The sequence below is a fragment of the Cygnus olor genome, chromosome 1 (assembly GCF_009769625.2).
Source record: "Cygnus olor isolate bCygOlo1 chromosome 1, bCygOlo1.pri.v2, whole genome shotgun sequence".
NCBI lineage: Eukaryota > Metazoa > Chordata > Aves > Anseriformes > Anatidae > Cygnus > Cygnus olor.
In genome coordinates this window covers 111,013,577-111,137,745 of record NC_049169.1, presented here as the reverse complement: position 1 = coordinate 111,137,745, position 124,169 = coordinate 111,013,577, and the positions used below count along the sequence as shown (strand labels likewise).

The window sequence follows — 124,169 nt, the reverse complement described above, 5'->3', positions numbered from 1 at the left end:
GACATTGCAGCAAACAGGAATTGAAGGTGTGCTGCCAGTAAAATGGCATTGTCTTTCTCTCTCTCTTTCTCTCTCTCTCTTTCTTTTTCTTTCTTTTTCTTTTTCTTTTTCTTTTTCTTTTTCTTTTTCTTTTTCTTTTTCTTTTTCTTTTTCTTTTTCTTTTTCTTTCTCTTTCTCTTTCTCTTTCTCTTTCTCTTTCTCTTTCTCTTTCCCTCCCTCCCTCCCTCCCTTCCTTCCTTCCTTCCTTCCTTCCTTCCTCCCTTCTCTTTCATCTGTAGCGTTTCTTGCAATCCTCACTTTTCCATTCTATGGGTAGTGCTTAACTGGTCAGGTTAGAGACAACAGTGTGAAACACTAAGGTAGGGAGGCAGGAGGTGTTATTTATCCTGGTGTGCGGAATGTGTTTCTATGCCATAGCCATGAAAGCACTTTTTGCAAGCTGGCAATGCTCAGTAGTCGGAAGACGATATAACTAATCCAGACACGTTCAGCACATAGAACTACAGAATCTCCCAGCCTTGGCCTTTCCTTGTGAAAAACTGGAGTGAGATCCATTTTTTCCCAAAAGACAAAATGAAAGATTATAAGTTATATCCAGGCTAGATAGCATGCTTGCTTCAAACAGTTTCTCTCTTTTGAACTCAGGGAGAAAAGAAATCATTCTACAGCGTCAAAAATGCAGGAACCTTGTTGTTGCAGGGAAGTTTTGCAAGAGCACAACAAAAATCTAAGCTCTTCATTTTTCTCCATATTATTCATTTTTCTCTGAACTTCAGCCAAACTGTCAATTTGAAACTTGTATCATGGCTTAGCAAATAAACTTCAATGTGAAATAATAGAAGAAAGTTGAGTTATATGGCCTAAAATTTCCTTTTAGCAAAAGATAATTAAAATAAAAAATAAAAAATCACAGATTTATAGAACAATATCAAAATTATAGCACCTGTTGGGTTGGAAATGCTTTTAACTCAGGAAAAAAATTCACATATATAACCTTTCCCCACCATACTTTCTACCCCTTTTTCTTCCTCTTTCCTCCCCAGTAAACCTATTGGGAGCTGATTTTTTTTTTTCCTCCCTGAATAAAGTTTCCAAAAAAGTTCACTTATGTTCTCTTTGGCTTTTTGTGGGGGGGAAAAAAAAATCTAAGTACAAAACCCCAGGATTTTCCCACATTTTTAAATGCTTTATATTCTTGCATTCTGACAGAGATGAAATCTACAAGACAGTTCAAACAAGTGGGCTGCTCTCCTCTCTCTGTTTCTATGGAAATGAATGTCCGACCCCTTAAAACAAAGCACATGCTTTACTGTAATCACTATATGGTGATTATTTAAAATAATATAGCACATTTTTCCTGATTCAACCTCTATTTCTATGGATACAAGAATGAAAATAGTGATGGAGAAGCTTTTCATACAGTTCAACCGTAAGCGTGTTTCGGATGCCGTAAGTTCTCACAGGGTGCCACAGATTTTGAGTTCTAGCAAGATCTTCAAGTGTGCAGTAATTTGATCTTGAGAGGATCAGTTCTGCGTGTTGCAGTTAAAAAACTTTTTCATGGATGCAAATAGAAATCTGAATGAACACAGAGTACAGTATTTCACCCAGCAGATTTCAAAGTATGGGAAGTATTTGCTATTTTCTGACTTTTTTTCTTCTTCTTCTTCTTCTTCTTTTGAGTCACCTTGGAGTTATGAACTAACAAGTTATGAGTTTTGTGGTCATAAGCTGCATCCTACGTAGTCAGCTCTTGGCCTGACTTTTCACAGCACCATAGAGACCCTGGCCACTTCACAGAAGAGCAGTAAGATGAAACACACGAAGTTTGTAAAACCAATCTTCTCGTGTTTCATTCCATCTGAACTCCATCTCAACTTCCTTACCGCACACAGCAGAAAGGTCACTGCTCCTCATCCTCCTTCATGCTGCCAGTCTTGTTGGCACCTCTCCTGTACACAGATTATTTTTTCTAGCAGTACACCCAGCATGCTGGGCACTTGTACAGACAAGAAATAAGAGGCTTGTCCCATCCCATAAAGCTTACTGCTGGAAACAACAAAAAAATACCTAAGCTGGAGGAGGAGTAAGTGCACCAAGGAAAAGGTTCTGGCTTTGCTTTCCATGCCGTCTTAAAGCACATAAGTCATCCTTGGTCACATCCCGAAAAGGACCCTAAAAGGTGGACTGGAGGACGCTGCATGCCTTGCCTCTCGGTTTAGGAAGGACATTAGGACAGAGCTGCTGGGTGGACCATATTCTTGGAAATCAGCCTGTTTACTTGCGAAAGTGCCTTATTATGGGTTTATGAGCCTGCCTTTCAGCTGGTTGTTGTCACTGTTTTTCCTTTAATATGTATTTAGGCTAAGATTTTCCAAAATGACTAATGATTTTGTGCGCTTGAAATTCAAGACAGCAGCTTTTTACAGCCACAAAATCAATGTCAAAGCACTGAAAAATTGGTGGGTTTTCCAAAAGCCTTGGAAAATCTGTTCTCAAGGTCTCTCAAGTTAGGTATGCCAAGGCATGCTAAATTGGGAGCGTTTCAGAAAATACAAGCCCTTATCAATATCTAATCAGTGAGGGTTAATAATTTTGAGATCCAGACCTCACAGCAATTCAAACTGAACACACAGAAATTAGAAGCACATAACAGAAATTTGAAAATAGCATTGCATGAGTACTTGCTTTTCCTCACAGAACCATAAGGGTTCAATGGTAAATTCTGAACAGATGCTCAGTGTCTGTGGTTAAACTAACTCAGGCTACTGGTAGTTGAATATTATTCCATGAGTAGAAGGTGGTAGAGGTTTCAGTATTCATGGAAGCTATCCTTTTTGTGCCTCTGGATGTAGCTGTCCTGTAGAGCCAAGGTCCTGTTCTGTACCTTGAACTAAAGGCTTTATTCACTTCATCACCAGTAGATACCTGCAGCTGCTTTCAGCCTATACCTCCACTAGCTAATCCCATCCTGCCCACTGTCCTTCCCCCTCTTCTGTCCTTTCTTGCCCAGTCTTTCCATCTATCCTCAGCATCTGGGCAAGCAGCCTGATTCCCAACTCATCCCGTGCCCTGGCTCAAAAGTCTGGTGCTAATGCATGTTCGTGCTGCTGACGCCGCAGGCGAGTTGGGTCCTTTGATATTGATAGGGCTCTAGTGTAATGGCAGGGAAGATAAACTGTCATTAGTCAGGTTTTAAAATGCACTCATTAAGCTATTCAGAAAAGTGCTGCTGTGGTTGAAATAACTAAGAGACCGGAGAAGGAGGGGTCGTTTTGTTTTTTAGCTTCAAGAGCAGAAGAAGTTGTGGTTTTACTAAATTGCTGTAACTACTTATGCCAGAGAGGCATTGGCATTGCAAAGCGGTTTCACGAGAGTTATTACCTCAGCCCAGCCTACCCATGTGGCTCCTGAGTCCGTACCAGATTGTGGTGCACCACTCAGACCCCTTGTTTCTAAACTTCTGTAATTCCAGCTCTGCAACCTCTCTGTCTCCAAGATCATGAGCTGGCCCTGAGCTGATCGGCGCGAGGGTGGTGGGAGTGTGGGGCACAGTGCATTTGGGCGTGAGATGGGGAAGAAGTGATGGTGTTGGACTGTGCTGGGAATGTTCCCTTCTTGAGAGGCTGCATTGAGGAAAGGGTCCTGACACCCAACCTCCTGTCAGCATCCATCATCTCTCCCTCTGTGAACCAACATCTCAGATCTTACAAGCTGGAAAGCAAGGAGATCTGATAAACAGCTGTACCTCACATGTCAAGTTTGCAGGAACATGAATTTTGGGGAGAAAAAAATAAAAGAAAGAAACATTTCTATGAAATAATTCTGTAAGCCATGAAAGAACATTGAGAATAGCAGTTTTAAATATGTGGTATTTGCTGAGATTCAGTTCCTCAGAGTTATTTCTATGATTAATTTGCGTGTCAGCTGAAGTCTGTTTATTGGAAAAATCATGTTAAGAAACTGCTGCATTTCCTACACGATCTGTACCAAAGTTAGTGTGGAGTAGTGGATCAGGTTGTGTAAGGTCATTAAGTGATACCTGCACTGAGAGCAGTAGTGGTGCAGTGGTACTGTAACTGGCAGGTGCAGTTCCTGGCTCTGCTAAGCAGGACATCAGTGGCTTTAAAGGTAAAATCTGGTCTGGGATTAGCATGGGCTATATAGCTCTATTTAGGTATGGGTCTATCGGCAGTCCTGCTCTATCCATAGAGATAGTCACTCGTTTGTAGTGTGTGGCTGAAGGCCAGGAGATCAGGCTAAGTTTAGTGAAGGTCCACCAGGGCGCAGTTAAGAAATGATGTAAGTTCAAAACAACAAACTTAAGCTTGAGGTCTGGCATATTGCTGAGCTATGACTAAAGGCTACAGATGGTGGGTGGGTGAGCAGGACAGGAGAGTTTGTGCTGAAACCAGATGATAGACCATCATGAAGCTAGTGGTGAGAACCTAACAAAATGAATTTGGTCTTCAAAATTGCCAGAATGAAGTTCCTAGAGTTAGGAATAAAGTTCAAGTTGGGAAGCAAAGGCAAATTAGGCAGGACTGTAGGGCTAGGGCTTGTTACATGAGATGCTGTTCAAGCCAGCACAGGCTTCAGAAGCTGGATTAGGGCTGATGCAGGAAAGGGTTACTTGGCTTGATAAATTCTGTACCTGGAACTGTTCAGTGAACTTGGGCTAAAGCTAACGTTCTTGTGAGGCATTGGGAATTATTTTTCAGACAAGCAAATGCCAAAGGGGCAATGTGTATCTTGGACATGATTACTTCTTCATCTGGCAAGAATCACAGGAGTACATTTCAATTTACCGAAAATTGGGCAGCTCAGAAATTAATACTTGAGTCATTCGCTGCTTACATCTGTTAAACATGCAGGCATGCAGGCACAACAGGGCAGAGCAACGTTGTCTGAGCTTGATGTCTCATTCTATGAGCAGGCCTCCTTGAATGGTGTTTGCCAAAAAACAGACTCCAGGGAGTAAAATTGTCATAAATATGACAGAGAAAGGAGGGGGCGCAGGCTCAAAGTACACAACAACAACATCATGGAAGTAATCTGGTTTGAAGTGAAACTAACAGTCTTCCTCACCATCCTCATTAAAACCGTAAAATAGCTCATGGCTACTCTGGCAGTGAGGGGAGAGAATGATTGAATATAAAGTTGAAATTAAAATCATTTTTGCTAGTATTTTGTGGTAGTATTTTTGTACTAATGTTCTATGAAATATGGTGTGATAATAATGATCAGACTTGAAAGTCCAAAAACTATGAGTTACTTGGAAGCTATTAGCAGTGTGGGTGCTTTGAACCCTTTAAAAACCATGTTAAATCTTTTTTTTTTTTTTTTCCTTTGGTCATATTAGTTCTAGCCTTTGCTTCCAACCCCTCAAAAACAAAGCAAACCCCTCTTGACAATGTCATTTATTTCCCACATTATATGTACCCCCTCCAATTTCTGGAATTTCAAATGTATTTTTATATCTGCATACCTTCAGTTCCAGCATTGATGAGTAGAGGAAGAGCAACTGACATCATCCACCTAGACTTGTACAAAGCATTTGACACTGTCCTCCGTTATATCCTTGTCTTTAAATTGGAGAGACATGGATTTGACAGATGGACCACTGGGTAGGTAAGGAATTGGCTGGATGGTTGCACTCAAAGGGTTGCAGTCAACGGCTCAATGTCCAGGTTGAGATCAGTAATGAGTAGTGTTGGGACCAGAGCTGTTTAACATCTTTGTTGGTGACATGGACAGTGGGATCGAGTGCACCCTTAGCAAGTTTGCCGATGCCACCAGGCTGGGAAGTGCAATCAACAAGCTGGAGGGAAGAGATGCCATCCAGAGGGACTTGGGCAGGCATGAGAGGTTGGCCCGTGTGAACCTCATGAGGTTCAACAAGGCCAAGTGCAAGGTCTTGCACCTGGGTCAGAGCAATCCCAAGTAAAAATACAGGCTGGGTGAAGAATGGATTGAGAGCAGCCCTGAGAAGGACCTGCGGGTGTTGGTTGATGAGAAGGTCAACATGGGCCAGCAGTGTGCATTTGCAGCCCAGAAAGCCAACCATATTCTGGGCTGCATCAAAAGCAGCATTGCCAGCAGGGCGAGGGAGGTGATTGTCCCTTCCGCTCTGTTCTCGTGAGATCCCACCTGGAGCACTGCCTTCAGCTCTGGGGCCCCCAGCACAAGAAGGACATGGACCTGTTAGAACAAGTCCAGAGGAGGACCACAAGGATGATCAAAGGGCTGGAGCACCTCTCCTGTGAAGACAGGCTGAGGGAGTTGGGGTTGTTCAGCCTGGAGAAGAAAAGGCTCTGGGGAGACCTTATATTAGATATATGGAGGAAATTATTTACCATGAGGGTGGTGAGGCACTGGACCAGGTTGCCCAGAGAAGCTGTGGATGCCCCATCCCTGGAAGCGTTCAAGGCCAGGCTGGATGGGGCTTTGGGCAACCTGGTCTGGTGGGAGGTGTCCCTCTCCACGGCAGTGGGGTTGGAACTGGATGGTCTTTCAGGTCCCTTCCAACCCAAACCATTCTGATTCTATGATTTTCAAGAAAAATGTAAGGTGAAATAAAGGATTCCCACCATTCAGAACAACCCATTGATGATATTTTAAGGATTAATCGAATGCATGATTTGCTATACTGCAGTGAATTCCAAATGAAATTACTATCAAAACAAGCAGAGAAATAGTTGAAATCTTTTGAGTTAATATTTCAATAGTTCTGGAAATATTGTAAATGATTAACATAATTTGAATGGGGCATGCCATAACTAGCAGCACTAAGATGCTTCTCAGCCTTGTTTCACTCAGTTATTCTAAAAAAGCCCCCTAGTATCTAGCAACTCACATTTTCTTTTATGCCCCCCATCCCTTTTTTTTTGAGTCCCATATTATATCTAATATAAGGACTCCTTTTATCACTTTGCGCTTTCTAACTTTGCTTGCTATCTCTTATTTTACTCTACCGTCTGTTCTCAAAATACTGCAGCACCTTCGATTCACATTAAAGCGTTTGCCCAATGCTAAATGCTAGAATGGCTGTTAATGTTGCCCTCTTCTGGACCACTTCTTTTCCACACGGAAAGCAGTTAAAAAGCAGTTTTGACCAAAAAAAACTGATCTCACGAACAGCATTAAGTAAGTCACGTTGCTTTTATTCGTTAGTTGTCAGTAGGAGCAGGGGGTTATTCTGGACAGCATCCTAACTTGGTGTTCATTTTGTCTCAGTGATGTAGCAATGTGTTTTAGGTGCCGTTGCCGTTCCACCTGATGGCACTGCGCACCCAGCAGTTCGGGGGGCAAGGATTTTCTCACCGCCACCGCGCTTCTCCGGGCACATCCCAGTGAGGGCAAAACCTCCATTCACCCCACAGCGCAGCACACCCCAAACAAGCCATTTCAGACACCGAGCAGCCCGGGCTGACCCTCTCCCCTCAGCCCCGGAGCCCTGCTCCGGCCGGAGGAGGCCGCTTCTTCCTGCCGGGGCGCATCCGGGGCGGAGGCAGCGACATGGCGGCCAAGCGGCGCGGCGTGCCCGGGGCCGGGGCCGGCCCGCCGGCGGCCAAGCGAGCCCGGGGCGAGGAGGGCGAGTTCACCGGTGTCCGCTTCAAGGCGCTGCTGCGGGACCCCAGCACCGCCGGGAAGGGTGAGGGGCCGGCCGGGGGGACCCCGCTGTGGGGCCGGGGGGGGACCGCGAGGTGCAGGCGGCGGCTGGATGGAGCCGCCGTCCCCGGCTGCGACTGGCTGGAAGCCGCGGGGGGCGCCCCTCATGCGGAGCTCGCCGCTCTCTTGCAGGCCTGGAAACCTTCGTGTCCGTGGCGAAGGAGCTGCCGGCTGCCCAGCTCTACGATGTGGTGGAGGGGTACGTCAAGATTTCCGTGGAATGCGCCGAAATTTTCAAGCTGCTGGATGGGGAGAGGAAGCCGGAAAGCGAAGTAAGTCGGCCGTGGGGTTTGTGTGCTAATGACTGACCTAACTGGGAGCAGAACTGCTGAAGAAATGCTTTGCAGCATAAATAACCCTGATAACACTTAGGTGTGTGGTTCCTGTATTTTTTCACTGGAAGTCACAGTGGCAGAAGCATTGGCCAAGTGGGAGATGGCCTTTCCAGTGCAAAGACATCCCTGTATTTAATGTGCAGCACAGCCAGTAGTCCAGCCAAAATTAACCTCTTACAGTTCTTTAAACGTCAGCAAGAGACCATAAATAAAATTAGGGGGTTAACAGAAACAATTACTCAATAATTAAAAATTGTCTGGTAGACAGTTGTTACCATAACTAGACATTTCGCTGACACACCAATATGTCCAAGAAGCCGCTGATAAATTTGACGTCATTTTTCTCATCTGAGTTTGACACAGGTTTTCTTCCTCAGAATATGATGAATAAACTAAAGAATTAAAAAGCTCTTTTCACAGTGAGTACCGTGGCAGCATTATTAACTTAAGGCTGCTTACAACATAAAATTTGATGCTCTTCACTTTAATCTCCACGCGTCGGTCTTTGCATTAGTTTGTCATTTCTGTCTGTGTAATGACAATTTGTGTAATGAGAACCATTGCCAATTAAATGCTTTCTTCAAGATCCTTTTACTAATGGAGGCTAATACTTGTAATGAATACGTTCCCCGTGCAGAGTGGGCTCTAGTTTCAGCCAGGAGTTGATTGCGAGGCTGGAGCAGTTCACATGGTTTCCTCCAGCAGATTTTATTGTGCACTTAGTAACGGTTCCCTCTTACAGCTTAGGTTCATCAGCCCTAGGTCTTGGCCTCCAGCTTAAATAGATCCATCCAGCCTGTGCTAAGATTTACGCTGCAGTCAGCTTTTGCCTTCCCAGAAGCTGCTGTTGTGCATACAGATAAATCATGCATGTGCACATAGGTCTCCATTCATATGTGAGGAAGGACCCTTTTTTTTGCATTCAGTTTGTTTGTCCAGGGTTGTCCAGGCCTTCAGTCAGCATATATGGCATGGCCTTCCAACTGGGGTTGTCCTTTGAATTTCATCAGTTTAGCAGCTGTAAAAATAAGAGGAGTTGTCTGCCCCCCTGTTACTCTCTAGTCTTTCATATAGTGCCTGTAAATGGGCTTCCTTGAAGATACGCACTCTCAGAATTGATCCTTTAGAAAAGGAAGCGTTTGGGAGAGAACTCAGAAGTTAACTTCACCTTCATATTTGGAAGTTTTCCTCTTGTGGTAGGATTGCTCTTCTTTTTAAAGGCATTTTTTGCTGTTTGCTCAGCTAACAGTTTCAAGCCCTATCTGATATTGACAGGTATTATTATATTTATGTATTTTACAGATGATATTAATCTTTCAAGCTCTGGAAGCCATTTTGCTGAGGACAGCCAGTGACCTCTCCCATTTTTCTGTTGTGGGAATGAACATAGTCAAAAAGTTGATTCATACCTACATGAGATTGATCTATGCTGCATTGTATTCTGAAAATCACAGGTAAGTCTTCTCCATATTGTTGAGGAGAATATCTCAGTTGCTCTGCATTGATCCCAAAGGGCTATCCGGGTCTTGCACATAAATACAAGAAACTGCAAAACTCAGCCTGACTTATTGCTAATGATCCACCGTTATTTAATGATTCTGTTCCACATTTTGTAAAATTATTGCACATGGAAGTCTTTGCAAGGTTTCCAGTTCATGGATGTGACCATACTTCCTAGACCACTGGGCTGATCTCACTGCAGCAACTTAACTGCACATACAATTCCAAATGCTTGTGGATAGGTATATTGTAAAATAGATTTTGAAACTGTGCAAGATTTGCACTTATTAATAAATTAAAGTTTACAAATTCTGGAGAAATCTGTCTAGAACCTGCAAAGCGGAGACTGCAGATTTGTGATGGTATCCTTTTTTCAGTAACAAAACTGCCCATACTGAAAAGTTTTTGATGTTGTGTCAGTTGCTTTTTCATAATGTTCTTCACCATGAAATTACTTGGAATATGAGCACCGTAAAAGAATATGCTCTGCTTTTTCTGTGCTACCTCGTGGATGTGCAAAGGGGTTTTTATACTGGTAATATGTCTAGATAGGATCTCTGCTTTCATCATGTTGCTTTCTTACAGATAGGCCATGAGCGAAAAATATGGACAGACTCCAAAACTCTTACTGGGTATTGGCTATTCAGGTGATGGAGGTCTACACGCTTGTACTGATGACCATGTCAATGTTCCCATTGAGATAAATTTCAGATTCCCACGGAATCTGGGAGTCCTTAATTTTTGGCACTTCCTTCCTTTTATCTTACTTTATGAGATGAATGTCCAGCCTCTCACTACAGCTTAATTTTTGGGAGGAATATAAATAGGCATTCATTTTTCCCTTCTTCCCTCTCCCCTCCTTTCCAGTTGCTATTATCACGGCCTAAACAATGGTTTTGATTATTTTAACTTCCCTTCTAATTTGTCAGGCAAATTTTCCCAGTGGTCAGTGAGCAAGAATCCAAACTGAGAGTAAATCTTGGGAGTTAGATCAATGTCAAGAACATGGCTCCTGTGCTGCATACTTAAGTGCAAGAAAACTGCCATCATTTAACTAGCACAAGAACAGAAAAAAAACCTATAGTCTTTCTTTGGCCTATGCAATACATGTCATTATCTTTAGTATCAGTTGTAGCTCCTGTGGACCTGTTCGTGGCAGTAAAGCACATAAGCATTTTTGGACAGAGGTCTCAGTCTTCATGCCTGCTTCATGCCTGAAACTTCTGAAGGCTTGGGTGGATGTCAGAGGAGGAATGGGATGATTTATTTTGATTCAAAATCATCTTTTTTTACATTTTAATATCTTGGATTGGTGGTTTGCATAACTGTCATCCTGGAAATAACTTGCAGGTTGTCCTCTGTTTCGTTTTAGGATGAGCCGAGTGTGCCTTACCCTGTTGTCAGCAATGGTGGCTCAGGGGCCGGATGCAGCAAGGGACGTGTACAGCCACTTTGATTTCAATAACAAATTTCTGCCTGGATTAGTGAAGAAAAGAGATAAGAAGGTAAATTAAGCATCTGCCTGTGGGTGTGCCATGCTATGCCTTGGCTCCGTTAGTTTTCTTCTACCAAGTATTTAAAACTAAACTGTTGCCAAAGACTCTTTTGCCATATTTTCATCTGCAAGAACATGCCTCTTCCTTCCTGTCCTGTGTCAGGCTGAAATGCTTCTTGATTGTTTCTAATTGGCAGCAGAACTAATCTATGGGGCAGGAGCTTCCCATCTGCTTTTGTAGGAAATCCCCAGGGCATGTTTCTGAGTCTTTGCAGTTGTGGGAGAGCTGGCTTGCACCCCAAGGTATAGCTTCCTTCATTTTTCATCCCGTGCTGATCGTTTTCATCTTGTCAGGGTGCAGAGCTCTTCAGGATAACCTTCTTAACGCTGCTTTGTAGTGTTTACTGCTTAACATCAAATTGCCTTGTCTGTCTCTAGTAAGCTCTGATGAAATATAAAAGGTATCGTTTCTGTGGGCTACCCTTTTCATGGCTAAAATAGAGTGAAAGTAATGGTAAACTTCTGAAAACTATTCAGTGATTGGTTTATGTGAAGAGTTAAGTCTTTTTTTCAATGCAAGGATTGCAGTTTGGTCCCACTGAAATAAATGGAGGTCTCCAGTTGTTTTAATGGGGAGAGGATTTTGCCCAGCACTTCTACTGTCAGAGTAATTGCATTTCAAAATATAACCAGGAGTTTAAAACAGTCTGTTGGTTGAAATCCCAAAGGAGGATACACGAGTGAGTAGAAGCAGTCACTCCTCTTTTTCCAAAAGGAACTTTATTTTTTGTTTCCTCTCTGTTTTGCTAAAAATAGGTTGACCTGAACCAGTGCTTTAGAACAAAAACATTTATATTTCATTCCAAATATGTCTGTGTTAAATCCAGTTTTATTTTCAGCACTGATACCTTGTTCCTAGTTTTTAAAGATCACTTGCAGAATAAATGTATATGTTTGTGTTGGGTTTGTGCAGTCTGGTGACAAAGGAGGTAAAGGTGGCTTCTGGGAGAAAGGGGGGGGTGGTTTGTTTTCTTCTGGGGGGGAGGAGATGAGGGAGTTGGTCTTCTACTTGATTGCTTTACATATAAACAATTTGGGAATGGCAGATTTCATGGCTTTTGACCTTACTGCAGAAGTTGGCTTTGGGTGTATCACCACCCCTTAAATTGAAATGCATGGATATAGTCTTTTGACCATGTCCTTGTTAGATACATGAGTAAGATACAAGGAAAAAATTTTCAAAATTGAAGATTTTATTCTTGCACAACTTTCATTGAAATGACTACATCATAACTGACTATCAGAGCTGAATTTTTAATACAAAAATACCAGGCCCAAAACTTACAGCAAAATATAATTTCTTTCTCTTTATTTCTTCTTTCAACCCTTTCTTGAGTCACTTCTGCCTTGTGTTTAACCTGGCCAGTATCTTGTTTCAGGCATTTTTTACATGCAACTTAGATTTTTTGGAACTTTCTGTATAAAATCAAGTAACATGCTCATATTCCAGGAAAAGCTTTCATTAGTTCCAGTGTGCCTGAATTTGTAGGTTGGTTGTTTTGTGTTTTTTTTTTTTCAGTCTGTCTCAGTTGCATGACCGAGCTAGCAACTGTGATAGCTGGGAAGCATGTGTAATGCTCTGCCTCCCAAAGATGGCAGTGGGTGGCATGAGTCCCCGAGATTAGCACTGCTTTGGAAGCTTATATAGTAAAAAAAATGGAGCAGTACTGCTGTGATTACCATTCTTGAGTATTTTTGTGTTCAAAAAATACTGCATGGCTGTACATAACCTATCTGTGAAAGTTGTTTAATTTATCTTTTTATAGTACTTACGATAATCAATTGTTACAGATTGTACACAACTGCAAAATTAATACTGCATACCAACAGTACCTTTTTTCTTCCTTTAAGGGAAGACCTGATGTCCGTATGGCCTACATTCAGTTTGCTCTCTCGTTTTTAATTGCTGGTGACAATGCAATCTTGATACAAGTGCTGGAATTAAAAGGTATTTCACAATTGCTTGCATTTATTTTAAGGTAGAGTCTTTTAAAAATTATAATAAATATGAGCTAATTCAAAATGTGAACCGGTTAAACAGCACTAATAAGATACAAAACATTTTTATTTTTGTTATCTGAAAAACTTCAAACTTCTTCAGTATTTAGTAAGTGCCTCTTTTACTTGAGAATAACATTTTGTATCTGAAAAAGCAGTGCAAAAATAGAAAGCCCTTGATGACACATCTAAAAAAAGTAAATGTAATACAACTTTTGAGGCCAGAGAGTCAATAAGCAGAAAAAAGCTACATGGCCTCTAGACTTGCTCATAACACAGTAATACTGGATGTGTTTTATTATTAACTTTTTTTTGAAAAGCATTAAAGATGAAGTCTGCACGTACTTTAGTTTCCTTTCTGCCCTCATGCAGGCCAACACTTGTGTACTCTTAGACTGTTTTTTCTCAGTGTTTCAGGAGACCTTTGTAACATCCTTTGCATCCTTTATGGAAGCATTACATGGGAGCCCAGTCCGTGCCTCTTGGAGAAGAGGGCCAAACTGACCTGACAAGGATCCAGAAAGTCAAATCCTACATACACTTAATGAAAACTTGATCCCTTATGTGCTGAAGTTGAATGTAAAACTTATGTTGACTTCAGTGGTTTGAAAACTACTGCTGAAGTTTCTCAAGCACTAAATTGCTGCCTTTGGTGTGGTTATGAAGGAATTCAAACAGGACCTGGAAATACTTAAGAATACATGTATATAAATAAAAAAAAATCTGTTAGCTGGAATTCATTTCTTCCATGGTGAGGGAGTAAAACCAGGTCATAATTATTGACTTTTATTGTGCATGCTACCCTGTGAGCTGCTGATTTCCTTCAGTTGCTTGCAGTTGTTCAGTTCTTTGAGATTAGGGGATGGCAGTTTACAGTGTGCTGACCCAGTCAGCCCATCTGGCTTTCATTACCCTGTCTGGGACGTTCAAGCTCTCTAAACTTGGAACGCACAGGTGAGCTGAAAGTTGATGTAGTTCTAGATGTAACCTGCAAACCTTTGAGACTCACCCAGTGAAACAATTGTGAGCCCATCAGTGGAAAGGAAGCCCATCATTAGCCCATCAAGTTTAAATACTGCACAGCAGATTGGGACCTGAAATATATTTGAAGTTGGCAGGTGCTGTTGCGAAAGGCATTAATAACTGAGTTGGGAAATTAGCTAGTTACGCTGAAAGTAGGTTGGGCAGCATTACACATTTGTCACTGTAGTTATAGGTGCATCATCATTCTGAACTCTTACTGCAGCCTTTTGGTTTCATTCTTAAAATAACGGCAAAGTAAATAGTATGACATTGAAGAGAAATGGGTATGAATTCCCTGAAGCATTTTCGTATGAAAATAGCTTTCACATCTTCACTTAACGTTTGAAATGTCGTCTTAGATTTCATTCCAGATATTCTTCGCTCTGGAATAAAGGAAGACAAAGTTTCTACTGTCAATCTTCTACTCTCCACACTGAAAACTAAGGTATGATATGTACTTGAAACATCTTTGCTTTTTGTTTTCTGTTTTCTTTGCTGCTGGAAACAATTTGCAGTAATTTCTTGTAAAATACACAGCTCTTCACTATGTTTGCACCATGCTGCTGCAAACTGCTGAAAGTTTGTCTGTGTCCATTGCTGATGCTACTTGTTGGAGGTTGATAGCTTGGCCATAATACTGTTTGAGGACTGAAGCTTGTTATGTCTTTCTGATGTCCTCTTTGAAAGTGAGTCATTGCGCAGCTAGTTAAGGATTTTGTGAAGTGTGTAGCTAATTTGCCATTATTTTGCGATAACTTATAACAAAGTTCTTTTTTTTTCTAATTCTTTTCAGGTGGTTCAAAATAAAAATATCACCAAAACACAGAAGGTGCGCTTTTTTACTGCAGAAGTGTTGAATCATATAGCTTCACTTTACCGATGGAATGGGATTACTGATGTCAGCTCTGGGGATTTCAAGGTCTGGTAGCTTGTTTCTTTGTCAGTTGTATTCCTTATCATGCTTTTTTTCTTCTTCTTCTTTGTTTAACCCATGGTTTTTCAAATAGCTAACTGTGTTTAGGTAACTGGGAGTTCAAGAGGAGAGATCTGCTGGGGCAACTGAAAAAGAAACCCTGATTTTCTGCTGCTTCTCACTGCTCAAGGAGGAGGGTTTGTTTCCCCTCCCTGATTGCCGGAACTGCCATGCAGATCTGTTGACCAGGGTGAAATGGGGCTTTTCGGTATGAATATTGTATTTCATTGCCTGGACACGTGGATGTCTCTATAGGATAATATGCTAGAAGCAGTGTTCTTACAATGTGCCTCATTTCCATCCTACAGACCGATCTGATGTGAGAGCTAAACTTCCAAGATGGTTGCCAGCCTTTTCAGCTTGCACAGTTTGAGAGGCTGGCAGGGTTTCTAAGGGTTGAGCTGTAGTTGATTCTGCTAGTCCACAAAATCACGTTCCTAAAGTAATGTAAGAGATTAATGGAATCTGGGTTCAGGTTTTTTTTTTCTGCTTTTTTATAGGTATGGGTATTTGGTTACTTCTTCCATTTTTGTACGGTGACTGTAAAGGCATTCATGCCCTACCTTCTTTCCCTGAAACACTGGCAAATTCAGTGCATTGTTAGCTATCCATCTTTCTTGTCCTGTATTAAAGTTGTTCCATCTTCTGCCAAATTGGCCTACACTGCTTTACACTGAAGGCTTCAGTGATTTTTTTTTGTATTTCTGAACTTCGTCATGCTGAACCTGCCTGTAAGGTTGTAAGTTTGTAATTTTACATCGTAGTTTTCAAAATCCCAGTGTGGCCTTTCCCGAATTTACATAAGTTATATATCACTACTTTTCTGTAGCTTCCTTTTTCTCTGTCTTGTCTGTCTTCTTAACAGAAGTCCTAGGTCAGCAATGCCCTGCAGATAGCACATACTTACCTAAGTAAGTTTGTGAGGTTTGCTTTCCGTGAAACAACAAATACTGTAATATTTAATGTGTTTAATACTGAAACTTAGCTTGTTAATCTGAACCTAAATTGAAATTTCTTTTAGCATTTCTGTATAAAAGGAGCTCCATAAGACTTACAGAAGAGAGAAATTGAGGCAAGATTTTCTTCTGTGATACTGAAAATCATGTCTTTTTTTACTTCTTTTTGATTTTTGTAGGTAACTAAAGGTTCTGAAGACGTGGGAAAGAGGATGGTACGAGAACTTGTTCATAATTTTTTGATGGACCTCTGCTGCTCTCTGAAACATGGCATAACCTTCTATGATCCAAGTCTTGGAACTTCTGGAAGGTAAGTCACCAGTGAGCTGAGATTGTATGTGTGCTTTGTGCTAGGAACAGGAAAGACCTCACTAGTTTTCTTGTCTGCCCTTTGCAAGTTAACTTTGCTTAATATTACTTCTATCTCAGCAACTTGTGGCAGAAGAAAGAAATATATTGCTGGTTTTTGTTTTGCTTTTGTTTTTAACTTCCCAAGATCAAACTACCGTATCTCCTTATACCTCTGCCTACTGGAGTAGAGAGTGCTCAGCTATATTCACAGGGTTTTGGAGGCAATGGTTGTGTTTCTCTGAGCCATTTCAGTGAATGACTAGATACCAAGTCTGTTACTATAAGATGTGATTTTGGACCACAGGTTTGTGGTGTGAAAATAAAATACCAAAGCTGCAGTGTAAACCAGATGGTGGTAAAATATCTAGTCTAATTTACATATTGTAAAACCAGATGTGGTTTATTCTAGAACTTGGCAAAATGTCACTGTTGATTTCAGTAACGCCAGAGTTTGGTCTGCAACACGTAACCTGGAAATACTGGTTTACCGTACTGTTTCCATTGGGTAACTGGTTAAAATATATGTACACTGATACTGTGATTAATGGGGAAAACAGTTTAGACTCTTGTAATTCTATGGAGGGACTACCATAGGATGCCTCTGCTTCCTCATGTTATCTAGGCAATGAAGGTAGTAGATTGTAGTAGCAGGTACTAATACTGAGTGGTGCTAGAGCAAGATTTTAGCTGGTATTAATCTGATATTCTCTTTGTTTAGGGACATACAGAAGAAAACAAAAAATATTAATCTGATATTCTCTTTGTTTAGGGACATACAGAAGAAAAAAAGAGGGGAGGGGAGGAGAACTGAAAGAACATGGAATGCTTTCAAGTTTAATATTAAAGCTGTAATAGTACATTTTCAGCTTTGTGAAGTTTGGTTAGAGTGTTTCTGAAACATTGTGGTTTTAGTTAAAAGTAATTACTGTTTGTCATGAAAAAAAAATTAGAGGTAAATTTAGTTCTTACTTTTCTCAATATAAACTCAGAGATTATGTGAACAGTTTGAGAGATCTTGCCTTGGATTTGTCATAGTGACAGAGGAAATTCAGCTTTTTACGTTACAGTATTAGCTTGGAGTTGAAGAGTTAGAATTGCATGTAGTATCGAAGTGGGGATTTCTTTCTTAAAGTATTTATTATCTTCAATAGGGGAGGAAATGTGGTGCTCCTGCGCTTTCTGCTTGGTTTAAAAACTGCAACAGAAGATGAAATGGTTGCTGATCTCGTGGTGAATATTCTAAAAGTATGTCCAGACCTATTGAATAGGTACTTTAAGGAGACCCAGTATTCCTTTGTTCCTAGAGTGAAGTCAGCTTGGATGGACAATATGAAGTTACTCAAAAAGGTAAGAGTATGAATGATGCATACCACTTCTACATAGAAATATGCAATTCCAATACTCTTTCTTTTCCTCCGAAAACCGGAATAGTGTTGGCTAAGCAATACTGCAGAATTATCCAAAATCATAATAGGAAATATGGTAAAAAAAAAAAAAAAAGTTACCCAGCAAAGGACCTTTGATTAGGAAGCCTGCCTTTGCAGTTCTTACAGACAGATATTATAATGCATTACAAGTGCTGCCATTGCTGTGTAAAAATTATTATAGTTTGGGTACTGTTGCCGTTCAGGACCCAGTCAGCCTGTGGTGTGGCCATGTTAGGTATGAACTAACAGAATTGTTTTTAACTTAGACCAGGTCCTCCTAGTGAAGAGTTTCATTGAAATGAATCAGCAAATAAGTCGAAGATCAGGGAGTGGAGTTTTTTATTTTCGTATTAGAAACGGCTGTTCTGTTTTGGAAGAAGCTCAGGTTTGAAGATATATTGTGTTCACAGCTGTAAGTGAACAGTATTTTAAGAGAGCTTATTGAAATCACTAAAAAGGCAGACAGGCACAGAATTTCATAAATAATGGTTTTAAAATAAACCAGCAGTGAGGAAGTTAGGTGATGGAGTTTTAAGTGAGTTAAAAGGGAAGGACTTAATGGCTCTGAAATAACACCATCAATTACTGTGGACATGTCAGGAACGAAGCAGCAGGATGCTGTTAAATGTCAAAGTTTGTAAATGGAGGGGGGGGAAATGGCATCCTGTTTTCTGTGGGTGCTAAGGAAAATGAGCTGTGGCTCAGAGCCACGGTTGCTTTAAAAAGTGTAGACAGAGTGAGCTGGAAGGTCACTTGCTAAAGAGCCACGTTTAGAGCAGGAGGCTGTATAAACATTAAATTAAACCAGGAAGGAAGAGATGGGCATAAGAAATAGCGGGAAACCTCATGTTGCTGGTACCGTTTTAGAGATGTGGCAACATAGAAGCCCAGCTAGAAAAAACTTCTGTCCTTTCTGAGTCTTCCTCTGCCTCTTTGCTTTAGCTTGAAGTGAGCAAATGCGACTTGTAATCTGTTGAAAGGTGTTGGCTTTTAGGAGGGGTGCAGGTTGGATGCAGATGTTTCATTTCATGGAACAGCCTGGGGAGATGCTCTTTAGCATTCCTGTGTAAAAGTTGATATTTAGTGCTGTCATTGTGTTTGAAAAGTCAAAGCTCTTTTGTAAATCATTCCTCAGAAGAAGCTGTCATCTCTGTGACTATGTTAATTTTGATTAATCTGTTTTTATTTCAGATCTATGAGGTTCAACCAGACATTTCCAACTCTTTTAAGACTTCAGAGTTTATTCCTCTTCCCAGGCTGCTTTCTATGGTGATGGTAACGACAGTCCCTGCAGTGTGCAATAAAATAATGTTCACCCAAGGACTAAATGTAAGAGCAGTTTATATTTCAGTTAATTTTTATGTCCTAATTAATACTGTTTGACTTAAGTGTGGGATCATCCAAGAAGTTTAAGTTGGTTATAAGTTTTATATGGTCAATTGCAGCATAAAGCTGGCATGGGGAAGCCCTGGAACATGAGCTAAAACCTATTGGTACTGCTTCCAGCAGGTATTCTCAAGCACCAATGCTGCCAATGTTCCTTAGCAGTTTGGGCTGGGAATCTGAAAACCTACAGATTCTCTCCTAAGCTTAGAAAGTAATTAATTCATTAGCAAATGTTAATATACATTCAGAGTACAGAGAATGTTCAAAGCAGTAAGAAGAGTTACTGAAATATGAATTCAATTTCCCTCTTTCAGTTGCCCAGCAAAGTAGTGAAGCACAGCATACTGTCACTTGTGTCAATGATTCTGAAAAGAGCCTTGAAGAATATTGAGTACTGCTTGAATGAAGAAACTTGGCAAAAGTCAGAAATCTACTCACTGTCAACGATGCAGGAATTTGTACAGCTGTACAGAGAAGCCATCAGCAAGGTACAAAGTAAAAAGGCAGTTGAGGTCTCACATGAGTCATTACGTGGCAAGTACCTACTCCTCTGCACTTTCTCCCTAAGTGGTTGTGGCCTGGGAGCAAGGAAATAGTGTCCTTTGGCAGGGGGAAGCTGTGGTTTAAAAGGTGTTAATAACTGGTGTGGTAATAGACTAGTTTTCTAACAAATCTGGCTGATGGAAAATATGAATAAAACTTCGTCGTCAGACAAATTCGTAACGTTGGCAGCTATTGTGCTGCAAATGAGTTTCAAGAGCAGGGTCAGAAGCAAATTTCCCTGGTTCAAGTAAATTGAAGTCAGCAGAGTTCATTCAGTTAGAAGTTACTAGATGAGGTATCCTTAGAGTTGATAGTATGCCATTAAGATGAAAAAAACAAACCTAAACTTTTTACAGGAGTCTTTTTCAATAAAATGTTCTTTCATGTATTTATGTTATGCAGAATTGAAGGTAAACTACTTGATTTCAGATCTTCTTCAGAGTCAATAGAAGATCAGTTACAAACTTTGTGAAGAGCAGCAGCTCCTCATGTTGGCTGCTTGTAAATATTTGCATTGGAGTGGCTTTGTCTCACACAGGAGAGTTAATACAATTTTTCTCTTTTTTCTTCTAGCTTTTACCGGACATGAACAATATAGTAGCTGTTTGGCAGTCCCTTCTGAAGCAAGGGAAAGAACATCCTGATGGGCAAGAGGAGAAAAGGGAAACTGCTATTTCCACTGTGGAAGAAATGACTGAGACAGCAGAAGCTGCAGAACAACATGGTAGGCAAAGCAGGTGAAGTCATCACATCTTACATGTGTGTAAATGGGTGTTGTAAAATCCTCTCCCCGTGTAAGGCGGTTAACCAGCAGAGTCCAGATACCAGCCATGCATTTACTACTCAGCTTTGCTTTGTTCACTTCTTCAGGCAGTGTTTAATTCTGACTGTTGTCAGAATTGCCTAAAACACAGTTTGACATAAAGGCTGGCATTGCTACTGGGAGGTTAAGCAGTGTGACTTTCAGCTGTTGCAGCATCACAGAATATTTGAGTTTGGGAGGTACCTCTGGTGACGACCTGGTCCAACCCCCCGGTCAAACAGGGCCACCTAAACAGCTTGCCCAGAACCTTGTCCAGTTGGGTTTTGAAGATCTCCATGGAGGGAGACTCCACAACCTCTCTGGGCAACCTGTGCCAGTGCTCCGTCACCTTCAAAAAAAAAAAAAAAAGTGTTTCCTGAGGTTCAGATGGAGCCTGCTGTGTTTCAATTTGTGCCTTGTGCCTCTTGTCCTGGCACTGAGCACCACAGAAAAGAGCCTGACTCCATCTGTTTTTCACCCTGCCCTCATTTATTTATAGACACTGATGAGAACACCCCTGAGCCTTTTCACTGGGCTAAACACTCCCAGCGCTCTCAGCGTGTTCTCATGAGAGAGATGTCCCAGTCCCCCAGTCACCTTTGTGACCCTTCCCTGGACTATCTCCAGTAGCTCCATATCTCTCTTGCACTGGGGAGCCCAGAACTGGACACGGCATTCTAACTGTGGCCTCACCGGTGCTGAATAGACAGGAAGGATCTCCTTCCGTAACCTGCTGGCAACACTTTGCATAATGCAGCCCAGGACACCATCTGCCTCCTTTGCCGCAAGGGCACATTGCTGGCTCATGTTCAGCTTGGTGTCCATCAGCATCCCCAGGTCCTTTTCTGCGAAGTTCTTTCCAGCTAGGTTGCCCCCAGGATGTACTGGTGCCTGGGGTTGTTCCTCCCCAGATGCAGGACTTTGTACTGCCCTGTGTTAAACTGAACCCTTCTGTCCTTGATCCTCCTGTGCTAGTACAAGTATTTTGCTGTGACACAATAACACAGGCAGGGGAGCTGGAAAATAGCTTTGGGTGATTTTAGTCTGTCATGTTATTTTACCATGAGATCATTTTTTGTGAAGCAGCTTGTTACTCTGGCTATACAAATGCTTGCGTTGCTGTAAGCACAGGAGTGGAAACGTGCAAATTCTGGAAGAGGGACAGAGGGTTGTTGTCAAAGGCTTCAGTTTTATCCTCACAAAAACAATGTCTTTACTGAAGGACTTGCTTTCATCGTCCCATTGCAGGGAACTGGAATTTTTAGCACTCCTCTGTAGCTTGGCTAGCAGCCTGCAATGGTTTGCTTATAGACTGAAGATAAATCTACAGACAGCTTCATGCCCTTGACAGGGCATGTTCCACATTGAGACTTTCTGGAGCAGAGAGTTCTTCAGAGAATGTCCTTCTGTGTGTGACTTCAGGCAGCGGATTAGTTCTCAGTGCTGACCCTCCAAGGCTATTTACTGGTAGAGTGCCTGCTAAAACCAATGGAGCAGCTATTTTTTTTTTTTTAAAGAACTGTAGCTTTAGTTTCTCTTCATGCTAGAATGATAATATTCTATTAGTTACTCTTAGTTCACCTTTTGCAGCTTTATTTGCACTGTGGCAACCAGAAAATTCTCTTTTAATGGAAGTTGAGACTCGGGCAAACAGTGACAACATTTGTGTATGGCATCCCTCCAGTTCTTCATGGCTCCCTGAGGGAGAGCTAGTTAGCAGGAAAAAGATAAGTGTTAAAAAAAAAAGTTCTGGCTGCCTTTCATTTATTTTGCTTCCTCTCATTAGTAACTGGATAACAAGTAGCTTTTATGCATCCTTATGTTATAAACCGAAAGAATATTTAGCTGCTGAAATGGCTTCTCGTAAGTAGATGGCTGCCTTAGCTGGGGTTGGCATTTCTCTCTTCCAGATACATGTTGTCATCCTCTTGTCAAGAGGACATCTTGGAAAAAGAAATAAGGGAAAGAAAGAAACCTTTAACTGAACTAATAAATTAGTGTGTTGGCTTATGCCCTTCCCGGAACAGTCAAACCTACCTGGCATTTGGTTAAAATAGTATCCCCAAAAAATAGCGGCCTGGCTATCATTTCTTCCTTCACTTTTTTTCTGTGTTTCAGCCTTAAATTGAACAGCAGTGGGATTGGCTGGATTCTTCTAGAGGTTGTTAAAATGTTGAGGTTATCTTTATCTCTGTGAGCACTTCAGAATCAAATTAAAAATGGCAGTTGTCACTTTAAACACTGAATAAGTTGACAGAATATTTGTAAAATTAAAACAGGAATACTGGAAAAAGGGAATTGGGGATTCCATTATGTGTTGTTTTTTTTTATCCTGTTGTTAGTGAGGAAGGTGACTGATCAGTTCATAGGCAGCTCTACTGAAAATATTATTAGTGATTCTCATGATTGGTAATGTAGGTGCTACACTGTTTTTTGTTGATGTGAAGGAAGGAGAAACTAATTATGCTAACACTTGATTTAGGTTCAGATGATGCTGAGACACTGTTTCTGAAAGCTGCCTTGCTTCAGGTCATATGCCTTTATCAGAAGGTTGTGCCCCACTTGGTAGCACGGAGCAACTTTGATTTTAGCAAGCTCTTAAAAGGTACGTGATGCGTATTTCTTTTACCTTTATTGCTTTCACTGGCTATTTGCAAAGTAAGTTATTTCCTCACTCTTCTTAACCACAATGATACAGATTTAGTGTTAAAAGAGTAGTTCATATAAAGTTTGGGGTGAAGGAGGATCATGTACCAATTCGCCAGTCTCCTCTGGAAAATCTTAGCATTCAAATACATATATTTTTTCCATATGCTGTGGTGTTAATTGTTTTGATTTTATTATAGCTATGCAGTGTATGGGGAGAAGAGCAGTATTCTGTATGGCATTAACCTGCTGTGAAAAATCCATATGAGGAAGCATATTAGCAATATTGTTGTGTTTTTGTCTCTGGTGTCGTGTTCACTGGGGGGTATGCCTCTTCACACAGCAGGAGTCAACAGATGTTCTGTACCTGCTTAATGCAGCAAGGATGATGACCCACAAATCATGGGCTGTGGGTAAGATCTTCCAGTACTGCTTGTGGTACAATAAAGACAGCCATTACTCTCTCCATTTGGAGGAGAGAGTAAAATGTTATTTGGGCATTATTGCTGTCTGTGGGCCTGCAGAGCTCATAGGCCACCAAATTAGAACAATTGTCCAAGTCCTAGGCAGGTCTGGGATTTATAAGAATGAGAGTTATGTGAAAGCCATACTTAAAGCCTGTCAGGGGAGAAAGGGGATTTAAACAAACAACAACCCCCGCCTCCTTCCCCCAAATCAGCTGTCTTATCACATAAATCCAAATCGCACATCCTGTTTGTCCCATTATTTCGTATACTGGTCTGCTTTTTTTCAAAATGGACAAAAGGCAGAACACCTTTTCATGAGGCAGAAATCTCTTTGATGGTATGTTTTGTTACACAATAAAATAATTAAGTTGGAAAATAAAGTGTCATTCTCAGAAGGGAGCTTGGATATTTGTTTTGATGAAAGAGGATAAGGTAGACAAAGATGTGGGGTAAATTAATCGTGAAACTTCCCTCCTTTGGATTCCAGCTTGAGAGTTGTGTTGTTCCTTCCCCTTGCCCTGATTGAAACATACTCTCCAAAGGCAGCATGTTTTTCTGCCTTCTATCAGCATGTGCTTTAAACAGCTGGTACTACTTTATTTGGTCTTGCAGTTGATTAGGCTTTTGATGTGATGCTGTCTTTTTAAAGTTTACTGTTCTCTCTCTAATGCGGACCACAAAGGTACTATACAGACTATGAAGAGTACACTGCCATCAAAGCTTTATACAGCTGATCTCAGACTGCAGTGTGGGGAAGTCAATTTTTAGAGCTTACTGCGAGGGTCTCTGCACAACTTTATGGCCTGTAGGGTGAATGGTTATGATGTTGAGGGTAGCTGAGACTGATGAAAGAGATTTTGTATTCCCATGCCTCAGCAATAGCTTGTGCCAGGGGCAGGTGTGAGACTCTCCCTGCTGGGTTCCAGCCTTAGATCAGCCAACCGTAATAGGTTTGTCTGTGTGCGTGTAGGTCTTATGGTCTGGAAGCTTACGAATTGCCAGTTTATCTCAGAGTGGTGTTTTGAAACCCTAAATCATTATTGGCGTTCCTGATGATCTCAGTAAGATATTCCAAAGTAATGTTGATTATTTATTGCTTTCAAACCTCAGGTATTGTCACTGAACAGGGCCTCCGGGAGGAGGTCCCCGCTGTTCTGCAGTACCATATACTGAAAGTGGCACTGGAACTTCCTGCAAATAAATTTGCCTGGTTCAGAGTACAGGTAAGACTTCAAGGCAGGTTTATGCTTCTTTAGCCCATAGTCCTCAAATCCAGAACTGCCTGCTTTTAAACTAGTCCCAGTCTAGTTCTTTTAGAGGGTAACCCTTTTGTATCACCAGTAGGAATTACAGACTTAACATTAGTAAAGAATTCTTTCTGAGCTGAAAAGTTTTTAAGCAAGGACAGAAATTTTTGTCTATCTGAAGAGTGCTGACAAGGTTCCTTCAGCTCTTGTTGTCCTTGGAGAACTGCAAGAGTAAGAATTTTCTGTTTTCTACTTGTCTAGAAAGCCTTAGATTTCAGATCAAGGAGATGAACCAGTGAGGTTCATTCACATTCCACCCATTCCCGGTGAAGATTCTGATGTTTAATGAGGCTGTCCCTCTTCTCTGTAATTACTGGAAAATTTCAGGGTCCCTGCTCTCTTCTTTACTGCAGGCTTGTAAAAGTAGGGAGGTGTAGACAGTCTTCTGTAGATGTCTGGAGAAAGAGTGGGCCCAGCTTTGAGGGGAAGCAGAGGGACCCATGGGTGTTTGACTGTGATTCTGTGTTATAGATTTTTGTCATTATGCAGTTGGTCTTAAAGGAGAAGTGAGGAGAGTGAAAAACAAACAAAGGAAAATCCAAGAAATGGGCAAAGAAGCTAATGTATTTTCTTCTGTATACTAGAAGGGCAAAGCTAGAGGTTTTAACAGAAAAGATAAAAGCCAAATCTGGCAACATTACAGAGGGTTACAAAATAGTTAGACATCAAATACAAGTCAGTGAGAAAAGCAGGGGAAATGGCTGGAGGATCGTCATTTGATATTCGGATAGTGTTCAGCATCCCTGTGACTTGTACTGTTTTCCTTTCTTTGAGGATCAAATTCAATCTCTTAAATGATTACAGTACTGTCTTATTCAGACAGTACTTGTAGGAAATCTGAATTCCTGGGGATAACAGAAATACAAATAGAATGGATGGTTGTGGAGGAAGGTGGCTTTATCTGGGACTCTTGTATTAGCTGGTGTTTCTGCTACTCCTCTCTTCTCCCATTTTCCAAAAAAGCATATTATACTTATCTTCCTGGTTCACAGAATGCAATCATCCCATTAAGTGTTGGCTTTGGTACTTTTGGGCATGTCTATAAAATCATATACTTACTACATATCTGCTTTAGTGCAAAATAATCCTGTACAGTGCTACTGTACCAAAGGAATTTTATTACATTTGTCTTTTAGGATGTCTCTGAGACAGAAAAGATAGCTGGTGAAAAATCAGTATTTTATTTACTGATGAAAATGTTTGTTACAAGTAACCACTCTCATCTGAAAATTTCAACCAAAAAGCTGATTATCAAGGTAAGCGTTTGATCTGAAATATCAGGATATTCACAATATTGCATTGGTCTGAAATTTCAAGACTCTAAAAACTTTTTCTTAAAGTAGATACATTTACTGCATGCTTGTGTGGCCAATGGAGTCGTCTTTCCATTTACTGTCACTGTTCTGGGAAATTGCTGTAACCTATTAGCCAAGTACTCTATGAAAGCAAATGCTGTCAACTGAATTTGCTGCAACAGTTGATGAAGCAGTAAGAAAAACATCTTCAGTGTTTGTCCATCCCCTAGGCTGAATTAAATGTTATGATGTAATAAACTGATGTAGTTTGTGCCTGCAATGGCCTAGACATTTGATCAAGTAAAGATTGGTTTTGATCTTTCTTTTTCTTTGTTTTTTTTTTTATCTTGATGTATTTAATCTGCACTTTTTCACTCTTGTCTTGCTAAAGTCTTATGCATACCATGTTCATTCTGCCCTTGTAAAGTCGTCTTTGTTAGTCTGAATCAAGCTATGATTTAAGGAATGCTTTTGTCTTAAAATGAAATAAAATCCACTTCCGTGCATTTAAGTAGGAAAGATCTGACTTTCAGAAGTGCTCATCAACTGCAAGTCTCAAGAAGACTGGGCATCTTTTAGTTATCTTAGTAGGGATAGTCCTACATTAAAAACAAACCCAACCAAACAAGCTTTCTTTCTCCCTAAGAACAAACCTAAAAAGGTGTTCTGAGCCCTGACCGTAATGTCCTGTAACTATAGTTGCATACAAGTTTATGTTTCTTGCACTTAATTTCTGCGTTTAGCTTCAATTACAGGGTCCAGTTGTAATGTCCAGTCCACTAAACCAAAGCTAGAGTGATTTAATTAGGTTTTAGTTCCCTTGGTCACTGCAGGGGATTAGAGGCAGGTTAACTTTGTCTTGCAGTAATGAAGAATATCTCAATCAAAAGCTACCCAGTGCAGTTTTTCTCGTGTGTTTGGATTCTTTTGCTGAGTGGAGATGTGGGCTGCCTGACTCATTCTTGCTTCCTCTTTTACTTTCAGTCCATTTCATTTTCTCTTAGAGAAGACAGAAGCAGTGAAGTTAGGGCAGTTATGTCAGCAGAAAGGCTGCTAAGAATAGGTGCTAATGAGTGTGTTTTGCTTATTTTTCAACACTGTGCCGTATAATCGGAAAGCATGTTTTTGGATTTCACATTCTGTTCCTGCCTGTTTTCATGAGAGCTACAAGTGTATTTCTATTTTGAGACTCTGCCAAAAATAGTGAGTTATTTAAAAATGGATCTTTTTTTTCTTTTTTTTTTCTCATTAAATGAATTATCCTGTCAGATTCTTGTAAGCAGCAGTGTTATTTTTATAGCTGCTGGGGTGTACACAGAGTAAATATTGAGCAAATGAGCTGTGATGGCTTTCTTTGTATTTTGGGTATGGGGGGAAACAAAGGCATGGATTCATCCCGCATAATTTCAGGCATTCAGCGTAGGTGCCGGAGTTTGGAAGCTGGTCAAGGTTTCATCTGTTGTTGGGAATGAGGGACAGGCAGATACACCATTGTGTAGTTCAAATTGCCTGCCATCTGGATTGTCCTTCAGACAGCCATTCCTCCTCCTCTTCTTCCTACTCACTCCTTTCTCTCACAGAGGGAGCATAGGTTCGCCAAGTTCCTCATTTGGGTGTCTCAGAAAAGAGCCTGAATTTAGATCGGATGAAAGTGGGCAAAATTTTCTAAGTATGTTAACACTTGTGACTTGACTCTGGTAAAACTGTCTACCTCCCCACCCAAGCCACCTACAAGTATGCCCAGACTTCTCTCTGAGCAGTGGTCATGGCCTACAGTTCATTTACTTTCTGTTTACCCATTCACCCAACTCTTTTCTGCACAAATAGCCTGATTTTGATTTAAAATAGCAATGATTTTTTCTTTTGTAGTCCATCAGTAGTTTTCAGTAGCCTCTCAACAGGCTGTTTTAATGGTTCTGGCCTTTTTTTTTTTTTTTTTTTTTGTCTTACTGTAACGACACTCTGGGGTCACAAAGAAGTACAACCCACTTAAAGCAGCACAGCTGGCCCCCCTGACATAGCAAGAGTAAGGTTTGCTGAGGTGGAAGGAATGAATGCTCTGTATTGTTAACCTTGACCTTAGTGGTGTTTGTGCTGACTGACTGCTGACAACAGAAGGACTTTGCTGTGTTGACCCAGAAGTCCTTCTGGCTCTTAGCTTTCGTTATGCCTTTGGGAGATCCTCCTTTCCAGTGTAAGGTGGTGCTGTGGTAGGTTCCTGTGTCCTGAGTGCTTGTCGAAGCCTTGCATTCCAAATGCATAGGAAGGAAAGCTCATAGTGAGATCATCACATGCTTGCTGTCTGTCAGGTGGACAGCTGTTGGCAGCAGACTTGAATACTGTGTGTATGGGATCCATCCCATACGCGTGATCTGTGTGAGGACAGGAACAAGGTGAAGTAGTGCGGGATTTGTGCTGCACACAGCAAATGAGAGGATGACAGGCTCTGAGAAGACAGGAGCGGAAAGAAGCTGCTGTTAGCAGATTTTTCCAGTAGTGAGTAAGCTGTGTTTTGCCTCTTTGGTCATTCTTAAAGACCTCCATTCTCTGCCCCATGGCTGCTAGGACTCCTTCTTGCTCACTTCCTACGGAGCCTGTGTGTGTCTGGCAGAGCTTAGCAGGTTTCATTCATCAGCTGTAACCCACTCTTGCCTCACCTCTCAGCTCTTGCTGGGAGAGCAGTAAGCAAAACGGCAGTGATGAAGACACTAGGCCCTGGTTGTAGTTACACTGAGGCCAGATGATAAAGTCTTGGGAGGTTTGCTTTCATTTGAAAAAATGCATTCATTTTGAGACTGTTACGGAGTTAGAGTGGCCCTAATAAGTGGGAATAAGGCCTCTTGAACTGGGGGCGTGAGAATGACAGATACTGCTTTTCATCTACCTGCTGTTCGTTTCTTTCCAAGAAGAAAACATGAATTTGCTATACAAAAGGATCTATATTTTTACTTATTTTTTTACACCCTTCTGTTTTTCTGGACAGGTTTTACATGACAGCGGAGTGTTTGAGTACACATGGAAGGAACTTTCAATTTGGCTGGAACACTTGGATAATACAAAAGAAGACAAGAAGGAAGCAGTGATTCAATTTTTGGAAAGGGTAACAACTGTTCAAGTTAGCTGGATAAACAATGCCAGGAATAGCATTAATGGAAACTAATTATCTTGTTGCTTTTGTTGAGAAACCTCTCAGAGATCAGTGAATGAATTCTGAGAAAGGCAGTGCTTGTAATTCTTTACACAGAGCTGACAGCTTTGTCTTGGGTGGGAGGAGGGTGAAGTGATTTGGAGGAAAACTAAATCTAGAATGATAAGTCGTTATTACAGCATTGTTGATGTAAGAGTAGAGTGTTTGGGGTGGGGGGATAGCTTTTATCTCCTCTTTTCTTTACTCACTAATACCTGCCAAAATTGTCAGACCTAAGAAACTTGTAGTCTTTTACAAGAAAAGTTGATGTTTCCTGTTTACTTTGCAGGATGTTAAATGCCCAGTGCTTCCTTTTCATCACAGTTTCCCCAGGGACTCAGTCTGTGGTAGCACTTCGGTTGCAAAATTGCAGTGGACCTTTCATTTTCCATCAGGCACAGGTTCCACGTACAGTGGAGCTTCCTGCAGAAGCATATGGGAATTGTCCTCCTAAAGCCTTCCTAGCTTCCAAGCGCTTTTAGCCCGTAGTCTTTTTTAACAAGTCATGGTTTCTGTGCACTTAATAGCCTATGCATTTACATTTATCTCTCAACCTGTGTTAACAGATCCTGTTGAAACTTGTGACAAACCCCTATCCATATACAGATAAAGCGGCAGACCTTGTCCAGGAGGCCAGTATGCTCCAAGTTAATATGTTTAAGCAAGACTCTGATAATGTCAGCATCCCCATCTCTCACATTGATGGTATGTGGTGATTCCCTCAACAACAGAGTGCTCTGGGACTTTGTGCTAAATCTTCTGGCCGTAATCAAGCAAACTAAAGAGTGATAACCATCTAATTCTTGCTTAAGTATAGATTTGTGGGAATTAGGCTTGTGGCTGTATTTAGTATCAAAAGTAGAAGTCTGAATTGCAAAGTTACCTCTTTGCCCCAAAATGTAATTTCTGATGCAGTTACGCTTTTTTAGCAGTATTTTAAATCTCTCTTTAGGGTCCTGCAGCAGCATTTTCTAACTAAAATGAAAGCTATTACATTTTCTTCCCTGGGACTGCTCATCTCCATTCATCCGTGAAGAGAGGGTTGGGGTGCACAAGGAACTTTCTAACTACCATGGCTGGAATTTTGCTGCCCATGCTGTCAGGGAGCAGTCACAGTCCTACTGCAGGCAAAATCAAAATTCTGCAGATGTGGACACTTAGACAGCTTACCATGTGCTAGCTATTCTGCTGTAACTGCCCATCTGTAGGTTTTTGCAGTACATAAATTTAAGATAATTGAGGTACCTTAACACTCAGTCCCAGATGGATCAGATGCCTTAAGCTGGCTCTGTTGCCAGCCACAGAATACATGGTAACACTGTTCTTCATATGTTAAATCTCTGGTTAATTCTTTGATGACCAAGATTTGGTTCTCTGTCTATACCAAGCTGAAAAGCTCTTCAAGGCCTGCCCAGGCTGTTCTTTTTATGGGGAAGTAGCTGCTCCCTTTCTACTTTCCCATACTTGTTTCCTGTCACCATGATGATCTAAGCCATGTTATCTCATGCAATCATGGTAGCAGCAGCCGATGCACCTCTTCTCTTCCCTCATTTCTGTCAGCTGAACAGCAGTGTTGAATGGCAAACCCTGAAACTGAGCACTGTAAGAGTGATTTTTGTTAGACAAATGTCTCTTATCCTGTCTTTTATCCCTTTTCTGCTTTGGGTATTCAGAAGCAGCCTCGTATTCCTGAAGTGTTGGATTCTGCTTCCATTGGTACCTAGTTAGTCTGAATCCTCAGCTTATACTTTTTCTGCACACAATAGATGTCCTTGATATGGTGGATGTCCTAGTTGAGGATAGTGATGGCCTAGATGAAGAAATTGGCTTCACTTTAAACGAAGATACCATTATCCAAACATTTCCATTCAGTGCTGTTGTCCCTGCTGCGTTAGAAGCCAGGAATAAACTGCTGCTTCAGACTGAAAATGAAACAGGTACAAACTTTTTTGTTTCTCTGTATCATTCATGGGAGTGGGCTCCACAAGACTTTTTATTATTACCATTGCCAGCAGAAAGAGGTACAGATTCATGGTTTTCCTTGCTCGGGAGAGGCTTATGAGATGCTTCTGTCCTTCTCTCCTGACCCTAGATAAGCTCTCTCTTGGTTTCTGGAGTAGGAAAAGAGGTGGAAATGTGGGCACTTTATAAACTACCATTCAAATGTAGGGGACTCTTACTGTGGGAGAGCAAACTGTCTAGGTGAGAGCAAGAGAGCTGAACTTTCCCAAGTGAAGTGCAGGGAAGTGGAGGAATCGAATGACCTCAGGCCAGACAAGAAACCCCTTTACAGAGGGGACTGAGGAGCAGTGCAGAATGTCCCTGCATGGATAATCTTGGCCTTAGACAGTTGTGCTTCAGTAACAGAGTGTTTAAACACGGGATATGTGGATCCTGACAGGAAGGTGGTTTCAATGGCTGTAGGCAGAAAGGATTTGGTGAAGTCCCAGGGGGAGCTGTTGGCTTGAGAGCAGGCTTTGCTAGCCTTCCTCATTGAGTCCAATCCACCTGAAGTGGAACTTTGACAGTTCTGAAATAAAATCCTCCAAATTTAACTAGCGTGCTTTAACCTGAGTGTATTCACTCCAGTACAAATCAGTTCTGCTCTTATGTAGTGCTGGGCTGGAGTCATTACTCATCAAAATGCAGGCAAGTTTAGCACAACGCAGTAAGGGCAAAGTTGGAAGGAAACAGGCCAATCTGAGCATGTATTTTGAAGTAGGGTGATAATTTACTTTGCCAAGGACTGCTACTGTATGGAGGATTTTTTCAGATACCTCAGGGAGGTTGGAACACTTGTCTGGCTTGTCAAAAACACCTTTTAATCCTATTCGGTACTTTTTAAAATAATGCTTTAAGGCTTGTTACCCAAGTCGTAAGGAAAGAGGGTTGCCTTAGCGTGTGTGTTTACACAGATTACTTCAGAGGTGTTATTTTTTTTGTTTTGCCTTTCCAGGAGCACACATCGTAGAGTATCTTGTTGCTGTTTTCACTGACCTTCTGCACTCTCAGAGAGATGCCCTCGCCCTCTGCTTGATGTTCCAGCTGTATGATAAAGATCTGCAGTCCCTGAAAGTTTCTAAATATCCTCAGCTCTACCAGTTTAACCAGTACTATAATCTCTGGATACCCCAGCAAGCTCAGGAACCTGTGGTATGGAATACCTGCAGTTACTTGAATGCTTGAGCCAGTATTACAAAAAAGCCCACAGTGTATAAAGGTTACCTTGTCTTCGGAAAGTGCATTAACATTCAACTAATCCTGTCTTCTTGATCCCATTAGGGGACACAAATGCACTTAAGGGTATTTCTCTAACAACAGGAGAGGTCTTTGCTGTGGTTGGGAAGTGAAGCCAGAGCACAAGGGTCCTACCCTGGGTTGTCAGTCCAGGATACAAAACAGGTAGCTAAAGAAACTTTAGGTAATATTCACCTTTAATTTTCTCTTATGTTTTTTTTTTCCATTTTAAACAGTTTAAAAAATGCAAAGAGGCATGCAAAGAACCTGCTCTGGCCCCAGATTCTGTGTTTGCAACTGTGCTAAAGAAGGCCTATGTAAGAGGAAGCAGTACCTTACTGGAAGATGAGATCCAGACAAAATTGAGAGACTTGGCTTCTCAGCTCCCATCTGAACAGCTTTTGTTAGGAGTAAAGCATGTGTTGCTGTACCTGAAATCCACAGTGGAGGACTTTGGCAATGTAAGAGTGATGTTGTGATGGCATTGCAGGTTTGTTTGGTTTATTTTAATGCAGCAAGTACAAGTGACTTGGCTGTTGAAACTTCAGGATCCAGTTCTGCAGCTCTTTCACATACTCAGCTCTCACTGAGGCTGTAGAGCATCAGACAAACCTGCACCTAATTTGTTTACAAATATCTAACCTTTTAATTGTTGAGGACTCTTTGATTTCTTTCGCATGGGTTACTTTGGTGATTTGCATGTAGTGCAAATAAACTTAGGATTTCAAGCTGGCTCTTGGGTCTCCATAAGAAGCCATTCTGGAGATTAAATTCATTGGCCTGTACTATATTGGAAGTCACACGGTAGATGAAAATCTGTATTTGTTTGGTACCCCGAGAATTTTCTTAGGATCAAGTTTTTACAATGGGGAATTCCGTCCCCCAGAAAGGTTGTCATCTGGGAAGTTCTTAATTTATTCTGTTACTTGTTAGATAGTTATCTTTGTCTCCATCTTCCTCTTTTCTCAAGTTCTAAGATGTCTGTGTTTTCACAGCTTAGTAAAACTTCTGGTCCCAGCCTTGTTGACTTCTTTTTGGACCTGCTGAGCAGCTTGTTGTGCCGGGGAAATCAGATAGAGCTGGGTAATCGGCAGAAACAAAAAGAGCATCAGAATGCATCAGATCTCTTTACGGATGAGGAATCTCTGATTACAGAGGAGTCTTCAAATGACAAGGTACAGAATACATGGGCCATAAGCTTACCTGATAGTAAACTTTGATTTGATTTATTCTCTAGGGAAATATCTGTAAGTTTTGCTTAACTGTTTATTAAAGCAAATCGTCTGAGATTTGAACGATTTTTTACCACAGATTTTGTTGATATGTTGTCACCAATCACCAAAGCATAAAATTGACTAATTTTGACAGAGAACGGGGAAACTAGTCCAGATCAGGCTTTGTGAGCATTGTGACTTGATAAGTCATGAGGATTTCTGGGATTTCAGCTAGGATTAAAGTGTGTCTGTTACATGATCTCTGTATAAGGGCTTGAATAGGATTTTGCTGCTTTGTGGAAGCTTACTACAGCTTTTGCCAGGCCTTCAGAAGGGCAGGGAATGAACAGGACATCATACACTTTATTTCACAGAGGTGTATTGAATGGAAAGAGGTTAATGCAGAGAGATGCTGTTAAGGTCTGGGAGAAGGACATAGGGAAAAGTGAATTTTTCTCTCCTTTCATATGTTCTATGGATTTTTAGAGATTAGGATGGGATTGTATCAAGGAACCCCAGAATAAACAGTTTTCCCTTGGAAAGGTGTTTAGATGGGGAAAATGCTCAGTGAAGGCATACCTCCCACATCACAGATGTTGGAAGAATCGTAATAATATGCTTGTATTTCATTAATATTTTTATCTTCTGACCAGTTAATAGACAATTTCATGTCCAGTTACTGTAATAAACATGTTCTGGAAGATAGGCAGATAATACAATTTTCTTTTTCTGTATCTGTAATCATCCATTCAGTAATATTGTTACAATCATTTGTTACAGATCCTAGAAGATATGCTCATGCTGATTTTCAAGCATCCTACGCTGGAGAGTTGGTTCCTGGCTTTAGAACAACGTTCTCTTCCTCAGCACAGTTTAAACCCTGTCACTGTGAAGCTCCTGTCAGCTCATGTAAATTCTGGTGTGCTCCAGCTGTTGAAGACAGGTGCCCTGATGTTGCAGAGCATGGATCACGTACATGTGTTATCGAAATATTTTGAAGCAATCAGGAAAAGTGTCTTGAAAGAGCTACAGGCTGTGGGGAAAGAAGGAAAACAGGTCTCTCCCAAGAGGTCTCACCAGCTGGAGGCTCTTCAGGAATTGCATGTATACATGTCTGCAGCTCAGCTGAAAGAGATCACTTTAACCATGCTGCGGCTTCCTGAGATGAGCTTGACTACTCAGAAATCTGAAAAATCCCCTAAAAAAGGAAAACAGTTGAGTTTGTATGGACAAATTTTGGTGCAGCTCCTCACAGAGAGCTACCAAAGGCAACCCCAACGAGGAGAACTGCTGCTATCCACAGAGCACATTAAAGCTTTGGGGATATTGATGTCAGCATCAGCCAGTAAAGATCTGGAGAAAGTTTTCCTTCGTGCTCTCCAAAGCGAGCCAGTATTTGCACACATGGTCAGCGTAGAGGTGCTTGTTCACTGCCTTAACCAGGGGTCAGAAACCTGCCTTGCCATTGTGGGCACGCTGATAAAACACCGTAGAACTCACCTGCTGCAGTTTGAGCTGTGGTGTCTAAGCTGTGACACTGAAAAGTACCTGAGGAAGAACATGGAGAGCTTTCTTCCACTCATTAATGTGTATTTGCAATGCAGGGATCAGTATGATTTCACCCGACCTTCCACAGGTAAAGCCACGACTCATCCCTATTTTATTCAGAAGGCCATATTCTCAGTGTAGGGCTTAAAGTCTTGGATCCTCTGCACAACAAGTAGAGCTCATAGAAGTTAAGTAATTAACTTCTAATTATTCTTTTTTTTAAGCACTTTCCCAATATAAAAGGTGAAGGACTGTAGTGAAGCTTGGATGTTAGATTGAAGCAAAGTGCTGTTATGGTCGCTGTTGCCTGGTTTTCTCTTCTGAAACCCTTAATTCTTAGCACATGTGAAAATCTCTCCTCATGCTTTCCTACGTGGTTTAGTATAGGAAGTATGGGAAACCGCTAGCAAACTGAGTTGATTTATAAGGTACTTGTTAGCTGTCTGTTGACGTGAGATAAAAATTCCTACAAGTCCACGGTCAGAGAGCTGGTAAGGATTTCATCCTTCCTGATAAGCAAGGACAAGGCTTTTTGTTGTGACGTTGTTCCCCTTTTGAATGTCTGTGTAATTTTCCCATGTTTAATTATATCAGCTGTGTAGCAAGCGGTTATCTGCTGTATATACTAAATGCTTTTTAATGATGCTATTACGGAGTGCACTTCTCTGTAGCACTTTAGCAGGTACTGTAGTATAACAGTTAGAAACTAAGTAATCCGGGGCTTGATTAGAGAATTGATTTGGAATGTTTGTAATTATAAGTCTGTTGTTGCTTAACACGCTCTGTGAAATGTGTCCCCTCCAGTTGTCTCAGCTGTTATACCTGTCCTGAGAAAAGCTCTGTGGAAAGAGCTCTCCAGTGTATTTCAAGACACAGAAACATCGCACGAGGTCACTCTGAAATTGCAAGTTCTTTCCAAGTTGTTGCCATCTGCAGAAAGCAAAGGGCTGCGAAAGCTTATCGACCAGCTTCCTGCTGCTCTGGAGAAAGCAGGAAATAAGGAGAGGTAAGCAAATCCAGTTGCTCTGTTCCATGATTAAATTTGTGTCTTAAAGCTTTGTGGTAGATATGTATGAATGCAGATATGTATTTCCACAGTTGGACAGTGGCAGATGCCATATCTAGAGTGCTTGAAAACTCTGAAGAGCTGAATTCCTGGAGGAGAAGCCTGTTAGCAGCCTGCATGAAGGGATTAATTGCCGTGTACAACAACAGTAAAGACGAAAGCAAGCAAGAAGTGGAAAGGTCAATGCTGCTGAGGCTAGAAGAATTGCTGGTGAGGCTTCTTATGTCCATTGCCAGCATCCAAAACTGTGACTGTGTGGATATATGTTACAGTGCTTTTGTGTTTGTGTCTTGGGTTTTATTTTTTGTTTTAGAGATTATGGCTTCTATGGGCTTTTAATAGCTTGTACAGAGTTAATTTTGTCCTGCCAGACCTTTATGAGAACCAGTTTTGAATTGTGCTGGATGATAGCTTTCTGCTAACAGTGCTCTTGAAAGATCAGTGCTCAAGGTGTTGTAGAGTTAAAAACCAAAGGTTGCTAATGGATGTTTTAAAGAAAAGCATGAAGAGTGACAAGATAGGTGTGCTTCTGACAAGACCCACCTGCCATGCCTTCTGAACTCAATGGCAGAAATGCAGCTGACTTTGATCATAAAATCATTCCCTCTGTACTACTGTATTTTTTTTAATTGGGTAGGGTAAGCAAATCCTTGTAGGACATAAAAATTGAAGGTCTCTCCAGGCAGCCTTTGACCTCTTTCTGGCTTCTGGTGAGACTCTCTTTCTTTTAGGACCTGATCATGCAGGACTGGAGTCTTGAAGGACCTGAGGGGCCGTTTTGTAGTGTTAATTTTGATTGTGTTGGCAGGCCTGCTAAGGTTAACGCTTAGCATTACCAGGACTGCTGGCACGTGCAGCTGTCAGCCTTTTGAAAACTGATTGTTGTTTATTGTGGTCTATAGCATTTTAGGGAAGACAAATTTTATTAAAGAACAAATTGTAGACCCAGCTCATCCAGCTATTATATCTGTTTGCCACATGCAGATGTTGGGTAGGTTAAGCACGCTGTAGGTACATGAAAATCTTCTAGTGTGTGAGTAGCAGACTCTTGCTTTGACTTAACAATGTTTGATTCCTTTCGCACTCCCAGAGTGTGAAGAGTTTCAAGACCGGTGGTTTGGTTTTTGGTACCTAGAGACCAGCTTGCTTTTTAATTACATACAGCCAGTATGCTTACTTTCTCCCAGGCCCAACAAAATAAGACTTGCAGTTTCATTTGAACCAGGAGGTAGGATTGTTATGTCCAAGGGTTTTCTTCCCTTCCGATTGTCCCACCTAAGTGTTTGGCTTGCCTGTTTTTAGTGTGTTTGTGGAACAGAAATTGCTGGTCTCGATGTTCTGTAGAAATTTTCTATGCTAAATGTAAATGTCTTTTTGCATACTGCACGCACAGCGCTTTGTTGAAGAAGTGGACCCAGATGACTGGTACAACCTTGTGAAGACGGGACTCAAGTAAGTAGTTTTGAGAGGCACCAAAGATGCTGTTCTGTTCACTTGGCCTTGTCCTGCATTATATTGGAAACGTCCTGTCTCCCTTGAATTCACCCAAATTTGATGCTCCTTGCTTCTCAGGATGAGCTTTTATGCCACATCCACTGTCCTGGTGGGAGCCTGAACCTGCACAGCTGCAGGCAGGTTTGTGTTTTGTGCTCTGGTTTGTGTAACTGACATGGCTAACTGGATAGTTGGACCGGTTTCTTTTCATCTGGCATGAAGAAGCTTTATGTCTATATAACTCCGTTTTGTTTGAGGTATTTCTTGAGTTGAATTCATATGAAAACAGAATCCGATCTTTCACTTTAAATGTGAACCATTTAAATAAAAGAAGGAAGTGGGTAGTTCAGGATAATCTTAACTTCTGTGTAGGTAGAAGTGTTAATATGAAGGGTTGCTGTCTGAAGGGTTAGTCTGAAAAATTTTCATTCCTTGTTAAGCTACATTGCAGCTACAAGTGTGACTGTGTCCTGATCCTGTTTCTTTTTGATAAATAAGATACCAGTATTGCATCAAAAGAATTCATTCAAAATGGCTAAGGGGAAGATGTACATATTTTCATTTTTTAAAAATTTGGTTTGGTTTTAGTAAGTTTGCTTTCTTTGCAAAGTTACCAGTTCTTAAACTTTTTTTTTTCAAGCAGCTTTCCTTTTGGTTGGGGTATGACTGTTCTGTGATCTTTGCTTCTAAAGGTACCGCTACAGAGATGAAGCGTTTTTGAAAGTCTTGAACATTGCTATTCAGTTATTATACAAGAAAGAATCCTCACTTAGTCAGAGATTAGTCAAGCTCTCCAAACTTCACATGATGGTCACGCAGCACTCTCTATTTTTGTCAGCCATGCTAAGGTCAAGAGAAGAAGATGGCACGAACATCCAGACAAGAGGTATCTCTTTTTTATTTCTTCCTTCCCTTTAACTATATTTAGTAATCTTGTCTTTCTCACATTATATTCTACCCATCCAGTAACCTATCCACCTACATATATTTGCAGAGCTATTAAACAATTTTATTAAAAAATCCTACCTCTATTTTGTAGCTGCCAGTTTTAAACATGTACAACACTTACATTTTATAAAACTACTGCTGAGGTGTTTTTTTTTTTAATCCTGTTGAAATCTTGAATTGATTCTTTTGGTTTCTGTCAAGCTGTTAGTGTAAGATCACTAAAGTGCTTACAGGTTCCGTTAGAAACATGTGACAGAAGACCTCATTTTAAAATAGGTTAACACAAAGTTTTAAGTTCATTTTGCAAGTTACATCTAAAATGTCAATTTAATCCATGTATATTTTATGTTCCTCATGAAAGTTTGCACTGTCTTTCCACGAGCAATGTAAATTGCGTCCTAGTCCCTGCATAGAATTGGCTTTGTTTCTTTGTCTCTACCAACTGAAGTACTGCCTGACCTTGGACCAGGCATTTAACCTACATACACCTCAGTTTCTTCCACTGTACAGCACTTTGTGATTCAGTGATTGAAGGATCTGTATAAGGGTAGGCAATTCTCAGGGCAGCATCTTGATAAATTTTGTGTATATCAGCGAGCAACAGGTAAACAACTTTAAAGTTCTAAATCACCTGAAGAGAGCAAAAAGCTCTTGTGAAGTGACAAATATAGTTGAAATTAAAAGTAATTAATAGATTTTGCTGCGTGCTGTATGTGTTTTACCATCTGAATGCATTTATGTAGAGCGACGAGGTGGATTATTTGAGGCTAACTTCAGTGATTAAGAAACTTGGTGTCAAGAGCATGTTCATTTAGGCCTTTGTCTTTATGATCTATTTTGTTTTGATTATTTTATGTTCCTGTAGATACTGGGGGAAATAGCATTTGTTTGTTCGTCTTGGAAATACTGTTTTAACTTTTTCAAAATATGTTTTTTGCCTTGGATTAAATGCCTCCTAATCATCCTCTGGTGTAGTCATGGAAATGATTTTTTTTTTTTTTTTGCTGTTTATAGAGCTAGATCTTTATCTGAAATGCATAATTGTGTGTGCACATATATTTAGAGAGCGTATGTGTGTGTGTGTATTTATATGCAAACCATCTAACTGAGGGAGCAACAAACCTAAGCCTGTGTGTGTTTATTTCAGAGGCCTTGGTGGATATACTGCTGACAGTTGTGAAACTGAGCCCTTCTGTCTGTGAGAGCAGTCACCTTCCCGTGTTGTTGGGTGCCTACGGGGCTACGCTGAGTACTGTAGGTATGTCAGCCTGGGAAAGGTATTTCCTACCAGATCTGTTTTTCATCTTCATAGGGGACTGACTTTGGATATCGGTGTTTTTTTTTTTTTTTTTTTTTTTTTTTTTTTTTTTTTTTTTAGATCAGAAGATACTGCTACTGCTTCAGTTATATGAGAAGAATAATCAAAGTCTCATAAAGTCTGGGTGAGTTGACCACCTTCCTTTGTTTGACTAATTATATGCAAACGAGCAGCCTCAGAATTGGCATTTTTCCAGGGTCTTACTTTTAACTGAGATAAACAGTGAGCAAGGTGAATTCACCTGGAGGTGAACATTGCTTTTGGCAACATTTTTCCTACAGACAGATAAAACGTAAAACCTACGTTGCCCAGACTTCTGGACAAAGGGATCAGTGTGTGGGTGTCTGCAGGGCCAGTGATGGGATTTGAATTTCAGTAGTGCCCCTGTCACCATAGCAAGAGTCTACTGTGGGGATTTCATCACAAGCAAAGGTCAAAATAGAAGCTGTTAATGTAGAACTCCTTCCCTGTTCTCTTGGGATACAGGATTTGCTACTCAGCACAACCATTGCCCTTTTTGATGCTCTTGCCCTTGTGTGCACAGCATTCTGTTATGGTGCTTTGCTGGAGAGGGGAGGAATATGCGAGTGGAGGAGTGATGTGTAAGCTCTTACATTAACATCTGTAGTTAGATTTGGGCTACCAGCATGGTATGAATGCCTTGTCTAACACTAGTCTGGACTGTAGCTCTCATTAGTGTGCAGTCTTGGAATACACCTTTGTGTTTCATAAGGGAGGATCACATCTTGTGTAAAAAAACTATTCAGGCCCTCTGTATGATCAGTCTACAGGGAAGTCAGTTGCAGGTAGTTCTTACAGATGTTGGTGTTTTTGCTCTGCTTTGCTGCAGAGCTCCTACAAACTCTGGCAGCTGGAGCAGGACTGGACTCTGAATTAGAAACATAATTTCTTTCCTTAGCTTTGGCTGAGAATGTAGATGATCCTTGCAGCCTATGAGTACATTAAGGTTCTCGTTAGCAGGGAATTGAAGTGGCTTCCAGAAGGACTTTGGCAATAGCTGCGTGCTGCATAAATCTTCACTGAAAGTGTTTGCAACTGGGAGGGTGTTAAGATAGGAGGAGACTGTTTTCAGAGGTAATAAGGGCCCAAAACTTTTCCAGCCTTTTTAAAGGAGAAGCAATTTTGTACTTGTACCCTGAAGTGAATTGGTAGCCAGACACTTGGCTAGACCCGATCCCAGCACTGAAGTGTTTGAATATAGAGCACATTCAGGAAAAGTGAATACCCAGCAGAGCCCAACTCGTGTTACAGATGGGAGCCTTCAGATTCTGGGTGATAAGAAGCCTAACATCCATCCCTCTGGTTTCCTTGCTGACAGAGAAGCATGCTGTTGGCAGTACCCGTGTAATAAATGACAATGTCAATAGCACTTTAATCACAATAGCGAAATAAGTGGGATTTAAGGGGCAATTCAGAGGAGGAGAGTAAAGAGTTTTGTTTGATTGAAGCACTGTCATGCTGGTTTGAAATGTAAGTTGTGTTTGAGACAACCTTCCCTGACCAGATCTTTTTCACTGTATTTTCATGCAGCTGCTATCATATTTAAGCTATAAATGCAGGTAGGTAAAAAAGCCTTTTTTGTGAGAACGTAAGTTCTGACTTGGATTAATAGGTTAGGAAATAGTTAATGAGACACCCTCAGACTGAATTTGAAAAGCTTTGAGATGGATGAAAAAGGTGTTGCCAGGGAAACTGGTTCTGGTTTCAAGTTCCCACATGTTAATGAGTACAAGTGAAGGGAAAATTTAAATACTAATTTATAGCCTCTGTAATTGCTTTTTGCTCACTGCTATCAGTCTGTTGACTAATGCCTTTACTTTTACCAATGTTTAAGAAACCTGCTATGGGGTCCAGCCGCTGTGGAGCATCACAAGACTTGCAAGAGTCTGGGAAAGTCACTATGGCAGCAGCCAACCATGGAGGAGATTCTGTGTCTGCTCGATCGAGAAAAGATGATGAAGACAGTTCTGTCTTTCCCTCAGCATCGCCATCTTCTGCCATCAGAGGTGCTGTGGTTCAGTCTGCTGAATTACCTCCTTTTGTTGTAGAAAAAGAACCTTTAAGTTAGTCCTTTCTTTTTTGCATTCATTTAATATACTGCAATTTGTTTGCATCAGGAGTGGCGTTTAAATTAATAAGAGGGCTGGCATTAATTAGTTAGGATCACTTTGCTGAATGTGGTTTTTTTTTTTGTCTGAAATGAAACATATTGCAACTCATTTGAAAAATAAGTAAATGGGCCACATCTTGTCTGTAGGTGTGATTGTGCAGCATTGCAAAGATTGCCGTGTATAAATGAAATCAGAATTTGACTTCTAAACAGTCATTAAATTTGACTGTGCAAGGATTTGCTGATAGTGGTCTTTTTAGTCTTTCACATAGTTTGATAACACCTTTCTATATCTTTTCTGTCGGTGTTGGAACCATGATGGTGAAAGCCAAGTATAAACTGAAGTGTATCTTGGTCTGTGTTGCATTAGATTTTACCAGGTTTAGTATCTGCTGCTGTATAACGGGATGAAGTGCTTGGGGCAGTTTGAAATCAAGCACTGGAAATCAGTGTCATTCCTTACACAGTCTTGGTTTGGATTTGGTTGCAGGAGGTGGAAGAGTCACTATATAGAGATGAAAGTGTCAAGAATCTCGATGACTTCTATGATCCTTGTTTTCTACTTCAGCTCTTCAGTGAATTGACCCGACCAGGTAAAGTGAATGCGCCTGTTTGATGTTTTATTTAATTATTTTTACTCTGTGGGAGCTGTATGGTTCCATCTGTAGCCCTGTTATTCAAAGTCTAAGGGATAATACTTCAAAGAAATCATGTGCCTTGCTTTGGAGACACGAAATATATATACATCCTTTAACCACCTACTGAATTGCATTGTGATTTTCAGAATGGCTTAAAAAGTAACTAGACATAATTACTGTTAAAGTCTTTTGTTTGTTTTTGTTTTAAAGCAGCTTTCTAAATAGTGTTATCTTTCTAGTGGGACTTCGGTAGGTACAGCATACCTAGCAAGCTGTCCCTGTCCAGAAGACTAGGTGTTCCTTCATAACTCTTTCAAATGTAGTTGGCTAACCCTGTGCAGAGGGAGTGATCTGCTTAATATGATGCGAGATTTTTAAACTGGAACTGAAAACAGCTTAGGAGAGTTAAAAAATAGACAAAGATTTATATTCTCTTATCATTCAGTGTAGCACAGAGAACAGCACAGTACAATTATAAAATAGCATAAAAAGGGACTGGTAGAGAATATTCTCTTCTGGAAGGTTGTATATTTTCTGGTGCTTGTGTAGAGCTGTTTCCTGCATCAGCTATGGTGTCACAGAAACACGGTGTGCAAAAAAGGCATTGGAGGGTTGGTACCTTCTGCAGGTACACACGGTGCCCCACCTGCAGTTGGTAAGACTGCTCTGATCTGGGGCTGCCTTGTGGTTGAATTGTCAGGAGCAATAATCACCTACTTTCGGCTGTTTTCTCAATGGGAATTGGGCAGAGACAAGACAGGTTGGAAAACACGCCCTGCAGCATTCAGAGAAGCGCTCTGGGCATAAGGTGGAAGCTGCCCTTACTGAGGAAGGGTGAGGTTGTTCCTTAACCAGGGAGACTTTCTGCAAGGGAGTCAGTTTCTGTGAGGGATACTGACAGAAATGACTGGAGATGTGACCTGATAACAAGCTGTGCTTATATTACAGGGAAACTTCAGCCAATTCATTTTCCATCAGGCAGATGTGTGGGGCCACTGTGTATCATGAATATGCCTGCGCTCATTATCTTTAAAAAGTCTGATAGAGTCTACATGGTGCTTGAAAACCGCTTGCTTACCCTCAGTTTCCTTGTTTGACATGACTGCTGTGCATATGGATATCCCTGCTGTTGTTCACATGCAGCTGCCTGTTTGGAGGGCATTTAAAGATCAAAGTGAGGCAACTATAAGGAATTTCCTAACCAGCTCCCTCCCTGTGTTGATTGTGGTTAACCACCGTGTAGTTAAACTGGATTTTGCTTTGCACAACAATAACATCACAAGCAATTAGCAGGCTGATAACCGTCTTTCAGTAAAATCACACTGAGTCTTACTTTGTTCACCTAAACCCTTATAGCATGGTACCTGTTTCGTGTGTTCTTAGCCTTTATTCAGGTATAGTTGCAATCTGCTCTTTATAATTTCGTGTCCTAATTTAGTGAGGAAAAAATACCAAAGCTATGAGGTATTTTGCAGTAGGGTGGATCTTAGGCAATCCAGTTAATACTGGATTTGGGATTGTTAGTGATGAAGAGCGTGAGCAAGCCACTCTGTCTTGGACCTAGGTGTAATAGCTGAAAATGCACATGACGCTGTCACCCACCCTCTGGAGGCCACCACCCTAACTGGTGGCAGGGATGAGGTGACCTGTCGGTGGTACAGTCACCCGGCGAGGACGGCCACAAAGCAGCAGTGGCAGGGCTGAGGGAGCTCGTGCAGGTGGAGCCCTTAGCCGTAGCCCTCAGTGTAGGCTGGGTGGTAAACTGGGGTGGGGAAAAACATTTCTCTAAATCACTCCACGCCCAGTGAGAGTCTGTGCCCTAAGAGGGGCATTTTTAGAGGGCACAAATGATTTATGAGCTGGAGTCCCGTGGCGCTCCTAAACCATGTCAGCTGCTTTTGGAATTCCCAATTCTTTATTTATTTGCTCTTTGTACTGGCTGCACAGTGTCCTGCACAGATGTTATATAACTGCTGAACTTATAAACACAGACTTACTGCACAGTGTTTAATGCTCACTGAGTAAAAACTAAGTCTGGAGTTGGGCAGATAGCAAGTTCTGTCTAACTTTAGCTCTGATAAGCATCTTGTGGAAAGCTTTTCCATCATGATTCTCAAGGTACTTTAAACAGACATAGAATTAGCTTTTTTTTTTTTTTTTAATAATAGCTTGTTATTTTAGCTTAGTTAGTTTTTGAACACACTCTCCAAGGTCAGCTGGATGGAAAATATTTCCACTGCATGTTTGCAGTGGAAGAAACTTTTCTAAATAAATCTGTCTGTGACCAGCTTGAACTTTACTGCTGTAGTAAGGACCTCGGATTTCTGTGATATCACTGCATAAAATTATTCACGTTTTCCATCTACATGTTGTTACACACTCCTTTTGGCGGTCAGGTGGTGTCCTTGCCCAGTTCCTGAAAGCAGAGGGAGGTGGAGCTTTATCTGTACAAGCTCTGGTGAGATGAGAGGTGTGCCATCCTAACAAACCAGGGATCTTTTTGCTCACTAGGAGAGTGGCCGAGGTGCTTTGAACTACGCCAGTTCAAGTTGATGTGCTATGGTGAGGAGTGGCGTAGGGAAGTGAACAGTAATTCCTAGTACTGAAATAACTGTTAAAACCACTTACTGAAAAGATCTGGTAGTGCAATTCAGTGATGCTTTTGCATTGGCCGCGTAGAAGTGAGCTGGGTGGTGGGAGGCAGTGCAGGGAGGCGGAGACCTGTCCCGTAACTAGTGGAGCTGGGTGTGAAACTGCCAGGCAGAGGGAGAAGTAGGAGTTCTGGCAGCAGAGGAAAGGATGAGAGAAACAGCACAGCTGCTGGTGCGGGGGCATAAATAATCTGTAATTTAATTTATTTTATTTTTAATATATATTTTTAAAATGTATTAGGCATACGTGTGTAGTGATCGGGAAGGAAATCAGAGGACCAAATATAGTCACTTGTCTGTAAGGCTAGAGCCTCTTAAATGGGAATGTTTATTTCTCCAAAACTTCCTCTTGGTCTTCAGTGTGAATTGCAAGAAAATGCATGAATATTATTGCCAAACTCAGAACCTCAATACGTTTTCACTTGAGCTGGCAAAATACAAGTGAGGTGCCATTCTGTTCCATTACCGGTGAATGGCATGTGCTAGCTAGTAGTGCAGGAGATGATCTGGAGGTTTTACACCAAGTCATTTCTAGCCATCAGTGAGCAGAAGCGGCACGGGCTCCTCAAAACACACAGCCTTTAAATAAGAAACTCTGTATCCTGATGAGAAAGCTCTATGGAAGATAAATTTTAGCTTCAAGGGTGTGTTTTCTGTTTGGCTGCTTACTGTTCATTGCTGGATTTTTCCTGTCTCAGAAGGACATAGGGGTACCACTTAGTACTTTAGTAGGAACCTGCCTTGCCAGCAGAATTGCTCATGCTTGCATGATCACGGTTCCTTAATTTTATTGTGGCTAATGGCTTATTTAGGTATTATTCTTCTGCCCATTCCATTACAGAAGCTCTTTAATGCGGGTAGGTTTTCCATTGACTGTGCTGATCTGTCTTTCAGGCACAGACTTATCAAATGCCCAGAAAATGGCTGAAGAAGAGAATTTTCCTTGTTCTTTCTTGCACTTAGCTTTCCTGAAACAGTGAGATGTGTGATGCGTTCACAGAATTTACTCCTAACTTTTCCAGGCAGACTTGTATCTGTCTCAGATAAATGAGAGTAACCACCTTAATTTCAGCTTGGATAAAGAAATCTTACTGAGTGATTTGCAGAATGCCTTTGTTAGCCGAAGGTGCCTTCAGCTTCTGCAGCTGTGGTGAAGTAATAGTTTGTAAGGGTAGATCTAGAAATTGGCATTTATGAGTAGAAGTCTTGTTAAGGATCATAGTGCTGTTATATGCTGTGTGACATGTAAGCATGATGTGCTGGATGTTTCTCTTTTTTCCCCTCTTCTCCCACAGAGTGTGTAGTGGCATGTCACAAGTTTGTCGAAGTCAATGCCCTTGGTCTAACAGTGGCTGCACTTAGCAGCTATGATGCGAACGTGAGAGCAGCAGCATATTTTGTTTTGGCTTCTTTTCGTTCTCATCTGGAAGGGGCTCGCTTCCGAGAACAGAGGCAGGTGAGTCTGAACTCAGTTGATTGTTTGTCAGTTGGACATTTTATGTCATGGCCGCTTACAGGAGAGGTGCTGCCTTGCTCATCTGTCTACCTGCACATGATAAAAGAGCCAAAAGAAGCATTTTATCCTTTATCTCGCTGTTTATCATCATTCACTTCGTGTTTGCTCCTTCTGCAATCAGTGGGTGAAAAAAAAGGGGAAGAATGTCTTAGAAATTCTTATGGCTTTTACTTGTAGGAATGGGAATCCCAATGGAATTGATATTTGAATGTGGCCTATGAAATATCCCAGAAGCTTATGTATGTATTCACACTCACCTGTTGTATTTGTTTGGATGATGGTTCAAGCTTTTCTCCCCTGGGTTCTTGTGCTGCAGTTGCTGTATCTCATGGATGCTGTGCAAAATGGAATCCGGCAGCAGAACCTGAGATTTACCTTCTCTTTAACCCTCTACGTTGCTCGTGTGGCACAGCAGATGCTGAAGCCAGGTACTGTACTCTGTTGTGCATGTTGAACTTGGGGCATGTTAAAGAGGAGGGAGTGGATGTGCGTGGAATAACGTCCTGAGACTGAGGTAGTTGTGAGAGTCGCAGCAGCCATAAAGTATGCTTTCCTGTATTTCAAAGAAAAACTTTCAGTGCTTGTGTAGACTGCCTAACTGGAGAAATGGGAAGTGCCATTTGGTTGTGCACAGAAGCAGGCTGACCCATTAGGGATGACGCCTCTACCTCCTTGTAATTTTGGGGTGGGGGTGGTTGGAGGAATAGATGAGTGAAACTCTGTGGGCCCAGTTCAGCAGATCGGAGTAGGCTGGCCCGAGTATCCTTCTGTCCATAGACACGGAACTGTGCAAGCCACTGTTGCAAAGGAGAATCACAGCATCAGGGTTGCAAGGCACCTTGCAAGGTCTTTATCTAGACACTGCCAAGAGCAGTGCTGACTTTGAGGACAGACCTTTTAGCTCAGGGCTTTATCCTGGAAAACATCCAGTCCTCCAGACAGATTGTAGGCAGCCTGCAAGGGTGAGAGGGAGACTACACCGCCCGTCTGGGCAACCTGTTCCACTGTCTTTCTGTCCTTACGTGGGAAAAAGGTTTTCCTGATGTCTAGGCTGAAACTGTCTTGTTTTAACATATGGCCATTGTTTCTCATCCTCCTGCTTTGTTTTATATGCCACATAACAAGCTCGCTGGGTGGTTTGTATGGGTAACCACACCTAAAATTCTGGCCTTTAAACACCATTTGTCTATGAAGCATTGCTGTGGCACGTGTTTATAACTCTCACTTGTGCAGTAACACTTTCCTTATGGTATTTTCATATTTCATGAGTAGAGCTGATACCACAGTTGGGAGGTGACTGTGAATGGGACTGGATTGAACGTGCCCATAAGGCAGTCTCTGCTGGGGTGCCTGTTTTGCCCTGTGGAATGGCCAAACCTTAGCAGCTCTGAAAAAAATGGTTCTGTGTTTGAATTTCCCCTCCAAGGACTCTGCCCAGCTCAAGTTGTGCCCTAGGGGTCTGCACGTGGAGCCAAACCTACACAGTGCAGCATCCCAGGTCTGGGCTGAGCAGATGCCTCGCTCCCTCGTGGGACCTTGTGGCTGGCACAGGAGAAAGCACTTCTGCTATCCGCTGCTTGGATGGATGTTTACTAGGGAGAAGTGTAGTGCTAGTTGCTCCCACTTGCCCTTGACAGTGCTTTGTGTCAAATATGTGAAGTTGGAGGGATTCTGGTATTTCACGAGAAAGGTGTGGGATTTTTGTACCGGTGTGTTTATGTAGATTGAAAAAGGTGATTGCCCGATGTGAAACCCTAAGCTTGAAACACGGAGAGCTTTGCCTCTAACTTTGCAGCAGGCTTCTGTTTTGTCATTGAAGTAACACTGGATTTGCTGAAAACCGAGCTGTGTTGACTATTTATCTTAGAACCTGCTTTGTGCACATTCTGAATGAACTTAGGTTTGGGGGGAAGAGAAGAAGTAGGATGGCCAACAATAAAATCAGCCTTAGAGCACAAGGCCTCCTCGCTGTAATTAGCGTGCTGTTCTGACAGCTAGCTGAAAAACTGGCAAATACAGGTTCCATTTATTTTTATGCGTGGTTGTGTATTGGGAACATTGTCCTCCTCCTCAGTAACCATTGTTTCTCTTCACAGAGGAGCACATGTATACAAAGATAAACAGATTCCTTCTGTCACACCAGTATTTGGACCTGAGGAAAGTACCAGGGTTTTTTCAGCTTTTCTACAGTTTTGATTTTGAGGTAATACAAATCCCATTGTGGGCGTCCACTAATTCTTCTGAAAATAATAGAAAAAAGCTATAAAAATGCAAACAAATTTTATTCTTCCATAATTAGTTAATTAAAGGAAGGTAATTGTTGAGTTCTTAGTTTTGTTTTATATTTGAATAAGTATTATTTCTGTTTCTTTGGGTTTTTTTGTTTTGTTTTGTTTTTTTTTAATAACAGCAGATAATGAAATCATGAATTGTGCTGCGTACTGTATAGCAGAACAAGCAGAATGTTCTATCCTAGCTAACTTAATTCATGTTTGAGTTCAGATTATTATAGTTGAATTCAATGGAGGTATTTTAGAAACTTTTCAGTTTTAGTTTAGGAACTTTTTAGGAACTTTTCAAGTTCCACTGTCAGTACATAATTTGGGCTGTAGAGCAACTGCTGTTGATGGATGGTGTTATTGATTAAATTTGATAGGGATAAAGGTTGAGAAGTCCATAAGAAGCTGTGAAGACTGTGCTGGCATTCCCAGGGGACCAGATTGTTGTGCTTTCTGAGCAGATATTTTAAGTGTCTGATGGTACTATTTTATTATGGCTTCCAGCACAAAATAGAACGTGAATGGGTTCTCAGACTTCTTGGAGAAGGGCTGCGTGATAAGCATTGCTACCAGCTTTATGACTACCAGAGGATTTTCCATGTCATTCTTTCCTTTTTCAACAGTCCCTTGTGTGATGAAGGCTCCCAGGTAAGAATGTATATTTTAAAAAAAATAATTTGCACCGTTAAGATATCTTAACCAAATGCGAAGCAGAAAGGAGCAGCTGACTCTTCCCTTTCCCTCTTGAAAATCTGTTCCTTGTTGATTTTGTATGTGCTGGGGAGGGAAAAGCCTACTTTTGTCTAAATCAGTCACATCCTTGGCCCCTGAAATTAGAACAGATCCCTGCCATCATGGAACTTCAGTCACCTGCATCAGCTGATGGATTGGCTGTACAGTCTTACTTCTATTTCTTCATAAAAAAAAAAAAATACTGCAGCGGCATCAGTTTTTGCTCATATGGTCAGGGTCTTTGCTTATTTAGGTCTGCTTATTCCCTAACTAGCATGTTATCTAGCTTTAGCTGGAAGAAAGTTCACAAGAAAGCAGCTCTAATGTTCAAAGACATCCACCCTGAGAAATCCAGTCTGTTAAGAGTATCTCGGTTAGGTATGAGAATCTTGGACAGAGAGAAGGCTGTCTTGCTCCTAAAGACTTCCTTTTTTTAAGAGTAATGTCTGTGGGCATGAAGCCTTAAAAAGAGAATGTCTTTTGTTCCCTGAGGTCGCTAAGAACATGTGATGTTTTGGAAATACATTTTAACTTTAAGTTGATTAGATCCCGGATACCAGCCAGATTGCTAGTTGTATACTTCTCAGAGATTGATAATAATTAGATCTTGACTATATTCTGATTTCGTAAAAGAACAAATTATATTTTCTGTTTCAGAATCATATTCTGGAGATACTACAAAATGCTGCCCATGTCACCAAAGCTGCTTATGAGCTCATACAAGACCACAGCCTCCTAACCTGGATACTGCATATCTTAGAGAAAAGGTAACTAGGGAAATATTGGTGAAGTGAGAACAATTCCATTGTTTACACGCAGGAAATAATTATGCAACTGAGTATAAAAGCAAGGGGTGACAGGTACAAAAATGGCCTGATGGTGGTTGTGATATATGGCACTTAGGGCTATATAAAAAATTAGGAAAAAAAATATTTTTTGTTTACATGAATCTTTCGTTTCTAATACCCACACTTCATGTCCTGTTGCAGGACCTCCGACAAAGTACTTGGCATGACAGGGAATTTGAGCTTGCTATAACATTCCTCCTCCACTTGCCTCTCCCTCACATACATGCACACATGTGCATGCATGCACACATGGTCTTTTTTTGCATAGATTTTCCTGGCAGGTTCACGCAAGGTGTCAGGATCATCTGCGTTGTGATCAGCCTGACCAAGTCCTGAGTGAGCACCCCACAACGGTAACAGCACAGTGCATACAGTTCCCAGGAGCTGGTGCTGGGGACAAGTCCTGTCCTGCTGTTTTGCACCTCTCTTTGGTACAATTTGGTACATTTGGAAGTGAAAAAGTCTGGATTTGGGGCCTCTTTGGAACCCACTGCTTAATTTGTGGTTGTACTTCGGAAGAGTATTCTTCTTGCATCCTCCGTACAAAAATGTGATCACTTTTTCTATTTTTCCTCCTTAATAAATGTGGCTCCTGGTACTGTGCAATAAGCATTGCTGTTATTACTTAGAGTTGTCTTGAACAGTAATTTCTTTAAAGAAATGGTGGCAATGGCTGCAAGTTAATGGATTGCTTGGCAAAACTAGGTAATGACAGATGCAAGTAAGAAATCACCAGTCTTGTGCAGGGGCTGTGATATACGGCTGTGTTTCCCTATGTGCAGGGTGGCAGGAGGAGGGGCTGGGGGCTTTCCATGTCTGAGGAGGGGCAGTAACCTGGGCCTTCAACTGCCTGGGGCTTCAGAGGGGTGCACTCTCTGCCCTGATGGGGTCCTGGCTGTGAAGCAGCTACTGCCATTCACAGCTCCACGTGTGCACCAGAACATGGCCCCCTTCAGGAGATGGACTGGTTAGGATCTGTCTTCCTAATGGATGTTTGTTTTTTTCTTCGTTTCAGGTTTCTGGAAAACAAGCCGCTAAATAAAATCATTTCCTTAATCCATACTCTGTGGCTCACAAATGTAGGAGGCAATAGGGAAAGCAAGAGAAAATCCCAGGAGAAGAGGAAGTTTCTTCCTATTCAGCTTGTAAATGAATTTCTGTACGTTTTGATAACATTAGTCAAACACATTAGGTGAGTTTTTTTGTTTGCTTTGTTTTGTTTCTGTTTTTCAATCAATTTGCTTGTCATCCCCTGTGCAGTTTGAAATTCATTAAGGCTAGAAGAACTTCTTGATCTCCGGATAGTTTAATGCTTTTTCTCCCCTTCAGTTTCTGAACTGTGCCTGCAAATTGTACAAGGAGAAATCGTGCAAAGTTCCACACAACAATGTTAAGAAGGGCTCAGTCTTTTCTCTCCAGATTTAGTGAACTTAGCTGCCAAAGCACAGCAGCTGCAGCAGGGAGAGTTGTAAGGAGATGGATAGATGACCAGTTCTGTTTGCGTTTGTAATAACACCTGCAGCTCTTCATGCAGACAAGTATTCCCATAGCCTAGGAAATCTATGTTTGTTTTTATTTCCTCAAAATTTAGAAAATATGTGCAAAATAAAGAAGTGTAGGTGAAGCTCCAAGACCTCTGGCCTCTTTCTTGTGTGCCACATGCCTTTAGTTTTTACAAGTAGGAGAGCAAAGGGTATGTTGCACAGTCTTGTGTGCCAGACACCAGTGGAGATTCTGTGGGAATGAAATTAATTATTACTGACATCCTGAGAAACAAAAGTATGTGTGTGGAGAACTGCAGAAGAAAACTGTAGGAAGAGACTGTGAGGAGGAAAAACCCGTACTTATTGCATTTTATTAATTAGCATGCAGAAAACTACATGGCAATTTTGTTTGTTTTTATTTTTATAGGACTAATTTAGATCTATCCAAACTGGCTCAGTTTTTGACTACATTCAGTTCCGTGCTGCGATATCGTGCTACAGTTGTTGAGGCCTTCAAAGCGATGAGTCGCTTCACTGTGAATGACAGCGTTCTCTCAAACAAAGAGATTTTGCTGCTGTTGCATAAGTGGAGTGTCATTGAGAAAGACCTGCAACTCCAGGATGATGTGCAGGCTCTCGCTCAGAAATACCAAATCAAAGAATTGCTTAGTAAGTACTAAAAATATTTAAGAACAGCAATGTTGTTGGGGTTGCTATATGCTAACCATGAAAGTTAGGCATACTTCACAGAAAGAAGTGTTAATAACTTTTGTCAATCAGTTACAGCTCGGGGGAGGAGGAATGGGAATGGAAAGCCAATTTTCGGGTCTTTATTCTAGTGATTTCTAACTTTAACACAATTCTGGAAGCCCTAAAGCAATTCAGTTTTAAAAAGGGAAGGAGCTTTAAAATAAAACTTAGTTGCAGATTCAGCACATTTGGGATGGGAAAAATTTACGCGCCCGTGGTTGACAGTGCTTTATCAGCCACACTCAGCCGGGATGCAGCTGTGTTGGAGGAGAGCAGGCTTTGCTCCTTCAGCTTGTGTTATTAAAAAGCAGTGTAACTGCTGCTATCACCTTCTGTGCGCTTGCATGTGCTGTGACTGCTAGCACAAAGAACAGCTGTTTGAGAATTTCTCATGACCTGGTATAAATAATGTAGCCTTGCTGGCAAAACTGCATCGCGTGGAGCTCTGAAATACTGCCATGGCTTCGCTTTGGGCCAGGGCCTCATTATTGTCCATGTCCAAGTTAGGGAATCCAGTTCAGAAAGGTGTTTCAGCCTGGGAGTCAGTGGGAGCTGCCTGTAGCCCATTTGCTCCGAATTGCACAGGCTCAGTTAGGCTGCTAATGAGGCTACTACTTACCCTTTTAGCAACTGAAACAACACATGATGTCATCTGTACCGAATAATTTTGTACAAAGTCCGCTGGAGGACCTGATGTCTGTTTTGATGTTGTTTTTCTTCTTACATAAAATATTAAAGAAAAGAACAAATCCCAAGCCTTGTCTCACGGACATCATCACACTCGGAAAAAGAAAGAGGCAAACAGAGAAGATGACACTGCTGAAGAGCTAAAAGTCTCTGAGCTGGAGAAATGCAGAGAAGATCTGAATGCCATATTTGCCCACTGGGTGCCTGCTTTCCCAGCAATGCCTACCAAACATCCAGAGGAGCCCCTCAAATCTGGTGACCTTGCAGATGAAACAGTCAATCTTAACTGTGCGACCACTTACATAGTAACTAAATGGCTCGTGAAGTCCATGGTTGAGCACAGTCTCAATACGCAAAATGTTTTGCTAACACTGCGGTGGCTACAGAACTGCGTCCTGCCACACCCGGGGGTAGTGCAGGAGGTGCTCGGGGACAAGGTGCTGCGAAACAACGTCTTCAAGTTTTACACCCGGATCTGTGAGGCCAGCAGTGGGACAGCTGGACACTTGGCAGAGCTCTGTTTGTTCAGTTCAATCATGCTTCACCTCATGGATGCTCAGGGCCTGACTAACAACAGCTTTCATGAGCTCGTGAAAACGTTGTGCCTGTCAGCGATGACAGAAGAGGATGTGAACAAGAAAGGTACCTTGTCTTTTCTTTTTCACTCACATTACAAGGCAGAGGGGCTAATAGTAGAAAATTGGTAGTTCTGTGGGGTTTTTTTATTCATCAGAACTGAAGTTTGCCTGTGTCTGTTGGTGCTCATCACTCAACAAAGCAAAGATTTTATCTCTGGTGGTGTGGCTGTGTGGGTCGGTAGCACAGAATGTGGCCATGCTGTAGGGATTTCTGATAGTACAATAGTCATACTTCCTGAAAGAAACTTTCCTTTCTAGGATTATAATGGAGTTCGGTGAGGTGTATAATATGCAGCTCCAAGGGACAAAATAGTCTGCAACAAATAAGTCCATGAGGGTTCTGATCCATGTACTGTTCAGTGTTCCTATTTGATAGCGAAAGACACAGGTCAGATTTCAAAGCTTTTTATTTAAAGCTGTCAGAAGGGTGTGCTAACAAGAAACCACTTTCTTTCCTCACTATGAGAAGGATCACTGGCTTTGTATGAGCAAAAAAACCCACACGTTTTCCATCTAGGTTAGGAAACTATTGTAAAACGTAGTTCTGGAGGTAAAGCGGGTTATTTTGTTATTGCTATGTGGAAATATAAGCATATCTGTTCTGATTTTTCTCTAATTTTTCTTCCACAGCTGTTTGTGTATTCCTGACTTCTGTTTACATTGGGGACATATGGCTTGGAGCACAGGAGCCAGATATGTTAATAACCCATGTCAAATTGATCTGCAGTAATACAGATGATGAATTAAGTGATGATGACATGGAAACTGATAAACAAGGAGAAGAAACTATTATGCCTCTTTGCAAAACCCTTTACTCGGCTACATTGGGACATTAATTCAGTGAACTGACACTTAGTCTTTAATGTTATATGCTCTGTCATCATTGCTGTGAGCCATGAAACCCTCCTGAACTGTTCCTCATACGAATCTAACTTATTTTGTCATAAGATCAATATTTTATTACTGTGTGCAAACTCAGGGGGGAAGACTTGTATTCATCATCTCTCAGTGGAACATTAAAGCCATAATTTTCCTTTTCTTCAACAGTATGGGATACTGAATGTCATTTATACCATTTTTAACTTTCTGAAGAACCAAAAAAGGCTGATGAATGTGTTGCCTCTCGACTGTATTTCAGTCTCCATCCTCTCTCCAATGTAAGATGGGGAAAAGGACTGCAGTACTTCACCATAGTCTAGTATAAGTGCAAACAGGTATTCAGAAGTTTAGCCATGATGATTGACTATTTTTTGAAGAACCCAGCTTCCTTCATGATACAAGATAAGAAAAACAGTACAAAGACAAGATGCTGAACACTGACATCACGATGGTGTAGGATTCTTCTAATTTTTAAATTCCTTTTGAAAGCAGTTTTTGTCTTGATTCTCTCTTTTTTTAATATATACCTTTTTTTTTTTTTTAATTTAAAAAAAAAGTCCTGACCGTCACCACTGCTGGAACTTGCAATAAAGACCTATCTTCTCTCCACTCTGAAAAGAGGAGAGAGAGAACTAAAGCTCCAATGACTTGCTGCTGATTGATAATATATGTTTTTTATTGGAAATTCTCTGTGAAATCTGATAACTATTTCTTGAACGTGGCCTTGAGGGCAGATAATAAACCATTCCAGGTATGTAAACATACAGAGTCTGAAGTTGAGCCTTTGAAGTGTAAAACAGGATTTATTAAATTGACTCACGAATATGTGCTGTGCCTAGGTGCTTTGTACAAATTCTGTACTCGAGAAAAAAATTCAGAAATGCACACTCCTTGTGATGTTTATATAATGTGCTTTTTTTTAAGAATAAAAGAACATGAGATGCAAATAATGAGGATTGCTTCTGCATGTAAATATTTTCTCTTAAATAAGCCATAATATCTTTTTGAAGGCTTGGTTTAAAAATAGAAAAATACATCTTGAAAAAGCTGCAAGCCCATTAGAGGCTAAAGTGTGACATAATATTGATACAGAATCCCTAGAGTGTGACATCAAGAAATTCTCTCTGCAATGAAAAGATGTATTCTACTTAATTGAAAAAAACAAAGAGATGAATGAAACCAAAGGATTTGCAAGTGCCAGAATATGAAATAAGTGGCTAGAGCTGGAGCTAAATGGAAAGATGTCTTGCCATCTCATCTGACTGGAAAAGAAGGTACTCATGACACGCAGGGAAAGAGTTTTTCAGCTGTCTGGAGGGACTGATCGCACCTAGCAATGGTTTACAGTATGACTTGTTTGAGAGAATTTAGGAAATGAGGTAGAACCATTCGAACAATGTAAAGACTGCAATGCAGAAATGTATTTTCACATGGGACTAGAGAAATTCAGTCACTGCCCAAATCTATTGGCACTAAATATAATGAATACAATGTCAAGTCTGTTTTGCCCCTGATGGTAACTGTTAAGCAATCTCCCTTTTCTTAATTTTGACCCGAGCTTTTTCATCTCATTTTCTCCCCTGTCCTCTTGAGGTGGGGGAGCGAGAGAGTAGCTGGGTCAGAGCTGCCTGTAGTCCAAGGTCAAGCCATCACAATATCTAATGTATTGCAGAGCAGCTGTAGCGGTACTTGGAGACCCTTCCAAGCACTTTGTAAGTGAACAAAACCCAAACCCTAAATGCAACAACCCATTTGTTACAGTCTTCAATGAGTTGCAAGCCCAGCCTGTTTTGGAGGGTGGACCTCTGTGCTTTGTGCTACCCTTTCCCACGCCCTGTTTGCTTTACAAAAAATTATGCAACTGTGTTACTGGCAGGAGCAGAATTCATTTGTTGAAGCTCAACCATGTGGAAGAGTAATTTGTGAGTTCAGATCTGTTTCTGGAAATAGGTGCATCACATGCAAACAGGCACGCTGAATTACTTCTGGTTAAACAGCTACTTGCACACCATAATATTTCCCTCTGTGAATGGACATAGTGAGGTCTGCACGCAGTTTCGTCACTGCTAAAGTAAGAAGGATAACTGTCAGGGTTATATTTGGCGTTAGCTGACAAGATGCGAGGTACTACAGAAGTGTAAAGTAGCATGAGGAGACCGCGGCTGCACCTAGGGCCAGACGTGTCAGTATGTTTTCTTTACAGTAGTGCATGTAAATGCAGAGTAATTACATTTGAGTCTGCCATAAGGCTGCATATTTAAATGACGGTCTTCTGATAGCCTTAAATGTTCAGAAAGAACAGTATTGATTGATTACTTTCTCCCTGGCTTTAGTGTTTTGTTAGTATCTCCAATATTGCTATTATCAAAACATTCAAGGTTGGAGAAGAGTATTGTTCATACACTTTTTTTTTTTATGGTTGTTTTGGAAGCAAAAATAATGTAAATAAGCTGACAATTTAAAGCTGCCAGCCTCTCATGTAAAAAATATATAGCTCATATCTGCTTATCAGTAAGGACAATGTAGCTCTGCATGTGGGAACTTTTAGAAATGGCTTAATCTCTCACGGCTTCTGTGAGCTTCATTGTAGTAATGTAGCAATTAAAAGACTATTATGGAGTCCTTCAGGAAATAATGGTCAAATATCTTTAAAAAAACAGATGGGTAGCAGTTGAATTATTTGTGTGTGAATTACTGCCAACATACTCAAAATTCATTTTAATAAATTACACGGTGAGTCATTATATTAAAGAATTAAGCTTGAATAAAATAAATTGCAGAGAGGATTCAAAAGTGGAAAACTTGCCCCATATATGGGCCTGTGTTTTAAAACAAGGAGTTCATACAGCTTAGTGCAAGTTATTTGCTTTGATGTCCTTGTGATGAGAACCATGCAGGTGAAAGCTGAGTGCGCGCTGCAGTGGGCCCAGCGGTCTGCCCTCACCGAAGTCATCACGAGGACAGGCCTTTTAAGCCTTTTTCTCAAAATTGACAAGAAGTTGGTGAAGGCAACAACCCCAAAGACACGTTGCTTCCTGAGGTATGGGGTGTACAGAAGGTACCTGCAGGTTTGAGTGCAGGTGGGGCTCAGGGTTTAAGTGGATCTCAGCCCCACGGTGCTGGTGTGCTGGTGAGGATATGTCTGATGTGCTGGAAGGACTTCACGTACTGTGAGCAGCTGGGCTCAGTTGCTCATATCATGTCTTGGGGGGACACAGTGCATTTTGGGGTAGGATTTTTATGGTCATCAACTATTTGAACCTGCAGCATGAGATGATTTGGGTCATGGCTTGTTGGCTGATGGGTGCAGCATTTCAACAGGGTGAGGATGCTGAAGGCTAGAGAGGGAAGGCCTCTGTTAACTGAGGAGTCTGGGGGAAGGGGAAACAAAAGTACTTACTGGGAACAGCAGAGCACTGAAAGGGCCTTGAAATGGGTGTACATGGAAATGTCACAGCAAGAAATGCGTTTCTCTCCCCTCCTCCCAAGTTAGACGTTGTAAGAGAGGCTTGCATTTTGCTTATTGTTTATTACTATTTATATACCTTATACTACATGCCTTCCATGGCTGATTTGTTTCGCCTGTAAGTTATCTTGTATTTATAAAATAAAAGCAGTAATCGTAATCTCTTTTAGTTCCCAAGCCATTGTGAACATTTCCAGATAATTTTATAGGAAAAAAAAAATAACACCCTTTTCTGTGGTTACATACCACATACATATTCCAGTGCACCTACTGCAAGCACGCTCCTCGTTATGAATGGGAGCATCAGCACGCTTCAGAAATCCCCTTGGAAGCCATCTGTGGAAATGAGGTTCTTGAGAGGCAGGTGTGGGGCCTGTCAAGAGCCAGCGAGGAGGAGGGTGGAGCCAATGGCACCACGAGGCTGTGCAGTCCTGCTGCTGGAGAGGATTTCTAGATCAGGGCTGAGGCAACCCTGAGGAGGAAAATGGGTTGAGATGGTGAGGTCTTCTTAAGCTCCTGGTGTGATTCCAGCAGGGCTAAGGGACTTCAACTTGAAGTGGGACATCTGGTGCTGACCAGGGAGAAATTCTCCCCTCCTTTAAGTCAGTGGGAGCTTTGTTGCTAAACAGAAGGTAGTCTGGCTTTCACCACCAATGTTATTTGTGTGTCCTGTGGGAAGCAGCAAGAGGTAAGCGTATCTGAGAGGTGGGGAAGGCTGTTGCGGCCATCCGAGTTGACTGATGGAAACCTTTGGCTCTCTGACACATCGCTGTCCATGTAGTGTCTTCAGTTCCTGCAGTCTTCCCTCATTTCTTCCACCTGTCCGTGACTTGGTAGACTTGAAGCCTTGATAGGATTCCGCACCTAACCAAAGTGGTAGTCGGTTTGCTCAAAAAGCAAACTGCAGAAGTGTTTACCTCAGAGATTTAAAAAATTGGAGTTTATTTAAAAAAAAACAACACACAACACAAATAAATGCCTGGTGTTTTGGTCTGTCTCTTGCGTTTGAGGCTTTTTTACCACAGCCCAACCCACCCACTCTCTGGTAACATCACAGCCCACGCTCCCAGCGCAGCGTACAGCCGCTCTGGCAGTGCTTCACTGGAGGAGGTTTGGCTGCCTGCTTGGCGAGGTGAAATTTCTAAGTTTTTCCTCAAGTTTCAAATGAATTTTGTGTGGTCCTCAGCCCAGCAGCTCTCTGTGGGGTCTTTTATCCACTCCAGCCCTCGCTGCCTTCCACAGCTCAACTCCGCACTCGCAGCGCCGTGCTTGTTGTAGCCCTAAGATACCATTTCGAGACTGTTCAGTCTTAAGTTTCTTTGTCACCTGCCATTCCAAGAGAAAGCAAAAGGGGACTGGCTATTAGCAGCAAAACTCTATTTCTGGGCAATTGGTAAAGCTAATGAGTTTCTTCAGTAAGACACAGTCACTTGAGATAATGAATGCTGCCATTAGCTTTTTAAAGGCTGTTATAGCTAACCAGTGTTTTAATAATTTTTAACTAACTCGAATACATATATATTTTTGCAATAGGAAAATAAATACAAAGCATATTCTATCCTTGAGGGAACTGCTGAGCTTTAAGACGGTGGAGCAAAATGTAACCTTTCCAAAAGCAAAGTTTTATTGTTGATGTTGCACTTGTTATTGCTTATTTTTCAGAGGATGGCCAAGTGGAGGTGTCTCTAAGATGCAATTGATGAGACTGTGAGCTGAGGACAGACCCAGAAATAGATGACTTCTGTCACTGTGTCTATAAACAATGTTTGTTGTGTTGCCTGATCGATGTGCTGGTGGTTTCTTTCACAGCAAGAAAACCAAGTGAAGGCTGATTCTGCAGAGACACCCCTGAGGATAAGAGGGCTCCGTGTGCGCTCAGGCAAGCAAAGCAGGACTCTTTGCAGGACATGAGGCATAACTGCTATACACTTTCTGCTGGAGGAGCAAATCTGCTCTCAGCCAAATGGGTGTTACTGAGAATCACTCAGCAGACAGCACACCCTTTGCACCTTCTAATTGAAAGAAGATTTTGAATCTTTACTTAAGAGAGAGAAGTTTTGCAGTCAGCATCATCAGAATCTAAAATGTTCTAATCAGGCAACTGCAGCAACATTCCTCCAATACAGTGGTTAGTGCTTCCTTTTAAGCATCCAGGGTTTTTCAGTTTGGGTCTTTGTTGAAAGACATCTTTTTTTTTTTTCTTCTTTTCCTGAACTAATTCAGCTGCAGCCTAAGGAACTAATCTTCTCTACAGTCAGGAGGACTGTCCAGCTGTTTTTGTTTAACCCGTTCCAGTTTTAGCTCAGGCTGAGATACTTCCATGAATGCCAGTTTCATCTGAAAGGGAATTAGTTAGGTGTTCTAGGAGCAACTGCGTCTGTGTATGGGCTGCTGAGGTCATCGCAATGAGGCTGTTCACTGTTGGAACTGCTTTCTTCTGCGTGGTTCCCTACAATCACCTGTCTGTAACGTGGAAAGATAAAAGGTGCTGTTATCAGCAACCATAGCTTGGAAGATAGATAGCAGCAATTTCATAAGCAAGTACGTTATTAATGTTTTAAAAATATAGATGATGGTTCTTCCAACTCAAAAACATTGAAGCCAGCATGAGAGTTGCTTCTGGACTTCAGCCCTCTTTATCCACTATCAGAATTATGTCCTTACCTGCAAATGGAGTATGACCAACAGCAAAATTGTGAGCTGTGAGCCACATTTGGTGAACTCCCTCACTCAACATGGGACCTTCAGCCCAGCCCTTAAGCCCTTGATCCAGTTCTTTAGCTGGATTTTTAAAGAGGAAACCAGAAACTTTGCTATGACTTGTTCTGTAGCAAGAATGAAGGGACCTCTCACGGCTGGTCCTGGAAAGGAAGGGGGTTAGGAGTGATGTGTAAATCGAGTGCAAGAGCAAGAGGGATGTGTGACATCTGGGAGAGGTTCCCTGACACTAGGACTGGGAAAAGGCAGTCTAAGGAGGGATGGGGATCTGAGCAAGAAAGAGAAGGTAGGACAAGGGTAGTGTGAAAACTTCAGCGTGCAAATAACAGGGCAAAGATGTATGGTTCTGCCCAAAAAAGCAAGTTAGTGGTGGGGTGTAGGGGGTGATGATATGAGAACAGCAGAGCACACCCTGTCTCCTCTTCCCAGCAGCTTCCCAAACTTCACCCTTAAAAAATAAATGGCAGATAAGCTTTGGACTAAAAGCAGTAAATTCCATTCTGTATGGCTAAACACAAGATGATCCCAACTACTACTATATTCTTAGGGCTTCAAAGGTGGGGAGGAAAATTACATTGAGAAGAAAAACGTAACCCAGAAGTGCCAGTGAAAATGGAAATTTTTTGAAAAGTCTTATCCATGTCCTGGTGCTACAGATTAATAGACAAGAATGAGGGGATCTTTGACTAAAAGCTATGTTTGTTTCAGTGGTTAGACAAATGTAACAAAATCTAAAAGGCAAAAGAAAGTTAATGGGATGAAAAGGGAAATAATTATTTTGAATAATTTGGAGGAAGGAAAATATCAGCTTTGTAACTTCAAATTTATCTTAATTACTTATAAAAGCTTAAAATATCTGTGCCTGACAAAACTAACGCAGCAGGGATTTTGCTTAACAGTAATTAAAAAAATAAATAAAACAAAACCCCAAAGCCTCAGCAACAGGCCCACCATGGGATGGAGGCAGGCAGACTTGGAGTTTGCTTTGATGTGATGCAGGCATATTCAGGAGATCTCTCTTCCCTCTGATTGACAGAAGCAATACAAAAATACTCTTATCAAAACGGGATGCTTTCTTTCCAGTCCATTAAGCAGCTAAGCATCATCAGCTAGCTATCCATATTCTCAAATCAGTGGGAGAACTTGCATCCCAGAGACCTGCAAACTGTCTGAGGAGAGCTCTGGCTGGCTCTTGTTAATCTTTAACCATCCTTGGAACAGTGAAGAAATCTGATGAGATGAAATTTGATGGAAGGGCCCTGGTGTCCCAGTACCCAAAGAGAGTGAACTGGTCAAGCCAGGTCACTACAAGCCAGTGCAACTGACCTCAGCTCCAGGCAAAATAATTGAATTAAAACTAAGATAAGGTACAACTGAACAAGTATTTCAAGGGACAAAAAAAAAAAAGTAATTCCCAGCAGTGTGGTTTTATAGAAAGATAGGTACAGTGAAACATGTCTGATTTCATTTCTTTAGGGGAATACCATTTGGAAGATAAAGGTAGTTGCACGTATGTGAGCTATTTGAACTGCAGCAAGGCATTCAACGTAATATTCTGTACTGATTTCTTTAAAAAGAAGTATGCCCCAAACCCATTAAATAGGTGTTAAGTGAGTTAGGCTGCTCAAAGAGTAACTGGAGAATGATCACTGTGGATGTTTCAGGCCGGGCTCCATAGGCACCTGATGCAGCTTGGCATTTTACCAGTGATCTGGAAGTACGTGTAAAATCACTCTGAAAGAAAGCTGCAGATCAAGATACAACGATACAAGGAAGAGCAAACAGTCATATATTCTATGATTCTATGATGATATAGTACAGACTGGGCAGCCAGGTAAGATGGACCTATTCAAACAAAATTAATTTTAAAGCCTCATTCCTGGCAATAATAATCTTCATTGAGAACTGCGGATTTTTCAAAAACTGCTCTCCCTAAAAATGACAAATTGTGACAGCACAGAAAAGCTAGAGATATTAAGAAAAAAAACAAAACAAAAAAGTAGAATTAATATTCTGTGTTTATGGACTTCTAGAGACAGACTTGATCTTTGAAAGCCTGGAGTACCATACTATAATTCCAAACTTTCATATATTTAGTATAGTTTGGTCTGTCCATAGCAATTATGCATGAGATCTTTGGAAGGACACTGATTACTGGTCAGCAACCTCTCTTCCTGTCTGTGAGTTCACACGCACATGCAGATAGTGGCTGGTGCTAAACAAGACCCCAGACTGTTAGTTTTCACTTGGAGAGTAGTTCCCCCTGAGCAACATCAGCACCACTGTACCAGTGTCACATCAGACTGTCACGGGACTCTCCGGTGCCATGGTGCCTGCCAAGAGGTACGGAGCGTGCTCCAGGTGGTCAGCCTTTGATGGCAGGAGCGGGAATGCTGTTCTGTGAAGACCCTGTAATTTGAGTTCTGAAGACTGAAGTCTTGTAAGCAGCTTTGACAGCTCATCACTAACCATTTCAACAGCCTGTGCTCCTCCGGGTCTGACAGCTCCTCACATGAAAAGGATCTGGTTCTGTCAGCATGAAAAGAGAAAGTTCTCCTAATGATGGAGGCGTGAAAGACAGCTTTATCCCTTGAAACCAGAGGCTTGAGGAAAACAAAGTTTATTATCTGCTGTTTGAGAAACTGTACTGGGGAGAATTTGGGATAGATCCCCAGGAACACTGCATATGGGAAGCCAGCTTTAAAGATTTAGCTGTCCTAAAGATAGGAGAGAGAGGGCTGAAGAAAGCAGAGAACGGGAGCAGAGCATGACCTGCTATATCAGGGAAGTACCTCTCATGACGATCTTCTTACTATAGTATTATTAAGAACTCCCTCTCCCCAAAGACAAGGTGCCATGGCCAAGCAGAACTATGACACTTCTTACTGTCACCAGAAGGAATATAAACTGGCACCTTGAGTATCAGGTTGGCTGTCTTTGTTTACAGGAATAGGTACTTTTTGTTATTGTAAGAGAGATAGAGTGGGTATGTTGTTCACTAATGAGTATTACAATCTTTAAGAGATATATTTAAAAAAAAAAAAAAAAAAGGAAAAATTATCTGCCCTCATGTGAGATCTAGGATATTACCACAGATTTTTTTTTTTTTAATCCTACAGATCAAAACCCCTGAGCTGTCAAATATCCAAATTAGTTCCCCAGTTCCAGGAATGAAGCAGCTGTTGCAATTGATCTGGATGGAGCAGAAAATTGAAAGAGCACACGGACATTGTACAGTCTGTCCACCAAATCAGTGGTTATCTGTCTGTCCGTGAAGGAAACCCTCACCTGCAAACTGAGACAAAAGCTGGCTGCAGAACAAGCATTTTAAAGCCAAATCACACATCTCTGTCCGGCAAGAGGGATCCTGAAACTATGTTATCATATGCCCCAGCAATATTGGATAAAAGTTGGTTGAAGTTAGGGGGAAAAATGTCTAAACACTGAGTCAGGTTTCTCATTGCAAGAGTCAGCAAGGCTCATGCTGCCAAGGAGTCCAGAGCCACTTCGTAGATTCCCCTTCTGAGGCTACCATGACAGCAAGAAATGTTGATAAGGGATGAGATATGCAGATCTTCGCTTTTTTTCCCCCTACATTATACTGTCTGGGAGGCAAGTGGTTGTCTGAAGACTTTGGATGTCCACAGCAGCCTCAGTCAGGCTGTCAGGGATGCATGGCCTCCAGTAAAGGCGTGGGAACACAGGTTTTCCCCAAGAGGACTAGAAAGGCGCATTCCCTGCCCTCTTTCACTGCATCAGGTTCTAGCCTCCAGTGGGAGCTGTCTCCAGCCACTAACCTTATTTTCTGTATCACTAAATATTCATAAGAACAGAACCATATATGTCATTTGGATATACCTTTTGGATGGTAAGAAATATAGCTGATGCAAATGTTAGTGGTGGCTCTTGATTACAATAGTGTGGTAACTGCCTTGGCATGCTAAAGAATCTGAAATAATTGGTCCCAAACCATTTTTTTCTTTCTTTCTGTAGGGATGGCATAACGGTGACAAAAGGGACTGGGACATGGATTCTTTCTTGCAGCTGTCTTGCAAGGATCAGCCCTCGCCCCTCTCTTGAGCTTGCTCATCTGACTTGGCACCAAACCATTTTGTGTTGTAGAGAAGTGTGGTGCAATCAGACCACAGCTTTGGGTCCGGGACCTCTCAGCATCTAAGGATTATGCTGTAGAATAAGTAGATCTAGTCATTGCATATGGCTTTTGGAAGACACTTTGACTTCTTTTGTGTATGGATATGCAGCTAAAAGTCAGCAGACTATCCTGTGGCAGATGTCATAGCCTTGCCAACATATTAAGACATCGGCGTACACAGTGGTAGAAGAGAAATGATCACTGCATGTCGTACAAGGCCAAAACATAATCTTCGGGGACCCCACAGAGATCCAGCTGACAATAAAGACAGTTGACCTAGGGCAGTAGGGGTTTGCTTGACGGTCAACTGAGGACAAGTGAAAGCAAGAAGATACGCTCCTATAAATGTTCAGATGTGAAAGCATGCTTGTTTCACCAAGCAATTGAGCAAGCTGAAACAGAACATAACGTCCTATATGCCCCTGGGTTTGACAGAGAGACAGATGAGCACAGAAACTGTGAAGGTAAAAGTTCCCCAGCCTTGACCAGTGACGTACATGTGTTAGGTGAAGGTGTCACAATTATCATGGCAAAAAAGTAAGGAGGTATCTGTACTGAATATAGTTGATATTCTTCACACCAAGGATAATGAATTGATTATAGAAAAAGAAGAAGAAAGGGGAGGATGGTGGAAATTAACAGGAAGAATTATTTTTTTCAGGCATTTCACTATGTTTTACTGCTGGAATGGAGAGAAGAGTAATTGGAGTAGGTGGTTAGAAAACAAATAGAATTCAATCCAAAAAAAAAAGGCAAACTTGGAGGGTTTAATAATTTTTTCAGTCCTAAATTTTTATTATTTTTTTTCAGTGTATTTCAAGCATAGAAAAATGATAAGACAGGATGCTTTAAAGCCCTAAGCAAACCTCATCCAATACTGCTTTCCATTAATGATTCCTGGGCTTTCCACAAAACCTCCTTCAACAGCTCTTTCAATGGGCAAGACTGAACATACTGGGGATGAAGATGGGTATTTGTAAGCCCAGCGTTTAATTCAGTAACATAATATAAAAGTGATTTTAAAAAGATGCTTCTAGAAAAAATCTTCTGAACACACCGAGATATTCATGTGTACAGACTTCTGCCACTTTTTTCAGTAACAGAAAATTAATGGGAACAGGCCTCTGTTACCGTGTAATTTTATGTCCATTTCCATGTGTTTCTTGTATTATTAGCTTGCCTCCTGCTTTGTGGTTTATTTGGGCAAGTTGCCTTTTTTATTGTTGCTGTTACCTTTTGTGAGCATGCCAGAGGCCTTAGGGTGCCAATAAATTAGACTATTAGTGTTCCTTTTTTTTTTACTGCCATATTATACTCTTGCTTCCCTCTGCTTGTTTGTGACCTAATCTTGAACCTCTGCCTAATTTGCTGAGCTGAATTTTCTGTGTCCTGATCAGATTAGGAGGAGCAGCGGGCAAATGCATCCCTGTTTGCATAAAACGTGTTTGCCAGAAAACCCAGCAGCAAACAAAGTAAACCAAATGTAGAAAGCTGCAAACAGAAACCTGTCCTTAGACAAAGTTCAAGTTGACAGGCGGCGTTAGAACTACCTTCCCACTGAGCACGTGGGTGCTGCACACCGGTGGGCACTGCGTCTGCATCAGGCACATCCCCTACAGGTACCTGTGCAGCCCCTACCCCATTCTTTACAGGGCAGTGTCTGTAATCCTTTAGAGGACTGGGGACACACCTGTCCAGTGGGGGTTTTCTCAGTCTCTTTTCAGCCATGGAGGCTTCGGGTAGAAATACTCTACTAAAACAGGTTAGCTATTCCACCTATCTGCCACTGGTGAATATTTCCTTGTTTTGTCAAGCCCAGCTGTAAAAAACAGCCTGGCTGACACTAACATGCCCATCTGGGATCTCCCTGTAAATCTAGATGTCCTTCTACAGAGCTACATGTACTGCACACACTCTTTGAGCCTGAAAATTATCATCATGCTTTATGGGGCTACTCACTAGCTTAAAACCAACTCTGTTTTAACTCACCATTAGGTGAATAGTACTTCTACTGAAATTTCAATTAAGTTACAAAGGTAAGAGTAACAGAATGGCACCTGTAAGCATTAATTGCAGGGAAATGGCCTGAGGCTAATTCCAGGAGATTCTGGCCCAAGAGAAAACCCAGTTGGACCGTGCTCCGTGCTGTTTCACTCCTAAGCTGACTGGTATTGTGAATGCTACGTGCTCGTGGTTGGCAGGTGCTTCAAGTCATTTCACAACTACACTTCCAAATGATTAATATTGCCTCTGACTAAGTGTGTTTGTAGTTTTACCCAGGGCTTACTATGCTGAAGGACAGCAGTTCAGACATGGGCCACCTTTGGGAAAGAAGGTACTGCCAGACTTATTGCCAGGATTTGCCAAACATGAAAAGAACAGGAAATAAGCCTAGATCTTCAGAGAGTTATACATCAGTATTTTCACAGAGTTAATTCAAATTCCAATAACTTTAAAGTATTTAGGGAGTGAGCCACTCACTTATTTCAGGCAGAAAAGACGCTTCTGCACAAGAGGACACAGAGCGTTAGCCCATTGACTCCTCACAGTAATTTTGGGATGAATACAACTGCGTGTTTTTTAGATATTAAGTCATCAAGTAAAAAAAGAATTAATCACAACCAACTTAATATACCACTCTAAATTGTTCCAGTGAGTCACTGCCCTCAGATAAAACACATGGTACATCTGAGCTTGAGTAGCATCAGCTTCGAGACATTATATTTTAATACTTTACCGCACTGTACCCTTTGATTGTTATCATGGGGCTCTTGGACACTAAAAGCTGTTCTAAAGATAGAAACAGATAGTTCATAACGAGCATCCTTGAGCCGCTGCTCCTTGAGAAACTAATTGATTTGAGCATATTTCTCTCACTGTAGGATACATGTTCTGGATCTCAATTTTTTTCCTCAATTTTTCCCAATTTCTTTAAACTCCCCTTTAAAGAGTGTATTCTAATATACGTACAGTATTCTTGGAATGGTCTAAGCAATGCCACACATAGTATTATTACCTTTGTGATCTCACTAGTAAGTTTTCTCTTAATTTAATCAAGTCTTACAGGATTGCATTGGGAGCTCATGTTCACCTACTTTACCATCATTATTCCCATTTCCTTCCTTGGTGTGCTTTACGTGGGGTACTCTCTCATTCTGCGTGTAAAGCAGACACTCTTACTTTTATAATACACAACTTTGATAGCTGGCATAAGTAAAATGTGTGTTGTTTGCCAGCACACCACGCAGACCGGACTTCTCTGCCCATCCTTGTGCTTTACTGTTCCCCCATCTTTCTCTCATCAGCAAACCCCAACAGTTACGAATTCATATTTTTACCCAGGTGATTAATACCAACAGTGAATAGCAGTGGGTTGAGAGACACTCAAAGCAAATAATAACATAACAAGTGTCATCTCGGTGTGCAATTATAAACGTTGAATGTAATTGCTGGATCATTCGAAGCAGTGAATGAATGTTTCACGCAGATAGTTTTATCACGCTTAGATATACTTACTTCACTTCTGATTGTACTTACTTTACTCGACTTGATCCAGAGCGGGACATATACAGCAAAATAAGGAAAAGAAACATCACAAAGGCAGCAAGTCCAACCCAAAAGGCTATGACAATAGAATCTGTGAACACAACACAGTAATTCTGTCACTGGTAACACAGCAAATGCAAAATGCAGCAATATAGTTTATGATCTGTAAGAAAGGTGTGTCATGGAACTAATTCAACTTAATTAAGCCCCTGAGAGAGGGGAGTGCGAGTGCCAATTTGCTAAAAGTCTTAAAAGCCTCCTAACAATTTATTGTGAGAGTATATGGCCAGGGCTGGGGAAAAGCTGGAAAAAATGGAGTAAGTGTGATGGTGACTAGGACTATGCATATTTTTGAAAGGTAATCCTGAGTACTTAGGATGTTTTTCCATTTTGGCTGTTTGCAGGGAATACAGTTCCTTTTACAAAACCACAGTGCTGTCAGCAGTGCTGCACTCAAGACTGAACTGCTACTGCTCAGTGTATAGCCATATCGTGCCCTCAGGTGAAAAGGTACTACACGTGACCCTTAAGAGGATGCTTTTAGGGAGGGAATTCTAGCTTTGAAAATATTTTCTACTAAGAAATATTGGACTTTCACACAGGAAAGCGTGTTGAAAAGCACTCGTGACCCTCCTAACACAACAGCCCAGTAGAAGAGACTGTGGATTGTCCCCTATCCAGCTGTAATACTTGTCATCATCATGAAATTGTTCAAAATGAAGCCTACTTCACCGGGACTGATTTCTTTAAGGAACAGGTAAGTGGATTCCTAGCACTGAAGTACGTGTTCAGAATTGGTTTAAACCAACCTAAGGTCCTGCCGCTGCTGTTATCTCCAATTCAGATGAAAACTGGGTTTTGTTTGTTTTTTAAATTAGTGAAAGAAAAAAAATAGTGCAAATGGGGCTCAGAAACAGTTTTGGGAGCTGGTCCTTAATGAATTAAGGAAATGAATGAATTTAATGGATTAGGGAATTAAGGAAATGCTGGATTTACTGCCTCAGTTATGGGCTTGCTATTAGATGGGATGAATCTGTTCCTGCCCCAGTAGCACATTTGGTCACTGGTTCAAAATGCTCCTTCCTGGGATCAGTGCAGTGGTGAACTTCCCAGTTAAAGCCTTGGAAAGGTTGGGTGTTGGGCAGGGCACAAGCCGAGAAATGCCCTGAATTCATCACTGGCTACCCACTTAGACTGAGGTGAAAAAGAAGGGTCATTGACTCCAGAGACAAATATTGACCAGGATAAAATAAATCTTCTATCTCAAAGGACAAAAAACATTCATGTTCTTTGAAACAGGTCCAGTATGTTTGATTAGGTGTTTCTTTGTGAAAAAGTTCAGAACGTGTTGTCATCAGAGCCACCAAGAGATTAGGGGGAGTTATTCTAGATCCTTTAAACCTTAAACTAGAGCTGACCCAGTGGAAGTCTTATCAGAGAGCTGAATTTTGGCTGGGCTACTGAGAAATGAGAACGTGCAAAATGACTTCTGGAGCATCAGCTTATTTTATGCTTCCTCTTTTAAACAAAGTTTTACTGAGCTTTAATTCAGAGGAAGGTAAGTTAGGATGTGAGGGCAAATATTCTGTCCTACTCTTCCAAAAACTAGGGGAGACAGTGACTGGGTGCTACTGGCCAGTCCCAGCTCCTCAAGGGAGAATTGTTGACTTCCGTTTAAAAAAACTAAACCAAAACCAAAAAGCTCATGATCCAGGAATATTTTGAAAAGCTCAGTATTTAAGTGCTCAAAGCCAAGTGGACAGAAGTGAAGAGTTGGAATCTATAGCACTCCATACCAAAGCTATTTTATTTTCATCTTTTAAGAGCAGTTTTAGTATGATCCACGGAATTCACTGAAGCTAATTGAATTTGTTTCAGATCTCAGGGGAAATCTGAACTCACGAGGGATAAACAGAAACTTCCTGACTTTTTTTAAAGCCTTGCAATTAGGATTTTTCTGAACTGGGATAACATATTTTAACAATTTATAAAAAGCTCTTCGACTGCTAACTTTTACAGTCACCTTTTGTATGGGTGTGTATACGTTTTAAATATCAAATTAGTTCATGGGCCAATTAAGCTCTTTATTATTTTTATTCAAAATAGATAGAAGTGCACAATGCTATTAACAGAAAGCAAGACCAAGTCTTTATAGCTGGATTTAGGCTCATTTTCATGAGACAAACACATTCTCACCATGCTTCAGGGACAGGCCACATAACAGAGGAAAGAAAGTGCAGAGATTCAGGACTCTGTTTTACATTAAATAAAAAAAAATATAGGGCAAGATAGAATTAGGGAGTTATCATTCCATCCCAAGGGTTATGACAAATGTGTAATTTATTTGGGCTGATTCTGCAATGCACCTAAACAAGTGCTCAAGTCCCATTGCAGTCGATCGCCAGAGGCCCTGTGGAACGTCAATCCAGTGGATATTTTAATCCTAGAGATATCACACATTTTGCCAAACTTGGAATGTTTATGGCCCTATCTAAGGAGAAATTATCACATTTCATCTTCAGCACAAAGGGCAAGGATTTGCTGAATCTAGTTTGTTTACAGAGCTCCAAGCACGTGAAGACAATAATCCAACAGCAGTTTTTGAAAATATATGAACGTAAAGATTTTGTAAAGATGGGAAAACCTACGAAGTATCTTCATTGCTTGACTAGCCCTTTTACTCAAAGCAAGGAAGAAACTAACCAGCTGCAAAATTATTATAGCTTGCTGTCCCAATGGTATTTGGAGAAGGAAGAATAAACGTACTAAGATGACGCAGTGTCCATTCCTCCTGGACCGCTGACACGGAAAAATGTCTGTTTTTATAGGAAGCACAAAACCCCCAAACCATCAGTTTAACTTCCCTGCCTATCAGGAAACCAAACCCAACATTTGTAATTTAGAAATTGATACAGCCAACGTGGGCTTTTTAAAGACACAAATCACAGAGCAGAGCTCCATTTTGGCACGCTGCCTAGAAATACCTTACATAAGCATCCGCCCCAGGGGACACAAATTGCCTTAACATTAGCCTGCAGAGAAGAAAAATAGTATATCCCACACCATACTATTTCCTCTTTCTTTTTCTTCTTTGCCTGGGAGATGGGCAGCTGAAATACGGAAGCCTGCAGATTTGCAGGGTTTCCTGTAGATTTGTTTCTCAATGCTGAGCCTAAGGGCACTTTCCTTGGTGCCTAACAGGGCACGATGTCTGCCTGCAGCTTTTTGGTCAGTAGAGGTCTTCATTCACAATGTTCTTCCTCCATTATTCAACCATCAGCTGTAGGAACTTGTAGGAAATTTTATATCTGGGAGGCCTCCACTCCTTTGTTATTCAATCAATGAGCTGAAGATGCTGAAGGAGCAAATTGGATGTGTAAACACAAAGTATGGTCACATAAGTCACCTCCTCAGAATACAAAAAGGCCTGACAGGTGTCAGACTTCCTTGTGTCTTCAGGGTGAGAGAACGAATACAAAAAAATCAGTAAGAGAATGGTTTACTGTGTTTTGTTGTTGTTTTGTTTTTAATTGAAATAGGTATGTGGTGATTTCCTCTATGAAACTATCAATGAATTTCAATTAAATTTAACAGAGGGGGAGCATCTTCTCACAGAAGCAAAACTTCTACAAGTTTCAAGAAAACAGGCAGCTGGGTAAAGAGAAATATCCTATAAATGACCATGGAGGGAAATGCTGCAACACAAACTCCCCGTCTCTTATCTATGAGGGACTCCGTATGTTAAAAAGATGCTATTAATGAGGGAAAAAAAAAAGTTGAGATTCCCGAATTCTGCTAAGCCAGCCACATACAGGGGACTTACAGCCTGCTATAGTTGGCATTTCAGTGGTTTCCCGGAGGAATCTGAGGGCAATTATCTGCCGTAACTTTAAAATTAAGATAATTAGAAAAGTGGTGTAAAGCTGCTCATAACCTGCCTGTTCCCAGCAGCACCAAATGTTGCTCTACAGTATTCTAGGGCAGGATTTTATATACGGAAGGCTGTGGATATTTACACCACCTTATTTAAGGTATGTTACTTTTGGTACCAAAAGTTGGAGGCAATAAATGCTAGGCTCATCAGAGTGGACAAAAAAGCTTTTCTAGAGGCAGTGACTACCATACCCATGTAGTTGCAGTTGTCTTCAGTTAACTGAATAGGGACCAGTAAAGCCCACAGCTGTATCACTCAGACAAGACACAGGGAGAGACTTGATAGGAATCGCAGGACAGCATTGCCCACAGCCTTAGCGGCTCAAACATGCCTATATATTCTTCCCGATCTTCATCAATCCATCCAGCTATACCTGTTTAAGTTAATCCCTCATGACACAACTGATTTTATTTTAGTAAACCCAAACCAACGCAGTTACATTAGAAAAAAATTGACTTAATAGCAAAAATACATCGCTATGCTATTGTGCAAAACCAAGTATGAAATTGAATTAGCTGTCCCTAGCTGAATTCAGAGAATATTATGTCACATTAGGCACTTTGAAAATAAACTCCTAAATCCAGCAGAATCAGCTTTCATGGCAACAAGTGTTTTGATGATAATGTATATTACTACTTCATCTTACAATTCAGTAGCAGTAAATCACAGAAGGAAAAACAATGGAATATATTTTCAGCTTGTTGTTCCTGGCTAGTGGAAACACAAACGTCTTCCTTTACCAAGGTTTTAAATATTTATCAGTTGTAATATAAGCCGTACATCCCAAGACAAAACAGGGTAGTCTTACAAAAAACTGTGCTCATGCAGTCAACTTTTCTGGGAGCAGCAAGCAGGTAGCTAACACCCCACACTACAGGTTTGCACGGCGTAAGGTTTACACTTAGCAAATGGTTAAAAATAATCTGTCCTTCTAAATAAGAGTTAATAGCAGCAGCCTTACAGTTTGAAGCACTGTGAGGCAAAGCAAAGAGCTGCACTGCTAGCAGTAAGTGCTGTTGGGGCACAGCGCAGGTAAGGCAGTTGGGCACGCAGTCCATACAGACCACGTACACGTAACTCTTTCTTACAAAGAAGCAAAATCAAGTCAGGGCGACAAGCTCTGCAACATTCTGCCCGCTGTTTTTTCCTGTGCTGGATCAGCACCTACCGCTCAGCAGTACTTACATTTATTAACCTTCAGCTTCCTTCCATCCACTGGGATCGGGTCTATGTAATCCCAGTAATACTCATAGGACCAAAAGTACTCAGACGAGTTGGTTCTGTTGGCCATGTCGGGAGTGCATTTTAAACCAGCTCAGTACTCCAACCAAATACTTCTTTTTTTTTTTTTTTTTTTTTCCCCTCATTGTGCTTCAGCGCCCTCAGAAAGAGGTTGCGTAAGCGATGCCTGTGTAAATCACCCTGCAGCTCAAGGACTGCCTTGGTGGCGGACAGCGCTTGGCAGAAATTGATATCGACGCCTGACAGAGGAGGGACAGCCGCCTTCAGGCATGACCCTCGCTCCCCGGAGGGCTGTTAGGGTGTTCCTAGCATGCCTGGGGCTGGCAGGCACATGGGGAGCGCTCAGCCAAGCGGGCTGGGGATGGGATGGACGCGTGCCAACGGGGTTGTGGAGACTGAGAAACCAACGAGGCGCCCTGGGGAGCTAGGGGGAAGAGGTTGGTTGGGGGAATTTCTGGGCACAGTGTGCTTAGAGGGGAATTTTAAGGTCCCCCTGACAGAGGGCAGCGCGCCAGGCGCCACGGGGCACACCCTGTACAAGAGCCACCTCACAACGACCTTCCTCGGCCGCCATTTTGGGGCTGCCTCAGGGCAGGGGCTGGAGGGGGCGGGGCCTAAGCACCAGGGGGCGGGGCCACAACTTGGAGACGCTCTAATGGGGCGTGGCCGCGAAGGGGGCGTGGTCACGGGCCAGAGCGGGCGTGGTTACGGAAAGGAGGCGTATCCACAAGCAGAGTCCCCGCCCCCCCGAGGACGCTATTGGCTCCGGCGGGCGGGCGGAAGCGCATCACGGCCGTTTCCGGCGCGGGCCGTTCGAAGGCGGGCGGTATGGCGGAGCTGGACTCGTCGCTGTCGCTGCTGGAGGTGGGCGGCGGGTGGGACGCGGCGGAGGCGGCGGAGGCGGCGGCGGCGGGGAGGCGGTCGCCGCAGCAGCCTCAGCAGCCTCAGCCGCAGCCACCGCCTGCCGGGCAGGCGGAGGGCGACGAGGAGGACCTGATGCCCATGGTGTTCCTGTGCGCCGGCTGCAAGCGGCCCGTGGGCGACACGCTGAGCTGGGTGACCAACGACGAGGAGACGGGCTGCGTCCTGCTGCGCAGTGAGTGCCGGGCGCGGCCGTTGGCGACCGTTGGCGGCCGTCGGTGACCGTTGGCGGCCGTCGGTCACCTCTCCCCTCGCCTCCCCGCAGGTGCCTCCGCCAGCGTCTCGGTGGACAAGGAGCAGAAGCTGTCCAAGCGGCCCGGCGAGTGCGGATGGTGAGGCGGGGCGCCGGGGGGGCAGGCGCGAAGGAGCCCTGAATGCTCTAAAACCAAGTCACAGTGGGTGACCCCTTTTTTGAATAAGGCTGGGCACCGGGGACTTTCTTGTCTTTGTTTTTCTTCCTGTGTGAACGTTATGTGTTTTCCTTAAAGTATGATTGAAACATTGTTCTGCTCTGGCTGCTCGATGACGCTCGGCAACATCTACAGATGCACCCCGAAGCATCTTGACTACAAGAGGGATTTATTCTGTTTCAGCGTTGACTCGATTGAAAGGTAAAGGCAGGACTCTTATCGCTAAGAAAAACCTCACTCTGCAGGCGTCATATTGAAGAATGCTGCTGTTAATGTTCTTAGCACGCATAGGGAGAGCTGTTTCTGCACCTTGTTCCAGAGCAGTTTTCTGTGTTGCTGCTGCTAGCATCGTGGCGCTGAAGTTGTAGCTGCACCATCTGTGTAACGTTAGACAAATCCTAGAAAAGGAAAGTAGCAGGGTCACCTGTATAAGAAAAAGCATGCCTCCTGTGAAAATTCCTGTGAACAACACAGGAGGGTTCCTTCTCAGTTTCTCAGAAGTGAGTACGTATGTGCTCTGCTCTAGAAAACAGAAAAAGACCTTGCAGTCATAGGTAATACCTGCAGTCTGCTGCCTACCTGCAGTCATAGGTAATACAAAATATGCCTGGCTCCAGACCATTGGAGGTGCGTGTCATCAGCAGAGAACACAGGCACGGGGGTTTAAGCAGAACTTAGGCAGAGGTCTGAGGTGTGTTGGCTGGTGTTCTCTTTTCTTGAGAAGGCAGGTAAAAACAAATCTTAAGACCGAATGTGTACTCCTATGTAACTGTTCTACAGTCAAAAACTGTCTGGAAAATGAAGGTCTGCCATTATATTGGTTTTATCTGATTTGTAGCACTTGAAACTGGTCTTAAATTGTTCCTCCATAACTACATCCAGAATTCAGTCCCCACACTCTTATCTTTTATCAGAGCATTAATATAGTAACACTAATAAGCTACTGTTTCTCCTGTGTGGGCTTGTTTTGGTATGTTTGCTTTTTACTAAGTTCCAGACTGTTCTGCTGAACCTCTGTGGCTGTTCTGCTTTCTACTCCGAATACTATTTCCTCCTCTTTCCACAACTATGATACTTTGCTTTTTCCATGGCAGTTAAAGTCTCTGGAGGACTGTAACATGGTTGCAAAGTGACATTTTCGTGGAGAGTAATGATAATGGCTAGTTCTCACAGCTAGTGCTACATTGTTCTCATTGTTTTCTTCATAACTTTTAATGGTGTCCTGTAGCACAGACTGACTTTTGGAGTTCTGGCTTCTCCAAGCGATGATGTCTTGGTAGTTTTGAACTTAAAACTGTTTTCATTCCACCAGACAGTTTCTTTTCAAGATGACTAAATTTTGTTGTTGTTGTTGCTGGAATCATTCTTCTACTGTGCTAGTGTATTAATCGTAATCTTATAATCATCGAGAATGGTGGATGAATCTTACACTCTTACGCTCATTCCTCTGCCTTCAGAGTGAAAAATGCATGATCTAAACTGTAGCATATCAGTTACGTTTTAGGATCTTCAGAAAAGCAGGCTGTTACTGATGAAGAACCTTTAACTCTCGAAAGCCGAGCTGCCTTGGGAGAAGCACTAGAAAGGGTAAGACTTAATCTCGCATCATTCTTTGTGTATGTCACCACTATGAAATACTAATATCCTTAAATTGTTCCTGCAGAGCAACCTGTAACAGATCAACTCTGTGGGTTTTAACATATTGATTATCTAAGGCTTTCAGTAACTTCCTTTCTAATTTTCACATTAATTAGCATTTTCTATTTGTCAAATACAGCTTTAGATTCCTGTCTGTCCGTAATTAGAAAGACAGCTTGACTTGGCAGTTCGTAGACCGGCCTGGGTTGGAAAGGTCCTTGAAAGATCGTCAGGCCCAACCTTCACGTTTTCATTCAGCCTTGAATCGTGGCTCTTTTATAGGATTGTCTTCCATTTAAACTGACTTTGTGCTTTTGCTCTTACTTTGTATTGAAATACTGTGTAAGGAGTGGTATTTTGCTCCACAAAGCAGACCTGACTGCAGCTGGGGGTAGTTGGGAGCACAGCATCATCAAATCGGCTCTGAAAGCAGAGAGGTGTCTAGCAAGAGGTGAATGCGTGAAGCTGACGCTAAAGAAGGCTGAAGAGAGTTATAGGTTTGAGTACGTAGAGAGTTAACGTTAAAGTTGAGTAAACTTTCAAACTATGGATGTAGCAGGAATAGAATCAAGTAGAATTGGTGATGCATCATCAAATTTGAGCTCTTGCTGACATCTACGCATGTTCTTTGTATTGTTGATTTGTTTCTAACCAATCATCTTTCCATGTTTTCATTACAGGCAGACACCATACTAAAGGCTCTGGAGGCAAGACTGACTGCTGTTGAATCGAGTATTGATTCTCTTCACAATAATCTTTGAAAGAAAACTTCCTGCATCTAAACTAACTGCTGGAGAAGGATACGTGTGAAACTTGTCCTTCTAATACTTTGGAATCTGTGGGAACACTGTGAAAGCTGAGTGAAGAAATGAAAGACAAAAGTGGCTCATGTTGCAGTAGAACAATACTGGCTACAATTCTTCACCACAGATGAGGAGTTTCCTCTAAAGAGAATACCCCAAGAAGAATTTTTAAATGGTGTTTCTATAGACTTTTGTTTCATATGTAAATATTTATTAAAATTTTTACCTCTGAAAGCAAAGCATTTATCTCCTAATTTCGCTGCAAACCTATATCTGCTGAACTGGGTTTGTATCCTTCCTAAACTAATTAAAAATAAAAAAAAAAATAAAACTGTGACTGTAGTTGAAGTAGCAATATAGGTCACTTTCTTGTCTCTCAAGCCTTTGCTTGACCTGTGCTCAGAGACAAAAATGGTCCAGTAACATTTTGCTAGGTCAAGGCTAAAATGAAATAACTGTAAAGAAGACTTTAAAAGCATTTGATTAAATGGCTTTCCGTGCAATATTGAAGGTCATGTGTGACAGCTTCAAGGGAAGGAAAACAAACAAGGCTGGTAGCAGCACACCTTTAAGCAAAGCCTGATGTATGTTTGAGCAGTGAATTCAATGTTAATTAAGAATGATTGTCATTACTTTGTTTCAGTGTAGATATTTTGGCTTTTACTTTGTTCTTCTGTGTAGTTAACCATTAGGGTTTCTCATATGGTGTTTGTGTTCTCAGTGATTTTTTTTCACCAATAAAACAAAAGAAAAGCACGTGAAAATAGTCTAAGGGAAGAATAATGTTTTTCTTTTCCCCATTACCCAACACTAATCTTATTACTGTTAATTTAAGCCTAGAGTGAATTTCCCATTCTTCTTCCCACTGGTAAGTATTGTTTCTTCTAAAACCTTTTTCGTTTTCTAACACCCCACCCTCTATCTTCTCCTTTCTTCTGTTTTGTTTTGAAGTAGCATTCTATTTGTCCTGTTCTGATCATCTGTCTTAGCCATTCATGTTCAAGTAACTAAACCACTTTATAACAATTTCATGACAGGCGTTAAGTCACAAGCACTAATCTTTCCAATCAAATTACTCTAGTATCCGTTCTGAGGCAGCTTCTTCTGAAGCATGATTTTGCTGATCAGTTACTTTGCAGACTTCTTTCTGGATGGCTGAAGAGAACCACAAACTGTTCTGCCCTTTAATTAAAGATGTTTTTCATTGTACAGTGAGTACATCTTTGTCAGGAGAGCTAGTGTTTGATGGCTTGATATGCCTGCCTTTTCAGACATAACCCATTTTCTAATATGTGGATTTCCTTTGTACTATGGGAGTACAAATGTGCTATGTTCCTATGTACTATGGGAGCAGGGATGCAAGCTAAGCTCATAAGGATCTCTGTGGAACTTTCCTTTTTTCAGACATGAACATGTTCAAGATTTTGGCCAAAGACTGGGACAAAGAAGTATGCTGTCTTTTTTTTAATGTCCTCCAACCAAGAAGCAGCAAGAGACAAAGATGAACTTAATATTTTTCTGATTATTTGATGTCCAAATTACTGCTACGCTAGAGGTGAGAGGCTGAATAAACTAATGATTGCCAACCTTGGCGTGGTTTCCAAGTGTGTTCTTATATTAAACGACATTGAGCATACATACATATACGCATTTTAGTTCTACCCTTGATGGAAAGAGCCAAGTTTGCTGATCCTCACGCAGCACCTGTAGTTTAAACATGTTTCTCCATTAAGCATGTGGAGGGCCTCTAACTGTGATTGAGAGCTATTTCCCAAACAGATTTGTCACCTGAGTTCCTTCTGTGACTTGTTTAGATAGTAATATATAGGAGACATGCTAATAATCTACTATGTATAATGAAAGTAAAATGTATACATGTAAGCAAGCATTCAAAAGAAGAAATGGTTGCTTGTTTGCGTGTACATTTCATAACTATCTATCTTTTCCACCTACAATGGGAAAAATACCTGCCAATGGAGGAACCCCAAAAATATAATCCCGCCAGTGAACCACTCAAACACTAATGAAAGCTGTAGTTTCTTAAACAACTCAAGCTAGTAATGAAATTTTAGTGAGCCAGCATGATGGACAGTGTACAGTCATGTAAAAGGTATCACTCCTTGCCTAATAAGCAGTATTTATTACTGGTTGGTGGTTCCTTCTATGCCCAGTTTCTACCCTTGAATGCAGGATAAATAGGAAGTTTAGCTGGGGTTCTGCATGCTCTATGGTATGCTTCCTGATACCAGTCCCAGGCACTTTATACATTAATGCAATGCGAGGGAAAAAACATACCACCTCATTTCTTTAGTTCTTGAACTCTGTATGCAGCTGGATTTGTTTCAAATACAACAGTACTTTATAGCTTACCCTGTATGCTCTTTAGAGAGGGAAGTGATATAATGTGTGTTCTGAAAATTAAAAATTGAGGTTTTGATATATTCAAACTTTAAAACACTTTTCTGTAACTTCACAACAATCTCCAAAGCACTGATAAGAACAACAAGCAAAACTTTGCATGTACAGAATCCACCAGGAGGAAAGGATCGAGAGTGGGGGAGATGTTACATCCAGTACATAAAGAATGAATATTTATGAATGGATCATGTTACATATGTCCTTTGCAGCTCATTAGTAAATGCATCATGGAATTGTCAATTGAAGAAAAATGACAAAAACATGAAAGCTGATACAGGTATGCTAAAAGATCTTCACATGCTTAAGAAAGATGAAAATGGGAATTGGCTTAGATGAGATTGGAGCTTCTATAAACTGTATTTGAAGGGGGGGGGAATAGACAGGTGAACTCTATTTTAGTGAATAGGTTATGTTCAAGATGAAGAGCAGGTCTTGAATTGTTTCTCATCTTAATGCTCTCAGAGTGCCTAATTTCAGTTTTTAATAAGCATAACTCAGACTTTTGCTTGTCCTATCATTCTATTTATGCCTGTTGAGTACTTTTTGCTAGATTGTCAATGCCTGAAGTACCTATTATATCTAACTACTTAGCTTAAAAATAAATAAAACAAATTTTAAAACAACAAAGTAACCATCTGTTTCTTTAGCCCAAGGTAATGCTGATAGGAATTCTCCAATCCAGCACCTCCAGACATTCTAGCTACTGCTGCAGAAAAAAAGGGGATTTATTTCTGGTTGAAAAAGCAATGATTTGTCTCCTTTTTATGTATGCTGATTTTTGAGATAAACACTTTTATGATATGAAAGGATACTGCCCAAAGTTTCCACTGGTGATAAGTTCCTCGAAAAGTAGCAGCACTTGTCAGCTTTGGCAATAGCCCTGTGAATTGCATGTGCTGTGAGGAAAAATATATGCTATGCTTCCACTTTCTGTGTGGGTGACATCTAGCCTACCGTGGCCCTTAATTGTCTCAAGTCTGGGGTGAATGCAGTCATTAATGTGGTAGTCATTAGCCATGTAAAATTACTGTTGAAGGTTGAAGGGGTTGGAAGGCATTTAGCAGCACAGCCATATTTGTCAGTAGAGGCCTAGGAAACGTGAGGGACCAAATGTGAGGACAGCAACTCCTTTATTGACAAGAAAATGGAGTGGCCAACAAAGATGTTCTCTACTGCCTCTGGTAGCTTGTGGCTATTCCATATGGTAGCTGTAGCTCTTGGTTTTGGGAGAGGCATAAAAGGTGACAGTCTAAAAACTCTTCTGGCTATTGAATAACTTTTGTTTCAGTAACAAAAACAATAGAGATGATGAATAGGAAATGAGCAGAAAATAATGTTCTTCTTTTGGACGTGACTTTTGCAGGCTTTGGGGAGAAAGTGTAGCGAACAGGTAGGTACACAGTGTATAGTGAGATGCAGTAGAGCAGAGGTCCAGCAGATAGCACGAGCTGTGGGCTGAAAATGATAATTGCTGCTGTTAAGCTTAAAGAACCACAGAAACAGCCGGGGCTTTTTGGAAAGAGACTAAGACAGCAAGAAAGATAGCTGAAAAGGCACAAGGAAAGTGAAGTGCAAGTTCAAAACAAAAATGCTACTCAAGGCCGGGGGAGATTTCACTTGGGAGAGGGGAATTAATGTGGCTGATGCAGGCTGAGGAACCAAGAAATAGATGTAGGCATTTTGGGGCTGCACCCTGAATGCTCATGGAAATAGGAGAGCACCTCTTGACTGAGGTTTGAGATGTTAGGGATAGTTTGTCCTCCACAGGCAGGGAAAGGGGCTCCTTTCATGACTAATGCAGTATCCTTGTTTAGAGACCTGATGTAAATATGTGAAGTGGGAAACATTCACTCCTCGATAATCCCCTAATGCATGATGTTTATCCATGTTTAGAATTTGAGAATCCGCTAGCTGGAAAACCACCTCCATTTAATGACTCTTCCTTTTCAACACTGATAAGATAGAAAAAGCTGGAAAGAGAGCCTGAACTGGAGAAAATGTGCCAGAGCAGAAGGAACAGAAGGTAAAGAGAAAACTGGCACATAATATCCTGACAGGAAAGCTTGATACTGTGGGAGTGAGCAGGACAAAAATAGACGCGTGGATTCCAAAAGGAGCAAAGCACCTGAATCAGTTTGGTTCCAGAGAGATTTGAACATCACATTCCTTTAGGTCCTGTGTACATGGGCAAACTGTCTGACACAGTTACCAGAGACTAAACTGACATAGCAGATTGTTTCTGGAATAAAATACTTATTCTCACAAAATGCAGTTGAATGGGGAACAACACCAGAGCAGGCACTGAAGTGTAGGTACGTGTCAAGTTCTCTGTATAAAAAGCAGCAAGTCCTTTGAAAACCCTTCTCACAAGTCTTCAGGGCAAGAAAGGATTGCAGACAGTACATTCCATAACTGAAAAGAAAAGAGGAAGTCAAAGAAAACCATTCAATGAAAATTTTCAGTGGAAAAAAAAATAACAAAGAAAGCAGCAAAATGAACTAAGTCCTAGTAGGTTTTTACTCAATATCCATATGGTCTGATGAACAAGAACTGATAATGTTATGCCTAGAATGAACACTTGGCTCCTTTTAAATGGAGCCAAAAATTGGAATGTATTGTTACTGTAATTAGCGCTTTAACAATCTATGCAAAATAGTAGCAAGCAGCTATTACCAGTCCAGTTAAAATAACAGAGTTTGCTGTTAAAATTTTCCAGTTATTTCTAATTCCTACTAATAAACTAGTGAAACTGTTATATATAGACTTTCTATATATGGAGGGTCTTTTTTTCCTTAGCTGGGATGTTGCAGCTGTTTGCCAGTGCCAGGTTCTTCACCAGGTGATGTGCTGGTGTGTATATAGTGTGTTTTTTTTTGGGACAGGTTGATTCCTGAACTTTTCCAGGCAGCTGGTTGTCAACATCTTCCTGGCTGGTCTACAAATTTAATAATATAATGATAACAAGCTAGCAAAATTAGTGATCATATATAGTATAATGCTTTGGTGTAATAGCTAGTTACACAAAACTAATCTAAAATTAAAAACAAATTAGACATTAATTAGCTGTTTATTAGACAGTTTCACCAGTATAGCTAAACCAAATTAGACTCTAGTAAACTGACTACTGGCGATGTGCTGTTACAGCTACAAGCAAGCTAAATAAGTTCAAGACCAGACAACTGCCAACAATGTTTCTCAAACCCTTAGGCCTTTTGTTGCCATGAGAATAGAAGGATGATGGCCTGCTAATGGAGATGCTGTATTTACTGTGCTACAGGACTACAATAGAGGGCTCATTTCTACATAGCATGACACCATCCAGGCGATTCTTTCCATATGTCTCCCATTGGCTTCATACTGTGTGGCAAGAGGAACAGAGTATCATCATCAGCTTGAAAACGAGCACAGAAACACAATCATATTTTCTTTTAAACTAAAAACTCCAAGCTCAGCCAAGTTACCCAGGAGACCAAACCTATGTAATTTTATAGTACAAGGCTTTATGTTTACTGCTATGATGAAACTGCTGAGGCCATAAATCAGGAAAGATCTGCTTGTTTTCCCTCTCTGATGGTGTAAAAGCTACATTTCCCCCTTAAGCCCCAAGGGCTAGTTCTTATACTACGATGACAGAAGATTTGTTTCAAATTTTCTGTAAGCTGAGAGAAAACTTCCCAAATACCTCAGCACAGCAAGTAGAATGTTCAAACAGTAAGGGATTAAAAACAAGAAATGCATTTGGCTTTTCTGACTTTTTTTTTGTATGCCAAACTGTCAAAATGACATTATATTACTATACAACATCACGTGAATCTACTCCATTAGTAGAGCCTCAGCATTTTAAACATTTCAGAACCATTCAGGTCCTCTGTGGAGCCAGGAGTTGGACTCGATAATCCCTGTGGGTCCCTTCCAACTCAGGATATTCCACGATTCACTTTCCATTTAATTTTATTCTCTGTTAAGAATTTGCTACAAGAGGATTAGACACGTGTGTTTCTCATGGTGTTTAAGATGGAAGAATTAAATAGTTTGAGCTAACTCCAAGGCTTGCTAACCATTATTTTATCTCTTTGGGGCCACATTTGGGATTCACTGGAATTAAAGGGAACAGCCTGGGATCTTATTCATGCCATATTCATGTTTGGGCAGGAAAACAAAACAAACAAAAACCAACAGCCACTCAGGAAAGCAGAAGGACATCTCAAAATTTCCCAAATGACAGTTTGTCTTGATCAATTGAAAAATGAGATCTAATTGTGAACCAAAATCTCGTGTGGGTCCAAGTATAAATATTTGCATATAACAGCTCTGGTAGCTGAATGGCCATGTGGTCTGTGGTTGTATAGGCCACAGACTTATAGATCAGTAAGATGCATCACAATCTCCCTCCCCCCTGCTTTACTGAAGTAGTGACCACACACTAAAGACAGGAATACTGAGAAAGACCCGGGATTCTGTTCCTAGACTACATTCTTCTGTGACATCCATGTTTTGAGGGGGGATACTGAAGATGCCAGGAGAATGTTAGAAGGGTAGGAAATCATACTTTATTTCATTTCATAGGTTAACCATTCAAACTCTTTAGCTTATCCCAGGACTAGAATTTTAAATGTTGTCTGTCAGTTCATCCCCAGGGAATGGGGATCTGCTAATGCAGGCACCCTTGGTCTAGTTGTACAAGGGGAAGGGCTGGTGATTTGGACTGCAAGCTACACAAAAGTCATATTTGAAATAAAGTGTGTGATTTTTAACAACCAGTGATCCAACTCCTGTACACCGATGTACTCAAATAAAGGATGATCCACAGCTGGAAATCTGTAAGATAGGCACTGCTTGCAGCTGCCTGTGGGTTGCTGTAGGGTCCCTGGGCCACGTATCTGTGCCAAAGTCTAAAGCAGTCCCCGAGAGGTGTGGGGCTTGCAGCCAGGACTCATGCAGTCTAGCAGAGCTTGTTTGGGCAGCCTTTCCTGGCTCCGTTTGGGTAAAGCTTTTCCTCCAGGGCCCCAATTTACAACCACAAACAAACAAGACCAGCAATAACAACAAAACAGGGACTGAAAGCTGGGTTCAAATACCCATTTTCAGGCATCTAAACAGAAGGTGTGACTTTCAAGCTGCTGGCAAACATCCGTGAAATCTAAGGGGATTAAGCCCACTTTAGGCTCAGGTGTTCCAGCACTTACGAAAAATCAGTGCTTAAATGGCCATCTGGGAGCTGAATTTTGGGCAGCCCCTCTATTTATTTAAATCTTGACCCAAACGACTTGGCTTGTTAATACGTAATGGCCAGGCTGATATGCATTTCATTTATTTGCTTACTAATGTTTCAGCAGAGTAACACGGGCTCCCAAACCTCCCTCTGGTGCCTGTGCCCCCCTCACACGTCGTCCCTTCATGCTTTCCCAATGAGGCCAGGAGAGGGCACATCTCCATAAGAATTTCACTGCTGCTTAACAGTGGAAGTCAAGGTTTTCCTCTCCTAATCATTCTGCTCACTCAGGACATTGGCTTTTCCACCACATAGTGCTGTATGTTTTGCCTTCCTTTCTTCACCAGTTTGCTTTTCAAGATGAATTAGCAGCCTAGTTGAGGACTGCAAGCTGCCCTATTTTGTTACTGGGAGGTAGGAGGTGTAGGTTTGTTGAATAAATACTGTTTAGACTCAAAGCTATTATGATTGAGCCATAAAGGAGTCTGTAGGACTCTTATCTGTTACTTCCCTGGGGGTTCCTTGGGGAGGATTGCTATTACTCCTATGATGCTTTCTATGGAAAAGAAAAATAAAAAAAAAGGAAAAAGAAACCTGAATAAAACAGATTTTTCTAATCCTGAGAGTAAATTGGAGCTCACATCTGTCTTTTGCTTCTGACACATGAGATGTTACAGAAGCAATAAAGTGCAGCAAGCATTCATTTAATCCATATTAAGGAGCAAATTTCCATGATTTGACAGAAACTAAAACCCTTTAGCTTATTTTTACAAAGCAAAGTAATGTGAGGTAGAAAACATGAAAACTTGCCTATTTAAGGATTTTACAAATAAACCATAATCTAGTTTTCAGTGGCACTGTGACGCTCCAGAAAATGAGCCTACAGCTGAACTTTTGAATGACAAACTGCACACCGTTAACCACTAGCTAATTAATGCTGCTGGCAAATCTCACTTATCTGAATACTTAGTTCCTAAAAGAACCAAAACAGCTTCCCACTGAACGTGTATTTAAAAATATCCTGGGACACAGTGATTTCATGCCGTGATTTCTGCATGAGTAACAATAGGCTCTTCATTGTTCACACTACAGTTGTTTTCTCTTTTTTTTTTTTTCAAATCACTGACTTCTGTACACCCCCTCCCCCCCCCCTTTTTTTTTTTAAACTGTAACATACATCCAGAGAATAACACTGGATTTAAGTTGAACCCATGAAAACCAACTTCTTTCTGAAACTACTGCTGTTTTTCAATGGCTGTTCTTTAAGATTTGTATAAGCATAGAACTGCCTTATATCAAGCCAGCAGGGCTTTTCTGAAAGCAGCTGGTGAGAAAAGAAGGTTAAGCTTACAGTGCTCCATATTTTAGCAGAAATTAACAGGGTTTGGAAGCCATTTGCAAATATACGAACTCTTCCTGGTTGCCACTATCAGAAAAAAAAAATAACAACCTTTTCTTGAAGTGCCTCCTCCCCAGCTGTAATAAATACAGCAGGCAGGGTTGGCTTAGCCATGAAAGTCCCCATTCATAATAATGCTGTTAAATTTCAGGCTCCTTATTTTATCTAGCCCAGTGTCTCATTATCCGCCTTGCTCAAGTACTAATCCAGTCCATCAGGCATGGTGAAAGTCCGGTCCCCAAGCTGGGGTGCCCAGGCACTGGGACACTACTTGCAAACCTCTTTCTTTATTTGTGCATGTCATTTGATCGCAATGTTAGTTAGATGCAATGGCTTTATTCTGCAGAAACGAGCCATACTGAATAATCCTGGGGAAAGTGATTGGACCAGATTCACTTCAAGGCACTTTTCCCCAGCCTGTGAGCTGTCACTCCCAGCTGTGAAAGACAAAAGACCACCTCTCACTTGTTTGAGTTGTTCCAGTAGAAAAACTGAGCAGAGTTGTTCTATACTCTGTCTTAGAATCATAGAATATCCTCAGTTGGAAGGACCCACAAGGATCAGCAAGTCATCCTGGCTCACAGAGGACCACCCAAAAAATCCCTGGGGAGCCTGTCCCAGTGCCCGACCACCCTCTGGGTGCAGAACCTTTCCCTAACACCCAGCCTGACCCTTCCCTGTCCCAGCTCCATGCCGTGCCCTCGGGTCCTGTCGCTGTCCCCAGAGAGCAGAGCTCAGCGCCTGCCCCTCCGCTCTCCTCGTGAGGGAGCTGCAGGCCGCCATGAGGCCTCCCCTCAGCCTGCTCTGCCCTGGGTTGAACAAACCAAGGGGCCTCATACGTCTTGCCCTCCAGACCATTCACCATCTTTGTTGCCCTCATTTGGACGCTCTCTGATAGCTTTATAGCCTTCTAATATTGTGATGCCTAAAACTGCACACAGTACTCGAGCTGAGGCTGCACCAGTGTGGAGTAAAGCAGGACAATCCCTTCCCTCAACTGGCTAGCAATGCTGTGCAGACACCTGGAGTTGCAGCTCACAGCTCACCTCTCTGGCCACTCTGCACCCCTCTTGCTTGTGCTTTACTCACCACAGACTTCGCGAAGGCACCTCTGAGCACATAGTTGTCAGAGCAGTGGAGAGACAAAGTTACTTTCAAAAATACTGGAGACCTTTTATTGCTGGGAGTTGTGAGCATGTTTCAGATGGCCCGTAGTCCTTCTCCACCTCACTGAGCTTGCCTTCTCTGCTGCCACTAGAGTCGAATTCATGGTCCCCAGCTGTGAAACTTCTGTCTGATCAGACTAGGATGACTAAATTGCTGATGGCACTGACTCATTATTAGGCACACACAATCTTTTCTTCCTTAAACCCAGAGTGATGGTGCAACATAATGCAGTAATGTACATGGAAAATCGTCGCTGAAAAAGTAAACTTCAGTCTGGAATTTGTCATTTTGTAAAAATAAAATGTTCCCAAATGATCATTTTTGTCCTCTCCTCTGCCCTGGCTATGGCAGTAGTCATGAGGTAGAAAACTTGCACAGAGCGCTCCCTGCATTCCTTTACAAAAACCCGTCAGATTTTTTCTTGGATAGGTTTTTACCTACTGTTATTGATTTCCATTGAAAACCAAGATACTTAACTGCCTTATGTTCATATGATCAGATCGGTAAAGTTTCCTGAAATGGTTTTGGGCTAGCTCACGTATGATCCTTTTGAAATGGTCACGGTTATCTGATCCTAGGACATGTACAGGAGAAACCATGGACACATTGCCTCATCACTGGACACCATGTCAGCACAAGTCAGATGATACAATACGAACATTACTCTGCATAAAAAGTCAGCTTCAGTAGATATTCTAAACATAGTCCAGCTTCTGGCCAAACATGGCTCTTTGGCATTTAAGAGAAATTAAAAAAATACAAGGGTGACTTCAGGGGTAAACAATCACATCTGTTGGCGAAACACAAGCCTGGCCAGATGTTAAAAATCTCGATGTGTCAGGGTAAATGCAGGGAGCTATTATGGAGCTTGGCTCCTATCATGTCTCCCTCTTTCCACAGCTGGGGTGTTAGGGATGCTCCAGTCCTCTACTCTGTTGTCCATGTGTTTTGTGGGCCCTCAGCGATGGTGAGCAAGGACACACAACTATGTCTGGCACAGTTGTAGAGAGGCTGCAAGTTGTTCAACACTGAACAGCAATGTCCTTCAGATTACTCTGTTCTCACCAAGGGCAGAGAGTTACTGGCCTAAGCTAAAGAAATCCATGTGCCTGACACTGGCTGTTGTCAAATCTGGCACATACAGGGGTAAAAGACAACTTTGAACAGAAGGTTGCATCAGGCTGCAGGGCAAATCCTGTGAGTCAATAAGCAACATGGCCAAAGGACCCAAATAATTTAAGGCTGCATGGTCTGTCTGTCAGAGGAGGCAGATCCAATTCCACACTGAGAGGAGGAAATACCATTTTAAAAGTTTATTAAACAACATTGTGTTTGTAAATTTGACCAGGAAAAGCAGAAAGATAGCACTGACAGGACAGAGAGCAGTCTTCCAACAAAGCAGAGAGTAGCATTAATAAGACTGAGGCAGAGTTGTTATCTAAAGTAGATAGCTAAGAAAACAAAACAAAACAAAACAAAAACAAAACCTATCTTAAATGCCAGAGAAAAACTCCCCCCTTTCATTTATTTATTTTATTTTATTTTATTTTATTTTATTTTATTTTATTTTATTTTATTTTATTTTTATTTTTGTCTCTTGATCTTGCAGCTAAGCAAATAGCTGCCACTGCACAGGGAAGGAAATACTGCATCTGCTGGAATCAGTAAGCTACCCAGCACTGTCTGATTCCCATGGGACCAGCACTTCAACTTCAATATCTCACTGTGACCTGGCATGCTGCTAACACTGTCTTGGTTGTTTGCAATGTTTTCCCTGCTTACAAGATTTTATTCACTGCTAATCCAAAAGAGATTTTTTAGTTTCTATTTCCTCCTTTGTTTCTCAAATATATTTCAGAATATTTGCAGTAAGAGCCCTAGGAACTCTTGATTTGTTGCCTGTTTTACCCCTAAGAGGACATCTGTCTGCCCTGATGGCACATGACAGAATTTTCGGGGATGATCACATTCTTCTCCTTGGAGATTGTGTGCTTTTGTGTGTTTATTTATTTATTTATTTATTTTTACTCTTTTTTTCTGTTCTGCTTGGGAAGAGTGAATGTTATCTCTGAAAACAGAAACAATACAATGGTAACCCTGTCAGTAAATGGCTTCACATAGTTTGGGAGCCTGGACACCACAGCTGTCATATCTGGAGGGAGTAGAATTGGAGGTGGTGTAATTTTCTGGAAAGCATCTGATCTCTGGGAACCAATAACAGAGTCTGCTATCACGGTGCCCTGTACAGTTTTAGGAATTATACCACAGCTTCGTGTGTGTTTCTTCTCATGCTCCATTCCTCAAGGGATTTTGTAGAAATAACAAGAAGCCACTGGAAGATGCTGGTGACTACTGTGTTTGCATGTTGGTTTCAAACCACTATATTGTTTAGAAAGTATTTTCACAAATTCATGCCTACACTTTCCTATGCAATTACATTCTTCTCTCCATCCTTCCTCTGCCTTTTATTTGCTACAGTTCTTCAGCTGACTGTCACCAAAGCTCAGGAGAACGAACCCCTGAGCCTGACTGGGGCACCTTGAGGCTGCCTTACCACAGATGATGACATTGATACTGATCAAAATACACATATGGGTAGAGTTACTGCTTGAAAGAAAAATACTTTCACACTGGAGTCACTTCAAAACCTCTATGAGTTCTGGTGAAATCCATTATTTTCCTCTGGGATTTTTGGCTTGCAAAAATCATACTCACAAAAAAAAGAAAGCCATTTTAAATTATTATTTAGTGAAGACCTGAGAAATACTGTCCCTTATAGATAGCAGCCTTATTGTATGGCTAAAGCTATTGAATTGTGACTGAAGTGACAAAATCACTAAAGCACTGAACAGGTCATTAAAACTCTCAGGATATTCAGAAGCTCTTAGGGGTTTGCGTTCGCTCAAGTGGAGATGCTATCTGCTTTTATTTGCATTAACAGTATGGCTTTTAATAAACGTGCTTCTCACCTGCTGTCCCTGTAGTGCACTCCCATCCTTGGTAGTCACAGCTTTAAGGGGAATCAGTCTGCCCATACGGGGACTGTGCTGGCTCACACGAGCCAGCCAAGAGCCTAGCTTCATTAAAGCCAGCGAGGATCTTTGCCCTTTATTTTAACAAGAAAAGGATTGAATAACATAAGCAAAACTGTTGTGTTTGGAGTCTCAGGATGCTATATTGGAAAAGTGATTTTCAGACACTGAAGAGGGCATTCTCCTGTTTGGGGTGGAGAAGAGCTTGTCAGCTGTTCCTTCACTTCTTCATCTATCTCCTATTTCTAAATGAACAAGTTGCAAGTCACACTTCAGTCACACAGCACAAAATGGGAGTAGTATTTATCTGCCCTCTGCTTTCTTTTGAGAAGTCTTTTTGGTGGGTGGAAAGGACGCAGTAGGAACTGACAGAAAATGGTGATGTAGAAGTACCGCTGGGTGGCATGGCTGAGAGGATTGCTTTTAAAAAGTTCTGTACCTTTCAGACTTTTATGCTTAGGATGGGAATTGAAAAAGTTGCAGTGAATGGGGGTACTAAATGAGGAAACAAGAAAACTTGTCTATATTTGTTGGTGTGCTTGTGTGCATGAACGCGTGCCTCATCATGAGTACACTGCAGAAGAGAAAATAAGCTGAGTGTAGTTACAAGCCAAAATTAGAAAATATCCTACGTGAAACTTAAATAAAAATTACCAAACTTACCTGTTTTGTTGTTGTCGTTGTTTTTCAACAGCATTGAATAGTGCAGTGCATTCATTTACTTTTCATTACTGCTTTTAGGTTGACCTGTGTCTTTTGCTCACTTTAACCTAGATAGGTAATTCTTGATTTCCATTCAGTCTTGTTCCTATTTTCTCATTCTGGTTACTCAGGTCAGTTCTGTCTGAGATGCCTGCTCTGAAGTGCTCTCATGCCTCTATCAAAACTAACGGAAACATTGCCAGTGGTGGTAGAAGAAGGAGGATCAAACATTGAATTTTTTGCTAAAGTGACCTTTCAAAAAGTTCACAAATTCAGTCATTTTATCCACATTGGTTTCCAGCACAGCTGTAATTCCCTTTCTTCCTGGAGGAAAAGAAAGAATTGAAGAAAATCACCATTTCAATTAGATTTATTACAGATAAGTTGGCATCTCACAGCAAAATAGTTGTTTGTTATCTCTCCGCTTGGTGTGGTAAGATATCTCTTGATGATCCTGAAGGTCTTTTCCAACCTAGAAGAATCTAGGCTTCTAGGGTTCAATGAAGCATAGGAGCCCAAGGACATGTTCAACGTGTCATCCAGCAGAGAGATCACTGTGAGTTATCTTTTCCTCTGGGATTTTTTGTGTATCACAGTGGTCATGTTTTATCAAGCTGCTGGAATTTCTCCAAGCTGTAGGAAAGATGTCCTCCCTTGGATGTTTTCTTAGCAGAAGGGAGCACATTCGAGATGTATAGCTTTCAGTCAGATACTCCCTGGGATTAGCTCCCTATCAGGAAGGAACAAGAAGGCAACTTCCTTCCAGGCTGCTCTGTGTTTGTCTGCGGAAGTCCCAGTGCCTCTCTCTGAAGTGTAACCAGCAAAGGGTGGTTGTTTCATGGGGAGAAACACCAGGCATGGGAGAAGTGCACAGGAAAGCCGGTGGCACTGCCTCATCACACAGCTTTGAGTCTCCTACAAGCTGGCATTTGAATGTGTTTCATATGCACTGTGCCAGTACTTGTCTGGGATTTTTGTTTTATGGAGATGGGCTTGCCTGACTGCCTGTTGTCTCTCCCTGTAATAACTTTTTTGGCGGACATTTCAGATAAGACTGACAATGCAGTAAGAGTCTCCAAGGTAACTGAGGGCTATAGACTTTTTTAAATACAGCAGTGTGGTGGGAAGGCAGTATAGAATGTACTACTGAGGGAAAGGTGGGCAGAATTAAATCATTATATGTTTGGGAATAACATAGCCTCAGAAGAACTGCAGCACATGACAGTGCTCATCTGGTACTTGTGTGACAGAGGACATGGAGCAGCTAGAGTTCCTGCAACAATGGCAAAGGGAGTGGAGATCAGTCATCACTCCACAGGAAATCCTGCAGTTTAAGACTGTATGCTGGGTTTTCTGATGGGTGTCCTAATATCTAACTGATTATCTCGGCTGGTTGGGCTCCTCATTGTCTTGGGGATGGGACATAGTAAGAAATCATGCTCTTTAGCAGTTTGGTTTAGACTCTGCCCAACTTCTCTTTTCAGATGTTTGTGCATGAACTACTAAGGCTGCTGTATGGCCGCATAGCAGTTATTCAGGTTCAGCAGCCTGATAATAAGACTTATCCTTTTGCCCCTTTATCCTCCAGGGATTTTCAGCTGTCTTGAATAGGCTGGTGAATGTATTTGAAGGTTGGGAAACAAAGACCTTGCTCGTACATGACAGTGAGATGCTGTAAGACCAGCATGTCCTAAACAGAGAGGAAAGGCAGACTGAGTGATCTGGAGTCTCCAATTTCTCATGTTAAAATCAAGGAAAACTTTGCAGTTTACTTTGATGGAGCCACTACACAGTCCTTGATCAGTGGGCGATCAGACAGTGAGATTGCGTTTTGGATGTGTGCAGCTGTGAGGCAGACCGAGCCAGGAGGAAGCTGTGCAATGCTTGCTGCCTCCTCATCTGCCCCAGAGTGCCAGCTAGGGAGTGAGTGTGATTTCAGTAAAAACTGGACCAATGCAGTTTTGCACTGGTCATGACTGATCCAGGTGCACAGATGTGTCAAAAACTTCCTCAAAGAAAGAAACCATGTCACCTCCCACTGAAAAAACGAAGGCCACAGGCATGGCTAACTGAGGAAAGCTGGCTTTGTGCCTATAATACCAAATGCGGAGGTGAGCTGAGCCCTGTTTCCAGGTATATCACCAGGCTGCTCTGTTGGCTTGTCCAAATAACTTCTTGTTCCCTGCTTTCCAAGGCAGCTTTACACCTTGAGGGAATGGGATCTTAGCTCTTGCATGCTCACAAGGTGTTCCAGTGACAAATCCCCAGGAAAGTCAGTCTGCAGGTAACCTCACATGGTCACTGAGAGCCATGTTACCCATGCAGGTGGTGCTGCAGTGGCTGCCAAGACATTCCATGTGCTCCTCCATTCAAGTCCAAAGCGTTTTGTCCAGTGCACCAGGTCACTCACCAGCATGGCAAGGCAGTCAAAACATTTTTGTAAATGAAGCTGTTTTAGTGACTGTATTTTCTGATATCACCTTTGTTCTCATGCTGAAGGAAATTATCTATTTTCTTTTTTAAAAGTGAAGCAGCCACCCAAACTCCAGAAATTTCCTTCAAGCAGAACTTCCTTTCATTTCCCCACCAGGACTCCTGGTCGTGGGGCTGCTCAGCCTTGTGTGGCACAAGCTGCCTCTCTTCACAAAAACCAGCTATATCCTCTTGAAAGCGGGGCAGGGGAAAGGGTCACCAGTTTTAAAGTTTGTAAAGTTTCATATCTGTCTTTCTGGAAAATGTGAAGTTCCTGTTAGCTGCAGCAGCTGGTTTAATCAATAAGCTAAATAAACAACATTCATCTGGAAAGAGTTAGAAGCTCCATCAAGTAGACGAGTAACGAGCAGCGCGTTCAGTGCTGCTGTGTGAGCTGAAGTGATCAGCAGAGAGTCTGGCAGAACTTCCCTGACCCCATTTGTCCATTCGGATTGAACAGAGGCTCCTGTTGTTCATTTTTGTTCACATGGACTCCAGCTGCTTCAAGCATACAGCCTGTTTGTCTCTCTCCATTTTGCACGTACAGGCCTGTGAACACTTGTGTGCAGACACACTTGCACGCACAGACGAACATGCCCACAGACACACGCCCACTTCCTCATGCACTAATGAGCACATGCAGACACTTTTTCTCTATTAGATCTCAATGCAGATCCTATGGACATATGTACAACTTCTTTCCTATTAATTGGCACAGAGAGCATCACATAATGCTAATAAGAAGTGATGGCCACATCCCCTCATCTGGGATGGAGGTGGTGGGAGGAACAAGCTTGTACAGGCAGAGCAACTCGCTATGAGGCCTGTCAGGCATTAATAATATAAGGCAAATTTTCTCTTTAAAAGGCTGCTTATATATTAGTGATCGTGAATTTCATGGAGCAAATGTCTAATTGACAGTTTGACCATTGGTATGCTTGGTCAATCCAACGGGGCCTCTAGCATCGTGTGTCCTACCCACAAAAATACCTATTTTACCTGTACTTGAGCTATTTAGCTATAAAATCGGAGGGGAATGCATCTTTAGATACAAAAATGCCTGGCTCTACGTAGCATTGCAAAAGACATTTACATCCCATTCCCAACACAAGGACCAGAGGTGGAGGAGGAACAGTGAGAAGTGCCTCAGAGAGGAGGATGGCACCTCCAAGAGCAGGCGGTGCTGGGACCTGCCACTCTGGGGACTGCAGGTTAGAGAGACTATGGGATCTAGAGGCTGTAGGGTTGGCCAAGCTCAGCTAGATGAAACAAACAAACAAACTAACAAACAAAAAAAAATACCACCAAAAGCACAACAGAAGAATGTTACTCCTTTGCTGCTTTCTGCCATATTGGTGAGTTTGAATCTGATGACCACCTGATCAGCTGAAGGGAGGGCAGCAGCAAAGCAAGTGGCCTGGGGCAGAGCAGGAGGAGGAAGGTGGTGGAGAAGGGCTGGGACCTATTCCCTTAGGTGTAGGGGGGCTGCTCACACCAACAGGCTCCCGGACTGGGATGTTTTCAACGGGAAGATACCATGGGGAAATGTCTTTTTCACAGACAAGAGCTAATACCTGTGAGTGGTATCAACAAGGAACCCAGTCCTTGTGTTTCGTCCTTAAACAAACCTGCTAAAGCTAACCCCAGTGGTAGGAGGATATGGCTAATCTTGGCAAGACTATCTCAAAGTAAAGCTAACACACCTCAAATAGTTTTGAACGGGGTTTTGCTTTTGGCTAGCCCATATAGCCTGCTTATATTGAAGTAAACAGCACATCTTCTAGCAAGAAGAATGCCTCAGGTTAGCTTCATCTGTCTCTATTCTACGTCTCTTAAAACCATGTTGTTGTGTCCCATGACTGCTAATCCTTGTGACACACACAAGGCTAATATTTTTAGCATAATTTAAATAAAACATTTTTTCATCCAATAAATTAAATCTAATAAACTCAATGTATGCCCTCTGGTAGAAAACAAAACCCTTTTTATTGCACAAGTAGCAGTGCTACTTCCTGAATGTTAAATAAAGCCTAAAGGGATTATCACATAGACTTTGCTGAGAATTATAGACCCCAAAATTAATAAAAGGAAAAAATAGCCATCCCCAGGGAGGAAAGAGGAAGAAAATGGGAGCAAAAGACATTTTTTGGTAATGTTTTTGTAACAAGCAAGGTGGAGATCTCAAGTTTGCAGCATTTCCATATATGAGACACTCTTGGGAAGTCAGCGGGACTATCCTTGTAAGTAAAGACTTGCCCATTTGGATAAAATAACTGGAAGACCTACTGTCACATTAGGCTTTCACATAGCTATCCTGGAATAACCTCTTTGTGTTATTCTTAAATAAAAGAATATAAAGAATTTTATTCCGGATAATGACTTCTCCCTGGAAACGCACTAATTCTTTTACAATAGTATCTGTTCTGCCATCGCCAGTTTTGCTAGTTTCTCCATGCAGCCTTTGCCACGTGAGTCCCGTGCTAGTTGGGGTTGGAGCTGGCATTCTGGGCTCAAATATTTTTTCAACTTAGTGGAGACAAAGACAAGTTTTCTACCATTATTTTAGGGATTGCTTTCATCGTGATGGAGGCTTTTTTTTTTTTTTTTGTCTATGAATATGCAGTAGTTCTTCCGGAACCGTTTGTTTGTTTGTTTTCTAATTATTTCCAGACATTGAAATCTCTTTTCCTTTCATTATTGTAATTCTTAAAACATGCAAGCAACTTTGACTCTGCTCACATCTCATGTGCTGTTTTGCAGGCCTTGTAATAAGAGCTGAGGCTCCTCTGCTCCCACAGTGAGCTCCACCAGGAGAGGAGTCCTAGCTCCCCAGCTGGAGCCCCATGAAACATCTCCCACTTCTAAACCTTCTTGAAGGAAAGACTTGGGCATGCCAGGCTGCCTCCTACCCCTCTGGGATCCAGCAGACAATTCGTGGCTTCCTTGCCTGCAGTTTCAGGCCTGGTTTGAAGTACCAATCAAACTGAGGCTTGAAATGATGAGTAATCCAAGGTCCTCAGCCAAAAGTTTTGCAAAAGAATATTTAGCAATCAAATACAGCACAATTCCAATGTTAATAAGTGCACCGCATGCAAATGGATGTAAATATTAGTCAGAAGAACTGCCCAATTAAATGTAATCATTAGCTTCTGGTATTAGTAGAGGACTCAATGAGCATTCAGGTGTAATGCAAAAGTCCTTGTGAAGTAATAATTTGAAAAAATCAGTCAGTCAATCAAAGTCATACCGGGCGATTGCATTGAATATCTGGGCATACCTTCATTAACCTTGCTACATATTTATACCAGCTGAGACTTTTTTTCATGTGGAGCAAATAAGTCTATAGAAAAATACTAAGTGTTTTGCAGACAAGTTCACCAGGAAGTGTTGGGTAAAGGCCCTTTGCAATATTAGCAAAACTCAAATCAGAAAAGTATTATGAACAGAAGTGTCATTGAAAGTCTGCACATTTGACGAATAAATCTGCAGCAGGATTTGTTTTGTTTTCAGTTCATGCCTAGGGGCTGAAAATCAAACACAAATGTCAAAGGTTCACCTAGTTCTTCAGTCTGCTTTTTTTTTTTTGTTTTTCAAATGCTAAAAAAAAGACAAAAAAGAAAGAAGTGATAGTTGGTGGGAAATGCTATGTGAGCATACACAACCCTTTTCAGTCAAACATTTTTCCTTCAGACATCTGAAGCTTTTCTTCCTAGTAGGATGCTATTAGCATATAATTAAGGTGCCAGATCTGTGACATTTTCCTGTATGCTTAATGGGGTGAGTTCCTGAGGTTTCTTGGGAGCTTTTTTTTTTTTCTGAACTGAGGTCAAACAGTTAACTAGTCATTCCTTTCCTTGTTCTATTTATATGCCATGCAAAGAGCAGGATGTAGTAACATTCTCTTGTGGTTCACCATAAGGAAAATATTCCATTTCTCTTTGGAGACAACCCTCAGCAGACCCCACAGCAGTGCTTCATTTATGGTTTTCTGGGGGAAACCTCTACTTTCTCCCTAAGCCCACGAACTGACTGCAGTGCTGTGTGAGCCCTGTCCATTAATTCAAGCTATGAACTTGCTTGATCACACACTGGTATCTAAATGGGAATGGTTCTGGCTTTGCAAGGGCACCCAAAATTTCTCACGTGCTCGAGAGCCTTGTATCTGTTAGAAATCTAGCAGGATGGTGTCTATGCCCTGGCCTTTCCCTAAGTGTCTCTGTGCTCGGGGCATGTAAATAAAGGGTCCTCATTCACAGGGTGCAGGAGAGGCTGCCTCCAAGCAGTCCAGCTGGAAAAGCAATTACAGCAGCTTCCTCCAGCAGAGGAACTCCCCCAGCTGAGCCCCAGCCCCTCTTCAGCTGCAAACAAAAAGGAGAGAAAAGAGACCCTGCTAGTCTCTTTTCACCTTTTAACAGGGCGAAGAGGAAATATCCCTCAGCTTTCGTTTCGCCTTTCAGGCTGTTGGAGTCCCATCCTTTTGAAATCTTTGTGTTGGAGTGGCGGGTCTCCACCTCCCCTCGGCACTGCATGGGGGGCTTTCCTCTGGGAACTGCGGGAAGGAAGGAGCAGAAAATATCACTGATTTCAAAGAGAGGCAACATCCCCCGGGAACGGGTGGGACTCTTGAGATGACAGATATCAGGCAACATAACATTTGAAGCTCTCCTGCTCTTTGGCTTCCAAGATGTCCCTGCGATTTGTGTCTATCCCTTCCCCTTTATCTAAAGCCCAAGGCATTGCAAACAGGATCAGCAATGACAGAAGGGCAAGGAAATCTGAGGATAGACTCCTCTAAAAACACACAGTGTCATTATTTAGAGGCACGGACACTGACTTATAAAACTCATGCTGTACGCCTGGGTTTCATAACCTTGGCTCCTTCACGTGTACAACATGCCAAATTCTAATACATGGCGTATGAAGGATTTTCATTGGCAATACAGCTGCTGGAGGAGACCGTTTTATGACCAAACACAATGTCTGAGGAAGATGAGCCAGCAGAACAAGGAGTGCTCAGTGGCATCTGGCAGGTGATAAGAGCAGGGCATGACAGTGTTTTGCTCTTTTTGAAGAAAATGAGCAAACAATACAGGAATTGAAACACATAAATCAAGGACACAGGATTTTTGCAGACAACCTACTGCCTTCCTCATGAAAGAAGTGGAAATGGATTGTAATTTTCGAGATGATGAACTATTACAAAACATCATCATCTTTGAAATGTCTCTAAAAGTAACATTTCAATTCAAACAATTCCAGCAGAAAAACATAACAGGGTTCTCCCATGTACATGTAGACAGTGCCAGTAGTTGAAATAATATTTCTGTTTTCAGACACAGCATTATAAACTTTGCCATCTTGAGCAGGTGAGGAGAAAGCTAATCAAAGCAAGGGCTTGAAGACATGAAAGTCCAACAGCCTGCCATTGCCCCTGCTGACCACATTTCCCCTTCCCACTGGAGCACTTCAGAGCTTGCCAAGAGGGAGCGACAACTTCCCAGCTAAGGGCAACTGGGACTGTTTGGCTGTGTGACTTGTCAGCATCAGTCCCAAGGTAGATTAGAAGGTATAGCTGTGCAATGTAGTGACCATACATGTAGGCTTAGCTTAGGCATCATCTGCAGCCTGGAAACGCCACCCTTTCTCAGCATAGTCCCTGTACCAAACGTTACTGGCATGACTGGCAGTGCTCACTCCCAGCTTTGTGCCAGTTGCAAACTCTCTAGTCTGGCCAATATCTATGTATTACTTTAGCATTTTGTTTGGTTGAAGTGCTGAGATCTTTCCTAACACCTCCAGTAGGACCAATGCACCTGGTTTTGCGGGTAGTATCCCGACACAACAGCAAACACTCTGTATCTGTATTGCCACATTGCTACACAGCATTTGGATTTTGACCCTGGTTGTACAGTATTGACTCTTAAACTGTCTTATAATGTTGGGACTAACTCCTTATGTTGCGTGATGAGAACTGTAGCTCTTGAGCCAGGAGATGGGCCAAAAAAGGAGGGGGAACAGGGTGTGCTGTGAACAGGGGTGCTGTGACCCACCCAGCATCCATTCTGGAGCAGGAATAGGTGGGTCCACACCGGTACCCCTCTGACTTGGCAGCCACCTGCCCAAATTGTCACACTTAGCCACAGCCAAAGCTGAAGCATCCATGTCCGCTCCAGAAACTGTTTCAGCTTTTCTGTCCCCGCAACTTCAGACGCCTGCCTAATGCCCCCTGTACTGCAGGCACATTTTCTGTGTGCTCAGGAACCTTCATTAGATCAAAATAGATCTTATTAGATCAAAATAGAGTGTGATGATCATGGTTCAGCACTTTCCTGCGGTAGCTGCCTGAAACTTGATATCTGAGTATCAGCCTGGCAATTTCTAAAGTTAAAAAGATACTGGAATGGAAGTGCCTTTCAGATCCATCAATTTAAAATAATTATAGGCTCATTTAGGAAATCATACAGTGGAGCACAGTGGATTGACTGGAGCAGTCGTACTGGCTTGAACTTGTTAACTTGACCTTTCAGTGAGACAACAAAGAACTTGTGTTGAAGTAGCCAGTCATTGTGCTTGTCAGGAAAAATGATTTCTCCCTTAAAAGTGAGTACATATTTATCTGTGTAGAGCTTGATGAAAGATTTAAACAATTACCTACTTGAGAGCTTGATAAGCATATTCATAAGAAAATTGGTTCCCATAAAATACCCAAACTAGCTCCAAACAGATACTGGCTGTTCCAGTTAAAATGCCTATGGCAACTTCAGAATTACAAACATCCTTCTCAGCAAAATTACCCTCAAAGGCTTACAGAACTGAAGGGGTGTAAGAAGATTTAGAGCATTTGTCTGTATATGCAAAATAGGAGGTTTTAGCCAGCTCTGATTTTTAGCTAATACAGTTAACTAAGAAGAAAAGCCTGAGATGTGGCTCAGACAAACCCACTGTACCATCTGTCAGTGAGGCTTGATTGAACCTGCAAGCAGCCTCTTGATGAGTCTGACTCCTGGCCTTGCTGAAAAGTGTATGTGGGAGTTAACTCTAGAACCTAGGAATGAAAACCAGCACTTTACTATTCACCTGTTGCTCATTTTAGAGGAAACACCCAACATACAGAATCATTCCAGATATATCCTTATGCTTTCACAATCAGAAAATCTTTATCTTTCTCTCCCTGCTAGGCTAAACATTCAGCTCCCCTCTGTGTGGCTATTTTCCATACAATATTCAGCAGCGCTCTGAATATGAAATGTGATGTGGGAACATTCAATTAATGCAATTAAGTACGACACAATCATGTTTCATGCTAATCATTTCCACAATCCAACAAAAGCCTGCCCCATTTTTAATTTATCTGGAGCTGCCACTGAGTTTCCAGTCTGCTGCACTAGAGCTGTCACAGATTTAGGTCAGACTTGCCACGTCCACTCCTTCATGAAACAAGCTGTTTTCTTCCCTAGAGGGTAGATAAGCACATCCTTCACCACCTCTCCCACTGCCAGGGTATAGTTTGCATCCTGCAGCTCTTCATGCTGGCTGCTGGTTTTAGGGCCAGGGACAGCTCCCTGTCACCCACCTGCAGCTCAGTATGGTCTGCTGTATAAGGGCCTGCAGTGCTGGGGTTTGATGCCTCAGGTGAAGAAGCGAGCATAAAGTTACCTCCCCATGGTGCACTGGTGGCACGGCTGGGTTTTGGTTGCACCAGGTCATGTATGGAGTGTGAGAGTCTCTTTCAGTCACCAAGACAGGAAGCTTGGGCTTCTGTTAAGCTTTAGAGAAAGACATGGAAATCCATGGTTATGTCAGGTGGTTACGAGATCCCTTGTTAATTCGCCAGGACCAACACCTGATCTGAGGTTTCTGTTGCCCCATAAAGAGTGGCCACACACTGCTTGGATAAAGCGCTCTTCAGACTGCTGAGCTGTGCACAACAAACCAGCTCAGGCTGTTTCACTGGCTCCAGTAATCATTTCCCAGGCTTGCAAAAGGGAGGCTTATCTGTGTTTTAATCCCTTTTCACGGAGCAAGGCACCTCCAATATCTGATGCAAACTCTATTAATTCCTGTGTGTATTACATCATTCCCAGAGACACCTGTTTCCCGAGATAGGGTGCTATTAAGACAGATTTTCTTCACCTATTCTGTAATACTAATTAAACCAGAGTGTCATGATACATGTCGATACTCGAAACTGATGTCTGCTTTGAGGCCTCAGACCTACACATCTTCCTGATAGCTACACCAATAAATTGGAGGCTTTGAAAATCCATCAGGCATATATCAGATATAATGCTGAAGAGATGCAAAGCCCAGCTGAGACATTTAGCTATAAGGAATCATTGGACATATCTCTCATGTGGCTGGGGAACTTTACAAAACACCCTGAAATTCCTTAAGGTACCTTTGCAGGGGGGATCCTTCCTCATCTGACCCTTTTATTGCCTCTGACCTACAAGAGTGTTTGAAAAACGAGGACAGGAAAAAATTTCATGTGAAGTTGTGAAATAATACAGCATATAGCACTAAATAACGGGCCTCTACTGATGCAGCCAATGCAGAGGCACGTGCGAGCTGAAGGCAGTAACTCAACACGGACATGAGATTTTCCCCCGTTGACCACCAAAGGGTAAGAGCAAACATTTTGTGAAGCCTTGTCTTGCTTAGGTAAATCCAGCATTAGACACATCCGCATACAATAGACCAGTGTGTCCCACAGACTGTATGACAACGTATCTCATGGACTTTCACACATCCATGTCAAACTTCTACTTGAGACTACCCCATAATTTTTTGTTCTCACAAATGCTTAAACAGTCTACAAAGCGGGATGTCTGAGCTACAGGTTTTTTTAATGTCTTTGACCCCAAACCAGATCAAATTCATAAATATTAGCAATTTTCTACAACCTGTGAAATTCCAAGGAAGGTTAATTTCAAAACAACAATCCCAAACAAAATCTGCTCAGCACATTACAGTCCCATGAGAAATTAAGCCTTCAGGCACTAGGTCCTTCTCAGAGAGTGGAGGAGAATCCCAGCTCAGCCAGACCCCCAGAGGTGGCAACACTTGCAGCTGTGGCCCAGGCAGTGCTGCAGAAGCTATGATCTCCCTGGCTGTCATTGTGGACTTCCAGGCCACAGGCCCTCAAGCTCCAGGGCAACGTGCCATGAATCTAACCTGGGTTCTTCCCTGTGATCTGTGCACTAGGCTGGGTAATAGGCTCACCGAAGCTGCTTGTTCCGAACAAAATGTTACTTATTCAGTGAGTTGGCAACATCAGACTGTTTTCATTTCGAGTTTGTGCTGTTGAGCTGAAAAAGGGAGAGGCCAATGCAGTAGCTCCAGAGACTATGTCGAAGGAAAAAAGAATGAAAACAGAGAGGGATAGGAGTTCAGGGAAAGTACAAAGTTGAACAAGCAACCCATCCGACAGAATCTGTGGAGCAGTTGATTTGCTACACTCGTTGTCCCATGTTGTCTGACATGACATGGGAAGAAATACTGAGATTTTCCTTCTGCTAGCACTGCTCTGGCCAATTCCTCACCTTCAGCTTTCGTCTGGAGTGTTTAGCTCTGTAAAGAGAGAAACTGCCACATGTTGTCTCCTTTGTTCTGAAGCAGGACTCCTTGGAAATGCAGTAGCAATTCTGAGGCAGCATGCTCAAGGGCTCTTGCTCCTAGACTTTTTAGCTGAACATTAAGTGGGAGTGATTCATACTCGGAGCAATTTCCAATAAAGAGTTGCTATTAATTAGCCGTGCATTTTTCATATGACATGCAGTGATCATAGGGAAGTTTCAGAAAGTCTGAGACTACTTAGACTTACCCTGGAGATGGATCAGGTCTCTGATGGTAACTAGGTTCATAACTGCAGGGAGGCTTTTATTTTTAAACCCATTGCAAGTTCTTTCAAAAGTGTCTGGAGAAAAAAAAATCGCATCTATTGGATCATTCAGAACAAGTGAATAAATGAATGATGAGCCTTGGCAGTTTTCTTTGCAACATTTTGAGTTTTGCAGCATTGACAGTAACGGATGGATGCATTAGATGCAGCATGAACGGACTAGTGGTTACAAATGCATCCTTAGGAGGTGCTTTAGTATGCATGCCTTGTAGCAGATATCCATTTGTAAAGCACCAAAAAGGATGAAAGATGCTGCAGGTTATTGCTATCCCTGAATACACTCACTCACAGGACGTTTGAGTCATTTTTTTTTGCAGTGGCAAGAGCAATGGTGAGTCTAGCATGAATATTAGAAGCAAAGCACACACTGTAAATGCAAAAGTTGACTGTTTATTTGACAAAAAGCTTTCCCAGAATTTTTTGACATCACAAAATTCTACATATGCACATATATATACATATACATACATATACATTCTATACATATATTGACATCTATATAGGATTGTGGCCATGTGTGTGCACATATGTCTCTATTGCTGCAATCTTATGCTTAAATCACTATGGCCCTATAAAATCCCAATTACTAATGTGTTTAAAATAAAATTTGAATGTATATTTATAACGATGTGTAATATTTTATATAACAGTCAAGAACAGATGTCCAGGGAGCAGCAAAATTTTAATTAAGGTTTTTCATTGCTTTTCCTAAGAAGTCAAATCAAAGTCCCAATGAAAGATGGGAGTGAGACAGATTTAAAAAAGAAACACACAGCAACAAACATTTACATGTATTTTATCGCTCTGTCTGTAAAGGACATCTGTGGCTCAGTTACTGGAAAAAAATCTAGGACTATCGGGTTATGAGGCTTTCCTGATGTATGTTTCTGTAATGGTCATGTCCAGAGTAGTGCGAAAAAAATGTTTAGCGTCCTGAATTTCTGAATTTCTTCAGTGTCCTGTTAGCCTTTGTCACTAAATTTGTAAGTGCTTTATAAAGAGTTATTTTAGAGACAGAGAAAGCTACCTCAGGTAGCACCAATAAGCTGTGAGCTGCTGAAGTGCTATGTGCAGGACTTCCAACCCCTTTGGGATACTGTTTCTACACTCCTGTGGACAAAGCTGGTTTGAAGCAGTACTAGAAAACATGGACATAACTGCAGAAATGTTTGACCTCTGGGTTGACATATTTGTAAGCTTGTCTCTCAGCTATTATAACTCTGCTGGCTGAGGATGTTATGAGCTTTATTAAATTCAAACCATCTCTGCACACAAGGAAGTCACATGCCCTGTTTACAGAGAGGTAACCAAAGGAAAAGATGCAGGTAGCTGCACAGCATCACAGAGGATGTCCCCAGGAGAGCTGGACACAGGCTAATGCCTTCACCACAGCAATGGCCTCTTGCCACTATGAGCTTGCCATATCAGAGCAGAGACAGGACACAGTGGACTCTTCTCAAACCCAAAAAGGGAAATTTTCATGAGTTTAAAGGAATTACCAAGCTGCTCACAAGAGGTTGGGTTCATGGTGTTCTCCAGAGATCAAACCTTCCCAGTTCCATGGGGGAACTTTACCTTTATCCCACATGCGACTGACACTGGAGATGGGATGCAGCAGCAGATGAACAACCAGACCATTTTGGCATGCTGTTTCCTTGAGTACTGATGCAGATACAGAGTGCTGCTGGGCCAGGCTCTCCAGGAACATCACCAGCCTGCTCAAAAAGGAGCAGTATAGCACATGAATAAGTAATTTGCTGTCCTCCTAGCGCGATGACCACCGGACGCTATCAGGAAACCATGCTGTAGGTGGTGAAAGTGCCTCCCTGGGCGGGACCTGTTTCTTCGCAGCCTGCCTCGCCTTGGGCTGAGCAGTGCTGAGGCCACTAGGCAGCTCCTCAGCACTGATAGAAATACACATAGCAGACAGCCTGGCAGGCATAACCATCTAATCTGCCCAGGTGGAAAAAAAAGATAATATTTTTCACTCTGCTGTGTTCACTTGAAGGCTTTTTATGTAAACATTGATTTTGACTGACTAATGTAAGTGGCCTAATTAGAGCCTGTTTCTAAATATGCTGAGAATTACTGGTCATCCTAGGCTGCTCATAAAGCAGCAGTGTGTTAAAATATTCTGCTTGATTCATTTCATTCACTATCTCAAAGGCAAATTCACAGAAAAAAAGTGCTGTGAAATCAGTAGTAAGATGTGCACTCTTGATTCTAATTACTCTCCATGGTTATATTTAAGCATTATTAGATATGATTAAATGCATGATCAGTAGACAGACCTGTTTTTATATATTGCACTTAATATTCAGGAAAGGCTGCTGTGATGTGTACTTCATAACATGAGTAATGTGATGGAAATCAATTAACAGGTGAAAAAACACTCTGCTACACGAAAAAGTGTCTGAAAAGGGCAGTCAGTTCTTCCTTGGGATCTTACTCATTAAACAACAAAAGAAATCCCACACAGATGAAGGCTGAACTATTCATTTGGAAGTTTTTTATTTCTTCCCTAAGGGAAACTGAAGAATATTTTTATGTATATACTACCTACAGTGTTACAAATGACTTCGTTGGCCTAAAACATTTGTTTCTTTAGTATGGCCTGTATGATAAATGCTCTCCAGATAGGCATTTTATAGCAATGCAAGGGAAGTTAACTTCACAGTGCTTGTCTGGGACAGAGGTTGTTACTCCTATTTACAGGTAGGAATCCTGTGGGACAAAGAAGTTGAAGACTTCACTCAAGGTCATGCTGGAAATCTTTATTGCAGTGGGAGTAGAGTGCTGATTCTCAATGTGGAGATCCAGCAAAGTATGTGGAAGCTCAAAGTGCCAGCTACTTATCTCAGTTCCAAAGTGTGAGCCAGGAAAACCTTGACGGATCTACTGAGATGTCTGAGGTACCATAGGGTTATGGAGATGTGCTGTGGGACACGACTTTCAAGGCTATAGCTTCCTCTGACCTGTCTCTCGGTCTCTGAAAGCCAGTAAATAGATATCCTTAAGCAAACCACAGTGCCCTGAGAAAATGGGCAACATCCTCCTCCAGCACAGACAGCATTGCAGCTGCATTTCCCAGGAGGGCAGCACCTCAGCAGCTCCCACATGGGTTTCAGAAAGGGCATCCATAGTGTGGCTCTTTTCAGTAAGGTGAAAAAATACCTCATTTTTAAGTATTTTAGGTATAGGAATAAAGGAGACAGGACAATCCTGTCACTACACTGGAGCCAGGATTTTGAATGCAGAGGTTATTTTCTGCAGAGTTCTGTGTAAAGCACTCTCTTCTGTGAACTAATTTTAGCTCCAATGATGTACCAAAAGTGAGTGACATCAAACATCATGAGGACCATGACAGAAACAGCAACATCGCATCCACACTGACCAGCTGTGTCTGCAAGGAATATGTATGGCCTTGCCTAGTTATCACTGCGGGCTTTGAAGGCATCATGGGTGCTGGCATGTGTTTGGTGTTTGTAGAGAGAGAGGCTTATGATTTCTCTGGCAGAAACAGGCCACATTCATCCAGTGGGAAGAAAAGTGGCATTTTCCCATGCCTAGAAAAGTGAATGCTCGAAGAAAAGTGCATTCAACCAGACCTCCACACAAACCAGCATCTGCTGACTGCCGTCTTGGAGGGAATACCATATGATCTATGGTAACATCTCTGCTTGCCCATTTGGATATCTGTGTGCTCATTTCTGCTTGTCTTCTAGCTCTGCCCCCTACCAAGCAGCGACTCCAGGACACGCACTCTGTATTTGCATGGCTACAACTTTTCAAGTGCACGACACTTTACAACAACAAAAAATTGACGGCAGATGGTCTAAAAGGACAAAGCTGAATTTGAGGATTAACCAGACCATAATAAAAGCTGTCATTACAAGTTGTCATCATTGGCGAGTTATTTATTAGCTCTAAACAAACAGTGTTCCCTTCAGATACCAAATGTCAAATGTTTTAATATGTAGAAACCAAGTCTTCCTCTTCCAGCTGCTTCCATTTCATCCTGCCAGCTGTACCGTCTCATCTTCTAAGACCTGCCAAAGAGCCTAATATTAACATACCTTATTATGCATGTTATTTTGCCAAAAGAGGCCAGATGAGGCCAAATTGTTCTGATAATAAGCCCTGCTGTCATTAAATACTATTATGCATGCTACTGTTGATCCTGAAACCTTTGTGGAATATTAATGAGGGCATCCTTGGTATTTGCTGAAAGTGCTCTGGAGTAAACGAATTCAGCACTTACTAGATTTGTCCACAATCCAAAGAGAACCAGTATTGTATTGATCTGTAACTCAGGAAAAAATATTAGGTGGCTGGTATACAAAAGATTTCCATTTCTTGGAAGAATTCTTTCTCCTTTTAAACAACACGGCTAAAGTGATAATGGCTTGGGGTTTTGATTTGGTTCATTAGCAGTAAAGAAAGGAAGGATAAAGGAGGGAATTGCCTCAGGATGATCAGAGTGCTTCATCCCTTTTTTGAAAATCTTTTTCAGGTCAATTTGAAATGAAAATGTTATTGTGAAACGAGAAGCTGGAAATGTCATTATGAAAACAGAGCTGAAACATTTGAAATTTTCTGATTGCTATTTTTTTTCCTATCATACTGAATCAATGTATGATACTTTGACCTGGAGTTGTGATTAGCTTTGGTTAACCCAGAATGATATTTTTCTGTGATTTTATTGCTTGGAAAAAAATATTCACCTGCTCTAAGCAATCTAACTTCCAGGGGTGAGTGTTTGACATTTATCTTGATGTTTTGAAGTTTCTTTCACCCAAGGTTTCAGCTATAATTGGAATCTTCTGACTTGTTTTCTGAAATTATTTACACTTAGTAATTCAATTGCTTTTCCTTTTCCTGTCCATCTTCCGCAAGTCTTTTGACAGTTTTTATGTAGCATGATTTCACTATGGCAGTCGAACATAAAAATGTTGGGGAAAAGTACCATAAATTCTCCATAGGAACTTGACCATAAATTCAAACCTTATATCTGTTACAGGTGGCCCCTTCTCAGATATTTAAAGGTTAAAGCCTCACTGGCTGTGATTAACTAGTCAGAATCTCAGCCAGCTGCACACCCTTTGCCAGGACCCAGGGAAAGCATTGGCAGAAAGTTATTGCAGTCTTTTTTTTATTATTTTTTTATTTTTTTACTGTGCCACAGAGAGGGAGTAAAAAAGAACACCCAAAAGGAAAATATTTTCACCTCCTAACATCTGTCTGAGAAGAGATTGCACGTCTGCAGAAAAGACACTCTCTGCCCCTAGAGGAGCAAAATCTTACTGTTTTAGCAATCTAAGTTTAAAAAATATGTGGGGAAGAAAGATATGGGGTCTTCACACCTGGGCACTCTGCCTCCCAGGCATCAGAGGGGTCGCTGTGGCCCTGCAGGGCTGCAGCAGCTGCATTGCAGGCAATGTTCTGAGCTGCAAGCTGGCAGGGGCACAGCATGGTGCTGCGATCCCGATGGCCACAGGACCCCCAGCACAGCCTCGTGTTGGGTCATGTCCACGTAGAGCTGGCCCATGGCTCCTTGCTCGGGGCAGCCCGCATGGTCTGGAAGGTGAAGCCCTCCGGTTGCACTGGGCAGAGACCTTGGAGGCAAGCATGGGCTGGCAGCAAAATGGTGTGACTTGGCAGACTGGGGTAAATTTGTGCCTTGTCTGGCATGCAGCCACTCAAAATTCAGCTCCAATGCTAAGAAAATAAACTCTGAGCAACATACCTATTTCTCTTATCTGCAATCCTTTTATATTTATATACATATATATACATATATTAGTTTGTTTCAGTGTATTTGGTTCGGATAACTCAGATTTCAGTACTTGGGCAGACACTGCTCTGGAGACTAATTTAATATATTTTCCCTGACCCTTTTATCAAGCTGCCACTTTAGGCAATTTATTTCAGTTTATGCAGAGACTGCCTGTCCCGGAAGCCATGCAGCTTTCAGCCTTCCATGAAGCGACATCCGTGGCTGTTCCTGGACCGTACTATTGACCTAACATGCAGGATTGGGCAAATCACATCATCTCTCTACATTTCATGATCTCCTTTAAATTCAAGGGTGCAGTGAAAGGGAGAAAACTCCCAGAGATATAGGATTGAGTCAAGAAGGGGCTTTTGAGAGTCTCTGAGAGGCACAACTCCCTCCTGCCGTGATGCTGCTGTACCAAAAGGCCCTGTGAAACATCTGCTTGCCATTGCTCAGCTTTGGCAATGCTGAGGGTCTTAATCATACTTTACTGCAAGTCTTTCCACATGTGTGCTTATATGCTCTGTGTAAGTGTGGCTATTCATATAATTTTGTAGCAGAAAGTGTAAGGTCGAGGGTTTTTCTTTTCTCTGTTAAACCCCACTGAACTCTGGTCTCCATTCAGAGCTCAGGGCTTGCTTTGACAGGAGGTAGCTTTTTTTAATGAGTTTTTTACTGCATTTGTTTCACCATCCCTTGCATCACCCGGGAAAGCTGGCATACCTCCCCACAGCACGTGAACACAGCAGTTGGAGGCAAAGGGAGGGCAGAGGAGTGGAGAGGGAGGTTTGTGAGCTGAGCATGTGAGAAGGAGCTTTCCAAGCACCATGCCTGGGGGCAGCAATGGGACAGGGGCGAGGGACCTACTCTGCCCCCCTTACCCCAGGCTCCTGGATGCTGCAGGGACACAGGGAGCCCTGGATGTTGCAAGGACACTGCATGCCGTGATGGGTGGACAGGCTGTGGATGGGACAGGTTGTTGGGGCCACATGAGGCCGAGCTGGCATTGTAAAGTACAACCCTTAGTACATCCCTCCTTCTGCAGACCCTCAGATGTGGGGCTTGGTCCAGGTGAGGCTCACCTGCTTTTTAGCTCTTTGGTAGCCCACGGGGGAGCTTCTTTCATACCTAGAGAATCTTGGTTGCAGGGGAAGGACCTGGTGCTGCTTTGCAGGTAGTTTTTGTCTTTTCCAGGCTTCAAAGCACACTTCAGTGCTCTGTGCAGGAGTCCTGTCAGTGCCTGGGTGTGTATATTCAAGAGGGTCTCCCTCCCACACATGTTTAGCTTTGCAGACTATCCAAATGAAGATGAACATGTTTGTCAGAGCAGCACTTTCTTCCCCATCTGCTGGTCGGCCTGGAAGAGGCTGAGCAAACAGAGAGGAGAAAAAGGGAGAAGGGAAGCAGGAGGCAAATGCCAGGACTGCAGAGCTAACTTGGGGGGAACTGCTTTGGAGCAGCCCCTTTATTGATGCAGCAGTGTCTGGGCTTGGGAAACGGACCCAAAAGGTCGGGAGAGGGGAGTGTTGGGTGTCCAGAGTGACTGTAGCAGCCCCAGGATGCCAGAATGAGAAAGCTGCTTTGCTAGAGCTTCACAGGGCGCTTGCTCCCCAAAGGCAAGGGCAGAGTACCCACAAAATAAAATAAATTGGAAGTATGTTAAGTGTTCTGTGAGAATCCCCTGTGGACTAAAGTTTCTGACTGATTTTGCAAAAGCGAGAATAAGAGCTGCAACTTAATAACTATAAGAGGCAAGAATGGGTCGTGTGCTTTCTGCTGTTCTTGTCGTACCATGGTCCTTTTACTAGATGGTTTTATTTTTGTTGCTTTCTTCTTCCATAACATCTTGGATTGTAGTGTAAGTATTACAGCCATACCATGAAACGCTTACTTTTATATGCACAAGAATGAGCTGTTGCTCATGTAATATGCAAAATTTGCTATTTTGGAGTAGATATTTAATTTCAATCAACATTTTCAGCTGAAAAGGTTGAAAATATAATCTTGTTTCCAATCAGCTATGAAGCTTATAAAAAAATGAAACTGACACATCATTTTGTTTGACATTTGAAGTTTTGGTTAAAGATAGCATTTTCATGGCCATGTTTGGGAAAAAAATACATTTTTCAATCATCAACTTCTTTTTGTATTTTGTATGCCAGTGTGACTGGCAGGTCATTTATTTATTTTTTTCTTAGTACTTAATAAAAATGAAAAGAGCAATCAACAACCTAAAAGCTGTTATAAATAGTTGTTTTCTGCTTCTGTGTTTCTAACAATGATGAAACACCCATTTTATTGAAAACTTTTCAAAATTCATCCTCCAGATTCCATGATCCTCAATATGTTTTTATGACCCAGGCCTCAAACAAAAGACATCAAGAGTAAGCTGGAGCACTTCTCTTGACTTATTTCAAAATTAGCCAGACAGATCAGATCAGACGCTCTCTCCGAGATGCCAATGTTGCACATACACAGACGTCAGTATGGTGTAAAGCAACATTCCTTTTGTTAATCCAGTCCTTCTGCTCAAAGAAAAAATTTGGGTGTGAGCAATTTCAGGACCATTTCACAGAATTCAAGCTGATGGTATTAGAATTGTGTGACAAACTGGAAAAAATAAGGGTAAGAATCTTGCTTCAGCTATTTAGCTGGTCTGCAGTCTAAAAAAATCCCACCACAAACGAGGCACCTGCATTTTTTTTCAACAGACAAATGGCTATAGTTTATAATATACCTTACCAACGTATCAGATGTGTGCTATTCCCCAACTATTGTAAAATCTGTGTCCTGGCTTTCAGAAAAGGATTTATGAAAAGCCCATGTGAAAAAGAAGAAAAAGAAAAGGTAAAAAAAAAAAAAAGAAAAAGGAAAGAAAGAGAGAGGCAACTTCTTAGGTAACATTTTTCTGCCACCAAAAAGAAATAAACGCAGAGCACATGCCTAAAATCAGAGGCAGAAAAAAGAGCCAACGTATTTTTAGATCGTCTGGGTTTCCAGCATAAGTAAGGGAATGACTTTAATTAGCTGTAGCCAAGCCTCAGCCATTCTTTCTGTGGTTGACTTCAGTTGTACATCTCACATCTTTGAACAGCTCTTCTCAATTGCACACAGGCAGCTTTGTTTATAACGTAGGGAAGGATCAAATGGTTTCCATTTGGGGGGGAAGGGAGAGAAAAGGAAGGCATTTTCTTCTTAGTGATCCTTGCCTACAGAGGAAGCTTTATAGCTTCACAAGAGAGGGTACAATATGCTCAGCATATGTCAGTCTTTCCTCCCAGTAAGAGAGATGAATCACCTGTTTTCTCTTCAAGGGAGATGTTTAAATCCTCTCTGCTCATTAGGAGTAGGGAGCAGCTTTCTTATTATAATGCATATTGGTAATAATCCCAGCAAGAATAGCAGCATGTGCCATTGATGCTTCATATTGGCCACGGATGCTGGCAGAAGGGATCTTGAGGCCTTTTTTCATGACTAACGCAAAGTACAGTATTTGCAGTTCCAGTAACTCAACGTCCAGGTAGGAAGCCTGGTTCCTTCTGCATGGGGCCACGCTTCCTCCCCAAGGGCACTAACGACGTGGCTGGGAGACTACTGCAGACTCTGGAAGAGGACCTCTGTCACGTCAGAGAAACTCTCTGGCTCACGAGTGCATGAAATTAGGGCCTGGAGAGTAGTAAGGCAACACATCTTTCCAGGGAAATGGGCTTTGAAAACCACCTAGAGCAAAGCATGTATGTGTGGACTTCAGTCCACCCTTGTTCAAGAAGGCATTTCGGTACAGTCTAATAGCAACTATTCGTAGATTTAAGTCCTCGCTAAAAGACAAGCTTCTGTCAGAAACTCCCCAGAATAAGTACAGTTTGCAAACTGGGCTGCAAAGTTAAGGGAAGCAGAGTTGCATAACCTCAGAAGGGCTACAGGGGCTCCACTGTAAATCTGATATTTTTAATTATTACTGTGATGACAATAACCACCAGCCTGGGACCTGTTGGTGCTGGGGACTCTACAAACAGGGGGTAAGAAGGCGTTCCTCGACCCAGAGAATTTACAAGCTGGGTGAAGGGCAGATGGAGCCCAAGGAAACTGTAATAACATGTCAAGCAGAAATGATTTGCCTGTTGTGCGGCTTGAATCTTTAGGCAATTTGTTGATTCTAAAAAATTGCAAATATTTCGGAAGACTGCATACATCATTCTGTGATCAAGTTAGGAATCCTCTAAGCTCATTTTACTGTTTGCTTTGTACCAACCTCTTTTAAAATTTTGATATAAAGAGGATCACGATTATTCCCTTGCCTGGCAGGAGCATAAGTACTACTTTGGAAAGGCAAAATGGTTTTCACAATTTACCTTTCTCTGTATATGAGTTAATCAGTCACATGGTGGCAAACGTCCTGGTCATGCAGACAGTCATGGTTGAGCGCAGGTTAGTCATTCCTTTTTGTATGAACAAGAAACAAAAGCCGTCCAAAAAGCATTCTGTGTACTTAATATCATGGTACGCTTCTGATTATTGGGCAGGGCAAGAAGTGGGGAGTTGAGTGTGAAAGAGAAATTGTTGCTCTGAACTCAGATTGAACTGAAATAGTTCAACAAATGAAAATTAGTAAAGTATCCTGGGAATTAAAGTATGGAGGAATTTATCTGGGGAGAAAGTGGTTAGAGCAAACTTTAAAGAAAGACCTTTGACTTCTTTAAATTTGTGATTTAAAGTGCCTCTTATTATTTCTAGCCCTGTGATCCCCAGAAGCAGAGATTGCTTGCTGGGAAGGAGAAGGTTTCACCCATCCTGTTTGGTGTATACCTCCCCATAACACCTGTGAACAGCCACCCCCTTAAAATGCCAGATAGCGGAGAGCCCATATGCATGTCTTATGGCTGCCCTGATGCTCTGTTTCTCATGCCAGGGCTTCAAAGCGGTGTCTGCAGGTAGCTCTGGCTTGGCCATTCAGGCATGGACTCTCCTGGTCAGAGCACAAGGTGGACAGCTGGCTCCTTGAGGCATGGGCTGCGGTGGGTTGGCTGACATGAGTGACCAGCGAACTGGCTCACAGCTCCCTCAGTGGGGACAGCCAAGGTCTAAGTAGCTTCTGAGATAATTGTCTGCCCACCCTACTGACAGCTTGTAGGTAGCTCAGGTGTGTGAAAGGCAGAGCAAGGGTGTGGGAACACTTCCTATTGCGCATGCTCAAAAGCATGGCTAACTTAACAGTGGATGCTGTTCCCTTCCCAGAAACATGAGTGTATGGACAATTCTTCTGATCACGCTACTTTCATACATTAAAAGTATATATATTTGCCCTGATAGCTTTTCTCTTGTTGTTCATCTAATGACTGGTTATTCAATGCCACCATTACACTGAATGTCCACGAAATGGATGTCCTTAAAATATTTCAGTGTGCTTAGAAAAAAAAAGAGAAAGAAAGAAAGACACCATTGGTCAATGAAATCTTTTGAAGCAAGCTTCTACTGACGTATTTATAACCATCTGTAGCACATATTGCTCATGTCAGCGACTTCTTACAATATCTACTAATCATTCTAATCCTTTGCAAAATATGCAAGGGAGTATCATGTATATAATGCATGCCCTAGACTGTTAAAGTGTTAGGAACTGTGTTTCAATGGCTTGAAGATCTTAGGAAATCCATTTCCTACAAAGAGAAGAAAATAAATCTTTCCCCTGACTAACTCCATCATGTGCTGCTGCCTGTCACTGAAATGCTCCCCATGCTGCCTTGGCCTGAGTATTTTAGGTGGTAAATTTCTTGCAGCACCTTGAATCCTGTTTAAAGTTCATCACCGGGTGTGGAAATGTTCCTCATTGATTTATGAAAAGTAAGCATTCCAACTTGTGTCAGAATAATTTGGAGGATTATTCTCATTTTAAAAATATTTCTCTTCAAAGTTGAAAAGTTTAATTGTAGCCCCAAGCACAACAGTTGTGGAAAAGCCTAAGGCTGAAAATGTACTGCCTTTGGATCCTGGATAGCACATTTTATACACGTTTTCCTTTCGCCAAGCTTGAGAGTTAAGGTTATGCAAGTCTATTTTGGAATTAAATAAAACATTTTGCTTTTATAGTCCGACAGTTTATGGGCATTTAGATAAATGCATAGGCGGTGCTGCAGAATAATATCTTTATTACCAGCCTGAATATTTTACCTCTGAAAAGTAACCTGCCTGAAAGAGATGGAAGAGTCTCTTTTGGTGAGCTCTCCCTGGTCACTGGCCAGAGTCTTTTTCAGCGAGGAGAGGGCAACCTCACCCCTCTGACCTGCATTTATTCCCTCAATAAAACAGCCTCCAGTGTTCAGGGCTCTGCGTGCTGCCAGGCACATAATGGCTGCCCTGTTTGCCTACAAAGGCACTGCACTGTGCGCTTCCAATTTACACTTCGCAAAGTGCCGCGACACAGCAACTTGTAAAACCCAGTTTTAGTGAAATTTGGGGCAGGAATAAGCCTCAGGGTGCTTGCTGTTTGGTGTGAGATCAAACCTTTTCTGTAGTGACTGCTTTCGCCACTGGCATGCCACTAGTGTCATGGGAGAGCCCACCATCCTGTGGAGGCCCGGGTGGCCTGAGCGGTGACAAGGCCATCAGGAGGTGATGGAGCATTGCTGGGCTGGTTGGTGGTGCTCGGCTTGGTGCCACCAGGCAGGTAGCTCCACCATGCCCCTGGCCTGTCCCCACATAGTAATTACAGGCTCATTTCTACCCTGGCAGGGCACACAGCTCACATAATCGCTTCAAAGGCACGTCCCTGTCAAGCTGGTGGCATCATCACATGCCACTTCGTGTCCCCAACAGACCTAACAGCAGCAACTGGCAATCATGTAGCTCCCGTGAAAAGCTATCTGGATCCACAGTCTATCTATTTGTTTGTTTGTTTGATGAAGCATTTCCTGCATGCCCTGCTGGGGCTCTGGGCCTTCCCCAGGAGGCTCTGGCAGGATCCCCTTCCACCCAGTCAGCCTCTCCATATGGTAGGAGATGGCTGGGCAGAAGATGATGATAGCTGGAAGTGCTTCCAGTGACACAATGGCTGCTTCCCAGGTGCTGGACTCGTGGGCAAAAGTACCTGACCTGCTGTGATGACAGGCTGAGAGCCAGCTGTACCCTAACCTGCCCATCGGCCAGCCTTTCCACTTCACAGGAGGTCCTGAGGTTAAAATCTGTTTTCATTCCAGATCAATAGTCAACTTGCACTTTCATAACTGACAGGGATATTGGGTTGCTTACAGGTCTTTTTCAAGATTAATTTTGAGCATATAACACAGAGATATGATTTCTCCCTCTTATTACCAGTAGGAATCTCAGATGTATTTGTTTAATGGTGGGCTATTTGTTTGAAATGTCACAGCTTTTTTAGAGTCCTTCAGTTGTATTTCCTCTTCATGCAAAATTCATGGAGTGATAGTTTAAAACTCTGCATTGTATCCAGGTGTATGAATTTTCTGCAAACGAGAGATTGCCTGCTTCAGCGTATAGGCAGTATTTTTATGTATGGGAAACGGATTGAATTCCCCACAGAAAGTTTCCAGATTTAACATCTATACTTAATGTCTGCAGAGATAACACACAGGGAGCAGAATATTCTGCAACGCATTACTGGGGCTTGCTTGTTAGTCCTGACTCAGACAGAGCTGCCGCTGATTGCAGACTCTGGCGCTCGGCAAGCAAAGCATGTAATACCCAGAAACCACAGTCTCAAAAATGTGCAAGCAGTTCCACAGGAATTACCAGGATTTACTACATGCATTTACTCGAGCTGATAAAGGGTTATGTTTTCAAACCCGACTTTAAGTGCCAAAATCTTTTGTGTCTATTAATTCACTTTGTATGTACACACCAACATTTTATAGCATTGTAGTTTCTTCTGTCTGATATAAATCTCTTTAGAAGGGATCAAGTTGTACACACTGAGAGTACACAAAGCATATTGAAATCTTGGCCCCAGTAAAATGAGTGGGAGTCTTGCCTTTGGCTTCTGTATGTCCAAGATTTTACCCACAAAGTTTAAAGAATAAGAGGATTTCTCTAGGCCTAAAAGCATTTTTCTTCTCCTTACTGGTATTTAGAGTTATACTGCACTTTTCAGCATTTATTTCAGCATGATATTGCATTCCTTCAATAGAAAGAAAATGTAATATTCTAAAGTGAAAGAGAACAGAGCGCCTAGTCTACTAATGAGCCATAATTATCCTTTTATTCAAAAGAAATAACACTTAGCCCTCAGCCTAAAGGGCTACTAATTCTGAGAATATGCAGGTTCTTGGTATATCTTGTACAATAGTACATGTAGACAGATATCTGTATGTACACACAGACACACACACACAAAAAATGGCTTTCCAGAACCAATCAACTTATTCATCTGACTTTTAGAGGAGCAGAACAAAACTAAAATAAAAGATAGAGTTTCTTTCAGTCTGCTCATTGTATGTATTTGTCCATTTGTCCCCATTTTCCATGCAGATGACCAGACTGGAAAATTCTTTATGTCAGTCCTCACCTTGAGAAGATGCTGGGGTGACTCCTCAGTTACAAGATGAGACATCTTTGCCATCAGCGTACAGCTACAAAACATCCAGTGTGCCCTGCTGGACAATCACTCAGCATAACTAATTTCTATGTTATGCTCATCCTGAATTCCTGTTGCGTGTCTAAATAATTGTATTTACTCTAGGAATACATCTTCAACAGAAATTAAATTGGATTATTAAGCAATTACCCTGTCTGGGTACAAAAGTCTCTGACTCAAGTTAGTCAGACTTGCAGATTGAATTAGCTGGCTGGTCTCGAGTGAGAGGCTGAAAGTCAGATCTAGCTTCTGTCAAGCTCAGGAACCCACTCACTTTGCCAAGGTGGTAGAGGAGACCTCACAAAATGCTGTTTGGTCTCCAGATCCCTTTTATGGGCCCAGTTGTCCTGATGGCTCTGAGGGACACACAACTCCTTCAATAGCCACCAGAGAGCTGCTGTAGAGCCACCCAGCTCAAGGAGGGACCTTGTGGCTGTGCTCCCAGGGGTCTGGTAAGATCCAGAAGAGACTCGTGCACCTATTGCCTTGAAGATATGTAGCCACATGCCAGAGGAGGGCATGACTTTAGTTTGGGGAATGCTTAAAACAAATGGAGTCTCATGTGGCTAAGATTTGGGCTGATTACACTGGGGCTGAATTTGGCCTCTCCTGTTTCACACATCCATGTTCCACTAAATCCCTTGTTCTGTTACCAAAAATCCCTTGCTGCCAGTACAGGTATGTGTGCTGCAGTCACAGTCATATTTTCTTATTGCTAGTCCATCATATCTATTGCGCTAGGCCAAAAGTGGTATTTCTAAGACCTTAAGTGGCCTCAGGAGTCACTTTGCTTTGAGACAGTGGCATGATCGGCTCCTTTCAAAGAGATCTCAATAGTTCTCATTCCTCTCATTCCTTGAGAAGGGTAAGGATGATCTGGACATATTTTGGAGAAGGTTTTTATCTGCTTCAGACCCTTTGTAAGAGTGTCAGTGGAAAGGCCTCACTGTGCCATGAAGATCACTCCCTTTTTCCTTCTGTAGAATGCTTTCTGTAACAGATAAGGCACACATCACACATCAACAAAGTGATGTGCTTCCTATTTTATTCCCTTTTGTCCCTCAATTAACTCCTACAGAGAGGCAGCGAACTACTTTAAAGGCTAACCACTGCAATGACTTTCCAAGGCTACATGCTCTGAAATAGCCTTTTTTTTTTTTCTTTTGAAGGAGCTATTCACTTGCTTGTGATCAGCCAAACCTAAATGGGAACTTGATTACTTATTGAGTTCCTAAAATAACCCTCTTTATTTGCATTCCCATTGCCTGCAGAGATCATTTGGGCCCATATGCAGCACTGATTGGTTTTGAGTTTCCATTTTGTTTTTAAGAACAAGAGGTCTCGCATGTATAAAACTACTTCTTTCCTCTCCTTACTTTCATTATACCAACTGAAAATTGACGTGTTTAACTTTGTCAATTTAAAAAAAATATCATGAAGTTCAGAGCAAGTTTATGTGTTCAACAGATTTGTGGAAAGTCTTTCCTCAGAGAGCCAGCTGGACCAAAGCCATGTCAAAAAACTTCCTCTAGGAAAGACATAACTAGAAAGGAGAAAGGAATTTTACAGTGGCCTCTTCTGCATTAAAAGCAGCTTCATGGTGCCACTGGCTCTGCCAGCTTGCTGAGCTGGGCTCTGCAAGGTCACAGCTGTAATGGGTTTGAAACAACTTCCACAGGGGCATTTCTGTGTGCGTGTAGGGCTGGATGCAGCTGTTGTATGGCTGGAGAGCAAGGGCCGATCAGGAGTTACGTGGCCACACCACACAGCTGAGAGCATACGTGTGGCAGCAGACATGGCTGATGGGATGAGACAGTCAAACCCTCCTAGTCAGTAAATTTACCCCTACTTGACTTTGTACGTGCTCTTTCTCCCCTGTGACTACATGCGGCAGTGATCTGCTGAACCGAGGACACGAAGCTGGATTTCATCCTTGCTCCGAACATTGCCTGATGTGCAGCTGCAGCCTACCGTGAGGTATTAACGCTGTGTGCAGGTTTGCTCCAGAGACTGTCGGAGTCACTGGGAGTCTTTCCAGCAATGTCTATGAGCTTTTAATCCATCACAGGGTGAAAAGCAGAACTCATGACCTGAATGTGCTGGAGTGCCATTGTCTCTGCCTGCGATGGCTCTGTCAGCACAGAAAAACATACCTCGCTGCCAGAGTCCAGTGGGTAACTCACCACAGAACAGTGAAAGAAGAGGTCAAATCTTCATAAAGGATATCTAAACACTGTGTTTTCTGCCTTGGATGGGTCTCAAAGCACAGCCATGTCTGAAGTTTGACACTGGTTTCCAGCCAGATAGGCAAAGAACAAATCCGTTCTCTGAATGACCTCCCTAGACTGGTATTTGAATCACAATGGAAAAAAAAAAAAAAGGGAAGATGAAAATAAAAGTGTAATGTAATGTATGTGCTGACTGGACTTATTTCCCATTGAGTTTTCATCACAGGAGTCAGCAACTCAGTGCAGCACACAGTCTACTAGGGCCTGGAGAGCCAACATATTGCATGTAATACAGGAACTAGCTTTTTAGCTCTTCTTTAGGCTGCTTCTTCAGTGTATTCAGCCCAGCACTTGACTGCAGTTGTTCTACCTTTAGTGTGTTGTTCGTTCACGATGCTCGCTGTCACAGCCTATTTTGGACCTGGATGGGTGGGCTCTCCCTGTAGCATCTGTGCTCCTCCACCAGAGAGCACGTGTGTGTTCTCCTCTGACTCACTTCCCAAGCTTCATTGCTTGTGAGCAGCAAACAAAGTGGAATCCCATATTTCCTGGCCTGTTCAAAGGGGTGATGTCCTGCTAGGTGGCAGAATCCTAGCAGCTTTGGGATGAAGCACCACGAAGCAGCATATAGCTGTGGTATGTGGGAACGGCTGACATCACCCTCCCCAGGGTGGGATTTAGGCACCCACACTGGGTACCAAGCACTCCAGGAAAGCCACTGTAAGCAACAGCCAAGGCTTGAAGATAATGAGAGCATGGAGCTTTGGCACTTGAATGAGTTTATGTCCTTGTCTCTCCCATAGCTCTGTAAAAGGGGGGGGTGGGGGGGTGGGGGAAGGCAGAGGGGGGATTCAACCAGCCAGCTTCTCTCCAGTGTCCAGGAGAGTGACACCAGGGGACACCTGGAGGTGTTAAAGGCTCTGGTGGCAGCTATGCAGCCCTTGTTACCAGAAGAAAAGGAGACAGAGTCCTGTGGTGACCAGGAATAGCACGGTGCCAAAAGCTCCGATTTAGGAAGGCCAGAGTCACCACAGGGCTTAAAGGTCCCAGCTGCTTCAAATTGCATCAGGCCAGAATTTGGCAAACAAATATGACAGAACAAAACATGCACATTTGCAAAGCATTAAGTGGTATCTTCAGAGCTGGGCTTGGCTTTGCTTTTAATTGCCATCACAGCTTTATTTTATAGGACTCTGAAGCACGGGTGTGGGTTGCTTTTGAGGGTCCAGCTTTCCTGGTGATCGAGATGCTAAAAATCTTCTAATCTGCAAGCAGCAATCCTCTTCCTCTTCCTTGCTGCGTAGCAGTACATCTGGCTGAGCAAAGGGTCAGTTTTCACATCAAGACTACCCAAAAGCCTGCCATTACGTGCCTGTGGAGGTGACACAAGTGCCTCATTGCTATCACAATGCAGAGTCAGTGCAAATGCACAGGAATAGAGCTGTGGACAGGGGAACTGCTTAAAGGACACAGGTAATTATTTTCAGGGGCATAGCAGGTCAGTATGTTTGAGCTCTCGGAGATTCTGGCGCTCTCACAAAAACAAAGGAGCATGGGAAAAGCAAGAGAATGAGGCAGAAAACTCTAGCTGCTATTATTTCTGGTCACAGGAACAAGAGGAGCTGCTCTGCCCTGCTTCTGCAGTAGCATGCTCAGATCCAGAGCAGAGGAAGGGACTTCGAGGCCCCCAGATGAGAGAGAATGTGCTAGGTGCAGTAAAGGAGATTTGCTTGCAGGGCTCTGCCCAGCGCCTGCTCTTTGCCCTGGGCTTTGGTGAGAGTTTCAGCTGCTGTATTGCAGCAACCAGTAAAGGCTGGTTCAGCCTCAAGTACTTGGCTTTCCACTCACTGACGTTTCGCGGCGATACCATTTCTTCTCCAGGTCAGCCTCCAGGATTGCGTTGCTGTTGGCTGCTGAAAACGTTATTTTCCCCAAAACTAACAGCAGGGGTCAGAAGGGCTTTCTCCAAACCCAAACCCAAACCACGATCCTCAGTTAACTCAGGACAAGCCATCCTTTAAAAATCTCGCTTAATCTCACCTTTTCGCATACCAAAAGACTTCAAACAAACCTGGTTATTATGGGTGTTAACCTGTCCCCTCATATTAGCTGGAGACAATGTTGAGACAATCTATTATTGCCTCTGATAGGTAGAAACTAAGCCAAAACCAGCCACAAGCAGGTCTACCTCCATCTGGGAGAATCTGTTTAGAGGTCTGAATGGTGCATTCTCAGTGACTTTTTTTTTTTTTCCCCCAGTTGGAGAACAATTCCAATTCAGATCAGAAATACCTTATCAGAAATGGAAAGCGCTTTTCAGGCTTCCTTTGAAACCCACAACTTTTCTGCCTTCTCTGCTTTAGCTCGTAACTAAGTTACATCTGGAACTGGCTGAGAGCTGAAACCCAGGTAATTCAACAAGCAGTTAAAAACAACTCAATCCCACGTGCTAAACGACTTGCAAGAGCAGGTTACTGTAGCTCCACTGAGCAGCGCGTGTAGATTTTTATGCACAGGGGAACATTGGTGAGGTAATTGCCTCTCCATTTAGAATAAATATATTTTATTCTTTGCTGCTTAACTTAGTGTCTTTTAAAGAACCATCACCATTAACGTGAGCGAGGAGACTACTCTTCAGGCAAAAGAGCCCAAAAGTACTTGTTAAACAGGAATAGCACATCTGTCACTGGTATGAACTGTTTTGCAGCTGACTTTGTGTTTTTTTTTCCAGCCTTAGCAGAGTTCACCTGCATAATTTCAAGGCTCCATGCATACTCCAGCATTAAACTGAATATCTCTTTTCTCATTCACCTAGCTCTGTTAGGTTTCTCTTCACAATCTCTTCACCCAAATCATCATTCACAATCATGACTAACACTAAGTCATTTTTGTCGCCTGCAAATGTTGCCATTTTACAGTTTGCGGGGAGTTTTTAGTCATTCATAATATTGGCTTGATTTGAAT

The 124,169-nt window shown here is 42.0% G+C and overlaps 3 protein-coding genes across 3 annotated transcripts; 2 read left to right on the top strand and 1 right to left on the bottom strand.

Moving 5' to 3' along the window:
- Positions 1 to 7,201: 7,201 nt before the first annotated feature.
- On the top strand, positions 7,202 to 56,241 carry URB1 (URB1 ribosome biogenesis homolog). Its single transcript, XM_040577012.1, has 39 exons — positions 7,202 to 7,654; positions 7,804 to 7,943; positions 9,309 to 9,460; positions 10,879 to 11,011; positions 12,913 to 13,009; positions 14,442 to 14,527; positions 14,876 to 15,001; positions 16,191 to 16,321; positions 17,514 to 17,709; positions 18,981 to 19,118; positions 19,490 to 19,663; positions 20,292 to 20,442; positions 23,003 to 23,125; positions 24,744 to 24,856; positions 26,077 to 26,196; positions 29,219 to 29,335; positions 29,989 to 30,127; positions 31,189 to 31,359; positions 32,379 to 32,575; positions 32,896 to 33,120; positions 33,655 to 33,834; positions 34,654 to 35,509; positions 36,226 to 36,427; positions 36,520 to 36,697; positions 37,881 to 37,939; positions 38,674 to 38,867; positions 40,077 to 40,187; positions 40,308 to 40,371; positions 42,103 to 42,274; positions 42,869 to 42,971; positions 46,963 to 47,123; positions 47,500 to 47,611; positions 49,280 to 49,386; positions 49,967 to 50,110; positions 50,852 to 50,961; positions 52,058 to 52,234; positions 52,954 to 53,195; positions 54,015 to 54,605; positions 55,232 to 56,241. The coding sequence occupies exons 1-39, from the start codon at positions 7,519 to 7,521 to the stop codon at positions 55,435 to 55,437; spliced, it is 6,834 nt and encodes a 2,277-aa protein (XP_040432946.1). The 5' UTR covers positions 7,202 to 7,518; the 3' UTR covers positions 55,438 to 56,241.
- Positions 56,242 to 59,895: 3,654 nt separating this feature from the next.
- On the bottom strand, positions 59,896 to 75,139 carry LOC121079552 (melanocortin 2 receptor accessory protein). The gene is made up of 3 exons (XM_040577004.1): positions 74,483 to 75,139; positions 69,355 to 69,454; positions 59,896 to 61,409 (listed from the first exon to the last, which is right to left on the bottom strand). The coding sequence occupies exons 1-3, from the start codon at positions 74,586 to 74,588 to the stop codon at positions 61,295 to 61,297; spliced, it is 321 nt and encodes a 106-aa protein (XP_040432938.1). The 5' UTR covers positions 74,589 to 75,139; the 3' UTR covers positions 59,896 to 61,294.
- Positions 75,140 to 75,322: 183 nt separating this feature from the next.
- On the top strand, positions 75,323 to 79,067 carry MIS18A (MIS18 kinetochore protein A). The gene is made up of 5 exons (XM_040576990.1): positions 75,323 to 75,635; positions 75,726 to 75,792; positions 75,949 to 76,071; positions 77,364 to 77,457; positions 78,189 to 79,067. Exons 1-5 carry the CDS (start codon positions 75,368 to 75,370, stop codon positions 78,267 to 78,269), a joined length of 633 nt encoding a protein of 210 aa, XP_040432924.1. The 5' UTR covers positions 75,323 to 75,367; the 3' UTR covers positions 78,270 to 79,067.
- Positions 79,068 to 124,169: the final 45,102 nt, after the last annotated feature.

What these genes read in the sequence shown, in the direction of transcription:
- URB1 (XM_040577012.1), top strand. Translation starts at nt 7,519, where the DNA reads ATGGCGGCCAAGCGGCGCGGCGTGCCCGGGGCCGGGGCCGGCCCGCCG. An exon ending in TTGTATTCTGAAAATCACAG is followed by an intron (nt 9,461 to 10,878) that starts GTAAGTCTTCTC and finishes GTTTCGTTTTAG; the next exon opens with GATGAGCCGAGTGTGCCTTA. An exon ending in ACATTAGTCAAACACATTAG is followed by an intron (nt 52,235 to 52,953) that starts GTGAGTTTTTTT and finishes TTATTTTTATAG; the next exon opens with GACTAATTTAGATCTATCCA.
- LOC121079552 (XM_040577004.1), bottom strand. Translation starts at nt 74,588, where the DNA reads ATGGCCAACAGAACCAACTCGTCTGAGTACTTTTGGTCCTATGAGTAT. An exon ending in GAAGCTGAAGGTTAATAAAT is followed by an intron (nt 69,455 to 74,482) that starts GTAAGTACTGCT and finishes TTGTGTTCACAG; the next exon opens with ATTCTATTGTCATAGCCTTT. An exon ending in TCTGGATCAAGTCGAGTAAA is followed by an intron (nt 61,410 to 69,354) that starts GTAAGTACAATC and finishes TCCACGTTACAG; the next exon opens with ACAGGTGATTGTAGGGAACC.
- MIS18A (XM_040576990.1), top strand. Translation starts at nt 75,368, where the DNA reads ATGGCGGAGCTGGACTCGTCGCTGTCGCTGCTGGAGGTGGGCGGCGGG. An exon ending in CGGCCCGGCGAGTGCGGATG is followed by an intron (nt 75,793 to 75,948) that starts GTGAGGCGGGGC and finishes TTTTCCTTAAAG; the next exon opens with TATGATTGAAACATTGTTCT. An exon ending in AGCGTTGACTCGATTGAAAG is followed by an intron (nt 76,072 to 77,363) that starts GTAAAGGCAGGA and finishes GTAGCATATCAG; the next exon opens with TTACGTTTTAGGATCTTCAG.